Raw genomic sequence first — 144179 nt, 5'->3', positions numbered from 1 at the left:
TGGTTAATAGCCGAATTACTCCAGGAAGGCATGACCCCTCATGGAGCCATCACAGAGTTCCTCGCCAGAACTCATGGTACCCTTCGAGAATGGTACATGGCACTGGGTCCTTATAGACAGATGTAGTGGGTACAACTTGGCCTTGATGAGTTTGTTCTCCAGCTGTACAATGAATTTATTGGCCCACTTGAGAATAATCGTGTAAAAGCCCGTGAAGAATACTTCCAAATGAAGTGTTGCTCTTTCCAGCGTTCTGACTTGGAGAAACATTTTACTCGAATGATGGACCTTTTCTATATTCTTGGTGGCATAGATGATGTGAATATGAAACAGGTCTTCCTCAACTCTTTTCCAGAACCATTGGGAAATGATGCTATTAAACATCTGCACACCTAAGGTCTGCAACTGCATCAAGTGACTCTTGGGAGGCTTTACCAAGAGATTCAAACTGCTCTCCAGCGTTTGTGTAACCAGCAGCAAATCTTCAAGACGTGGGAGAAGACCACTGAGAAGTTGAGAGACACTTGTGATAGCTCCTACTTGAAGATCAAATGCAAGGATCAGTCTTGTTATTGCCCTACCAAGAAAAAGTCTCACCTCACCCGTCTTCACAAGCATCGGCCAAACTCTCACAAGCATTTCAGGTCATCTCGACGGCAAGCAAAAGGCAAGCGATACCGCTATTTCAAAAGAAAGAAATTTCACGGTAAAACATCTGACAGATGTTTCTCCTATGGTAAGAAAGGTCATTTTGCTAAAAACTATCCAGACAAACAGAAGAAAGCCAAACTCATGCATATGCTGACTCAGTTTGATGTCGTGGATGATAAGGATGCTGACATAGAGTCTTTGTACTCTATTGATGAAGAATTCTCTCCCGACCTCCTTTTTGCCCTAGAAGATTACACCTCAGAATCTGAATCTGAATTTGACACTGAGTCTGACGGATTAGAACCTGTCTACCCTCTTTACCAGTCCCCAACACCATTATGTCCAGCCACCCACAAGATTACCCTTCCTTTGGCTCCTTTGTATATAGTCCCTACTGCATGGGATCGCCCTGTCAAGGTTACAGGATATTTTGACACAGGTGCTACCATGACCATTTTAGCCCCCCATGTATTACCCTCTTGTTGTTGGAAACCACACAAGCAGTATTTTACTGCTGCAGATGGAAAAACCTTTGTTGTCGATCTTATTTCCAAAGAACCCATCAAGTTCAAGATATTCCCCACTTTGACAGTCAGCCATAGAGTCTTTGGATCCTCCCTCCCAGGAAGAGATGCCCTTATTGGTTTTGACCTACTTACCAAGTTTGCCAATCTCCAGTGGAGTTCACAAGGTCTTACCTACAAAAAGCAATTCCTTCCATGGACCACAATACCCAACCTTTTTCTATTAACCCCCCTGGAAGATATTAAGCACCCATTGATTTCTAAATGTTGTGTAGATTCTCACACAGAATTCCTTACCAAGTGTGATCATCCTTTGTGGCAAAATCCTCAATTCTTCATTCATCTCCCCTTCAAGAAGAATGAGGATGCCAATCCTACCAAGGCCAGTCATTCTGGAATGAATCCCACTCACTTAGCCCTTGCTCAAGAAGAAGTCACATTATTGTAGGCCCAAGGATTGATTGAGCCCACATCATCTCCATGGACGTGTGAAGCTTTTTTATGTCAATAAGAGAGCAGAGCAGACTCGTGGCAAGTTGCGACTTGTGATAAATTATCAACCCCTTAATGCTTTTTTGGCAGATGATAAGTTTCCCTTGCCAACCAGGCCAGCTTTGATGTTACAACTTTCAAGAGCTACAATTTTTAGTAAATTTGATCTAAAAGCAGGTTTCTAGCAATTGGGAATACATCCTGAAGACAGGCCTAAAACAGGATGTTGCATCCTTGGTTTCCACTTCCATTGGAATGTCATGCCATTTGGTCTCAAGGTGGCCCCCTTCCTTTTCCAAAAAGCTATGATGAAGATATATGCTCCCATCCAAAAGCAGGCTCTCATCTACATTGATGACATTCTCTTGTTCTCCACAACAGAAGAAGATCCGTCTAAGCGGCAACTCTCCTCAAAAGTTTGACTTGAATTGCAATGTCTAATCCTAGTGCACTTTCTTAAAAGGAAATAATTATTTATTTTTATTTCAATGGATAATTAAAAATTATTGCACCATATCCATTAAATAACATAAATTAATTTAATTAGCAAATCATTTCCAAAATGAATAACTACATAATAACAGTTTTTTATATACCAACCCTCCACTAATCAACATCATCATTATGGAATCTAGGGCATGTAACATCAATACTACCAAATCATATTCTATATTACATGTCCATATCAGAGTGTCTATGTGTGATCGGAATCGCTAAATTCGATTCAAATACATTAACTAAAATTCATATATATATATATATATATATATATAATTAACATTTTATGTGAAAATAAATTTTGCAAACCATTTTTAAAATAGTACAGGATCCTGATTCTCATCCAACCATCCACAAATAATCTCTCTCTTGATGTTCCCCAATCAGGTAGTGGAAACCTTATTGAGCGACTCTTTCACTCACAAAATGCTCACCAGCACCCAGCATATCGGTTTTGGACCATAGGACCTCAATTATTGATATACCAAGGTACGCGTTTACATATTACAGTGATAAGGCCCTCTCAGGTATAGGGTCTCAATGACTTGTGTTTATCCCTTACCTACAACTTGCAATAATACATGAGGAAATCGGCATGATAAGACTCTTTGCTAATGCACACATATGTGTCCTTTTGCCACAGATCAAACAACGAAAGACCGATCAAGATTTTCCTCAGCGATTGACCCTTAACCGTAGATCGTTACCAACAGAGGGTCGGGCAGTTGATATCGAAATTCCCGTACCCTGACATCAACATGCCTAGGCATACCTAATACGATGACCATATAATAAGGGTGCCCAATCCAAACCCTAGTCGTGAGTCCAATTTAAATTGTAAACTTAAGGACACAGACAACTCAAAAAGTTTATATCGCATGTGATAATATTAAACCAAAACAAATAAATTGTTCAATTTAGACCAGACCGGGTTTAATGGACACATAAATCCAACAAACCTAGTAGGTTGGGAGCAAGAGGTATTATTTGTGATAATAGAGCTCAGGTGGTGTTCTCCTACAAAAAAAATTTTGGTGTGAAAATGAACTTTGAGGCAAAGTTTATGACCCTCATCTATGGTGTAGAACAACCAAGGAATCTTGTATTAGGAAACTGCGGATGGAATGTTATTCAGCAACTGTTTTGATAATGGTCTCCAGTGGTAAAGTCCCTTAGTTTGCATCGCAAGGATGGTCTTCTCTTCAATCCTATCTTCTCTATATTGAATGGAAGATCTCGCACTGTTTTAGAGAAGTTAACCTTGTGGTAGATTTTCTTGAAAAATCAACAGCTGGATTACTATATTTGACTACTATGGTTGCTTTACCTTCGCTTGTTCAAGATGATCTATTGATTTATGCGCAATGTAGACTGAGATTTTGGGTCTCCGCATCTTAATTTCTTTTTGTTAGCTGCTTCCCTCTCTTATTGCTGGTAATGCCCTAGGTGGGAGTGGTTTAGCTTGCTTCATTATAGTTGTGTCTAGCTTTATCCAATTTATCCCTGTATCATTTCTTTTCTTTCTTTCTCAATACAAATGATATTTTAGCAAACAAATAAAAGTGTTTGGGCTTAAATTGATCTTTTAAAAGACTAAAAGTAGCCTATCATGCTAATGTGAGGCAAAAGACTCAACATTATTGCCTTTTTTAACCTCCCTGCAAAATTTTCAAGAAAACAAAGGTTTATACATGAAAGAGAATGAGAAGTCTCATATGGATTGTTTAAAATAAGGGGACATTCTCTGTGGGGCAGTGGAGGGGCCATGCGTGCACGACAGCCAATGAGAGTGTGTGTTGGCAGCTCGGGGGGCAGAATTTCAGCCTTTTATAGGGGGCAGGATAGTCATTTCACCCCTCAATGTGTCTGGGCATGACCCACGCCCCCCGTAGAGAACATTTTCCCTTATAATAATAATAAAATTAGAAAAAAGATTCATATTCGATTGCACATAGCTATCAAAATCATTCATCAAATAGAAGGGTTTGGTCATTTCAACCCCAATTGTCCCCATCTGATGTTCTGCGTGTGACTATGCACGGTGCACGACCGTGCACAGAACCTAGCTTTGATTTTCTTGTTCTAGTAAACATATATTTGATACATTCATCATCATTCATCTAGAATATTTCATATTAATGAACAAAAATATTAATCTTAGAGTCTCTAACCTGGATAGTGCCTTCATGAATAATCTCAAGGGGTTTTCAAATTTCTTTGGTAGTCTTGAGGATGCAGATTCTATTATATTCATTAGGGTCTAAAGCAAAATATAAAAAGCTCTTAGCTTTAGAGTTAGAACTATGCTTATCTTTTTCTTCTACAATCCATATGCTTTTTTCATTCTCTACACTCTTTCCATCAATTGTTTCAGTTGGAGGAGAATAACCTTCTTCAACAATAGTCCAAAGATCAATGTCAAAAGCTTCTATAAATGCCATCATCATGTTCTTCCAATAGTTGTAGTTGGTGTCATTGAAGAATGGTGGACAAGATAAAGAGGATTGACCTTCCTTGTTATTTTTATAAACTGTAAAACACCAGTAGCATCAGTCATCTCATATGATATACATCTATCTCTTATTATATTTATGAAACTACTGTTAGTATCACCTCAGAAAAACATCTCTGTAATTGCATCAAAATGACAGAATTCATATATATATCAAAATGTATATACACCAAAATCTCTTATCTTTCTCTCTAATCATCTATTCAGAAGGCCTCACATCCTTCCCTCTAACTACCTTGACATAGTCAACACACTGGCACTCAACATGTGCATGCTATGTAAAACATTCATAATTATGGGGTGAGCTAACTAGTTAGTGAGAAAAAACATAGTTCATATCATGTTCATTGTGATGAAAACGGGTTTGGGGGGGGGGGGAACCAGACCTTAAGGTCTCTTATGACAAGGTGTTGCCACCTAGATTAGGGACTAGGACCCTTACTAAAGATAATACAAAATACTCCATCAAATTAATCCAATCCAAAGATTGGGATCCGTGTCAATTCTGATCCAAGAAAGGTGTTAGGCATCCACGGTCCATCTGGTAAAAAATGGACTTCTACCCTAAGTTAATGTGTTTTAGTGAGATGAAATTGAAATACACAAGCGTGCTAAGAATCACATACAAATAAAATCACCAAGGAGGGAGAAAGGGATGGCATACCTTAATCCAACTTTACCTGCAAGGTTAGTATACTAGAATTTGAAGCATTCATGGCATATTTAAAGGAGGAACCCTATGCTAAACATGATAGGGACATTCATACACATGCTGGAAATTAGAGATTCACCACTCATAGCATCAAAGCATGAGAAATAAGCAATATGAAGCATTAAAATCATAGGAATCATCTTCATTTGGACGCCTTTATGGTGGGTTTCCATTTTCCTGTTCATTCGTTCGTGACCGATATACTCAACCACTGGGGATTAGCCCCAGGTCAGGTCATGCCTAACTCTTGGAAGGCAATATTCAGTTTTTTTATTTACCTCTCTGTCCGTAGTCGCGAGCTGAGCCTTCCTCTCTTTTCTTACTTCTATTGTCTAAAAAAGTATAATGAAGGCTGGTACTACTTCTATCGTTGGGACCTGGGTGATACGTGGGCCCGATTCAAGTTTTATGATGAAGTGCCCACTTCCAATAAATACTGGAAGGGCAAGTTTTTCTTTGCGGTCATCCCAGGGAATTCGCTGAGATCGGAGTAGCCCAAGATCAACATTCGGGTCAGGAATCGTATGGTTGGTCTGACCCGAGACGAACAAGAGTCGGTGAAAGCCACTCTTCTTGGTCCCAGGTTCGACGTGCGCAACCTGAAGTCAGAGGCCTTTCTTTTCAAATATGGTCTCAGTCCGGGTCAGTCTAACCCCCTCCACTTTGCCTAATTTACTTTTATCCCTTACTTCTTCTCTAGTCTGATACTATTTTAATCTTCATTTCTTTCTCTGTGAAGTTGGATCCGGCTTGTCTCGCCGCCATTGTCGCCAAGCAGAAGGCGTCAAAATAGGATAAAAAGGCAGCTAAAAGAGCTGTGAATACCCGACCTGAGCAGGCATCGGGTTCGGGTATTCACAAGAAAGATAGAGAGAAGGAAAAGGAGAAGGAGAAGGAGAAGGGGAAGGGGACCGCAGTTGATCCCCGAGGCAATAAGGGTCGGACCCCACCCCCCAAGTATGATAACAAGAGAAAGTGTCTAGAGGACGATCTTCCCGACAAGCATGGGAAGACAAAAAGACAATCTGAGGAAAGTCCTTCGCTGGCTTTGAGTGAAGACCAGCTCCCCCTCACCGTCCTCTCCTCCCGAATGGCTGCCAACCACCCCGTTCCCTTCAACCCGGGTTGGGTGGTGACTGCCGACGACTCGGCTTGTGATGATGGCACCGTCGCCTGAGAAGCCCTGACCAAGGGTCGCCTTCCTCGGGACGCGGCCCATCTGAAGTCTCTTTCCCATGATCGCTTTGTCGACATTTCCTACAAGGAGGTTGCTAAGGTAATTACTCCTTCCTGACGACCACCTATATCTTCCTATGCCTTCAGTGATTTCAGCTCATGTTTTCTCTTTTCTTTTTTCTTTTCTAGGGTCTCCTTTCTTCTATAGAGGCCATTCTTTGGGTCGAGCATCTTATGGAGTCAAATAGGAAGCTCTCCCAAGAACTGAAAGACTTCAAGGCATTTGTCGAGACCCTTACCAAGAGTAAGGAGGAGGCCGAGACCGACCTGGGCAACATAAGGACCCAGCTGTCTGAGACAATGGCCTTGAACGGAAAGTTGTTGGATGAGCAGACTCTTGTTAATGATAGTATTAAGGTCATGTCTGAAGAGCTTGCCTAGGTCAGGTCATCCAAGGAGGAGCTGAAGAAAATTTTTGCCGATCAGTTGGAAGCTGCTCGGGAGGAGGCTGTCAAAGCTTTCAAGGCCTCGAAGGAATTCGAGGACCTTATCTACAAGTACAATGGTGAGGCCTTCGCCCTTGGTGCTAACACAACCTGCCACCATGTTTATAAAGCCAACCCAGGGTATGACTTCTCTGACTACCATCAGTATGACCCTGCGGTCTAGAAAGAGGTGGCAGATGCCGAGGAGAAACTACAAAAAGAGGCTTAAGAAGCCATTCCCGTTCTCTCCGAGGCTACTGCTCTTGTTGACGATGCTAAGGCCCAAGACGCTGACGCTTCCTCTCTAGCTCCCCCGACTAATGATACCAAACCCAACCCAGCTCACGGCAAGATTGATGTGGTGGTGGATTGATCCATCTTTTTTCAGTTCTCCTTTTGTACTTACATATAATTTTTTTTTTTAATGTAAGCATGACATGTTTTAGTCAGGCCGGTCGTTGTAGTACCGACCCATTTTGTAAAGTTTTGAAAAATTGTCAAGTCAATAAAAAATTTTATTATCTTCTTCTTCATTTGTACAAAATTTTAGTGTATCTTATATTAGTTGGTGATTAAGTGTGTGTTAGATTCCGTGCTCACACAAAGGCCAGGTTGGATTTTTTACTGGATGAGGTCTTTGGTGCCTCTTGGGTGAGGCCTCTTAGGTCCTCATGGTCGAGGCTCTCTCTGACCCTGAGGTCAGGTTGGGTGCTTCACGGATGAGGTTTTTTGTGCCTCACGGGTGAGGACTTCTTAGATCTTCATGGTTGAGGCTCTCTCCGACCCGGAGATCAGGTCTGATACCTCACAGATGAGGTCTTTTGTGCCTCATGGGTGAGGACTTCTTAGATCTTCATGGGTGAGGATCTTCCTGATCTCGAGGTCAGGTCGGATGACTTACGGATGAGGTCTTTTGTGCCTCACGGGTGAGGACTTCTTAGATCTTCACAGGTGAGGATCTTCCTGACCCAGAGGTCAGGTGGGATGCCTCACAGATGAGGACTTTAGTGCCTCACTGGTGAGGATCTTTTTTCAAAGAGTAGAGTTAATCATAGATTGTTCTGAAGAGTGTCAAAATTTCCTTGTATATTCCTCACTATAGAGTCGATACATGGTAATATAGGAAAAGAAGATAACTGAATAACAGCCACCAGTAGTGGTCAGATCGGGGTTTTATTGATAAAATCTCCTCAAATTTTTTGAATTCCATGGTCTTAGGATGTCTTCGCCCCTTTTCAAGCGATATGTTCCCGGTCGGATTACCTTGGAAACTATGTAAGGGCCCTCCCAATTTGGAGACAGTTTGTTCACATTTCGTGGGTCGGAAGCACTGGCCTTACGTAGCACTCAGTCTCCAATTCTGAAGGTCCTTGGTCGTACTTGGGAATTGTAATACCAAGCCGTCCTCTGCTGGTAGGCTACATTTTTTATCAGAGCGTTCTCCTGTGTCTCATCTAGGAAGTCTAAGTTTGCCCGTAGTCCATCCTCATTTGATGCCTCGTCGAAAGTCGCAACCCGATGTGACGTGGCCAGGACCTCCACAGGTGTCAGGGCTTCTATGCCGTATGCCAACCTGAATGGTGTCTCCCCAGTCGGCATTCGAACCATTGTTCTGTATGCCCACAAAACACTGGGTAGCTCATCGACCCACCTTGCCTTGGCCTCGAGTAGTCTTTTCTTAATCCCATCCAGGAGAGTTTGATTCGTGACCTCTACCTGCCCGTTGCACTAAGGGTTCACCACAGTCGTTCTTCTGAAGTCAATGTGGTAGTGCTCGTAGAAGGCTCTGAATGCTGGGTTATCGAATTGCTTCCTGTTATCAGTAAGTAACACCTTCGGGAGACTGAACCGATATATTACCTTATCGTGGAAGAACTTCTCTATGTTCTTCTCCGTGATGGTTGCCAGGGGTTTGGCCTCGACCCATTTAGTGAAATAGTGTATGGCAACCACAAGGTATTTTCTATTTCCTGAGGCCGGGGTAAAATTCCCGAGCAGGTCCATTCCCCACATGGCAAATGGTATTGGGCTGAGCATCGAAGTCAGTGGAGTTGCTGGTCCGTGTGGTACCGGGGCGAACAGTTGACACTGTTTACAGGTTTTTACATAATTTACCTCTTCTTCCTGCATTTTGGGCCAGTAGAAGCCTTGCCATAGTATCTTGTAGGCCAATGCCCGACCTCCTAAGTGATTACCACCGATGCCTTCGTGTACCTCCGCCAAAGCGTATCAGGCCTCTGTCGGCCTAAGGCACCTCAAAAGGGGTGAACTTACCAACCTCTTATACAACACCCCATCTATCAGAGTACACCGTGCTTCCCTTCTTACTACCTTCTGTGCCTCAGCTCGGTCAGGTGGCAAGATGTCCTCTTTTAGGTATGCGATGATCGGGTCCATCCAGCTTGGACCTTCTTCAATCATAATCACTCGGGGCTCTCCCTTGTGTGAGGGTTGTTCCAGGACTTTGAAGTATACCGTACGATCAAGGTTTGCCCATCCTGCAGTGGCTAGTCTAGAAAGCGCATCTACCAACCCGTTCTCGCTCCTAGGGATGTTTTTTATTTCAAAGTAGTCAAATATCGAGATCAGTTCCCGAGCTCTCTCTAGGTATTTTACCATTCTTCCTTCTTTTGCTTCATAGTTTCCCTGTACTTGGTTGACCACCAGTTGAGTGTCACTATGGGCGATCAAGTGCCTGACCTTAACTGACCGGGCTACTCTTAGATCAGCTAACAGTGCTTTATATTTTGCCTCGTTGTTTGATGCTGGAAACTCAAACCTGAGGGCATACTAGATCCTGAAACCCTTCGAACTTATCAAAATCAAGCCTGCCCCACTTCCAGCAGAGTTACTCGATCCATCGACGTATAGTAGCCATGAGTTCGGGTCGGCCACCTCTGCTTCATCTTCCACCTGAGTACACTCGACCATGAAATCCGCTAGGCTTTGCCCCTTGATTGTCGTTCTCGGCCTATAGTCAATGTAATGCTCATTGAGCTCGACTGCCCACCCGACCAAACGTCCTGCCAGGTCGGGCTTATGTAGAACCTTCTTTAATGGTTGGTTGGTCAGCACTATGATCGAGTGGCTCTAGAAATAGGGTCGGGGCTATTATCAAGGCGAAAGCCATCTTTTCGACCTGTGGGTATCTGGTCTCTGCATCTAGTAGTACGTGGCTGACATAGTAGATCGGCAGTTGAGTCCGTGTACTCCCATCCGCCCTGATTAAAGCCGCGCTTATTGCTACCTCTGATATAGCCAAGTATAACTATAGTTCCTCTCCATAGATGGGTCGGGACAATAGTGGAGCTTGCTACAAATATTCTTTCAACTGTTCGAAGGCTTCCTCACACTTTGCTATCCACCTGAAATCCTTAGGTGTTCTGAGGTTCTCCAGAGTTGTAAAGAAGGGTAGGCATTTGTCCCCGGCTCAAGCGACAAACCGATTAAGGGCGACAACTCTCCCTATCAGTCTCTGTACTTCCATCACGGTTTGGGGTGGTTCCATATCCTGCATGGTCTTTATCTTCTCTGGATTTGCCTCTATTCCTCTTTTCGATACTATGAACCCAAGGAATTTCCCGGAGGCCACCCGAACACACACTTCTCGGGGTTAAGCTTTATCCTGTTCGTCCTTAAACATTGGAATGTTTCTTCCAGGTCGGTCAGATGGTGGTCGGCTCGGATACTTTTAACAAGCATGTCATCTACATAAACCTCCATGTTTCTCTAGATTTGCGGTTTGAACAGGTGATTGATCGTTCTCTGATAAGTTGCCCCCGCATTTTTTAACCCAAAGGGCATTACTTTGTAGTAAAAGTTTCCTTGCTCAGTTCGGAAGGCCGTGCTCTCCTGATCCTCTTCGCTCATCATTATCTGGTTGTAACCCGAGTATGTGTCCATGAAACTGAGCATTTCATGTCCTGCAGTTGCGTCGATGAGCTGATCTATGCGGGGCAGGGGGTAGCAATCCTTGTGCATGCCTTGTTTAGGTCAGTGAAATCAACACACATTCTCCACTTACCATTGGACTTCGGGACCATGACTATGTTAGAGAGCCAGGTCGGGAATTCTATTTCTTGAATGAATCCCTAGTCTTTTAACTTCTGCACTTCTACCTCTATGGTTAGTACCCTTTCCGAGGCGAAGTTTCTTCTCTTCTGTTCCACCGGCCTATTTTTTGGGTTGATGTTAAGCCTGTGCTCCGCGATATTTCTAGGGATTCCCGGCATGTCTGCCGTGGACCAGGAAAAAATGTCTACATTTTGCCCATAAGAACGCTACCATTTTGGTTTTTTCCTCCTCCTTTAACTGACTTCTGACTTAGACAGTTCGGTCCGGGTTCTCCCCACAAATTGGGACTGCAATAACCTCTTCTACTAGCTCCCCTCTCAGGGCAACGAGCTCATCTCTATGGTCAGGCACTTCAATGGTTAAGACCATGCCACCGCAATCGTTCTTGTTCTTTACGAAGGTTGCGCAGCACTCTCTCAACTTCTGCTGGTCGGTCTAGCATTCCCCCACTCTGTTGGGGGTCGGGAACTTGATCTTTAGATGTTTAGTAGATACCACGGCCCCGAGGGTATTCAAGGCTGGTCTGCCCAGGATGTTGAAAGTCAAGACAGTCCTTACCACCATGAAATTTACTTCGATGGTGACTTTGTTAGGGTACTCTCCTGCCGTTTCTGGCATCCTTATGCTTCCTTCGATCCTTGCTGCTGCGCCCAAGAATACATACATGCTTGTTCCATCCGGAGTGAGGCTTTCGTCCTCCAAACCGAACTATTTGAAGGTCTGATATGATAACAGGTCGACTGAAGCCTAGGTGTCGACCAGAATTCTATGGATGGGCCGATCCTGTATTATCATCTGCAGCACGATGGCGTCATCATGTGGCCAACTGATTCCCTCCATGTGTTCTCCTGTGAAAGTTATGGTCGGGTCGGACCTCGCCATTTTTTTTGTTATCTCAGCTATACCCACGAATCTTGCGTGCGCCTTCGCCTTTCTAACCGACTCTTGCCCCGGCCCCCCTAGGATCGTGAGGATGGGAACTACTAGTGGCCTGCTTGACTGTCCGGTCTCCCTGCTGGGCTCGTGATGCTTCTTGACTACTCTTTCTTTTTCCCTTTCTGGCCTTTTCTCTTCCCTCTGATGATCTCTACGCTCTTCTCTTCCTCCTTCCCGGCCTCTTTCTCTGTGGTCGGGTCGGTACTCCTTTCTCTTGTCTATGTACCTTGCCAAGTGTCCATCCTTAATCAGGTTCTTGATCACCCTCTTCAGCTACCTGCAATCTTCGATGTCATGCTCCGTATCTTTGTGAAACCGACAATACTTGCGTGGTCCCAGTTCAATAATCCTTTATTCTCGATCTGCATCAATATCTCAGCTAGTCTAGTGTTGAGTAGGGTGTACTCGGGACTGGGGGCGCTCTCGGTTCAGGGTCTCCTCTCGTCTTTCTTCTCTACCTTCTTTTCTTCTTTCTCAATCGTCTTCTTGTTCTCCTATATTCCACTTGCCTCATTGTGTGCTACAATGATCTCTTCCATGTTGGCGAATTGGTGACATCGGCTGATAAGCTCTGTCATATTATTGGCCTTGTTCAGTATCAGGGACTTTATCAGCTTGAGATCGGTTATACCGCTCTGCAGGGCATTATACGCCACTGAGTCATCAGAGTCAAGAATGTCTAGGGATTCTTTATTGAACCTTGAGACGAAGTCTTGAATCAATTCGTCCCATTGTTGCTTGATGGATAGTAGGTTGGCCACGGTCTTCTTCTGCCTGATACTACTCTGGAACCTTGTGACGCATGCCCTCGAGAGTTCGGTGAATCCGCTAATTGACCTCGGCCTCAGGTGTGAGAACTAGTATGTAGCCGCGCCCTTCAGGGATGCCGTGAAGAACCTACAAGAGGTGGTGTCTGATCCTCCATAGACCATCATGACCGAGTTGAAGTAGTTGACGTGATCGATAGGGTCGGCTGAGCCATCGTATAGCACGAAGATCTGGACCTTGAAACCCCTTGGTAGGTCTGCTTCCACAATACCTTCCACGAACGGATGCTGGTTCGATACCGTTAGCATTTCTTCGGCCGCGTTCCTCCCGAAGCTTCGTATCCTGTCATCAAGATCCTTCATGCGTCGCCCGATCTTGACGTCTTCGAGTCTGGTGTGAATGACTCTCTCGACCCTCGAGGGTCCCTGGAAAGATCTGCGTCCACTTCCATCGGGGAGCGGACTTCTTCGCTCCTGGATCCCCCGAGATGGCACCAAAGCCGATCTCTCACGCTCCCTCCTTGGGCTTCGATAGGTTCGGGTCGGGGATCTCACCTGGGATCCCTGCCTGAGGTCCTCCCGCTCCCTATTTTCATGTGGTGGTGGGGTCCGTCTCCTCGCCCAGGCTGTGCTAGCTCTACTCTCAGTTCGGTGGATGACCTGGTCCACCCGCTCTAGAGCCGATTGGCGCTGGGGCTGTAGCTGCAGGCGATTCGGCTCTTCCCACATGAGGTATGTCCTCATCATTGCGTTTGTTTCAACAAGTTGGAGGCGTAGGTCGTGAACCTGGGGATTAGTTGCAGGGCCATTTGGGTCGAGATACTGTACTCCCAGAATCTCCGGCATGGGCCTTGGTCCTCCTCCCTAAAGGCCTGGGATTGGTGTACCTGGGTCACCGTGCCCGGTGGTAGGAGCATTACCCGAGCTACCCGTCTGGTTACTGGGCCTCTCTCCATGCAACCTCCTCTGCGGCGTGGGCTCCCAATCACCCTGTTGTTCCCTTACCGGGAATCGTTTCCCCTATCAGTGTCCATGTCACACAGCTCTTTCGTAACGTTCCCACAGACGGCGCCAATCTATTGTGACATTCTAACTCGAGTTGCGATCTACCTGGTCGGGTTGACCTGCACAAGTAAACAACAGAAGACAAGGAAGTGCCGGCCTGAGCCGGTTAGTACACTCCGATGCCTAAGTCAGAGCTTGCAACAGATAAGAATCCCAAGCTAAAGAACTTGAGCAAAAAGAATGATTGCGGTCCCCTTTACCTGGGTTAGGCGTGTCTATTTATAGGTTCAAGGTCCTAGACGATATCCGATCTTTGCTTGATCTTAGATGATAATATTGGTTTCATGTAATCCTAGGTGGCATGACTCTGGTCGACACGTGTAATGCCTAGGGTCATGCCGGAATCGTGATAGTAGTCATACTGAAAGCGTGACCTTGACTTAACTGAGGTCCCTAGTTGGGTTAGGTTAGTTAACCATTCTTCCTTCTGGCCTGGTCGAGTTGTCCCGAGGTCACATTCCCGGCCCAACCTCTGGGTGAATGCGCTAGGCAACTGGTCTGGTTTTACACGTGTTGCTTGGGGGTTGGTCTGGGTGAAATATGGCTCATCACCTGCAAACAAATGGAGCCGGTCTAAAAGATTTGAATATAGAATAACTTAGAAATTCTACCACAATATTATTTATAAGGGGAATTATTAACATAACAAGGGTCTGTTATTTATCCAAATATAACAAGATACCAACTACCCTTGTAGAACTATTGTTGAGGACAAGATAGGAAATAAAGTTTGGGGATAGAAAGATCAATTCACAGTATTAGTTGGAATACAATAAAAATAGGAACCTAATTCTTGCTGTCTTCAATAAATTGGCTATGACATATTTTCTTTTAGATTGTTCCTTTCTTGTTGGTCTAGAATTTAAGCCAAGAAACTTGTTCATCGATTAAATACTCATAGTTTTTTTGGTGATTTGACTCAAGAAATCATGCCCACTTATTTTACCCAGTTTCATTGGGAAGAACTGCTATTTAGATGGGATGCTTTAATGAGACAAAATCTCGTAAAAATTGAACAATCTTTGGTCTATATTCGATGGCCAAGGGACCCCTGACAAATACAGGGTGAAACAAAATCAAATAGGAATCATCTCTAGTTTCATTCTTTTCCATAGTTATTCATGGAGTTTTTTTTTTTGAATTATTTGGTGATGTATCTCATACCTTGTATATGGTTAATTTTCAGCTAAGGCTGTGCAAGCAGAATGGAGGAGGTGACCTTGCAGAAATTGGGGTTTCAAGGAAAGACGTCACATCAAGCAGGTAAACTTGGCTACTTGTCCTTTTTTTTTTTGGACTGAGTGTCCGAAGTTTTTTGGTTTTGCCCTTATGGTACAAAATTCAGTTGTAAAACTTGAAGCTGGACTGAGAGGAAAAACAGTTGTGTGGTGTGCCTGGAGACTCTACTTGTCTATTGTTATCGTGGTGCTTTCGATCTATTCTGTATAGTCTTAGGATATACTGTATGGTGTGATATCATTAGGGATTGTTTGTGCTGTTTTTTTTTTTCAAATTTATTTTTAATAATAGAATTTCAAACTGTGTAAGAGCCATAAATGTTTAGTTTACGGTTTCTCACAGATAGTTGAATGTTTGGCTTGTCATTGAAACCATTCCATAGTTCTTTGGTTTATTCGATGAACAAATTGTTCATAAGATCACATAAAGCCTTCTTGGTGGGCTAACTCCTTTCCATTATTTCCAGACCTGGTTTAGCTTACAAATACAAACTTTAAATAATTCTGCTCATGGTAAGCAAATATTTCCTTGGAACTGCATGATGTGTGGCTTTTTAGTTTTACCTATTGAGATGATCATTTTGGACCTCTTGCGGCTGTCACTTTGGTGCTTTATTTAACACATGCAATATAAACACAAAAGCAATTTCCCTCTTCGTACTTTGTGGAGGATAATATAATGTGCTTTGCAACAGGGCTTAAGAGAAATAATGTGAGGATTGCAATGTTGGGACTAGTCCTTTCTCATGCTGTATATTTTAGCTCCCAAGAAGGTTTTGGGGGCAACCCTTCAGCTGGCCCCATATCTGTTTATTGAATTATTCCAGTGACATCTGATATGGTTGACTTTTGAGCTAGCAGATCTCCTTGATGTAACCCTTGTAATGTCTTCTAAGTTCTCACGCAGCCATACATGTGTCAAGGACAGCTTTGTTCCATACTTTCCCCTACTATGGTGATTTTTTATGAACTTGGCATTTTCATACCAAGCTCAGTTTGGGGATCCAGCACTGAATCTACAGGATGGCTTGTAACTTTTCTCAGACCGTGTTTTGGTTTTTCAGATTCAGAATTAGAATGGATTGACCCATTGTCAACATTTGCAGTAGGAAGCTTCTTGAGTGTACGTCTTGACCGAGCTGGTTCAGTTTCTGCACTATGAAGATTACCTTGCTTTGCCTGAGGTTTTGTATCAGCATTCTTCTTTGCTTGTGGAAGTGGTTCCCAAAAATGGGTAGAAATCCAACGCTCAAGCCAGTTCGAAGCTGAATTAGGTTCACTCGGGCCATATTGAAGACGAAGTGGCAATGCAGTGGATGTAGAAGCAAAAAGCTAAAACCAAAGTGGCAAGAAAAATCACATACCCAATACTAATAAGCAGCCAAAATAAAACAAAATGAACGGAAGCAGCAGAGTGGAAGTGAAACCAAATAATATCACCATCCAAATTCAGTAAAACCAAGAAAAAAATTTCATTTAAACTCTGTTTTGAACTTTGAATTAGCTACTGGTGCTCTATTTGGTCTTTACATCATTCCATGTGTGATTCGTTAAATTTTTATTATAGACTTTAACTATAATGGTTTATGGAGGTAGGTGAGTCTTTAGCTCAAAAAGGAAGAGCACCTGGGTTGTTCCCGAGAGATGATGGTTCGAACCCATCGGGACTCGTACAGTCTTTTCCTCTCATCTTATTCTAATCGTGTTATCATTTTTTAGGGCCACTGTTTGTTATAATTTTGTGCTATCTATGTGCTTTAATTTCATATTCTAATGGACAGTCTTAATACATGTTCCTTCTAACCCTGGATACTATCTCCATTTTGCATGCATTATATGGATCTTTGCTTTTGTTCCTTCACACCGAGATCTGATCAGGAAAAAGAATCAGTGATGTGCTAGAAGCTAGATAGCCTTTGCTGTATCATTGTTTGTCTTACTTCTTAGATTAAAACCATGTAGTGGCTTAGTTTTATATTATTGTGCATAATATATATTTCTTAGCCTGCTATCTCTTTATTTATTTATCTATTATTCTTGTTAATATTCTTACTGTAAGTTTTTTATTTTTATTTTTATATTTGTTGAACAGGGTAGGAAATCAGGAAGCAGTGGATATTTTGAGGAAAATCCTCGGGTCCATGTTAATGTTCTAAATCCTCACTTCCTCTGGTGGGCTGTTTGGAGCTGATGTGCTTTTACATAACAAATGATCATAGAAGGCTTGAGGAAAGGTGGCATTGAGTGTTTGAAAGGGAATGGAGGATTGTTTTGTTGGACGAATTTGAATCCACTTCTGGAGAAAAACCCACAAGAGAAGGAGAATTGGATCTATGGAATTCAATAGTGCAGGTAGCAGTGTTGAACATATCACCAGGATCTTCATGCCATTGTTTTGAACCAGGTTGGTTTAGGTAGCAAAGTTGAACATATCACTAGAAGTTGCACTGAAGAGAATAAATGATTTCATGGAGAAAAGAAAGACAGAACAATGCAAGGAACCATATCTCTTATCAAAATTTTGACTTCTTCCTCATTATTTTTGTATTCTTTTTAATGTAGAAAATATTGTATTCTTTTTTATGTGGGGGAAAAAAACATTTGATTGAATACTGTAAATCCATTTAAAAAGAGAAATATGTTTTGTTTTCCCGTTCCAGGCTTCACTTCAGTTTCTGGAAACTCCACCTTTTTCATGATTGCAACTATTCTAACTAGCAAAATCTCTTAGAGTTTCAAGCTCCAACCAAAGGCAACAAATCTAGATTTGTGAGCAATGTTTGAAAACCCATAATCTGAGATGATAGCGAATAGAAGTTGGGGGCTTGGGTTTCTCGAGAAGGTATTCCCGCTGCAATTTACGGTAAAGTTACCTCTGTCGTCTCTTTCATCTCCCCAATTATGAAGAAGGATATTAGAATTCAATGTTCAATAAATCAGAACACCCTATTTGGTGATCTGGTTTGGTTTATGTGTAGAACTCTATCAGGCCATTGCCATCTTCGTCTAATCATGACTTCAGTTTGAATATTCTTCAATGAACCGTTAGTGGATGGTTGAGTTCCAAATCCTCAAGTTCATGTTACTTTGAACAAGATGTAAGGATGAACAGTACTGAAAGCATTAATTCAATGTAATCAATCAAAGACAAGGAAATGGATCAAATTTGTTATAGGGTTTAAAGCCTTTTAGGGTTTTAGATTTCTAATTTCCCATTCGATTTGTTTACATATCATTCGGTTCCAACGGTTTTGGTGCTACCAAGTCCTTAATGGACTATCAATTCTAGAACCTTTGGGAGACCCAGTCCAGAACCGACCCAGACCAATAGTATATCACTAGGACTAGATCCATCCCAATAAGCTATTGGATTGTCCACTTCCGGTTCCAATCTATCCGGATCGGTTCCGATTGTTGGTTCTGGTCCTAAATTGACACCCCTACCCTTGACTAACTAAACTAACTTGAAATGAAAGTTTCTAAAATTTCCATATCCCCGACCAAGGCCCTTTAATAAATATAGAGTTTGAAAATACTAAAGTAAAAGGGGATGGGGTGTGGTGGAGGGAGTACTAAAGAAACATAAGCCTCGAGTCCGAATGCTACATAATAAGGCAAGAGCCTTTACGAGAAAATTGTTCTGTGATTCTTTCAAAAAAGCCCTCCGCGTCTTTATATCGGATGCACCCTCCAGCATTCATGATGTGTATATATCATTGCGTTCACTTTATATGGTATAACCTGCACCTAAACAAATGTGGCTCAAGGATTTCCCAAGCGGGCAAAAGCTTGCCTAATTTTAAGCGCCCAAATACAATCCCAAAACATTTTTTTTGTCATGGTAGAACACAATCATCTATATTCACTACAACTACAATATACACAAGACAAAATTCATAGGTCAACTGGTTAATTCTAAAATTCAACCAAGGACTAAAGTCTTATCAGAGGAGGATCTTTGAAAATTTTCAATAAGACCTACAACTAGAAACCTTGAACTACAACTACTAAAATCATGCATGGTTTCTACCAAAATAATAATAACATCTCAAAAACCTTTTCATAGAGATACAGTCACACATTACCTCCTAATTACTAGGAAAGTTAGTATAATAACATAATTAATCTTTATGAAGTTTAAGGAGGTGGGTATTCTATAATAACAGAATTAATCTTTGTGATGTGCAATCTAACTTCGCTATGAATAATTAATTCAAAAGAGTCTAGGTGGATTCGAACCACCATCCCCTTGAAACATGCTTGGGACATGCTCACGTTCCAAAGTGCTCTACCGATTGAGCTAAAGACCTATAAAGTAGAGTTGTCAAGTACATATGCAATAAGACTACAACAATGTTCTAATATACAAGGATTTTCACATGATTCGGCTGATATGTTGAACAAGACAAGTGATAAAGTAGGGAGAAACATTTGATTCAGAATGAAAAGAAGTATTATAGTTCAATAGTTCAAAATACATCCGAAGGCTGAGCTCCCAGAATTTCACTGGCAGGCCTTGTAGACCCCATTGGTTTGGTCCCGAACCCATTAATCTTCATAACATCCAGAGTATATCGACCAGCCCCATGTTCTCCATCGCCAATGTGAACACTAAAGGGAGTAAGAATGCAAAACATGAAACTTCAAGAACACAGGGCAGGGGTAGAGGGTGCCGGAGGAATCAGAGGGGAGAGAGAGAGGACACGTATACATTTCTTTTGATTCTTTTGGTCTCTTTACAAGTAAACATTTCTTTCTAGCAAGGATCCACACTGAGATGGCCCAAGGGTTCGAAAGAAACTCACTTCTTGGCCATCTGAGTTGCCCTGGGGAATTGAGAAGTTGCTTCCCCTGAGATGATGTTAACATAAATCAAAGGAGAACTCTTGGTCAATAGCTTACTTGATCAATACCAGCTATGCTAACTTCACAAAAGAGACACGTCTATAGACAGAAAAGTAAAGATTTCATCTGTTTTTTGTGTAATTGTTGCCTCCTCGACATCTAAACCCTTCTCCAATACTGACAACTAGTAGATAACTTGTTTATGGTATGGCTTTAAATCCCAATTGAGTGTGGCCAAGGACTCCATCTCCTGTACAATTTTGGAAAAGAGAGGTTCATTGCTAGAAGAAATAGATTCTGAACAAGAGTAGAATACTCAGTGCGACAGACAAAAAATAGAGCAGTGCAAACTGTATAGCCACCAATCAACCTGATGGTAGATCCTAACCAGCTCAAAATTCTATTACTAGATGCGCGAAAATAATTTGATCAGGTTAGATATAACCTCTTGGACAGTTAACAAAAAATTGTTCCAAACTCCACTATATGCAAATCTAGTAGCAAAAATTATCTAACGTAGGATGATCATGGATTATTTCATTATAAATTAGCAAAAATTATCGAATACAAGTTGATTATTGAACATCTTTATCTAAAAAAATGACATTTCAAAATGTTCATCGGACCAGATGAGAGAAATTATAGAACTTCACATGTTGGTTTCAATTTTCAGAAATGGAATATAAGAAAAAGAACAAAAAAAAAAATAAAAATAATTAGTATGTCTCACAACAAGAGTTTCAATTGATTATTAGATCTTTTTATCCATTCCATCAATTTGCATAAGTTGCAGAGGAATTTGATTGGGGAAAACGAACAACTTCAAACTCTAGTGCCTACAGCTGCTTATAACATAACCACTGGCTTGGAGATGTCTGTTTTAGCACAATAGTAAGGCTTGATATTAGCGTTTTCTCAATATTGAGCTGCAAAATTTAACATTTTTATTTCCCCACTGAAAGATTAAGCAACATTGTGAGCTTTCTCCATATCTGGCTCTTTTTTAATTTCTCAGTTGATCAATCAAAGTGCTTTCTGTATCTGGTAATTAATCCCCCACCAGGAAAATCTCAAATCCAAATTTCTGGCAGCTCCACTTACTTCTCAGATAATATCAAGGTTATATATACCAAAGTAGAAATCAAGTGAAACAAAACTTCTTCCAATTTATCCTAGTTCCCAAGCTATTTTCATTTAGACTTCCAAGGCCTAACATTAACGGAAACTCATAAGGACAAAGAAGTGCGCAGGGAAGAGAAAAAAAAAACAAACTATGATTCCAGGAAAAGAGGGAAAAAACAGCAAATTACTTCACTTCTCCAACCCCAACAAAACTATTTAAAATACTCTAGATGCCCTTCAAATGCTCAAGACATGCCATACACTATAGAGCTTCCTTCATTGTCTTATCCTATTCTTGGCAGTTTAGGTAGAATGGGTTCACCATTGATGTCATGCATTGTCAATTCTCTATCTTTGCTACATAAGATTTCAGGAGTTCTGTGAACCATAGAATGCACCCATTCATTATAATGAAAAATGTAACTCCTTACTCTTTCAAGTCAAAGAGGCATTAGGACTAACAACAAAAACTATATGCCAACCCATAACACTCTACAGAACAAATCACCACCAAATGGGAAATCATGCTGCACCTATATCGTGGTAAATTGATATCTTCTCATAATCCTATAAGAACTACACAAAATTGACAGCAAGGAACAAAGGGAAAGAAATATAATGTAATCTTAGAAAATAGGAAGCCATTCTAGTGAAATATGAGTAGCATGTAACTAGAAAATGTGCATTAAGAGATCTTAAACCATCTAGTTGGGAAGCTATAATAATGCAGCCCTTCAAAACTTGTTCATGAGAGCTATGTACAAAATGGCTGAAAAAAAGAGAGTGAAATAACAAAATGTATAGACAGGCAACACAATTTTACAAGAATTCTTCATTCATTATATTAAATTTTACATGCACTTCTTTCAGCACAAAACATTAAAGCCTAAAGCAGTGGAATGGTGGGAAGGGCAATAAAAAATTTAACCCTAAAGCACAATTCGACTGGAAATTATTCACTCACTGTCTTGTATTTTCAATAATATACACGATAGAAAACAGAAAGCACAATTGAGAAATATAGAAGGACTTGATCATGGTGTTAGAATAAATCGATCCGAATAGGGACAAAATCCCAAAAGCCAGGATCTCCATAGGGCGTTCAAGAACACAATCAATTAAATAATAGAAAACAGGGATAGAACCACCAACCTTGTTTCGCATCCATGATGATGATGATTGCAGTGGAAAATAAAGAACAAAGATCCAGGTGCTTTCCCTCTATTCCCAAAGTAACTGGCCTGATGAGAATACCGAATGCAAGGGATGATGAACACTGAATATCTCCCTCTCTGACTAGAATGCACTCCTCAATAGCAATTGAGAATAATAAGTTGTGATGGGTAGAGGGGAGACCTAGCTCTCTTTATATAGTAATTCCTATAGGGTCTGACTCATCACAGTCCTAATAGGAATCTATCTGCCCACACTAAAGCCAGTCCACATAGGATTCTTAATATAACTCAATGACCCCCTTAATTAGACCAATATCATAATTAGCCTGAGTTTTACTTTATTTAATATTAGTCCATATTAGGGAATATAGAATTATATTCCAAGTATAATTCTAACATTCTCCCACTTGGACTTATATTAAATCACTTATTTTTAAAGAGATTCAAAACAGTTTTGACCAAAACAAATCACAGGCTAACAACCCTTTATGAAAACTTTATGTGCATATTTTTAAAAACAAATTGGTCTAGAGGTCGTATTAGAAAATCAATCCTGTCACATAGAGTTTTAGACACCGAATTATGGCGGTAACTGCATCTATGATCAAGCGACACAGAGCCTTCCATGGTCACGAGAGCCCTCAACTTTACTAACATGGATGCAATGTGGTAGTGTGGTAATGAGATAATACTCATGGAGTGATTCTTTATGTATTATCCATTTATCAATCCAAAATTTCTTTTCTTTAAGTGGCACAGGCTCACTAGAGAAATAATCTTTGTGATTCCAATGAATCTATATGTCTCATCAGAAATAACTTGAGTTATACTTTATGTACCATAAAATATACCTTTAGGCTAATAACTTAATGTCCCAGCCTTGCTTAAAGTTAACACATTCCTTAAGACTTAAAAAATAAAAATATATACATCATGTCAATAAATAAAACACCTATGTGTTTAAAAGAAACTGCATGCAATGACAACTGATATATATATATATAAACCAAAGTTTACCATAAGGCAAAAATACAGATGAAAATAAACTTTAAATTACAATGAAGCAAAATAAAAACAAACTCCTACTAACCAACAGCATCCCATGATGCAACTAAGCCCATGCTCATGACATGTCTCTCAAAAACACAAGGACGAAGACCTTTGGTTAGGGGATCTGCAACCATATCATCTATACCAATATGCTCCACTATAATGTCACCTTTCTTTACTGTCTCCTTTATGGTCAAATACTTGACCTCCATGTGTTTAGACCCTCTAAGTATTTTATTTTTGTTTATAACCAATACAGCAGAGCTGTTATTACAGTATATCTGGATGGGTCTATCCACAAAATCTATAATGGTTAACTCTTTTATGAGATTCTTAAGCCAAATAGCCTGAGTAGCAGCCCCATAGCATGCTACAAACTCTGCCTGCATAGTCGAAGTGGTCACCAATGTCTACTTTTTACTCTTCCATGATACTGTCCCTCCTGCCATCAAGAAAACATAATCTGATATGGATTTCCTGTCATCCTCACAGCCAGCAAAGTCAGAGTATGTATACCCCACTAGCTTGAGTTCTGGAACGTGTTTGTAAGTCAACATATAATCTCTTGTCCCCCTTAAGTACCTCAATACTTTCTTGACAGCAACCCAGTGGCTAAGACCAAGATCTGACTGATACCTGCCAAGAAGTCCCATCACAAAAGCAATATCCGGTCTGGTACAGACCTGAGCAAACATGATACTACCAAGTGTGCTAGCATAAGGCACCTTCTTCATTTCATCCCTCTCAGCTTCATTTTTCGGGCACTGTGTCGAACTCAGTTTGTCACCCTTGAGAACAGAAACATTCCCAGGTTTGCAATCCAGTATACTGAACCTCTCCAGAACATGATCAACATAAGCCCTTTGAGAAAGACTTAATATACGGCGAGAACGATCCCTATGGATCTCAATGCCAAGAACAAAAGAAGCCTAACCAAGGTCCTTCATGTCAAATTCCCTAGATAATAGTTGTTTTGTATTATGCAACATCCCTAGGTCACTGCTTGCAAGCAGGATGTCATCCACATAAAGAATGAGAAAACAGAATTTGCTCCCACTGACCTTGTGATATATACACTGATCCACCTTGTTTTCCACAAAATCGAATGAAGTCACAACACTGTCGAACTTCAGATACCACTGCCTAGAAGCTTGTTTGAGACCGTAGATAGACTTCTTGAGTCTACACACAAGATGATCTGAATCATCCACTGCAAAACCCTCAGGCTGAACCATATAGACTTTCTCATCAATATTGCCATTGAGAAAGGCAGTTTTAACATCCATCTGATGCAACTCCATATCAAAATGAGCTACCAATGCCCTGATCACCCTGAAAGAATCCTTTGAAGAGACTGGAGAAAAGGTCCCGTTATAGTCTACTCCCTCTCTCTGAGTGAATCCCTTGGCTACCAGTCTGGCTTTAAACCTCTCAACTTTTCCTTTGGAATCCCTTTTGGTTTTATACACCCATTTGCAACCAATGGGCTTACAACCTTTAGGTAAATCAACAAGCTCCCAAATAGTCATCTCTCATCGCATCTAACCACAAATCTGACTGAGGACTAGAAACAGCGCCTGAATAAGTAACTGGAGCAACCACACAACCAATGTCACAGTCATGTTCTCCCAGATAGACCTCATAGATAGATGATATAGCTAACTTTCTCTCCCTGATGGATCTCTGTAATGGTGCCACCACTGCCTCAACCTGAATCTGAGGAATCTCAGCTGGAACTGCATCAATGATAGGATCCTCAATCGCATCCTGAATAAGAGGAATCTCATCAGGTGCTACATGAATGTCAGGGACCATATTAATATCAGGCTCCTGAACTCCAGCAGGTGTAACCAATGGCGTAGTATGCCCCACATCTGTCTGAATAGGTAGAAGAATAGGTACTAATGTACCAACCATGTGACTATCTTGAACAGTCTGAGAACAATCATTCTTTTCAGCTACATCAAATTCCAGAAACTTCGCTGTCTATGACTCCACAATCCTAGTACCTCCGCAGGGATTATAAAATTTATATCCCTTCGAATGATCTGGGTAGCAGACAAAGTAGCAACGAGTAGTCTTGGGATCCAACTTGTTTAAAGTCGGATTATACAACTTCACTTTTGCAGGGCACCCCCAAACTCTAAGATGGTTTAAACTGGGTTTACGGCCAGTCCACAACTCAAAAGGTGTAAGAGGAACAACTTTAGTAGGTACACGATTAAGGATATAAAGAGCAGTTTTCAAAGCTTCACCCCATAAGAACTTAGGTAAATTTGTCCTACTAACCATACTCCTCATCATGTCTATAAGGGTGCGGTCACGTCTTTCGGCGATCCCATTTTATTCAGGACTTTCTGGCATAGTAAACTGACTAACTATTCCAGAGTCCTCAAGGTATTTGGCAAACGAGCCCTTAAGCTGTCCAGCATCGCCATGTCTGCCATAATACTCACCCCCACGATCAGATCTAACAATTTTAATAACTTTCCCTAACTGTTTCTCAACTTCAGTCCTAAAAATCTTGAACTTGTCAAGAGATTCAGACTTTTCTTTAATTAAGTACATGTATCCATATCGGGAATAGTCGTCTGTAAAAGTGATGAAATAAAAATTTCCACACAATGTGGCTGAATATGGACCACTGATGTCAGTGTGAATGACCTCCAACAGGTCAGAACTACGGATTGTAATTTTCTTCTTTATTTTGGTCATCTTTCCCTTACAACAGTCTACACAAGTTTCTAGATCACTTTCGAGGGTATGTAGGATGTCAGACTTTATCAGCCTTTCCACTCTTGCCTTAGAAATATGACCTAGCCTCTTATGCCACAATGTGAAAGGTCGTTCTTTAGGTAAGGGTTTTTTGGAAACAATGCTTTCAACATTATAGGAGACGTAGATATCATTGGGAGACAAACACAATCCGTACAATCCATTGGACATAAGGCAGGAACCAATGTTACTTGAATTAAAAAACAAATTAACCATACTGTTCTTTATTTCAAAATGGTAACCACTAATATCCAAAACTGAAATTGAAATTAAATTCCGCCTGAAGGACGGTACATAAAAAGTGTTCATTAAAGTCAAATTAAAACCAGAATCTAATAATAAAATGACATCTCCCACGAACTCTACGTCAGAATGTCCATCGTTTCCTACTACCAGCCTTGATTCATCCTTGTTTGGCCTCCTCCGATTTATGAACCTTGTATGGTAAAAGCAACATGGTTAGTTGCACCGCTATCTAGCCACCAAGAACTGGATAGGGCTTCTGATAGATTGGATTCACAAACAAAAGCCAAAGAATCATTACCTGATGGCTGGTTGGGCTTGAGTAACCAAGCCTTGTATTTGTCGCAGTCCTTCTTCATGTGACCCTTCTTCTTGCAAAAGAAGCAGCGATCACTCTCGTTCTTCAAAGAGTCTTTCTTGGGTCCCAAATTGTTAGTCTGATCAGACTGTTTATTGGCAGACTTATGAATATGGTTTTTAGACTTTTTACTCTTACGGACTTTGGAAGTAAACAGGGCAGCAGGCTTTTTGTCTTTCTTCAGTTTCTCTTCCTTAGACACAACCCTAGAAATTAGGTCATTAATACTTCAGACTCCATCTTAGGAAATATAGTTGGTTTGAATGATGCCAAATTCAAAAGATAGGGTATTTAGGGTTTGATGGACAATTAGGGCATCTGAAAGAGGAATGTTCAAGGCCTTGAGTTTAGTTTGGTAATCAACCATCCTAATAATGTAATCCCTAACACCTCCAAAACCATCATATTTCATATTAAACAACCCTTGCAGAAGTGTCCCAATCTCAGCATTCGATGAAACTTTGTCTCTTGGAAATTGCATCTAGCAATTCCCTGGCAGTACATTGGTCAGGCATACCACTTTTTAGGTGTTCCGATATCGACCTCTTTATAGACAGTATACTAAGTCGATTACTCTTTTGCCATGCAGCATGCATAGACTTTTCATCCTCAGTGCTATCAGCAGTTAGATTTATTGGTTTATCCATAACAAGGGACGTGTGCACATCTGCCATTTCTATAGCAAACATAATGTCCTATTTCCACTTCTTAAAGTTTGACCCAGTGAGAACCTCAATAGTGACCATGTTATTGTTGACAGAAAAGGTGACTGAAAATTTAAACAATGAACAGTATAATAATCAGCATAATGCAAGTATAGCTTGAAACCTTATAAGCTAATGAGAATTTTACACACATCATTGTGAAAACACTTTTGGGCTGAATTTCCAACATGCCATTGTAAAAATCCCTACATACCAGTGGCCATGGGAATACAACTCAACTTTCAAAATCCAACACCTTTGGGTGTGCAGAATTCTAGGGTCAGCCTATTCACATGCATACTGTATATGTACCCCTTCAAGTACCAATACATGACCACCACCTTTGGGTGTATGACCACACATCAGAGTTGAAGGACATCCCACAACTAAATGAGACCGGTGTTTCACAAATCCAACAAAGAAGGTCGCTTTGGCAGCTGCATCTTGTCGAACCCATGGAACCCTCTCTTGGGATTTTCCAAAATTACTTACATCCTTAAACAATTTGTGTTATTTTATAATTTATGACAAGGGGCTTAAATGTCTTAAAACTAACACAACAAACTAGTGATTACGTTCATCAAGGTAGGTATTCCAGCAAGTCAGAAAATTGGTTCGGTTCCCAATGGAATGAACCGATAAATTCTAAAAAAAGGCATGCATCAAAAGAATACCAAAAATATTTAAAATATGCATATCTGATCAAAACAGAGGGTACCACTGTGTAGAGCACAGAAAAACAGAGCCAACGTAAAAAAGGGACCCCAAACAGAGTCTCGTAGCCCCCAAAAAGCCTGGTCAAAGTTCAAGCCCAAATACGGTTGACTGTACTGGTCAAACCGAACCAATTCTGTTCAACCCTGGTTCAACCAAACCGGTTTAATCTCGGTCCAACCGGGTTTGGGTCAGAATCTTGGGTTAACGGGTCGATCGACGCACGTTAGCAATGGCCTGAAATAGTAACAGGCGCACGATAGCAAACCCCTTAAATTCCTTTTTTTTTTTTTCTTTTAAAAAAAAACAACTCAGCCGGAGAGTGAGATCCACTCGCCGCTGTCGCCGGCGGCAATCCACCCATCAAAATGCTCAGAATGCAGAGCTCTACCACCCTATGTCCTCTGTTTCGATTTTCGCCGAAGAAAAAATCTGACAGAAAGCTAGTGTCCGTACGGGTTTTGTCAAAATTTGAAAAAACCATAAAAAACTTGATTCAAATCGAGAAAATTTCGATTCCCTTAGCAATATCTATTATTTTGAATCCATATAGGTTCAAGAACGGATCCATGGAGGCTTTGATACCACATGTTAGAATAAATCGATCCGAATAGGGACAAAATTCCAAAAGTCAGGATCTCCATAGGGCGTTCAAGAACACAATCTATTAAATAATAGAAAACAGAGATAGAACCACCAACCTTGTTTCGCATCCATGATGATGATGATTGCAGCAGAAAATAAAGAACAAAGATCCAGGTGCTTCCCCTTTATTCCCAAAGTAACTGGCCTGATGAGAATACCGAATGCAAGGGATGATGAACACTGAATATCTCCCTCTCTGACTAGAATGCACTCCTCAATAGCAATTGAGAATAATAAGTTGTGATGGGTAGAGGGGGGACCTAGCTCTCTTTATATAGTAATTCCTATAGGGTCTGACTCATCACAGTCCCAATAGGAATCTATCTGCCCACACTAAAACTAGTCCACATAGGATTCCTAATATAATTCAATGACCCCCTTAATTAGACCAATACCATAATTAGCCTAAGTTTCACTTTATTTAATATTAGAAAATATTAGGGAATATAGAATTATATTCCAAATACAATTCTAACACATGACACCACAAATTTCTTCTTCCATTGAGAATTGTTTACATAGCTATAATTTGGTAAAGAACAGGAAAAAAAAAGTTGTGGGAAGAAACTATTACTGTCACTTGAATCTTTCATCATCATCTGAAACATCAGGATTCACAGACACATTCATTCTAGTATACGTCTGTTTAGCCCATCCACTAATTTCATAGATTCCCTAGCAACCATCTCTTTCTCCAATGCCTTCTTCAGCTTCTTTGGCTGGTCTTTCAATGAAAGCATACTCGAATCCAACAAAACGTTAAAGTCCGTTCCAGAATGAGAGAGAGAGAAAGAGAGAGAGAGAGAGAGAGGGTAAATGCAGAGTTTACCGCAAGAAATGGAGATGGATCCTTCCAATGTCTCCGACCTCACTAGCAATGGCATGATTCAGGAATTCTAAAACCCTAACCCCTGCCTTTCTTTTTTTGAAATAGTAACTGCCCAAAGAAATACTTTTCTTCATAGGCGTTCTTTAGCCATCGATGGCCACTTCAAGTATAGCTTGAGCCCTACCAGAAACGAGAAAGAGAGAGAATTTGGTCGGAGACGGGAAAGATAGGTAGGTAAGAGAATCCTCTCAGTTACAACCATATGCATTGACGAAAATGAAACTTTTTTTTTGGTAAAGACAGAAATGCCACTTTACATTGTTCATCATGGGATTCTATTAAAAATAAACAAAATGTCTATATTGCCCCCACCGGATAGATCTTTCAATGTCCTGCTCTTCACATATTGGTCTTTTCACCGTTTTGTTAATTTTCCAAATGTAACCCACCCTTGTTATATGAATAACAACCCTATTTATAAAGTTAAATGCATTATAAATAAACATTTAGACAAGTACGTATGAAAGCAATAACACATATTTTTAGAGGGACTTGACCTACTTTTTTATCATTAGTTATTTTACCGCCTTTTATGAAACCTGGTGTCAAATAGATGAAGATATTACCTAGACTCAATTTATTTATTTTTTAAGTAAAACACTATACTCAATTTATAATAAACTACATTAACAAAAAGTAAGCATCTCGCCTTATAATTATGTCCCTTAAATATCAAAGTTTTTTTTTTTCGGTCAACCAAAAATATCAACAGTTACGACCGCCTCCAGTCCATCCCTCTTTAGATCCTTAAAGTTGAATTTGTATAATAAGAAAACAAATATATATACTATAAGTTGATAAAGTTACAAGACAAAGCAAATGCAAACAATTGACTTGCTCAGTTGGTTAGCGTCTCTCTTGTCGTAGCAGGCCTGAGCCTTGGTCTTGATTTCAAGTCCTTCACACTACATATATGTCATGCTCGTTGCTATGTACGCCTATTCATGCGTTCAAACACAGAGGGGGTGAAATGATCGCCCCACTCCCATGAAAAGCGGTAATGACTATCCTGTTGATGCCTTCACGTGTGCTCCCCCATTGGCCCCGTGTATATATAAGGCCACACTCCCCCATAGAGAACTCTTCTCCATATAAAGTCCATACACAAAAGGTGTAAAATGATCGCTTCACCCCTCATCCCTCATGAAAGTCACTAATGACCATTATATTGATGCCTCCACATGTGCTTCCATTGGCCCCGTATACGTACAGGGCTACGTTCTCCCATATAATATGGAATATAAAGAAGTAAGAAGAAGAAAGTCTTGAGCAATAAAGATGCATTTAAGCTTGGTACTTGTTATTGGTGAGCAGTTGAATGACGTGGGCAAAAGAGAGCCCCTTCCAGCTCCTATTGAGGTCAATATCTTTCAACAAAATAGGGCGCCCGCACATGAGGAATAAATGTTTCTTTCACTTCAATTCCATTTCCATTATATTCTGAATTTCATATTATAAGTGTAAAACCGCACATGCGGAGTATTCTACAATGGATAATGGCATATTCGTAATTCTAAAGTGTCGGAACTTAGACTTTCCTTTTTGAATTATTGACTTTTCCCAAATAAAATGCAAAAAAGCATGAAGAGAGAAAGTCTGAGAGAGAGAGAGGCTAACTTTAAGCATCGCCTTTCAAAAGATTAACGGTCCAGATTCTTTCCAACACCCCTATCCGACGTTCAGATCCCTTCCCGCGAACTTACGCCATGAATATGTTTTGGGTTTTTTAATCTGTTTTTGAAAGTTTTTTTTTTTTTAATAGTTTTAATTTGGATATTTCTTTTTCAGCCTTAGTCGCAACTAGCAACGAAGGTTCTTCATTGATCTTTTCAAAGGCATAGAATCTGCGTGTTCTTTGAGGATTTATTATATAATTTTTACTCACCAATTGTAACTTGGCGACGAAGTTTCTGAGTTTCAGGTAACATTTTTTATTTTTTATTTTTATAAGTGCCTGCAAATAATTTGGGTTTAATGGCATTGTCATTGAATGATGAAGAGTTTGTTTGCGGGTTTGAGTTTCTTGTTGTTGTGGTTGGATTGGTTTGATTGATGCGGGGTTGCTAATTTTTTGATTTCTGTCTCCTTTTGATGTGGTAATTCCTATTTTTGGTTTCGTTTCGATTGAGTGCAGAATTGGTTTCTTTTACTGTGGGATTGGGTAATTTAGTTGGATCTTTTTTGTTTCACGTTAAGTATATATTTTCTTGTCAATGCTAATTTTAGAAGTGGAATTCATGTTGTTGATGGTTTATGTTTGAACTTCTCTATATCTCTCTCTCTCTATTTTTTTTTTTTTAATGTCAAATTTCTTAATTATTTATTTAAGTCTTGCCCAATGGTTATTGATTTTGGATAGACATTTGGAAGTCCTTCAAAGGTGGAAGATCCACTTCAAACTCCTGTAGTAACAATTACTCCTAAAGTGACATTCTTTCTGTTGTCTCCTAATATGAATTTTTGTTGCATTCAGAATCTGTTATATTTTCAATAAAATAAGGCTTATATGATGGTAGCTGTTAGCTTTCTTCAGAAATTTAGCCAGAAACTGTTGACAAATCAACAAAATCCAACCGGGTCTTGCTTTCTATGAATAATTCTTTTCCCCTTAAGTCAGCAATTGTTCACAGAATTTGTAGATAGCTATCCAGCTGGATCCTAGAACAGAGGATTAAATTAAAAAATTTCAGTGCCTTAGGCTTCAGATTCATTGAACAGATTCATTGAAATGTGCAGGCCTACTAGAAATTGTTTAAGGGTAAAATGTCACTATATCAAATTCAATAGGAAGAAAAACAGATCTACTGGTGCTTTTAGCATATCTTGGCAGATTCTAAATTACCCTTGTTTGAATTTATTTGAGAACAGTGATGATTTGTTAGGCTCTGGTTGGTTCATTTGAAAATATTTTACAGAAAATGTGTTAAAAGTATAAGAAAATTGTATAAGGCCTTAAATACCGAGAAGTTACTGTACTGAGATGTAATTAAAATTAATTGGAAAAAAGCTTCCAATCTGTTTTTCTGATGTTGTCTTCCACCAAAAAAGAAAAAGAAAAAGTGGTAGTATCTTTGTCAATGATACAGTCATGACACATGGAGTATACCCAATCCATCATTTGGCTGGATCTTTTCCCTCTGAAACATGCTTTCTTGTCCTGTAGAATTAAAATACGGATAATTGGCAAAGAAATAGAATATAAGAATATACATTTTATACATAAAGATTGATTTTCCGGGATTTTGTTTTTCCCTGTTGAAACAACTTGAGCCTTAGGGAATGTCTTAGGAAAAAACTGCATTTCTTAGTTTTAGCTACAAAAAGATGGATAAAAAATCCTTCTCCCTATGGTATAGCTTCTTGCCTTGTATCGTTAACTTTCAATTCTTGAAGTTCTTTAAGAAGATTTAAGGATTCTGAGAGCCAGGGCTCTAGCATGACTTGAGGATTTAACTGCTTAATGAAGTTACCCGGTAGTAATTGTAGAATATGGATGAACCATGAGATTCCCACGGTCCTATTCTGTAATGATCCCTTTTAAAATTGCTATCAATTATCAGGACAGAAGACCTCACTTTGATATGTCCGCAAAGATTGAAGGAAAAGGTAGTGTGTTTTTTCTTTTCCTTATTTTTTCGGGCATGTGTTTGTGTTCAACCGAAGCCTTACAATGTCTCTGTTTGGCAACAACTAATACTGATTATCAAGCTTTAAAATATCAGTTTTGGGTATCATATTGGAAGGGTGATTTTAAGAGATGTATCGTATTGTAGCGAAGAGATGCAAGATACGCTAAAGATCACATGGAAATGGTCAAGAAACGTATGAAAATGTTTAGGGTACAGGCAAAATACGGTTTTGAAGCATAAAACACTATAAATAAATAATGTAAAATATATTATGTATAAAAAGGAGAACAAAGTACAACGAGAGTCAAGAGAGAAGTGCATTCAATTGATTATGTATTAAGGATGATTTTTCGTACGTGTACTAATACAAAAAAAGATGTCATTTTCAGTTTGGAGAAGATTTAGGGTTTAGATGCACACATCGTTGCCAAAAAAAAAACCTAGTTTAATGCAATCTTTCAAGTTGTTTTTCGCAAATAATAATCCATTGCAAAATCAACACTAAAAATCACTATTTGAGTAAAAAATTCAAAGTTTTGTTAAATTAATGGTCTTACGCAAATTTGGCATCGATCCTTGATTGCAAGCTGTTTAATCCCCAAATGATGATGAAATCAACACTACTAGTTAATCTGCCAATTTGGGGAGGAAATGCAACAACTAATCCAGTGAACAAAAGGCATAGGGAACCCCATCTTGAGCATGACTTGGGAGATATAATCCCATCTCAAAGAATCAAAAGTCTTATGGATGTCTATCTTCAGAAGTATAGCCGGGGCATGATTCTTCCTCTCAAAGCCTCTAACAATGTCATTGCAGAGCAAAATGTTGTCAGAGATGTTCCTTCCTGGAATGAAAGCTGATTGGTTGTCACTGACCAACAAGTCCACAACAGTCTTGAGTCTTCTGGCTAAAATTTTAGCAATAAATTTGTAGAGGATATTGCATAAGGCTATTGGCTTGAAGTCATTCATGGCTGAAGCACCCTCCTTTTTAGGGATAAGGCAAAGGAAAGTATGGTTGACTCCTTTGATCTGGCTGGGGTTGAAGATGAAGCTTTCAATGGCAGCAACTAGGTCCACTTTGATGATGTCCCAGGTAGCAAGGAAGAACCCCATGCTGAACCCATCAGGCCCAGGAGCACCTGACACTTTGAGAGAATGAACAACTTTCAAAATCTCATCTTCTTTGGGGATAGAACACAGAGCATCTATGTGGCTAGCAGGTAGGAACTTGTTGAGTAGGTGGTTTTGAAGAGGAGCATTTTCGATCAAAGGGGCATTGAAGATGCCAGTAAAGTGCTGAACAGCCAGGTCCTTTATGTCCTTTACAGTAGTAACAAACTAACAATAGTACCCTCAATGGAAGTGAGCTGACTGATGGAGCTAGCATTGACATTGGCCTTGACTGATTGGTGGAAATAAGCTGAATTTGAATCCCCAAAATTAAGCCGTTTGATCCTTGATTTCTGCTTTAGGAAGCTCTCTTCCCGGGAGAGCAAGGAGGAAAGTTCAGCAGAAATGTCCTTCTCGGTCTCAGCAAGGGAAATATTGTGCAAATCTGCCTGCAGCTGGAACTGAACATTGGCAAGCCTTTCTTTACAATCAGTGACTTGAAGAGATATATCACCAAAGGTGTTCCTATTCCAAAGCTTGAGAGCTTCCTTGACATTGCGAACCTTACAGCAGAAGGCAATAAGGGGAGAGGAAAAAGCATGCACAGGTTTGGACCAAGCCTCCAAAACCATGGGTAAGAAGGAGGTATGAGCTGACCACATGTCAAAGTACTTGAATGGTTTGGGCCCGAAGGAGATGTAAGGCTGTATGGCAAGGTTTATGGGGGAATGGTCTGAAATGTCTGGGTTATCACACCAAAGTACTTGAAAGGTTTGGGCACTTTTAATAGTGTATATTGTTCTTGGACATGGTACATAACTTTTTCAATATAAATCAGATTTAAGCCATATTGGATTTGTTTGAAAGCTTTGTTGGAAAGCTTTCCAATAAATCCAAGATTGCTTGTATATGATTTATATTGAAAGAGTTATGTTCCGATCAAACTTAATTTGGTGTGTGCGAATGCTGTTTAAAATCGCTTTAAATGGAAATAAATTTTTAGACATCAAAACAAATGAATATTTTACCGCACTTTTGGTTTTTAGCAATGTTTTATCATATTAAGATTTATGGATTTTTTAGATTTGAGAAAAACCTTAGCCTTTAAAAGTAGAAAATTGCACCAACCGCCGAAAATCCAGTTTTTGTTCTTGAACTGGGGGGTTGACTTTTTATCCTTTTAGAATTTGATTTTTCAACTATTTTTACTGGGTTCAAATAGGGGAGTATTTGCTTATATATGAATAATATCTTAAGTAAAATATTTGGCATAAATAAGTGCCTCTCCTAGTTTTGAGCCAAGTGTCCTCAAGTTTCGATGGAGATAAGTGAATTTATGTGTTTAGGTCGAAACTTGCGAAATTTCTGAAATATGGTCGAAACAGTCCATTTTATAAACTCCCCCTTCAACTTGTCTCCGTCAACTGCGAAACCGAGATTTAGTTCCATGGATGGATCAGGAAGTACTGATTGACATGGTAGGTTGGTAGTGGGCTGCCTTGTTTGATTCTTCTTTTGTGAGTATGTGACCGAGTTTGGTTTGGGCAATTTTGGTATTGGAGTATCAACATTCTCCATGAGCAATTCTGGAGTGTCAACATTCTCCCCCTCACTACATTCTCCTTCTATCTTCTCCCCCTTAATACGTACTTTATCAATGACAAAGGGACTAGAATGAGTTTCTGTAGAAGGAATCTCTACAATAATACTCTCCCCCTCAATAGATGAGAAGTAGGGCTCGAATTCATGGAAGGTAACATCCATGGTGACAGAGATGGCGGGAAGGAGGATGATAACATTTGTAACCCTTCTGAGAGGTAGAATAGCCAAGGAAGATACATCGGAAAGCCCTTGGATTGGGCTTAGACCTGGAGGGGAAGGAGTTATGAGCAAAACAAACATAACCAATCACTCTTGAAGGAAGATGGAAGGCAACAGAGGGATATGGAAGAAGGCTAACAGGGGTTTGAAAATCAAGGACACTTGAAGGCACTCTGTTGATGAGATAGGCCGCAGTTAGGACAACGTCCCCTTAATAAAATTTGGAAACATGATGGTTCCGCTCAAGAATACAATTTTGTTCCGGGGTGTGAACACATGATATTTGAAATATGATACTGTACTCATTTAGATATTGGCAAAAGTTGTTTACAATATATTTGGTACCATTGTAACTCTGAAGAATCTGAAGTTGGGCAGTGAATTTTGTCCATATCATGGCATGACAGGAGCGGAAACAAGTAAAGGCCTCTGATTTAGTATGGAGGAGATAAACCCATGTTAGACGAGTGCAATTATCAATAAAGGAAACAAACCATCTGAAGCCACCCCGAGCAACAGTATGAGAGGGTCCCCAAACATCAGAGTGAATAATTGAAAAAGGAACATTACTCTTATTTAAATTTAGGGAATAAGACGAATGAGTATGTTTTGCTAACTCATGAGTATTATAAATAAACTTGTTCGGGCTACATTGTTTTTGTTGAGATGTGTTACCCGATATTATAAGGGTATTTTTGGTTTTTTCTTTATGCTTTATTTATGTACTTTTGAACAACGGTAGGATTGTAATTTGGGCTGTGACACTGTTTACGTGAACAGTGTTTCCCTTTGTAATCTCTTTTATTATTATTATTATAAATAGAGAGCTTGACTGATCTCATTGATCATTCAAGCCATTCACGAAATTCCTGTTTTGTTAACATGGCATCAGAGCCAAATACACTCTGATTTAGGTTTTCAAAACCCACCTCCCTCCCTTCGATTTTTTTCTCCTTCCCTCCATCGAGCTTCTTCCCTTCTTCTTTCTTCCTTTCTTTTGGTTCTTCTTCTCCCATTAGGGCAGCACTACTGAGGTGATCGTAATGATCTAGCTGCTGCCCCAATAGATCTCCTTTTTTATGCCTCTTTTTTTGATCGAGTGTAGCTGAAGCACTGTCTGCGATTTGAAGATTCCTATTTTTTTTGGAGATCAGGCCTCTACATCTGTTTCGGCTGCATCTTCTATTGTGGGATCTTTATTTGATATTGTTCTCAGCGCCTATTCATTTCATCAGATTGGTTGAAGACCCCAACCCCTTATCGATCTCTCTTCTCGGGGTTTTTTTCAAAACCCTGACATTAATCGATCTTGGGGTTGGGCTGCTGGTTCTTGCTGCATCTGATTGGCACCCTTGCTGCCTTCATTCGACATCATTCCCAACCTACATATTTGAGATTTTTTGCTCCAATACAGCCCTTTTCTATTGGGGGTCGATTCCAGAATTTTTTTGGATATTTTTTGGCTGTTTGCTGCTTCATTGAAGATTGGTTACCTGCTGCAATGATTGGTTCAGATTCTTCTTCGGCCTCTTCTGGCATTGATGGTCAGCCCCGGACTGATTTTCTTCCCCTTGCTGCCCCAATCAAACTTGATGGCTCTAACTACCTGAAGTGGTCTCGGTCTACCTATTTGACAGTAGCTGGCTGTGGCCTCACTGGCCATCTTCTTGGGACAACAACTAAACCAGTGGAAGAGGGTTCTCAGCTCAACAAGTGGTTATCAAATGATGCGATGGTGATGTCCTACTTGATCCATTCTATGCAGGGGGATATCTCAGACAATTTTCTTCTACTGGACACTGCCCATACTATCTGGAATGGTGCCAAAGAGACTTATGGTCGCACGGGGAATGATGTACAGGTCTATGAGATTAGAAAGAAGGCTAATGCCACTACCCAACAGGAGCTCTCTGTCTCCAAATGCTATGCTGCCCTCAAGAACATGTGGCAGCACTTGGATCATTACTCCGACTATCAGCCCTCTATTGCTACTGATCTGGCTGCCTATCGTAAACACGTTGACAAAATACGTGTCTATGATTTTTTGGCTGGACTAAATATGGAGTTTGATCCTATTCGGGTGCAAGTACTTGGGCAGTCCCCTTTTCCATCCCTAGAGCAGGCCTTTGCCATGGTTCGTAATGAGGAATCTCGTCGGGCTGCTATGCTGCATTCCTCTACTGTTGATCGCTCCGCCTTGCAAGTTGCTTCCAGTACTCCTTCTCTTACCACTACTGATGGTGGTACTGCTGTCCCTAAAGGTCCTGTCAAGTGTGAACACTGCAACAGGCTCTATCATACTAAGGCTCAGTGCTGGAAGCTCCATGGGAAGCCTGCTGATTTTGAGGAAAAGAAAGCCCGTGGGAAGTTTAAGCCTAAGGCTCATATGGCTGATTCTCCTACTACTGCTGCTGCTGCCCCTTCATCTGACATTGGGCTTACTTAGGATGAGCTCCTAGCTTTCCGTCGCATACTACAGGCCTCTTCTGCTGCCTCCACTACGGCATCTACACCTGCTGCCCCTCCTGGTTCTAATTTTGCCTCAGGTACTCCAGTCAGTAGTCTGTGTGAATCGGCTGTATCTAGTCCTTGGATTATCGATTCCGGTGCCACTGACCACATGACTGGCTCCTCCCATGTATTTCATCTTTATTCTCCATCTTCTGGCAAAGACAGTGTTCGAGTAGCTAATGGTTCCCTTTCTCCTATTAATGGGAAGGGTTCCATACGCTGCTCACCTACCCTTTCATTAAAATCTGTTTTGCATGTTCCGTCCTTTTCCACCAACCTTCTCTCTATTAGTAGTCTAACTAGAGATCTGAACTGTAAACTGACTTTTTTCCCTTCTCATTGTGTCCTACAGGATCTGGAGTCGGGGCGCACGATTGGGGGTGGTAAGATGCAGGGTGGTCTCTACTTACTTGACCCGGATCAGCCTTCTACTTTGCATTCGGCTTCCTCTATAGCTCATCATTTATAGTCCACCTCGTCCCCTGACCTTCATCTCTCTGGTACTGCCGACTTGGTCATCCATCCCTTAGTACTTTGTCTCTTTTGTTTCCGAGCTTGATTAAGCATTGTAATAAGAATGAGTTTTTATGTGAGGCTTGTGTTTTGGCCAAACAGACTCGTTCCAGTTATTCTTCATTAAATAAAAGAAGTGAGTTTCCTTTTTCTTTGGTTCATTTTGATGTGTGGGGCCCTGCCCGTTGTACTTCCCTTTCTGGTCATTGATGGTTTGTCTCGTTTATTGATTGTTATACTCGTGCCACTTGGGTGTACATGATGACCCATAAAAGTGAGGTCTTCCGCTGTTTTCAGTTATTTCATCGTATGGTTCAGACCCAATTCAATGCCACCTTGCGCATTTTACGCAGTGATAATGGCAGAGAGTACATGGAAGGTCGGTTCCAACTTTATTTGATCGCACATGGTATTGTCCATCGGACCACGTGTTGACACACCTACCCGAAATGGGGTTCTTTGAAAGGAAAAATAGACATCTCCTCGAGGTAGCCCGGGCCATTATGTTTGCACGGCAGTTCCTTCTCACTACCGGGGTGATGCCATTCTTACCGCTTATCTCATCAACCGTGTGCCTACCCATGTCCTCATGGTCGTTCCCCCGTTGATCTCCTCCAGGGTTCCTCCTCCTTTGTGGTTCCTCCCAAAGTTTTTGGTTGTGTTTGCTATGTCTGCAATCATCATCCTCATGGGAAATTTGATCCACGGAGCATTCGGTGTATTTTTCTGGCTATTCTCACGACCCGAAAGGATACAAGTGTTACCATCCACCTTCTCGTCGTACTTTTGTCTCCATGGATATTGTCTTCCATGAGTCCTTGTCATATTATTCCCAGACACCTCTTCAGGGGGAGCAGGATCAGGGTTTTGAAGATTTGTCTGCTATTCTTCCGGCTTCTATTTAGGGGGAGCCCTCTGTAACTTCAGCTCCTATAGTGGCTCCTATTCAGGGGGAACGTAGACTAGTCAGTCAAATCCCTGTTGATAAGGTATATACCCGGGAGCGTACAGGACAAGTTGAGACTACCACCACCACCATACCACCTCCACAATCGTCTGCACTTGATCCAGATCCAGACCCTACTACATCATCTGGTAAGGATCCTTCCCTTGACTTACCTATCGCTGTTCGTAAAGGCGTTAGGTCATGCACCCAACACCCCATCTCCAATGTTGTTTCCTATGATGCTTTATCTCCTTCCTATCGTGCATTTGTTTCTTCTCTTTCCTCTGTTTCTATTCCTCAGAAATGGCAGGAGGCGATTACAGATCCAAAGTGGAAAGCAGCCATGATGGAAGAAATGACGGCCCTACTTAAAAATGAGACATGGGAGCTAGTTGTTCTTCCTTCGGGTAAGAAACCAGTCGGGTGCAAATGGGTATTTGTTGTCAAGCAGAAGCCAGATGGAACAGTGGATAGATATAAAGCCAGGCTTGTGGCCAGAGGCTTCACTCAGACTTATGGGATCGACTACCAGGAGACATTTGCCCCTGTTGCGAAGTTAAACACTGTTCGGGTCTTACTGTCTTGTGCTGTCAACTTTGGCTGGGACCTACAGCAGTTGGATGTAAAAAATGCATTTCTTCATGGGGAGTTGGAAGAGGAGGTTTATATGGATGTTCCTCCGGGTTTTTCCTCTGACAAGACCAATGGGAAAGTTTGTAGACTCAAAAGGGCACTCTATGGGTTGAAGCAATCTCCACTGGCATGGTTTGGTAGGTTTCATAAAGCCATGGGCTCCTGTGGATACAAACAGAGTCATGCTGATCACACTCTGTTCATCAAGCGAAAAGGAGAAAAGGTCACTCTTCTCATAGTTTATGTTGATGACATAGTTGTCACTGGTAATGATACAGATGAAGTTTCTCACCTGAAGGCTTTCTTGGGACGGGAATTTGACATAAAAGATCTAGGACAGCTAAGATATTTTCTTGGGATTGAAGTTACCTGTTCTCCAAAAGGCATCTTTCTCTCCCAAAGAAAGTATGTTCTAGATTTACTATCAGAGACTGTTTGCTTGGTTGTCATCCTTGTGACACTCCCTTGGAAGCTACTACCCGTCTGCAAGAGAAGGATGGTGAACCTGTTGATAAGGGCAGATATCAACGATTGGTGGGCAAGCTGATTTATCTCTCCCACACTAGACCAGATATTGCCATTGTTGTAAGTCTTGTGAGCCAGTTCATGTATGATCCTTATTCCACTCACATGGCTGCTGTTCTTTGTATTCTCCATTACTTGCAGTCAGCTCCAGGAAAGGGGATCCTTTTGTCTCCTCATGACCATCTTCGCATTGAGGCTTACACAGATGCTGACTGGGGTGGTAACCCTGACAGGAAATCTACCTCCGGCTATTGTACTTTTGTTGGAGGAAATCTAGTCACATGGCGGAGTAAAAAGCAAAATGTTGTGGCAAGATCTAGTGCTGAAGCTTGAATTCCGTGCTATGGCCCGGGGCATATGTGAGTTACTGTGGCTTCAGAGTTTACTCCTTGATATCCGTGGTTCTATTCATCTTCCAATGATGTTGTACTGTGACAACAAAGCAGCAATTAGCATTGCCCACAATCCAGTGCAGCATGACCGTACCAAACATGTGGAGATTGACAGACACTTCATCAAGGAGAAGTTAGAGAGTGGGCAGATTTGTATTCCTTTTGTGAAGTCTGGAGATCAACTGGCTGATGTCTTCACCAAAGGGTTGAGTGGGAAGCTGTTTTATCCTAGTCTAGTCAAGTTGGGCATGTCTGATATCTATGCCCCAACTTGAGGGGGAGTGTTGAGATGTGTTACCCGATATTATAAGGGTATTTTTTGGTTTTTTCTTTATGCTTTATTTATGTACTTTTGAACAATGGTAGGATTGTAATTTGGGTTGTGATACTGTTTACGTGAACAGTGTCGTGAACAGTGTTTCCCTTTGTAATTTCTTTTATTATTATTATTATAAATAGAGAGCTTGACTGATCTCATTGATCATTCAAGCCATTCACGAAATTCCTGTTTTGTTAACAGTTTTATTAAAGAAGGAAACAGTAACCCCAAAGTGTGGAATTTGGGAGGACCAAGACGGTGGTGCCATCGATGTAGCTGCTGAAGATTACTGTCTGTCTGAGAAATATGAGCAGAGACATCAGAGGCATGGCAGTGAGATGTGGATCCAATAGTACAGCCCATCACGTGCTGATGCAGATCAAGAAGGATCTGCTATGGTGGGCGTGAGAGAGAATAATAGAAGAAGGGAAGATAAGGGGCTGTTCCAGAGCTGTGAACAGTTCCGCGAACAATAACTTAGAAGAAAAGAGAGGAGAGAGAAGAGAGGGGAGATCACATTCTCACTTTCAAAAAACAATTTCTATTCCATCATCACATCGTGGAGGCTGCTAGTCTTTACATTCATTTTATAATGCTGAAAATAGAGGAAAACATAATTAAAACTGAACTCTAAACTACCAAACGATGGGCTAAGTTCACAGTCCTTTATTGACTCAAAAACTTATCTTTTATTCCTTCCCATCGACCAGCTGCTATGGGAGGAATTCTATCTTCACTCAACCACCTAAAAACAACCTAATCAGATAAGGTTATCTCCTATCTTGTGCAGGCTAAACAAGGAGACTCCTTAATTGTCTCAAACACTAAATAACGAAAGGAATAAAAGTCCTAAAGTGAAAGGAAACCATATCCAATTGAACTGTCTATGTAGGCGGCCTAATCTGACCATGAAACTAAATTAAGAGAACTTAAAAGATGGCTAGACTTATAAAGTCCCTAATCCAGCCGACTACTTTCTAAGGGCTACTCTAGACCTGAACTGCTGACTGGACAAATTAGATAAGATTCCAGGTTCATTGAACCTAGACAATTAAACTAGGATTGAACCAAAAAACTGGTGAAGTTAATCGAACTAACCAACCCAACCCAAACCTATTCTGCATTACATACCCTACTGTAAATTAATGGAGAAAAAGAAGAAGAAGAAGAAGAGAAGCCGAGAGGGAAAAGAGAAGCCGAGAATCCGTGACTTGGGGAGCCACACGATATGTGTGTCTCTCCTCTAAACTTCAAATATATATATCTCTCCACTTAAGGGTAAAACAGGAAAACAAATAAAAATAAAAGAAATAACTCACCTAAATATACCATTCTACCCTCCTCACACCTATTCTCAGTATTAGCTCTCTGCGCTAATACCAAGTCCACGATAACACTCCTCCTCAAGCTGGAGCATAGATGTCAATCATGCCCAGCGTGTTACAAATATAATCCACTCTTGCACTTCCCAAAGACTTTGTGAACACATCTGCAAGTTGTTCTCCTGTACGGACATGGCTAGGAGAAATTAAACCTTGTTGTAACTTTTCTCGAACAAAATGGCAGTCAACCTCAATGTGTTTCGTCTTTTCATGAAACACTGGATTTGAAGCAATATGGACAACAGCTTGATTATCACACCACAGTTTCATTGGAGCATCATCAACAAAGCCAAGTTCAGTCATTAATTGCTTTACCCACATCAACTAACAGGTAACATGTGCCATAGCCCTGTACTCTGATTCTGCACTGGAGCGAGCAACAACTGTCTGTTTCTTACTCTTCCAGGACACCAAATTTCCTCCAACAAATACACAGTAACCTGTAGTGGATCGCCTATCAACCGGAGACCCAGCCCAGTCAGCATCTGAAAAACCTGCTATCCGCCCATGACCATGATCACTATAGAGAAGACCACGTCCAGGAGCCTTTTTAAGATAGCGTAAAATATGCATAACAGCCTCCCAATGAAACGTCCGAGGAGCAGACAAAAACTGGCTCACCACACTAACAGGAAATGCTATGTCAGGTCTGGTCACTGTGAGATAGTTCAATTTTCCAACAAGCCTTCGATACTTCTCTGGATCACCTAAGATTTCACCACCTTTTGCAACAAGTTTTAAATTAGGATCCATAGGAGTATCTAAAGGTTTAGAACCTAGCATTCTTGTTTCTGGCAAAAGATCAAGAACATATTTTCGCTGTGAGAGCGAAATCCCTTTCTTTGACTGAGCAACTTCCACACCCAAAAAATATTTCAACTTTCCCAGGTCCTTGGTCTGAAATTTCTGCTGCAAATGTGTCTTCAATTCATCAATCCCAGAAACATCATCTCCTGTAATAACTATATCATCAACATACACCACAAGAAATAATTTTCCAACCTCAGAGCAGCAGAAAAATACAGAATGATCACTATCACACCGTGTCAGCCCAAAATCTAATACAACTTCAGTGAATCTGCCAAACCAGGCTCTAGGGGACTGTTTCAGCCCATATAGAGACTTCTTCAAATTACACACCAAGCCAGACTCCCCCTGAGCAACAAACCCAGGAGGTTGCTCCATATAAACCTCCTTTGGAAAAGACGAGATGAGACTGCCTACGAGTCTCAAAAGTGCAATATCTCGGCGAGATCTCGGATCTCGGTTTCGACCCATTATTTTAACCCACCTACCACTTAAATACCTTACCTAATTGGACAAAACTCGACATATCTCGACGAGATCTCGGGTTGACCCAAAGTTGAGGCTTCGAGTTGAAAAAAAAAAAATGCACCAACTCAGCGAGATCTCGACTAGTCTCGGTTTTTCCAAGAGTCGAGTTGGTACCGAGACCCGAGTTTTAGTACCTTGCCTCTTCTTGCAAGTCACCATGCAAGAAGGCATTCTTGACATCAAGCTGATATAGAGGCCAATGATAAGTGGCAGCCAGGGAGATCAAAATACGAACAGAAGTAAGTTTTGCCATAGGGGAAAAAGTATCCAAGTAATCCACACCATACACTTGGGCATAACCCTTGGCAACTAGGCGAGCTTTCAAGCGTGCCAATGATCCATCGGGATTCACCTTCACCACATACTCCCAGCGACAACCAATAGCAGTCTTCCCTGAAGGTAATGGAACTAGATCCTAAGTCTGATTTTCATCTAATGCCAATAATTCCTCATCCATAGCAGCCTTCCAACCTGGACTAGACAATGCCTCTGCGATAGACTTAGGAACAGGATGGTTCTCAACAGTATGTAAACAAGAATGAAAAGTGGAAGACAAACCAGCATAAGAAACAAAGTTAGAAATGGGGTGTTGGGTACAAGCCCTAACCCCTTTACGACGAGCAATAGGAATATCAAGATCAGAAGAAGGTTCCAAAGGAGGAGGAATATTACCTATTGCAGGATTTGCCGGCAAAGGAGGAGATGGCGTAGGAGTCGATGTCGTAGGGGACCAAGAACATACTTTCCATTGGTGACGTTTATACACACTGGGTTGAGGTGCCAGTAATGAGGTAGCCTGCGGAGCATGGTGAACAGTAGGCCGAACAACAGTAATAGGAATATCATCATCCAAGTCAGACACAGTATTAGAAGAATGAACAAACGGTGTAGATTCAAAGAAAGAAACATCAGCGGTAACAAAGTATTTTCGCAAGTCAAAAGAGTAACAACGGTAACCCTTTTGAGTCCGAGAGTAACCAACTAACATGCATTTGAGAGCCTTGGGATCCAACTTGGAAACACCAGGACGATGATCATGAATAAAGCAAACACTACCAAACACACGAGGTGGCAAAACAAACAGTGGTGCAGAAGGAAACAACAAAGAAAAGGGAATACCACCACGTAAAACCGAAGAAGGCATACGATTAATGAGATAGCACGAGGTTAAAACAGCATCAGCCCAAAAGGATTTAGCTACTTTCATTTCAAACAATAAACAACGAGTAACCTCCATCAAATGTCTATTTTTCCTCTCGGCCACACCATTTTGTTGTGGGGTGTAAGCATAAGAGGACTGATGAATAATGCCACGCTGAGTCATAAATTCAGCAAAAGGAGCAGAAAAATATTCTTTAGCATTATCACTACGAAGAACACGCAAAGGGTATGAAAATTGATTACTCACTTCATTCATAAATGCACAGAAAATAGAAAATAACTCAGAACGCTGTTTCATTAAGTAGATCCAGGTAACCCTGGAATAATCATCAACAAAAGTTACAAAATAACGAAAACCCAAAGTGGAAACGACAGGACATGGACCCCAAACATCTGAATGAACTAAAGAAAGCGGTTGGTTAGACCGTTGACTGACTCTAGGAGGATAATTCGCATGGTGGAGTTTCCTAAATTACATGACTCATAATTAAAACTAGAAATTGACCGAAAACGACCATCAAGAAGCTTCAAACTCTCCAACGAAGGATGACCCAAACGACAATGAATCTGGTGGGGTGATGCCACATCGGTACACGCCATAGATGAAGTGTCCTCAAGTATATAAAGGCCCCCTGATGCACGACCTCTACCAATCATCCTCTTCGACGAAAGATCCTGAAATACACAAGAGTCAGAAGAAAAGGTTACAGAACAGTTATGGATTTTAATGAACCGACTAACAGATAAAAGATTAAAAGGAAAATCAGGGACATAAAGAACAGAAGACAAAGAAAGAGAAGGTGTAATGTGGGTAGTACCAGTACCAGTCACCTTAGCCAAGGAACCATTGGCTAAAGTGACATTTGAAGAGGATTTCTGAAAAGAAGAAAGGATACCTGAAACCATGGTACTAAATCTCGTTTCGTTTCGGTGTTTCGGTCTGACCAAAATTTCCGAGATACCGAAATTTCGTCGAAATCTCGGTCGAAATATGGTATTTTTCTGTGGGTGTAAAATGCCAAAAATGTCCGAGATTTCCGAAATTTTCGAAACGAGATGACCGAAATTTCGTTTCGTCGAAATTTCATTGAAATTTCATCGAAATTTCCGAAATATTCGAAATATTGCATTTTTTCATTTCGGACTTGCATTTCGTTTCGGACAGGTCGAGATACTCGAAATATTCGATATCTCGACCGAAATTTCGCGAGTTTTAGTACTATGCCTGAAACGCTAGTTATGTGCTCGGAGGCCCCTGAATTAATAATCCAGGGACGGGAAGAGACAGTCGAAAGGCATGCAGTGGCATTACCTGTTTGAACAAATGTTGCAGTTGGAGACTGGGCAAACTGAGAAATCTGAAATTGTGTATATCGAGCATATTCATCATCAGACATCTTCACAGTTTTACCTTCAGGCTGTGGAGATACAGGAGGATCAGCTGTAGTAGAGTTGGCAAACTGTTGCTGATTTGGTTTGCCATGAAGTTTCCAACAGAAATGTTGGATATGTCCTGGACGACCACAATGATGGCAAGTGCGTACTGAACCACCAGAAACATCAAAATTACCTTGAGTACCCAAGGTAGGAGCCTTATTAGATGAACCAGCCCCACTCCCACGGCCACGGCCACCACACCACCAGAACTGACATTACCAACACTACCAGCCCCACTGTTGGGCCCACGGTTGGATGGAAAAGAAGCCAGGGCTGAAGTATCACCATCAGTAGTATTCTCCCGAGAAACACGAAGAACCCTGGAAAAGGTTTCAAATAAAGTGGCCACCTTGTCACCCCCAAGAATTTGGGACCGAACAGAATCAAATTCCTTCCCAAGACCTCCTAAAAAACCCATAACAGCCAGTTGTTCCCACTGGTTCAGCATCTGTTCCACATTAGCAGTGATAGGAAGTAAGGAATTGAACTCTTCATACATCCTCTTAAAATCAGCAAAATATTGGGTCAAAGAATGACCCTTTCGATCAACCCTGTAGAACTCCTGGGACAAGTCATAAATGCGGGACAGATTGTTTTGTCCAGAATACAAAACATGAAGATACTCCCACAACTCTTTCACTGTATCAATGTGTGTTACCAAATCAACAATTTGATGATCCATGGAATTCAACATCTGTCCCAAGATATGTGCATCAACCGTCTCCCAAGAAGAGTCATTCTCAGGCTTAGTTTGGAAGAGGTGTTGATGCTGATCACGGCCAGTCAACACTAGCCGAACAATTTTCTTCCACTGCAAAAAATTTGTGACTCCTTCAAACTTCTTCTCGGTAATCCGATTTGAAGAGGAAGAAAAAATTTCAGTTGTTACTGACTTTGAACCTTCGGCAGACTTTAATTCATCACCCATTATGTGCTTGATGAAGTGAAGGATGAAAAGAATAAAAAATATTGGCAGCAGGGACAGAAATCGACAAGGGGTATAAAACCCTGATAGATATCGATAGAGGCAGCAAGGACTGCAATTAATCTCCCCAAAATATGCAGTAAAAAATAGTCATCGATCCCCTCAAATAAATCCCTGACAAAATCGATACAGATAGTAGAGGCAGCAATCGATCCTTCAATCAAAACCCTGACAAAACCTTCACTTCATCGAGAAACCCCTTCAAATATGCTTCAGACAAAGAGATAGACCTAGTTCTTAATTTATATCATGAACTAGTCTCTAAACAGTCCCACAAACAACTCCAAAATACAGCATAGGGTGCTGCACCCCTTCAAGCAGAAAATAGAAGAAACCGCAAGTCTTCAAAGCCTCAAAAAAAATTTAAATCTGCAATTGAGTGTTGCAGATAATTGAAGCAGAGATCTTCGAAGTCTGTAGCAAGCCTTACAGCTCTGATACCATGTAAATTAATGGAGAAAAAGAAGAAGAAGAAGAGAAACCGAGAGGGAAAAGAGAAGCCGAGAATCTGTGACTTGGGGAGCCACACGATATGTGTGTCTCTCCTCTAAACTTCAAATATATATATCTCTCCACTTAAGGGTAAAACAGGAAAACAAATAAAAATAAAAGAAATAACTTAAACACCTAAATATACCATTCTACCCTCCTCACACCTATTCTCGGTATTAGCTCTCTGCGCTAATACCAAGTCCACGATAACACCTACCATATCCAATCGTAGCCCCCGTCACCAGATCCTAAAAACACTGTGAGTGGAGTAAAACGAGACACAACAATTTAGTTCAACTGTGACACGATATATCAAAATTAAATTAGCACATAGGTTAGGAATATGGAGAACAGAGAACAAGGATATAGTAGGGGAACAATAAACATAACCTTTGCCTGAAATGGCCAATAAGGATCCATCTACAACTCAAACCTTGTCCTTACCTGAACAAGGAAGGTATGAACGAAACAAGTCTGAAGAACTAGCCATGTGATCGGAAGCTCCTGATTCAAGAAGCCATGAGGGACTATAACTACAGGAAACATGGAAAATACCTGATTGGGAAAGTGCAATGGAAGGAGCCAGAGGTGAGGGAGCTGTACCAAGCTGAGACATCATACGTTGGAGAGCTAGGAGCTGTAAAGCTGGGATAGATGGCTGAGCACTGTCAGCGGTCTCAGAGAGATGCACATGGGAGCATACAGTGCCTTGTTTCCCACCACATCCTCCTTGAGGACGATCATGAAGCTTCCAACATGTCTCATGAGTGTGGTGGGGCTTGTCGCGATAGTCACACTTCACTGGTTCTTTTGCAAGAGGGCCAGGTTTAGCACCAGAAGGTTTCATGCTTGCAGGAATAGTAACAAGAGCGGAGCGAGTAGGAACAATGGAGGGCATCATTACAGAGCGGCGACGTTCTTTAAGCTGAACTAAATAATAGGCCTGGAGCAAAGTAGGAAACTTATCTCGGCCAAGAACCTGAACATGTATCTGATCATACTCCAGTTCAGGCCAAAATTAAATTATAGACCCGTTCCATCTTACGCTCTTTTTGAAAAGTGCTAGTAATATAGCATTAGTGTACAAGCCATGGGAAAAGGATGGTAAAAATCCAACTGTTGCCAAAGGGTATTAAGAGTGGAGTAATAAGTGGTGAGGGACATTTCCTTTTGTGTAATCTCACAAACCTGTTGACGGAGCTCATAGATTTGCGCATAATTACTAGTTTGTGCATTAATTTGCTTAACCACATCCCATAACTCCTTTGCAGAATTCAGAGAAACAAAGCATGGGCTGATTGTAGGCTCCATAGAATTGAGGAGAAAGGACATAACAAGGGCATCATTAGCTAACCAAGTGCCTTTAGCATTGGCGTTAGTGGGCATGGGAGTGTCACCAGTTGGATATCCTATAAAATGATTTCCCTGAATAGTAAGGAGACATGCCCTGGACCATGTAAGATAATTGATCTCATTTAATTTTGTAGGACCCGACTGGAGGGTAGGGTTATGGCCAAGAGTCCCAAAATGACTCCCTCCACGACCCTCTACCCCTTCTGTGGAGATGCCACTGTTGTCACTCTCCGCCATAGAGCCGTTGGGTCAATACATGTAGAAAGAAGTGACTGGTAACAAATTATAAGTGCACAATATGGAAGAACTAGCAGGAATGATCCTGTTTCATCTAGAACTCACAGGTGAAGAGGTGACATAGGCCACGCGAGTGGCTGGAGGTGCTCGCAAGGGCCAGGAGAGGACTGGCAGTAGACATGGGAGGCCAGGCGGAGGCTGGCGGTGATCATGTGAGGCCAGATGAGCTTGAAGAGAGTGGAGGGCCGGGATGTCCTGGCGACAGGCAACATATGGCCTTGAGGGCTTGGCAGTATTGACAAAGGGCCTTGCGGGTTTGGTGGTGTGCGGCAGAGGGCCTGGCAGAATGCGGAAAGACTAGGCGGGAGGCCTTGAGGTCATGGCACAGGCTGGCGGGGCTTGGTGCGAGGGTGCTGATACCCAGGGAAGAGGATGCTGGGTCCTGGCGGTGAGGCCAAAGCCCCGATTGGTGAAGCATTAATCCTCCTGGTGGTGGCTTTTTAGAAAAAATACGCAATGTATTGGTCTCTGATACCAAGTTAAGAATGAGAAAATGAGAGAATGATTTGGCTTGCCAAGAATGTCAGAGGCCTTAAATATTTATAGAGAGGTTTTAGGATTACAATGGATTACAATTAAGGAAAGCTAGATAAGGCTGAGTCATAGACCGTATCAGAGCATATTAGTCATAACCCTTATCCTTAACAATAAGTTATCTCGACAAGCTCTCTGTCTCTCCTAAATCTCCAAAGCCATTTGGCTTGGAGGACTTTGTAGAAATATCAAAACAATTTCATTTTTTTTTTTGCTTTACACACCTGGCAGGTTATCAACTGATGACCTGGAAAATTTTTCCAGATGACCTTAGGAAAATCCCACTGAAGTTTTTCAATTCCATCTGCAACTGAAATTATTGGAATGGACCCAAGTCATAGAGGTTTTCTTCATTTTGTTTTTTAGGGGGGGGGGGGGGGGGGGGGGAGGGGCGTATAGGGATATACTGTATCAATTGTAAATATTCACTTCTGTTAAATTAAAATTTTAGCTGGTCAAAAAGAGAAAAGAGGGAAAGATATGGGAATATTTATTAACCATAAAAAAATGGGAATACCCACCAAAGATGATTTTCTTAGGGTTAACCTGCTTCTTCCATAAGTATATACTTTTCAAAGCTGAGATCTTCCTCCTCCACAATCTTCTCTAAAATAGGATCCCAAACTGATTTCTGTTTACGGGACATTCCAAAAAGGGGCCTCAATGTCATGTTAGAATTTTGATTCTTGGCCATGTCTTGGTAACACATAGTGTGCATAATCCTGCAATACCATGGAAGTTCTTTGAAACACAATTACGTTCTTATACTTAATGTACTTTTCATATGATAGACACCGACAGTCTCTACTACTTTTTCGTATGTGTAAAACAGACACCAAATAACTCTGGATGGATTTAGTTTTTCTTTTCTCATTTGTTGCTTGTGTTTTCTTCCTTGGAATGGATGACTTTCTTCCTTGAACAGAGTGTTGTGTGTAATTATTATGAACCTAAGAGGCCTAGGTATATGTTGAAAAGTATCTGAATTACTGTGGTACTGTGCCTTGATTAGCCTTGTATCTTCCTTGCTGACCTTATTAATTTTGGTTTCATGACCCCTTGAGAGCAGAATTTCAAGCATTGTTGCTGAAGACTTGATAGAAAATAGCATTAATCTTAGGTGCTCCTGCTACCTGCACCTTGATACTTGGGATGGGATGCGCAAACATCTTCAAAAGACGCGTGAAAGTATTCACGCTTGCAATGATAATCTACTTCGACTATAAGGTTTGTTCCTTTCACTGGATGATTTATTTGGGTTTCCTATTTTAGGGGGAAAAGATGACCCTCCCTTTTGGTTTTCTTCAAAGGCTTTGCAGCAGAGGGAGAAGTGGATTAACAAATCTAAAAGAGCTAGCATATGGGAAAGAGCTCATGAGCGGAACGCTAAGCGAGTTCTCAATCTGATACTACAATTAGAAGGTCTGTGGGTAAAACTTGGTCAGTACCTATCTACACGTGCAGATGTACTCCCTGAGGCCTATATATACCTCCTCAAGCAGTTACAGGATTCCCTTCCTCCACACCCTTTGCAAGAGGTGATTTCTAATATATTCTGAACTAAGAATTAATTCGTGAAAGTTAAGTATGTTATATTCAGCATACCATATGTTCACCATTGTTACGAATCTAGTAAGGTTTACCTTCTCATGGATATGCTTTTGTTTCCTCAATCACAATGAAACATGCTGGTACTTGTTAGTGCGCCATTTGTTGTCTAAGTTCATATTTTTGTTTCTCCCAAGTAATTGAAAACTCTGTTAGAGTTTCTGATCTCGAAAAATTAGGCCACCTTAAGAACTTTGAGCCCGTATTACTATTGAGTGACTGCACAAACTGATTGTTCTCTCCCGGGAGGTTGTATGGCAACAAAGGTCCAGATCAGAGTTCTAATTCTGCTGATGGAGGTGAGTTTGATTGAATCGTTATCACTTATCAAGATCTAAAATGATTCAAAAGCCTGTCCCTTGGTAATGTGGTGTGTGGTGACATCGCTCAAGGGTTTCAAACCCGTTGTTGATGAAGGTGTGGAATTAGTGTTACTCGGTGGCTCAGGCGCATGTTGTTGGTCAAACCGTTGAGGAGGAAGTTGACTTGATTCTCAATATGATAAGATAATGAGGTTTGTCTTTCCTGGTGGAGACATCTAGGCCTCTTAACATACCAAACATGTTACTTAGAGGAAAAGGCCAAAGCCAGGGGTCATTACAGTCGGAGTTTGACTACAGAGCACTATTGAAGCCGATGTTCTAAAACCAGACTCCCTCACTGAACTGAAGTGGCCCTGGTTTGGTTCGAGCGGGTGTGACCATCGGTTCTACCTTGGTTAATTCTAGTTAAAAGGACAGACATGTATGCCTCCTTTTGTTATTTAAGAATCACTGATTCATAGCCATTTAATCTTTTTTGGAATGCAGTTAAATAGCTTATATCACATTCTTCTCTCAACTGTCATTATCTCTATCTCTTCTCACGGAATGGGATCTTACCAATCAATCCAAACCTGCAGCGTTAGGACTTGGGGTGCGCACGTTAGGCTCCCGTGGCGTAGGTTAGGACTTGGGGTTTTTTTGAGGTTTCTGGTTTGGGGATGCCTCCTTGGGAGGATCGCCCTGCTGCGACGAGGCTTGGGGGGCCCCTGAGGCTGGCGAGGGGTCTTGGTCTTCGTTTTCCTCTGTTGTTTCTCAGTCCCTCGCGCCGCCTGTTGTTCAAATTGAATTGAAGAAGCTTGTGTCTTTCCATGGGGTTCCGGCAGTGTTCTTCTCCAACGAAGAGGTGGCTCTCTCGGAACGTGCCTTCGCCACTTCTCTGATTGCGAAATGCAGCTACGGGCGTCCCTCTCTCTTCGCGATCAAGGATTTCCTGCAGAAGAGGTTTTTCCTTCAAGGCGACGTGGTGGTCTCGGTGTTGGATCGATGACATTTGCTGCTGCGTTTCTCGGTCGTCTCTGATTTTGTTAAAACCTGGTTGAAGCAGCAGGCCAATATCCAGGGATTTCTGCTACGCTTCATGAGGTGGACTTCGGATTTTGCTCCAGGCTGGGAGTCTCCGCTTGCGCCGGTGTGGGTCTCTTTACCTGGATTGCTGGTGAACTTCTATCAAGGTAATTTTCTGGCTGGGGTGCTCAAAGTAGATGGTGCGACGGTGAGTCGTACTCACACCGTGGCAGCGCGGGTATGTGTCGAAGTGGACTTGAGGGCCTCCCTCCCCTCACAGGTTTGGGTTCACTGTGCTCGGACGGGTTCTATCAGAAGATTGTTTTTGAGAGGTTGCCCTCGTACTGCTGCGTATGCTCGAAGATTGGCCATGATAAAGAGGTTTGCAGGAAGGCTCTAAAGACAGTGTTAAAGTTCTCTGGACCTGCTCCACAGGGGGGTGCCAAAGGAGTTCAGGGTTTTGCTCCTTGCAAGGGGGTGGTTATTGCGACAACGGTGGCTGTGCGCAACGACTTGGGGGTCTTTATCCCTATGGGAGAGGGGCCCTCGCGACCTGGGGTGGTTGCAGCTTACGGTGGTTCTTGTGGGAGGGGAGGTAGGTGGAGAAATGCAGTTTCTGTTGCTGAGGTTAATCGAGTTGGGTTGCCAGGTGTGGCTGCCACTGTGGTGAAGGTTCAGGCGAGTGATGTGGAGGTGGAGGGGGGCCCCGCCGTGGCTACCACTGTGGTGGAGGTTCAAGACTGTGCGGTGGAGGAGGGAAGGAGGCCTGCTATGGCCGTTGAAGACTTCCCATTACTCCTTCATGAACTGTCTCTTCTGGAATGCCAGAGGGCTCAGGAACAAGCCTACTACGAGGCGTTTGAAGACTTTAATCAATCTGCATAATGCAGACATTGTTGCCATCGTTGAACCAAAAGCTCAGCCTTCAAAAGTGCGTTTGATTCAGAGGAGGATTGGCATGGCTTATGTACACCTATCGGAGAGGATCTGGATCTTCTAGAGGGATTCGGTACAGGTCCAGGTGGTTGAGGAGGAGGGGCAGTTTGTCTCTTTAGACTGTTTGATGGCAAACTCGGTGTGGTTCCTCGTCACCTTTGTTCATGGTTTATGCTCGGTGGTGGAGAGAAGAGTGCTGTGGGAGGCTCTTGCTCAGTTTTCTGATGGCTCTGGGCTCCCTTGGGCGGTGGGAGGGGGAGGCCGGCATGCTCTATGGCAATGGATGAGTTTGGAGATTGTGTCAGTGTGGCAGGTCTCATTGATATGGGCTATGTGGGCAACATGTTCACGTGGTCTAACAACCAGGAGGGTGCTAGCAGGGTGTTGGCAAGGCTAGACCGTTTTTTGGTTAACTCGGCATGGATGTCAGTGTTCCCTAGGTGTGAGGTGGCCCACTTGAATAGGGTGTGCTCAGATCACGCGCCGCTTTGGCTTTCCTGCTCTTCTGCCAAGAATCGGTCCTGCTCAGGCTTTAAATTCCAGCAAATGTGGTTACACCATGCAAACTTCCAGGAGTTTGTTAAGACTTAGTGGGAGGTTCCTGTTGATGGCTCTCCTCTAGTGGCTTTGTACTTGAAGTTGAAATGCCTGAGGGGCTCCCTTCGTACCTGGAATAGGGAGGTTTTCAGTGATGTTCTCCAGAAGGTTAGGGATGCAGAGGATGCGGTTAGCAGGGCGGAAGTGGCCGCGGACCAGGATGCATGCCCTCAGACTCGGGAGGCACTAGAGGAGGCCAGGAAAGGTTTGAAGGGGGTCCTGTTGCAGGAGGAGATTTTCCGGAAGAAAAAGTCCAGAATTGCCTGGTTGAAAGAAGGGGATAGGAATACTAAATTCTTCCATACTATGGTCAGTGTTCGACGTAAGCAGTGGGAGATCCGGAGGATCAGAGCCAGTGGTGGCTCTTGGGTCACTAGTCAGGAGGGGGTACCGGCGGTCGCGGTATTATACTTTTTGGACATGTTCACCTCTCAGGGCTGTGTTGTGAATGAGGAGTTGTTGTCTTCTATTCCTCAGGTTGTGTCAGAGGAGGATAATGCCGCTTTACTTGCCCCACCTTCTTTGGAGGAGGTGAGATTGGCAGTCTTTTCGCTGTCTAGCGATAGTGCCCCGGGTCTGGATGGCTTCTCTGGGCATTTCTTTACAGCTAGTTGGGAAGTGATTTGTTATGATGTTTGGGTGGCGGTGAAGGACATTTTTGGTGGTGGGGCTCTCCCAAGAAGCTATACATCTGGTAATCTGGTTCTCATCTCAAAGAAGGACTGTCCTGAGGTAATGTCGGATCTACGGCCCATTAGCCTTTGTAACTTCTCTTATAAGATTATTGCCAAGATCTTTGTCTCCAGGTTAGTAGGTTTACTCCCATCATTGATTGCGGAGGAGCAGGGTGCATTTGTACAGGGGCGGAGCATACACGATAACATCTCAATTGCGCAGGAGATCACCTTGGACTTGAATAGGAAAACTCGAGGGGGAAATGTGGTGTTGAAGTTGGACATGGCTAAGGCTTATGATAGGCTGGAGTGGAATTTCCTCTTCTCGATGCTTGCTAGATTTGGTTTCGCAAATGCCTGGATAGACTTAACAAGGAAGACGGTAGAAAATTGCTGGTTCTTTATTGTGCTGGGGGGCCAGGCGACTGGCTTCTTCAAGTCTACTAGGGGGGTGCGACAAGGGGATCCCCTATCCCTGCCACTGTTTATTCATGCTGAGGAGGTTCTTAGTAGGGGCATCACAAATTTGTTTGCTGAAGGCCGGGCAGCCTACTTATCGCTTCCACGTGGATGTCCTGGCATCTCCCACTGTCTCTATGCGGATGACACTATTATCTTTACCAGGGGATTGAAGGCCTCTCTTAAGTAGATCATTGGCTTTATTAGCAGATACGAGGGTTTTTCTGGGTAGCTGGTCAACAGGCAGAAAAGTTGTTTTGTAGTGGGGGACAAGGTTTCAGGGGCTAGAGCCCGTATGGTTGGTGCGGTAACTGGTTTCCCTAGGCGGTGTCTTCCTCTAACCTACCTTGGGGCTCCACTTTACTCCGGGCGGCTGAAGAGTAGTTTCTTTGATGATTTGATTGGCAAATTGAGAGGAAGGGTGGCTGGGTGGAAGGGCAAGCTGCTATCTACAGGTGGGCGGGTTACTCTGTTGCGTCATGTGTTGTCTTCTATTCCCCTTCATGTGCTTGCTACTTTGGCTCCCCCAAAGGCGGTTTTTCGACGGATCTATGGTATTCTGGCAGATTTCCTCTGGGGCAACTTGGAATGGGGAAAACGCAGGCACTGGGTGGGTTGGAAGAAGGTGTGCAGGCCGCTAGAGGAAGGAGGATTGGGAATTAGACTGCTGGAGGAGGTTGGCCTCTCCCTTAGGCTGAAAGGCCTTTGGAGGGTCATGTTGGAACGTTCGCTTTGGGGGGAGTTCTTCATGGCTAAACTGCTGAAAAATTGCCATCTCGCTTTGGTTTTCTCTCATGGGGTGGGCTTCAAATCATGGAGAAATACCTTGGCTTGCAAGGACATCCTGTTGTCCAGGTCTAGGTGGCTCATTGGCACAGGTGACATTCTCTTCTGGTTGGATGATTGGACTGGAAAGGGGCCTTTGATGGATCATGTAGATAATGCTCTCCAGATTGACACCTCTCTTCAGGTTAATGATGTGCTGGGGGTGAATGGCGGCTGGAACCAGGCCGTTATTGGCCAAATTGATGCAGACGAGGTTAGATAAGGGATACTCCAAGGTGGCTATGTGCTCTCAGGGAAGGCGGACAGGCTGGTTTGGACTCCCGCTAGTGATGGTTGTTTCTCTGTGAAGTCTGTGTGGAACGAGCTGAGAGGACGCTCGCCCGAGATTAGCTATTCTAGATGGATTTGGAACCAGACACTGCCAACAAAAATTGCCTTTTTTACTTGGCAGCTTTTTAACGGTGCAATACCTACGGACGAATTGGTGATGAAGGTTGGTATCCCCCTGGCTTCAAAGTGCAACTGTTGTGGGAGCCCTAGAAGTGAGTCGACAGATCATTGTCTCGTCTCTGGTGGGACTGCTACTAGGGTGTGGAGGTTTTTCTTGGGGATCTTTGATGTCCCAGTCGTTTTTGCACAGTATGTTAGAAGCCGGATGTTAATGTGGCATGAATCAGCTAGTTGCCTTGAGGCCTACATTGCTGGGTTCCTGCCCTCCTTGATCCTGTGGGAGCGTTGTATGTTAGAAGCCGGATGTTAATGTGGCATGAATCAGCTAGTTGCCTTGAGGCCTACATTGCTGGGTTCCTGCCCTCCTTGATCCTGTGGGAGCTTTGGAAGGAAAGATGTAATAGAAGACATGGGGAACGGATGAGGTCGGCTCGGGGTGTCATTGGCAGTATAGTGGCTTGGGTGAGGTGCCTGCCATTGCCCTCCAAGCTTGGAAGAAGCCCTTCGATGAGGGAACAACAACCTTTTATCTCTATAAATAATATCAGCAAGGGGATAATAAGTAACCCACTAATCAATAAATCAAATTTATTTTGCTTCCTTTTCTCCCATGAAGATTCTAAACCAAGTCAATTACCCAAAAAGTAGAAGTGGAAAAAAAATCTGACCAGATCTAACCTAATGCAATGGTCCAAAGATTTGGGCTGAATGGTTCATTGAAAACCAGATGGTTTGGTTCCATCGAACTCTTAGGGCACTTGGGTTCAATAAGGGATCAATCTGAAACTATATCCAGTCAATAGTCCAACCATGTAGGCTGGTACAGTTTTTAAAACACTGATTGAAGCCCTTGTTGGACTGGGATCAATAATTTAGTCTGGTTCGATAAACATTACCAAACCAATCTCTTTCTTTCGTCCCATGAAGAAATCCCATACCCGAATGTGCAGCGGAATAGTCGATTCAGGTTCTTTCGAATCCCAAGATTACCAAACAATGAAATTGTCAACAAAAAGAAATTAATTTGCTAACATGTAGAGCCTCAAGGGCTGCTCCTCGTCCAGATAATGGTTCTTCCACAAACGATCACACAGGGACAGAAGTTCCTGATCAATTCGCTTGGGTGCACTGAAAGATCTTCAAATCAATCACCAATCTTCCCAGGGATCAAATCCACAATCTTCACGAAACCAGGGTTTCACAAAACCCAAATCTCAAGATCCAAGAACAAAAATCAAGAGACCAAAAGGAGAAGAGAGGAGAGGGTGAGAGAATTCAGTCAAGGGGAAGAGAGGGAGCTGGCCAGACTTGAGCGTGCGGCTCCCCCCCCCCCTTTTGGGCACCCTTTTTATAATAGAAGGGGACCAGAGTGACTCTCTCTCTCCAATTGACTTGATTTGTGATTCTTTCCTAGTGCGCTTCAAACAAGGGAAGAAGCAGAATCTAAAAGAGCATGTAAAATAATTAATTTATTTTATTTTAGTGGATTGCACCAAATCCATTAAATAAAATAAGTCTTATTTAATTAGCAAATCCAAAAAATTAACCTCACATAATAACACTTTATAATGTACCAACCCTCCACTAATCGACATCATCATTATGGAATCTAGGGCATGTATGTGAATACTGCCAAATCCCATTCTATAGTAAATGTAACAACCCCAAACCCAGACAGGGTAAAAAGTCTGCCCTCACGGGCATTGATCAGAAATCACATTTCACATTTATATAAATAACCCACCTCCCATAGAATTTGTTAGGAGTTGATTTATGTAAGGGGGAGGAATCGTGAATTAGCTAGCGTCAGCTCTATTTCACGATTCTTCTTTGTAGGGGTATTTTTGTCTCTGCAATTTATTTGTCTAAACCTATATAATATATTGTTTTAGGAGCAGTCTCTTTAACGGCTGTAGCTCCTAATTGTGCAACAACTCTTCTTCTTCCTCGTCTCTTCTTCTTCTTTCTTCTTCTTCTTCACAATTATTGCATGTTAGACTCGAATAACCTACAGTTGATGCGTCTTCAAGAAGATACAGTTCCCCAGATACTCGACCTCTACCAATCGTCTTCCTCTACTGGAGATCCTGAAACTCACAATAATCAGGGAAAAATTTAACAGAACAGTTGTTGTATGCAAGGAAAACCGGCAACAATAAAATGTATTTAATAAAACAGTTGATGAGTTTGAAATATAGGGATGGTCAATCTTTGTCGGATCACTTGAATGAGTTTCAAGGAGTGATAGATCAGCTTTCAGCCATGAACATTAAATTTGAAGATGAGGTACAAGGACTTTGGTTGCTTGGTACCCTACCGACTCTTGGGAGACTTTTCGGATGTCGTTGAGTAACTCAGCTCCTGATGGTATTGTCACCATGGATTTTGCTAAGAGTGATATTTTGAATGAGGAGATGAGAAAGAAATCTTAGGGTTCTTCATCAAACTCAGAAGTTTTGGTTACAAAACGCAAAGGAAGAAGTCAAAGTAGAGGCCCGAAAGATAGAAACAAGAGTCGAAGCAAATCAAGGACATCATGGCATAAAAATGTTGAGTGTCATCATTGTGGTAAGATGGGACACACTAAGAAAAATTGTTTTCAGTTGAAAGAGAGAAGAAAAATAGCAGTGACAACAACGAGAAGAAGGATTAGAAAAATGATGATCGAGTCGCCACCGCCTTTGAAGAACTTGTCATTGTGTGTTATGATGATAATGTGAATTTTGCATACAATGAGACAAGTTGGATTGTTAATAGTGGAGCTTCGCTTCATATCACTTCAAAGAAAGAGTTCTTTGCTACCTATACACCTAGAGATTTTGGTACATTGAAGATGGGCAATGACAACTTGGCCAAAGTTGTAGGTGTTGGAGATGTGTGCTTGGAGACCAACAATGGAACAGGGCTGGTTCTTAGAGATGTCAGGCATGTACCAGACATTCGTTTGAATTTGATCTCGACTGGGAAACCTGATGATGAAGGGTTTTACAACACCTTTGATAAGGGACAGTGGAAACTCACTAACGGCTCATTAGTTGTGGCTAGAGAAAAGGAGTCTTCTTTGTATTTGTTGCAAGCCAAGATTTTCAAGGATACTTGCAATGTTGTGAAAGATGGAAATGCAACTGAGTTATGACACAAGACATTGAGTCACATGAGTGAGAAAGGAATGAACTTATTGACCAAGAAGGATTTACTCTCTGGAGTGAAGAGTGCAAAACTAGAGAAGTGGGCACATTGCTTGGCAGGGAAACAGAGAAGAGTTTCATTCAAGAGTCACCCCCCTTCTAGAAAATCTGATTTATTGGAATTGGTACATTCAGATGTTTGTGGTCCAATCAAACCAAGAACACTTGGTGGTGCATCATACTTTGTGACATTCATTGATGACCATTCAAGGAAACTTTGGGTTTATGCCTTAAAAGACAAAAGACCAAGTGTTGGATGTATTCAAGCAGTTTCAACTTTCAGTTGAAAGACAAACAGGGAAGAAGTTGAAATGCATCCGAACAGACAATGGTGGTGAATATTGTGGACCATTTGATGAGTACTACAGACAGCAGGGCATTCGACATCAGAAGACACCTCCTAAGACACCTCAGTTGAATGGCATAGCAGAAAGGATGAACAAAACATTGATTGAAAGAGTTAGATGTATGCTTTCAGATGCAAAATTGCCAAAATCCTTTTGGGGTGAGGCATTGAGTACAGTGGTACATGTTATTAATTTATCTCCTATTGTTGCTTTGCATGGTGATGTGCCAGATAGAGTTTGGTTTGACAAGGATGTTTCCTATGATCACTTGAGCGTGTTTGGGTGCAAAGCCTTTGTTCATGTTCCTAAAGATGAGAGGTCCAAGTTGGATGTCAAGACGCGAGAATGCATCTTTCTTGGGTATGGTTCTGATGAGTTCGGCTACAGGCTTTATGATCCAGTTGAGAGAAAAAAATTGTGAGGAGCTGAGATGTTGTATTTATTGAGGACCAGACCATAATGGATATTGAAAAGGCAGAGAAGACAATATCCTGTGGTACAAATATGTTGATTGATATTGATCCGGTCCCACCTACCGATTTGTAGGGACAATTGCTTGATCAGATTGGGGATAATATTCAGCATGATGTACAGGATCAGATTCAGGATTTGACTCAGGATGACCAACATGGTGTAGATGATAGTGATGCTCAGGCAGATGATATTTCTAATGTTCCACAAATTACACCTATAGTTCCACCAGCTATCACATTGAGGAGGTCGACCAGAGACCGCCATCCTTCTACTAGATACTCTGTTAATGAATATGTCCTATTGACTGACGGGGGTGAGCCTGAAAGTCTTGAAGAAGCAATGGAGGATGAGCACAAGAAGGAATGGGTTGATGTGATGCAAGATGAGCTGAAATTTTTGCATGATAACCACACCTTTGAGTTGGTGACATTGCCTAAGGGCAAGAGGGCTTTGAAGAATCGATGGATTTACAAGTTGAAGCAAGATGAGAATACTTCACGTCCTCAATACAAAGCTAGATTGGTCGTCAAAGGTTTTAGTCAGAAAAAGGGGATTGATTTTGATGAGATCTTCTCACTAGTTAGCAAGATGTCTTCAATCCGAGTTACTTTGGGATTGGCAGCTAGCCTGGATCTTGCGATTGAGCAAATGGATGTGAGGACCGCTTTCCTTCACAGTGACTTAGAGGAAGACATTTACATGGAGCAGCTTGAGGGTTTTAAGGTGAAAGGTAAAGAGAACTATGTTTGCAAGTTAAAGAAGAGCTTGTATGGCTTAAAGCAAGCACCAAGATAGTGGTATAAAAAGTTTGAATCTTTTATGGGGTAGCACACCTATAAAAAGACTACTTCTGACCATTGTGTGTTTGTGAAAAAGTTCTTAGAAGATGACTACATCATTTTGTTGCTTATGTAGATGACATGCTTATAGTTGGTAAGAATGCTTTAAGGATTGAGAAGTTAAAGCAAGATTTGAGCAAGTCATTTGCTATGAAAGACTTGGGGCCAGCTAAGCAAATTCTTGGTGTGAGAATCAATCGTGATAGAAAGACTAAGAAGTTATGGTTGTTTCAAGAGAAGTACATTGAGAAAGTACTTGAAAGGTTTAAAATGGATAAAGCTAAAGTTGTGAGCACTCCTCTTGCTACACACTTTAAGCTTAGTAGCAAACAATGTCCATCTAGTGATAAAGAGATGGAAGACATGGAAAGAGTTCCTTATGCATCTGTTGTGGGTAGTTTGATGTATGCAATGGTTTGCACAAGGCCAGACATAGCTCATGCAGTGAAGTAGATATTAAGGTATCTCAAAGGCACTTCTAGTTTGAGACTTTCATTTGGAAATGAGAAGCCGATTCTCGTTGGTTACACTGATTCAGACATGGCAGAGGATACTGATACTAGAAAATCTACTTTAGGTTATTTGATTACATTTGCAGGGGGGGCTGTGGCTTGGTAGTCAAGAGTCAAGACTACAGAAATGTGTTGCTTTATCCACCACAGAGGCAGAATTCATCGCAGCGATTGAAGCATGTAAGGAGTTGCTTGGGATGAAAAAGTTCGTGCAGGAACTTGGTTTCACTCAAGAAAAGTATGTGTTATTTTGTGATAACCAAAGTGCTATACACCTTGCTAAGAATTCCCCATTCCATACGAGGTCGAAACACATCGATGTGAGGTATCATTGGATACGACAGACCTTGGAATCTAAATTGTTAGAGCTTGATAAAGTGCACACCGATGATAATGGTTCAGACATGATGACAAAGGCACTTCCGATGGAGAAGCTTCGGGTTTGTCGGCGGCTAGCCGACATGGATTCCTTTTGAGGAATTGTTGTGGTCATCTCCCTCATTAGGCTGGAGGGGGAGATTTGTTGGGCCTATGGGCCTGTCCAGCCCATTTGGGGTGTTTTAAGTTGTGGGGGAAACTTGGTAAATTACCATGGTTGTCCCCCTTTACCCTAATCTCTTTAATCAAAAGCAAAGTGAAGAAATGAGAAGAGTAGACAGAAACAACAATAGAGAAGAAAACCCAGAATTTTCGCAGGTTTTAGGTGTACTGCACAGTCACGATCAAACTGGCGATCTGAGGTCATCCATGGTCCGATTGAGCTGAAATTTGGACAGCAGGTTCGTGACTTCATGCTCTTCATTTTGGACAGTTAAGATCGTTGTTTGAGTTCTCCTTGTCTACAGATCTGGATCTGTTTCAGACCACGTTTTTGGGTGAGATCTTCACCATCTCTCTCTTGTTGTAGTAGATTTTTCTATTTTATCTTCTCTTCTTCTTGTGGTTTCTATTGCTGTTGGATGTGGGATTGTTTCCCCTTTCAAAGTGTTGAGAATAGATTTTGCACCTTGTTGGATTTAGGTTTTGTACCTAAAATTTTATAGTGAAGATTTGGGTAGACTTTGAGATAGGTCCGGTGGTTTTTATCCTTCGTATTGGAGGAGTTTTCCATGTAAAAATCTTGTGTCATTGTGGTTGTTGTGATTCTCTATATTTGTTATTTGGAATATTGCCATTGTTTGTGTTCGATCGATTCCTCACAGGTCCAATCAGAGAGGGAAGTGGGTTTCTTCCTGTCATGTTTACCATAAATATTTTCCGCCAAAACACAAACAGAAGAACAGGGGAAACAAATGTATCCTTGTTTGGAGATAGAAATTCGAACAAAATGTTTTAGTGAGTGATTTGAGGATTGTTCTGTTTTACATCCCCTTTTCTGTACCTTGAGGTGGTATAGTAGATATTGCTTCCTGACCCTCCATATTCTTCAGTCATCCTCTGTGATTTATTCCATTGGTTCCAGATGGGGTGTCACTTGCTGATATGTATAGGAATGGTTCATTTAACACTCAAATCTTAGGATATTGGACTTGGCTAACTTGGATCCAACAACTGGGTATGAATACATGGTGATATCATGCATTATAATATACAATTGCAACAATGCTATAGTTAATAGTCTGAAATCTAGGAGCCTTTCTTGTTTATGTCCATGAAGAAACTTGATTGCCATTGTGTACATAATGTAACTTCTATTGCCCATTATCACTTCGATATGTAAAATCTGGCTTAATGCCTTGATCTAATGGGCTATTTAATTATCTGCTTTTTCACAGGTTCGCCAGACTATAGAGAAAGAGATGGGGAAGCCCATGGGTGACATATTCTCAGATTTTTCCGAAACACCTCTTGCAACTGCATCAGTAAGAACTCCTTGCCATGAACTTAATAATACGAAATGTATATGTGCACTTGGCTCAGGATGTTCTGTTGTCTGTAATTGACCTTGTGCAATTAACATGGCAGGAAGATCAGCACTGGACAATCATGATGATCTTTCTATCACATTCTTTAGATCTCCCTAGAAGAAATTATAAAACATTACATGTCTCGGGAATTTTGAATATATGATTGAATTATCTGTTTCATTGTTTTTAAATATATTTTAATTTGGGATGTGGGGGCGGGGGGTGGGAAACCTTGAGGCTTTTTACCCCATAGTTCTAAAACTCGCTGAGATCTCAGAAAACTCGGAAAACTTGACCTGGTCGAGACGAGATAGCATGCGAAATAAAAAAGTGCAATATTTTGAAAAACTCGACCGAGATTTCGAATATTTTGAGACATCTCGGTGAAATCTCGAATATTTCAAGGATCTCGACCTCCTCTGTACTCCTAGAGTCATAGTATATTATTGTTGGGACTTGGGACTCTGTAATTTGCATTATGAACTATGTATTATTCATTGTACTTGGGTTGGGTGTCTATGTAATATGCATTGTGAACACTTCACAGTAATACTGCCAACTAAGGGTGCAAATCCAAAACATCAAATTGGGTGTTATTTTTTCCAGTTTGAAGCTTTAAATATGTTTATTAAGACTAAAACAAGCTTCCCTTAAAGTTTCGGAGCCAACTGTGGCCATTAGCCCACCGAAGCATAGTTCCGAAACAAAAAAAAAAAAAGTACAGAGTCTCGCTGAGATCAGAGATCTCGAGAACTCGGAAAACTCAACCTGGTCGAGATGGCTGTTTCAGACGAGTTTTTGAACCATGTTTTCCACATCCCAGACAGTTCGAGATGCCGGACATTGTTCCAGTCACTGTTAAAATAGGGGACGGCAGGGCTCACCGCGTGGTGTCCTGAGCATCTTGGATGGCATCCCGGACATCCCTTAAAAACAGGGATCTGTATGGAGAAATTATTCAGGAATAAAAAGGTGCAGATTGTGTAGGATGGTCCAATCAGGTGAGTTTTGAACCAAAAAGATTCCTAGTAGGGACCTATTATTAGTGGTCCTGAGACTCTTGACACACATATGGAACAAAATTGGTTTTTGGAAGTCCTTTTATATCTTTTTGTCATAAACTAAGTATTCTTTATTGGTATTATGATGAGGTTACATAATTAAAATATTACATATGCCTATTTGCTATGCGATGCAGATAGCACAAGTTCACCGTGCAACTCTGAGTACTGGGCAGGAGGTGGTTGTTAAAGTTCAACACGAGGGAATCAAGACGATCATATTAGAGGTTACTAATGCTTTAACTGAATGTTTTTTGGATGAACGAAGTACTAAGTGATGACTACATGTCCATATGCTATTGCAGGACTTAAAAGATTCAAAGTCAATAGTAGACTGGATAGCCTGGGCTGAACCACAGTATAACTTCAACCCAATTATTGATGAGTGGTGTAAAGAAGCGCCTAAAGAACTGGACTTTAACCATGAAGCTGGTAAATAGATCTTGGAAATGATTCTATCAATTTTATTTTAAAGATGAAAAGAAGAATAAGTTGTGTCTGATCCACATAATGTATTTACTTGATAATCTTAGCAGTGATCCATTTGCTTGCATGCATCACCATCTGTTATTTCATCATATGGTTGATTTCATTTTTTATTCCTGTAGAAAATACGAGAACAGTCTCCAGAAACTTAGGCTGCAAAAGCAGACAAGATGGTGCTACTTCTGAAGATCGCATTAATGTATTGATTCCTGAAGTTATTCAGGTATATTTTGCATTCACACCTTGTCCTAATATTTCTTTCGAACATGAAACCTATGAAGTAGTACCTGTCGGTAAACCAATGGAAGGGACTAACCATTTTGATGAATTTCAATTAGGCTTTCCCTAGTTACAAGTAAAGTGAAATTAAAACAAGAAACAAAATAGAAACTTTTTTAATCATGAATGTGTAACTAATGTAGAAATGTACTAAGAATGATAAATAAAATTGTCAACACTTCTCAAATAGATTCCTTGGCATTTTGCCATAATTTTCTAATATTTTCTAATCCAAGTAAGTAATTTGGTTAAAAGTGAGACAATTTAGTTAGTTTTCGAGTTAGCTATACAATTATTGTTGGTAATGATTAGAAAGGTTGCCTGTTACAATCGCTTATCCCAAAAGCTCAAGCTATAATGTAATGGACACAATGTTAATCAACATATACCAACACTCCCCTGCACATGCAGGACTCTAAACCCAGACATGGTTCTGCACATGACACCATCATGTGGCAACAAGGGGACACAAAGCGTAGGGGCACAACAACACATAACACAAACCCCTCCTACTTACCAGGGATCGAACACCCGACTTCCTGGCTCTGATACCATGTTACAACTACTTATCCCAAAAGCTTGAGCTGTTAAGTAATCCCCCCCCTGCCCCCTCCTGGGGTTTTGTAATATATTTATTCATCAAAAAAAAAAAAAAAAAAAAAAAAAAATTCACTCCCTTCATTTCACTTTAGTTGAAACCAGACAGTCCCCTAAGGAATATAGGATGCAAATAACTTTTGAGAATATCAGATTGACAAAGAAGAAAATAAGAGAGAACAAAGAAAAAGATAAGGTTTGAAGAAAGAAAGGGAGATTGAGTATTATTTATGTTATCAATGAAAAAGGCAGAAATGCACCTCAAATATGCAATAATTGACAATGTATGTTCTAACATTCTCCGTCCAGCTGGAGCATATATTTCGCCAAAGTGTAGCTTGGAACACACGTGCCCAAAGGAACTTCTACATAAATATTTAGTAAAGAAATCACTTAGCTGGTTGGCTGAAGTGACAAAGGGAGTAGGTACTATAAAATGAATCACACCTCAACTTGTTTACTCCTCTTACGAAACATGAGCTGATTGTGATGGCAGCTAAGCTATCAGGAAACCTTTTTATGTGCTTATTAACTGTGAATCCGAACTCTTGCTTAAGTGTTTTTATCTATACGAATTCATAGGTAGTATTAGTTATTGCTTTGTACTCTGCCTCTGCACTGGATCGAGATTACTTCTTACTCCACCTTGTCAATAGTTTTCTCCAATGAATGTATGGTATCCAGTAGAGATCTGTCTGTCCGAGTTGGAACCAGCTCAATTGCATCAGAAGGACCACATGTTTGATGAGGTCTATAGAAGTTTTTAGATATCTGGAAATTATACAAACTGTTTCTGTATTAATCTGTTGAGGAGTGCCCATGACCTGACTAACCATTCTCATTGCAGAGGATATGTCAAGCTGTAAACAGTTAAACATATTAACTCACCACATTATATGTGAACTTGTGCTTACCTTAAAAATTTCATTACCTTCTATGTCGGAACTATAGGAGTATATTGGCTTTGCCTCCAATATATCAGTCTCTGTAGTTAGATCAGCCACATATTTGTTATTAGGAAACCATGCCAGTAAAAGATTTAGTTGTTTTCTCCTTTCTCCTTTCTCCTTTCTCTTGTGCTGTTTTCACTTGGTAAGACATGGGGAGATGATAGTGTAATTTTAATGCATTAATGTTGTATTTTTTTTGGGTGAATAAATAATTCATTACCAAAAACCCCGAAACGGGGAGGGGAAGAATACACAGAAGGGGGAAGAGGTATACATAACCCCTCGTCCTAAGAAGAAGGGACAGGAGGCTGAAGTAGGGAAACAGATAAACCCCAGGAGAACAATACACCTGTTCCTTGGGGAATCGACAACAGAATGGTGAGGCAACATGTGGAGTCTGGAGCTAACATCGAAGAAGATGACTTTCCAAATCATGTCAAAAGAGCAAGAGTTGGAGGTCCATCTTTGAAGATTCCTCTCCATCCAAATGTGAGAGATAACGGCACCAAACACAAGCTTGCCTGTAGTGTCACAAATAGAGCTGCCAAAGAAAGTCATATCCATCCAAAGCCACTCCCTAGAGAAGGGAAGGGTTCTTTTACAGCGGGGCCAACAGGTTTCTAAGGCTTTTTTTCCAAACTGAAGAGGTAAAGGGGCTGGAGAAGAAAAGGCGGTCAATGTCCTCCAAACCATTCCAACTTAGGACACTTGTTATACCCGTACCCCAAGACCCTAATATTTTAATTATTTATTTTGTGCCACAGATGAAGCTGCCACCTATGCCGGTGAGTTGTATGTGATGGTCATCAAGCCAAGTCACAAGATCATCGATCAATACACTAGGTTGGCCGTCGAGGATAGATTCCTCAACTGGGAGTGGGGGAAGTTCGTCGACGATGATTTCACCGACTACCTTAGAGCATGAGCCCTGGAAGTGAGGAGTTTCTGAAGGAGAACCCGGTGTCTTGCCACCTGGACACCCAATGCCCTTGTGAAGTATGCACTGAAATGAGGAAACTCTTCGAGGTCCGGCAAGGCACGCCTTAATGGGCGAGGAGATCATGTGAGGGGTAAGTTCCTAACCCTATTTAATACTGTACACCCCCCCTTGAAGCCATTGAAGTGCGGGCCAAGGCCCGGAAGCAAATGGCCTTGTAAAGAGCCCTTTTCTTCATGGGCGGTCGCAAGATTGCTGATGCAACCAGCCTTGCAACCGCCAGTGCTGTTAAACCTCTTTTGAGGTGGTTTTGGTGTGGGACCCACTTATCCCGTGTTCCGGGTATGGGATCAGTACCCCCGGACATGGACCCCACCCCTCATCCATCCTCACCAATTGGGGTCAAAAGTGTGGGCCCACAAGGCCCAACTTGGTTTTAAGGGGTTTTAAACACTTAAGACCCTATCCAAATAAGCCCTGAGTAGGCCTTACTATAAATAGAGTTGGAGATTGTTCATTAGTCATTAAGTCCCTTACCTACCAAAACCGTAGAGGAGAGAAAGGAGGAGAAGAAGAAGGAAGGAGAGAGAAAGGAGTTTGTGGGAGTTGGACCCACCCAAGGGAGCTCATTCATTGGAGTTCATCCACTTGGCTAAGGTAAGCTTTGAGCACTCAATCCCCTCTCTTTCTTCCCCCTCTTGTTTGGGTTTAGGGCATTCATGGGTGGGTTTGACCTAGGGTTCCACTTAGAACCCAAGGTATACCCTCGATCTCTCAGTGGACCCTCTTGATAGGGCATTGCCCTCTAAATACATTCCTTAAGACCCCTCTTTGTACCCTCTATTGATCCTAGGGTTTCAAACACCCAAAACCCTAACATTGATTCTTCGGGATTCGATCCTTTGGTTCCCCTAAAACCCTTGGATTTGAATAGTTTAATAAGACTCTAATGGACCCTAGGACACCTTCCCTTAGCCCTTAGAGCTTTGAAGCCCAAGTGGAATGGATTGGGGAGGTGAAGCCCTTCAAATCTCGGGTCTTACCTTGGGCGGTCGCACAGCCGGTTGCAAGATTGCTCATGCAACCGCCTGTGAAACCATCGGGCTTAGTATTTTACCTTGGGCTGTTGCAGGACCGTATGCACAGTAAATGTGAAACCGGCCTTGAAACCGTTGACCGAGAGCTCATGCCTGGGCGGTTGGAAGGGCGGTTGCAAGTTGCTTATGAAACCGCCCGTGCAACCGTTCCTGTTCTAAAAGGCCTTAGCCTCAGGCTACCCTAAGGGGATCCTTTTAGGACCCCACCTACTATTTCTAACACCCTTTCAAACTTTCCTAGGCATTAACAATTGTGTGAGGGGGTATACTAAACGGGCACCAAACGACGAACCTAAATCTCGATTCGTGAACTATTCGGTGAGTGGGTTCGGGTTTTGACTTAATTTGGGATTGTTGACATTATAATATGCTTTGTATGCCATTTACCATTCATTATATCATTCTTGCATATTTAAATTGTGATTGATTATGTTAATGAAATGTATGTGTATGTTGGAGAATATGTGACAATGGAATTGCGTACTATGTTATAATTGGTTGTCATGTGCCGTGTCGTGCTGGTACCCGGGTGATAGATGGTATGGGACGTTGACATGCCTGGATTACCTCTCGACATGATAGAACCATACAGTATCATGTAGTTAGGATGATGTATCTCCTTGCTACGACCCTTACCAACAGGGGTTAGGTGTTGGGTAATTAAGGAGCCCTGTGTGCCTGAGGAGTGATTCGAGGCCAGGTCAGGGTTGGTCCTTGGTTATCGGGGTCTGCCTTTGGGTGGTATGTGGCTTTGACCGGCACGGGCCCCAAAGTAACAATTGAGGTGACATCCTGACGATAGCGTAAGTGATCCGGCGATGTCTCCCGAGTTGTTGCAGTAGCAAGAACCTAGTGACTTAGACATGTTTGCTAAGTGGCTAATTGGATAATGATTTATGCAATATGGACTATTTGTATTTGCTTGCATGTCCCCCATCCCCTCACTGGGCTCAGTGGAGCTTACCCCCCTTTTGTGCACACTTTTAGATGTGTTACCAGATGAGGGCTACTTGGCGAACCTTGAGGTTTATTCTGGTGATTACGATTTTATTGGTGTTGAGGACTCGGAGCTAATGGTTGAGGATCATGGCGACGACTGTCCCTGTGACGATTGTGCCTTCAGGGCACCTTGAGTTGTGGACTCGTCCTCGTTTTTATTCTTGTTGGGGCTTTGCCCTTGTATAAACCTTTGTTATACATTTACTTCTTGTGTAGTCATGTGATAGTCTTTTTGGGAAATGTAAATTATGGCAGTACTATCATTTAGAACATCATGTAACTATATACTTTATATGCTTCGGCAATTATACTTTTGACTAGAAATATATATTATTTCTCGTTCTCCGTACTCTGATATTGCCTATGGTATTATGTTAGTCTGACTGTGATCCAAGCCAAAGCATCGGGATCCTGGTGTTATGGTTGGGTGACACGTGTTACCCCAGTCATGCCCGAGTATTTTACTTTGATATCCCTTGTGCGGTATAGGGGTGTGACAGCATAGGAGGGGGAAATAGTCATCTGGCAATGGCGGAGGAAGGATTAGGTGGGAAGGCAGTGGTTGAGGGCTCTCTAGGCAATGAAGCTATGACGGGGAATATGGCCATTTAACCAAACAAGTTTATTCCAAGGGACAGTGGGGGCATGAAGTTTAACAAAATCCCAAGCTGAGTAGGAGCTAAAGAGGTCATTTGGGGAGGGAAGCTAGGAAACAATGTCAGATAATGAGGATTAGGAGACGTGAGAGGGGGGAGGGAGGCCTGGACTTGGGAGAGGGAAGGACCTGGAGCCACGGGCGATGATAGAGGCAACAATGGAAAGCTTGGGGATACCAGAAGAGTAAACCATTCTCGCACCAACCATGGATGTCCCATTGACGATCCTAGAGATGGTAGCTCTATGGGCAATGGGGGGGGGGGGAGGAGGAGGATTTTATGCCATACCCAGGAAGAGTCTAAGGTCTGGGGCACTGTCCAGAGGGAATCCTTTTTGAGTAGGTAGAAGTAAACCCAATTGACCCAGATACTATCATGTTTGAAGGAGATTTTCCAAATTACCTTTCATAGCCTTGTCTATCAGGAAAGATCAGATGGCATCTCTTAACAAGAAGGTTTAGAATCCCAAGGTGGCGAGAAGGATTACTTTCCCAAGCGAAATGTTAACTACTTGAATAAGAAGGCCGGTGGGATTGAGCTTTACCCCATAGAACCCGGGGAATTTGGGATTGAAAGTATCTAGGTACCAAAGGCCGATGAAACTATCTCAAATGGGTTGATACCTTCAACTACCACAACTCTTGTTTTACTGCATTGCTAGAATCTCAGATTCTTCTCAAGCCGAGGGTGGCCTCTGCTTTGGGAAGGTAAGTAGCAGCCCAACTGAGGAGGTGGAGGAATATGGAGGTTTCCGCTCCTTTCCAAAGAAAAGCACAATAAGGATTGCAGGGCTTTGATAGTGGATTTAGGCAGCTCAAATATGCCACACCAGTAAATATAGGAGGATTGGAGAACATATCTTATCAGCTCAACCCTCCCTGCATAAGATAGAAGTTGCCCTTTCAAAGTTGGAGCCTTTTACGAATATGGTCAAGCATCAGGGTACAGTGAGGACCAAGTCAACCTAGCAGGAATCAAGGGAAGAACTATATACTTAACGGGGAGGCAGAAAAGAGAGAATCCCGTCAGGCCCAGGAGAGAAGCCTTCTTCTCAGCTTTAGAGATACCAGAGAAGAAAATGTGGGATTTAAGGAGGTTGATGCAGAGGCCTGAGAGGTACTTGAAGAGGTGCATGGAAGACATGATGGAATAGATAGAGGAGGGATTGTCCTCGGAGAAGATCATAAGATCTTTAGCAAAGGCAAGGTGGGTGAGCTCGAGGGCTTTACATTTGGCGATGGGGAGATGAGGAGCTGGTCAGTTTTTGATTGAATACTATAGGAGAGGACCTCTAGAGCCGAGGAGATGATCAGTCTTCCCTTGTGATTCCTGCCAGTTTTGGGCTGCTACTTGCTTTGGAAGGCAAATAGCAGCCCAACTGAGGGGGGTGGAGGAATCTGAAGGTTTCCGCTTTGTTCCAAAGAAAAGCACAAAAATAAGGATTCCAGGGCTTTGATAATAGATTTAGGCAGCCCTAATATACCACACCAGTAAATATAGGAGGATTGGAGAACAGATCTTATCAGCTCAACCCTCCCTGCATAAGATAAAAGTTTTCCCTTCCAAAATTGGAGCTTTTTAAGAATAAGGTCAAGCATTGGGGTACAATGATGGCCAAGTTAACATGGCAGGAATCCAGGGAAGACCTAGATACTTAACGGGGAGGCAGCCAAGGGAAAATCCCGTCCAGCTCAGGAGAGAAGCCTTCTCAGCTTCAGAGATTCCCGGGAGGAAAATGTGGGATTTAAGGAGGTTTATGCGCAGGACTGAGAGGCACTTGAAGAGGTGCAAGGAGGACATGATGGAAGAGATAGAGGAGGGATGGGCTTCGGAGAAGATCATAAGATCGTCAGCAAAGGTGAGGTGGGTGAGTTTGAGGGCTTTAAATTTGGGGATGGGGGAGAAGAGGAGCTAACCAGTTTTGGTTTGAATACTATGGGAGATGACCTCTAGAGCCAAGGAGCTGGTCAGTCTTCCCTTGGTTCCTGCTAGTTTTGGGCTGCTACTTGCTTTGTGAAGGCAAAGTAGCAGCCCAACTGAGGGGGGTGAAGGAATCTGGAGGTTTCCGCTCCTTTCCAAAAAGAAGCACAAAATAAGGATTCCAGGGCTTTGATAGTGGATTTAGGCAGCCCAAATATGCCACACCAGTAAATATAGGAGGATTGGAAAACAGATCTTATCAGCCCAACCCTCCCTGCATAAGATAGAGTTTGCCCTTCCAAAGTTGAAGCCTTTTACGAATAAGGTCAAGCATCGGGGTACAGTGATGACCAAGTCAACCTAGCAGGAATCAAGGGAAGACCTAGATTAATGGGGAGACAACCAAGGGAGAATCCTGTCAGGCCCAGGAGAGAAGCCTTCTCAGCTTTAGAGACACCCGACAGGAAAATGTGAGATTTAAGGAGGTTGATGCAAAGGCCTGAGAGGCACTCGAAGAGGTGCAAGGAGGACATGATGGAAGAGATAGAGGAGGGATTGGCCTTGGAGAAGATCATAAGATCATCAGCAAAGGCGAGGTGGGTGAGCTTGAGGGCTTTACATTTGAGGATGGCGGAGATGAGGAGCTGGTCAGTTTTGGACTGAATACTACGGGAGAGGATCTCTAGAACCAAGGAGAAGTGGAAGGGGGAGAGGGGACAGCCTTGGCGAATACCAAATGGAGGAGGAGAAGAATCCAGCTGGAGAGCCATTCACGATAACAGAGAATTGGGAAGACCTATTTAGAGCATTAATGTTGTATTGTTTTAGGTTATTCAGGGTTTTGTTAATTTACTATTTTTAAATTTGTCTTTTTCTATGTTTGTAATTATTAATTTTTTTTAGTTTTAAAACGTTCCTTTTTTAGTTATTTTAGAAGTTAGTTTTGGGGTCTAAATAGGTTTCCTTGGAGTCTAAGCCATAGAATGGTTTAGTGGGTTTCTATAAAATGCGCTTCATTATGTACTTCAAGTGCTTTTGGAATATGTTATTGGAGTAAAGTTCTTTGGTGATACAGATCGTGGCTGAACCGGCTTGACACTTCTGGCAATCTAGACTGAGATGAACTGGGTCCAATTGGATTTCTTGGTTCAATAGTATATTTTAGTTTATTTATATTTTATCAGTTGGATTTATCTTGTAATAGTCTGTTTTAATTTTAATAGGCTAAGTAGCGACAGAGTTTTGAGTCCAAGTTTTTTTAGTTTTGAGTCAAGTTAGAGTTTAAGTTGTGTTTTAGTTTTGGTTAAGGATTAGGATTGTTTGGTCTAGTTAGGAGTCTATTATTTTCATCTTTAAATACAAGCTTGTAACCACTGTTTTAGTTAGATTTGGTGAATGAATGAAATACGAGTTTTGTTTATTGTTACCAAAGTGGTACGATGGCATAGCTAGGTCGTATGACCTCTCTTTCTTCCTCCATTCGTCTCTCCTGATCCTTTCTTTTATTTCTTTTCTTCTTCTATTATTCCTCCCTACCCTGTTTCTGGGCGAGAGTTTCCCTACTTCAAGCAACTCTAGTTTCAGAGCCTTGACTGCTGAAACCATTCCTGTTGATAGATCCATTACGGAATTACCTGAACCAGAATCGAGTACTTTCTTCCGCCTGGAGCAATTTCAGCACATGATTGTTCGATTGACACTTGCTGGTCGGAGTTTTATTGGTTTGGATTCGAAAGGGTTGGGAATTACACACCTCATTCCACAATTTCGTTGTATTTTGGTTCAAAGGGTGAGAGTTCTCTCATTCGCAAGCCATCCCCCCTCCGCTGGTTCTGTGTTTCGATCGAAGGTTGAGACAACCTCATTCAGGTTTGTGTTTGAAAAGTTTTATCTTGTTATGCCATAAATACCCTTTTGTTTCCTATTAAATCAAAGTCAGTGAGCCCATGAGCAATCTGAGCCGGGTTTTCGAACTCCGGATTTGCATCATTTGGAAGTTTGGATCTCCAACCATGTAATCCTGGGTGGCATTCCTTAGAAGTTTGGACAAAAACTATCCTCATGCATTTGTTTTACTTCATGTTTTACCTTTAGAATTGGCACAATTTGGTAAGTTGGCCGCAAACTTCTTCTTCCAACCTTCCACCAATTTTGACCAAATCAAAAACTAAATTAAATGGATCAAGAAATGAAAACTTTAGTGTAGTTGCTAAGACCATCACACCACCCCTCTGTGCTGCGGTCACAATCATCGCCGCCTCCTCTAGCAACTTATCCATGGCTTCTGCTGCTGCCTCCGGAGCCCCTCACTCTAGTAACCTCATAAGCAGCTCCAAAGCATCTCCAAGAATTCTGGCCATGAGGCGTATGAGCAAGAGGTTAGCAGTCCAATCATGAGGTTTTGAAAGAATGTCACTTCAGAGTATAAACCAAATAGAAGTGGTGAGGAGAGAAACCGGATGAGAGTGGAATTCCATGGTCCAGTACTCCATTCATGAGTTTCTTAACCCATTAACCACTGTGTCTGCATCACCAGAATGTCCACTTGCGGTTTCCTTTGGTAATTGTTGCCTCTCTTCTCTATGGATGCAGATCTCAACGAGAGGGAGAGGAGCTAGCCATAAAATGCAAAATCTGATTGTTGTGGACACAATAAAGACGGGGTTTATTTCTATTCCATTAGAAAATTAATTGCCAGGGAGTAATGGAAAAGGAGAAGCATCAGCCATTGGTGGCACTAGGAGTCTGTCATTGGTGATGACTCTGATCTCTAGTTATTGGATCCTAGGGAAAATCAGAGGTGATTTATGTTTGGTCGATTTGGGGAAGAGCAAAGGGGTCACTTTACCAAAGAGCCCTCAAGTGTCAACATTTCAGACCTAATTGAGCGAGAATAATCTTAGTGAAAAAAATTTAGAGGATGCTGCTGAAATATTATTTCATTGTTGCTGATGGGAATAATACTGTTGTTTCTTTTCCTTTCCCCTCATTTTTTCTATCATTCCTCTTAAGCTCTTTGTTTTTCAAATGACAGTCATCTGAGAAGGTCCTCATTCTCGATTATATGGATGGAGTTCGTTTAAATGACATTGAATCTCTGGAAGCTTTAGGTGTTGACAAACAAAAGCTTGTTGAAGAAATCACTCGTGCATATGCCCACCAAATTTATGTTGATGGATTTTTCAATGGTGACCCTCATCCTGGTATCCTCTATGTCCCATGCTTTTGAATTATTTTCAGGATAGTCATTCTCTCCAGAAACTTTTATATTTACTTTGTAGTTAATTTGACATGTTCCAGATTTAGTATGTTGCTTATTAATGGATGCTTTGCTTGATACCTTCTTGTAGGGAATTTTCTTGTGAGCAAGGAACCCCCTCATCGCCCCATTTTACTGGACTTTGGACTTACAAAGTCATTGTCAAGTTCTATGAAGCATGCACTTGCAAAAATGTTTCTAGCATCTGCTGAGGTTTGTACTATGCATTTTTTGTTGTTAACAGAAGAATGTCAAAAACTTTTTTTTTTCTGCCACCCGGGGGTTGGGGGGGGGGGGGGAGAGGCCAACAAGGATCACTTATGAAGAAGGGTAGTTTATACTGGTATAAACCATTTTCCTTGCATTTTCATAATTAAGGGTACCATTTATTGTATATGCTGTTATCATGTAGATACAGAAATGGGCTACCATTGCTTTTTGTTTGTGCATCAGTAGATTGTAGTTTTAGACAAGTAAATCCTTGGTGTTTCCATTGTTAATGTTATTTTTTATTGGTAAGGATCTATGGTGTTTCTTGATTATTAATAGTTTCCAGAAAGAAGTTGGAAATCATCGAAGGTGAAAAATATTGTTATGTCATCGGGTATTTGGTGCAGCCAGCTAGCGGTAATCCCAGAGTAGGAACGAAGGGTTCGATTGTCTGTAACACAGGCCCAGGTCTAAGGGTTTATCAAATGATCTAAGAGCTGAGAAGCCTGCTGGTTATGAATTTCCAGCAGCCTGTGATGGGGAGAAAAGAAGGGGAATAAAGGTGGAATTGTGGAAAATAGGGGTGGGGGAGAGAAGGTAAGGAACAAGGGAGATTGATGGGATAAGGAAAAAAGGAAGAGGAGAGAAAAACTAGAGAGAGAGAGAGGAGAGAGAAGGGAGAGACGAAATCGAGAGACACGTTTCCACTAAATTTCTTTATTTCTTCTCAACTGATCAATAAATGTGTACAAGGAAAACGAATCCTCTTATTATCGAACTTCCTAAAATAACTAAACTAACTTAGAAACATGTAATAGGACTCTTCTAGAGACTTACTTTGCTTCATAACACTTTCCTATGATGCCGAAAGAATGGGCCTCACAGGATCTTCATGCCATCTACTAGTTAATGTTCCATTAAACTCCCTAACACGACATACCAATGGGCCCCACTTAAATAAAACAGTATAATACTACTCTTAACTTCACTTAAAAAAAGGAAAGATTAAGAAATAAAAAAATTATCGTATACATCTAGGCCTACACTATTAGATTACAACCAAGATGCAAAGTATCACGCCACATCCAATGGTAGTGATCATGCACCCGCATCAGTATTACTAGAAATGGATAACCAGAAAGTAGTTAGTTGTTTCCTTGTCATGAAAGTTTTTAGCTATTTAACAAGGACAAAACATTTCTCATCTCTGGCAGTGTCCACACCTGTCAGAGACCAACTTGCAATGTAATCAAAACTGCTAGAAACTTTTTCCCTCTCCTTGTCGTTTTGAAGGAGGAAAGAGGAGTGACAGTGATCGAGAGAAAGAGATTCCCTGTGCAGAAAACATAATTGTATGTGTTCGCATCAAAATGAAACACAATTGTCTTAAACACCTAGTAGATTTCCTACAAAGAAAATATTGTTGTCGTATTGGAACTTGCTCAATCCTCCAAGATAGGTTAACATCTTTTGGTGATGATAAAACATAAACACCTAGGCAACAGTCTGGAAAACTGGACACCTTGGTGATGAATCTAATGGTCATGATGGGTTTTGGGAATACTAATGATTTGTTGAGTGTTAGAGGGCGGTCCTTGGTGCAACGGTGAGGTTGCTCCATTGTGACCAAGTGGTCACGGGTTCGAGTCTGGAAACAGCCTCTCTGCGAAAGCAGGTAAGGCTGCGTACATTATGACCCTCCCCAGACCCCGCAGTGGTGGGAGCCTCGTGCACTTAATGATTTGTTGAGTGTTGAAAGGTTGATACATTCCCAACAAGCTCAAGAAGAACAATCGAAGAAGCAAGCAAACATCAAGCCTGTGCTGAACTGGATGTATCAAGCAATCCTCATTTGTAGAGCAATCAAGAAGTTGATGGTCACAACATACAAGCTTCATCAAGCTAAGGTTATTCAAGAAATGGACGAATGCCACTTGGAACAAGCAACGCACATCAGTGGAATGAGGTGATCAAGACCAAGCTTCAAGTGACCATAGTATTAGGTAATTACTTGTAAATTCATTTATAGTGCTATGTATCACTTAAGTCGTCTAGATTCCCTTTATGATGTATATTAAGTCACTTAAGATGACAAGGGAGTCAACTAATCTCTTAGGAGATAAGTTAATAGTTGAAAGTATACCAGAAACAAAAGAAACCAGTGACTAGAACCAGAGAAAGAGAAAGGAGAGGAAGTAGAATGGCGAGATGGAGAAGATGAAGGGTTGTGCGATAGACTGTATATCCTATCGCACCTGCCACCTCTTTTATTTATTAATTCAATGGACTCATAGTAGTTAACTACTAAGAGTCAAATACCTATTACATACTATGAATAAAACTCTTCTTAGCTAAGCTTAAGCCTAAAGTCTAATTACAATGATTACAATAGAAAAGATAAACATTAACTCTTAGACATGATACTATGCTGTAAGGTTCATGGACCTCGCAAGATGATACAGAGTTTAACACTCCCTCTCAAGCTGGAGTATATATTGTTAGAGTTATTAGCAGGGAAGTACTGTTTTCTCTTCCCCCGACCCGAATTTTTTGTATTGTATACTAGGGGCATTTGCATCTTTTCGCATGTATTAGGGCTTCCATATATGAGTGTATAAATAGGAGGCGTGTGGGTCTATTTTGACCTAGTCATGAATATCGCCCTTTCTCTCTTGTCTTACAGGTTTGAGAGTCTCTCTTGTTCCTTCATCATATATATTTCCCATACCCAGCTTGGAACAACCACTAAGAAATGCAGGCAGGACCAGAACCTTCATGAACTATATCACCAAGCTGATTGCCAGAGTTAACAAACAGAGATGAGGTCACCTTCTGCATCACCACATTTCTTTCAAAGCGACAATCTACCTCAATATGTTTAGTCCTCTCATGAAAAACAGGATTACTGGCAATATATGTTGCAGCTTGACTATCACAATACATCTTCATAGCTTTAGTGACGGAGAACCCCAATTCATGTATGACTGACCTCAACCACATCAACTCAATTACATTGTGAACCATAGATCTATACTTAGCTGCAGCACTCAACCGTGCCATAATAGTCTGCTTCTTACTCCTCCCGGACACAAGGTTACCAACAACGAAGGTGCACTAACTAGTAGTTAATCTTCGATCGTCGGCAGCACCAGCCCAATCAGTATTAGAGTAATCCATAATATCCGTGTGACCATGACGACAATAAATAAAACCTTTGCCAGGAGCACCTTTAAGACCTCAAAATCCGACAAGAAGCATCCCAATGAGCATATTTTGGACTCTCCATAAACTGACTAATAAGTAATAACTCCAACTGCAAAGGAAATATCTAGATGGGACAGTTAAATAAATAAGTTTCCTAACCAGTGTTCTATACCGATGTTTATCCACAAACTCTTTGTCATCACACACCCTAAGGTTCATGTTTGGATCCCAGTGAGCATATAGCCCAACATACCGGTCTCAGATAGAAGATCTAGAACATATTGCCTTTGAGACAAACTGACCCCTTTCTTGCAACAAATGACTTCAATTCTCTAAAGATACCTAAGCACCCCTAAGTCCTTCATTTGAAAGTGCCGATGAAAATATGCCTTGACCTCTTCAATGCTAGAAGAGTCATTACCAGAAACTATGATATCAACATACACAACTAGGATGACGACCTAATCCCCCTGACGAACGAACACAAATGATAAGAGAAACATTGAGAATAACCATGGACACCAATAACTTTACTAAAATTATCAAACCAGGCATGGAAGACTGTTTTTGCCCATATAACCTTGTGAAGATGGCAAACCTTATACGCATTCCCCCCTAAGCAACACACCCTGGAGGTTGCTCCGTATAAACTTCTTCCTCAAGGTCACCAAAAAGAAAGACACTTTTGATTGAGCTGAAATAGAGGCCAATCAAGATTGACAACCAAGGAGATAAGAACTCATAAAGAATTAATACGCACTACTAGAGGGAAGATCTCAAAATAGTCGACACCATAAGTCTGAGTAAAGCCTTTTGCAACCAAACGAGCTTTGACTCGCTCAACGGAGCCATCTGGAAGATATTTCATTGTGGACACCCAACGAAACTTCACAAGATCCTTCCCTAAAGGAAAGTTAATAAGACTCCAAGTCCAACGATCCAACAGAGCATCCATCTCAACATCCATGGCATGTTTTCAATTAGGATGCAACAATGCTTCTTGATACTTTGTATAGACAGAGATAGTAAATAAAGATAAGGCAATGTTGCGAAGTAAAGGTAGAAGGTGAGAGACACAGTAACAATTTGAGAAACAAGGTTAGCAATATGAGGTTGTTGAATACAAGTATGAGTACCTTTACGAAGAATAACTTGCAAGTCAGGAGATGGAAGATCCCCAGCTAAGGAGTATGATGAAGTAGAGGGCAGTTGCGAAGGAGCAGCTTGGTTCGATGGAGTAGACTTGGGACGGTGCTTGTAGACCTGCAACTATTTAGCTTGAGCACTATCATGGAAAGAGCCAGTGAGTGGAATGAAGGCTGCAATTGGTGGAGGCAGTAGATCATCAACATCCATCTGACGGCTCTCAGAAGAGAAGCATGGTGTAGATTCAAAGAAGGTAACATCAACACTGACAAGGTATTGACTGGAAATGGGATCATAACATTTCTAACTGTTGTAATATGGGTTCAAGGGTATTTTTGTAATAGGGGTATTTTAGTCCTTGTGCCTATTCTAGAATGTTCCTCATTATTATAAATAAAGAGAGGCTGTGATCGTAATATCATACGCCATTATTCCATTCTCAACATGGTATCAGAGCTAGGATCTACATCATGATCCTAACCCTAATGCCAACCATCCCGAAACCCTAGAACTTATTTTCCCTTTCTCTCTTTCTCGTTTTTTGTGCCGACAGCCCAACCAACTTTCGTCGCCACTCTCTCTCCTCTCGGTTTTTTCAAGCACCGCCACCACCGCCAGAGGCCTCCTCTCTCTCTCTCTCTCTCTCTCTCGTCTCACTTTCAGCGTCACCAGCCGCCGCCCTCGTAGTCACTGTCACAGACCTCCCTTTCTCTTGATCGCGAGTCCACCACACCCTTCCACCTCTTCTTCCTCACCCTTGGTGGTGTATTATCTCCCACCAAGGGGCCTTATACCTGCCATGTTTTAAATCCCTTTTTTCAGTGGGATTTTTTGATGTTTTATTTTGGGATGTCTTACAGGTGTTGATGATCTATTGATTGAGTTATTTCTTGATAATCAACTATGACTGATTCTAAGATCACCACATCTACCGGATATGAAGGAGCTAATCAGCATGACTTCCTTCCGGTCCCTTCCAGCCCCATTAAATTAAATGGGAGCAATTATTTGATGTGGTTGAGGTCTTGCTTTCTAGCCATTGGTTCCTGTGGTCTTTCAGGTTATATCACAAGGACATTTGTTATGCTTACTGAAGCTGATCCTACTCAAGATAAATGGATGACATCCAACTTTCTCGTGAGTCGTGATGTCATATCTCATCAACTCCATGGATCTTGAAATTGCTGGTGGCTATCTCCTTCTTGATACTGCTACCAAAATTTGGAAGACGGCCAAGGAAGCTTGCTCCTAGATCAGTAATACTACCCAATGTTATGAACTCCGGCAGAGAATACATGCTACAAAGCAATAGGAGTCGTCTCTTTCCCAATATTACTCTAATCTACGTAGCATGTGGCAACAGTTGAATTGTTATGGGCCCCCTTCACTGCTATCTGTGATGTTGATGCTACTGCCTTCAAAAAGTGGGAAGTCGGTCTTCGTGTATTTGACTTCCTTGGTGGACTGAATATTGAGTTTGATTAGATTCGGGCTCATGTCCTAAACTGTGATTTATTCCCTACTCTTGAGTAAGCATATGCTATGGTGCAATCAAAGGAAAGCCGTCGCACTGCTATGGTTCACCCAGTTACCCAGGAGCGTTCTGCCTTCTTCACCAACCCACAACATTCATCCCATGGGGTACTCTCTCATGGTACTGATGATCGTTCCATTACTGATCGTGTACAGGTGAAGTGTGATTTTTGTGGCAAGGAACAACATACTAAAGACAAATGCTGAAAATTACATGGGCGTCCCAATGATACCCAAGGACGTGGGCAGGATCGTTCTTCTACAACTAGAGCTAATCAGACTTCATTTGAGGACACCACATCAGACTAGCCTCTATCTCAGGAGGAATTTCAGCATCTTCGTCATCTCATGACTCGGCTTGACATCTCTTCTTCATCAGCACCTTCTGCAGCCTCTGCTACCTCTTTGCCAGGGACCTCTGGTCCATCTTCATCCACCCCATCAGGTATTCCCTTTGGTGGCCAATGTGCCTTGGTCATGTCCACCTTTTAGATAATTGACTCGGGTGCCACTGACCACATGACTGGTTCCTCTTCTCAATTCTTTCAATACTTTCCATTGTCAAGTAACAATAAAGTCCGTGTGGCTGATGGGTCAGTTTCCTCTGTTTCAGGGAAGGGTACCATTAAGTGCAGTCCTTCTTTATCTCTTTCTTCTATCTTGCATGTCCCCAAATTTTCTACCAATTTACTTTCTATTAGTAGTCTAACTAGTGATTTGCATTGCAAAGTAACTTTCTTTCCTAACCATTGTGCTTTCCAAGTCTTGGAAACGGGTCGTACGATTGGCAGTGGTAAGGTGGTTGATGGTCTCTACATGTTGGATAGTTCTCCATCATCCCAATCAGCTTTGGTCTCTCGTTCTGACTCATCTGCATCTGCCTTGGCCGAACTACATAGGTGACATCAAAGATTTGGCTGCCTTCCTTTAGGAGTTTTATCTACCTTATTTCCCAGTTTAGTAAAAAGTTGTAACCCAAATGATTTTTTTTGTGATGCTTGCATCTTTGCACAACAGATTAGAGATATTTATCCGGTTTCAAATAGTAGAAGTTTAAATCCATTTGGTTTAATTCACTCTGATGTGTGTGGCCCTGCCTGTTGTGTTTCTACTTCTGATTTCCTGTGGTTTTTTACCTTCATTGATTGCTTTTGTCATACTACCTGGGTTTACCTTATGCATCAGAAAAGTGATGCATCCTGCTTTTAGTTTTTTCACCAAATTATTCAGACTCAGTTTGATGCCAAAGTGAAAATTTTGAGAACAGACAATGGAAAAGAATACATAGATGGGTCGTTTCAGAACTATCTGTCTACCCATGGGATAATACACCAGACATCTTGTGTGGACACTCCAGCCCAAAATGGTGTCGTTGAAAGGAAGAACCGGCATCTTTTGGAAGTTGCTAGATCTCTTATGTTTACCATGATTGTTCTTCCTCGTTTTTGGGGTGATGCAGTGATTTCTGCTGCCTACCTTATCAACCGGCTGCCTGCACGAGTACTTGTAGCTCGCTGTCCCCTTGAAGTCTTATTTGGGTCCTTTTCCATTGTAGTGCCACCTAAGGTATTTGGGTGTGTTGTTTTTGCTTGAAATCATCACGTCATTGGGAAATTTGATCCCAAGGGACTTCATTGCATTTTTTTGGGTTACTCTGCTACTCGGAAAGGATATAAGTGCTATCAACCACCTACTAGGAATTTACTAGTCACCATGGATGTAGTTTTTCGGGAATCTGAAGTCTATTTCTCCATCCAAGAACCTCCCTAGGGGGAGACTATAAGTGAAGAGGTGCCTCTCATCAAACCATTGGTGGATGTTTATGTGCCCACAGTAGAAGATACATCCATAGAACTTGAGGATGGTTTAACTGGAGCAGAACAAGAGCAGCCTTTGATTCTGGGGGAGTAGGAGCAGACTTTAATTCAGTAGGAGGCTGGGGAGCCCAATACCTTGAAGACTTTCTCTCGAGGAATGTGGCATAAAAGAACCACTACCACTGCTCCCACTCAATCGGCACTACCTGTTCCGAGTTCTCATTCTGGTAAGTCTGCATCTGATCCTTCTCTTGACTTACCAATTGCTATTCATAAGCCACAAAGAACCTGTACTCATAGTATTAAATCTCGTTTCGGAAGGCCATTTCGGCCAGACCGAAATTTCCGAGATACCAACATCGAAATATTGTATTTTCTATGAGTTTTGCTTGGCCATTTGTGGGTGTAAAATGCCAAAATGACTAAAATAACCAAAATTTCGATGAAACAATGCATTTTTTAGAACGAAATTACCGAGATTTCCGAAATTTCCAAAATATTGCATTCGACTCGACCGAAATACTCGAAGTATTCGAAATTTCGACTGAAACAAAACGAGATTTTGAACTATGCTTGTACTAAGCATCCCATTTCTAATGTTGTTTCATATAATTCTCTTTCTTCTTCTTTCCATGCCTTTATTTCCTCCTTGTCCTCTGTTTCTATTCCTAACACCTGGCAGAAGGTATTAACTAATTTGAGGTGCAAGGAAGCGATGAATGAAGAGATGAGTGCCCTGGAAAAAAAAATGACACCTGGGATTTGGTCTCACTTCCTCCAGGTAAGAAACCCGTTGGCTGCAAATGGGTTTTTTCTGTAAAGTAGAAGGTTGATGGATCGGTGGTGAGATACAAGGCACAACTAGTGGCTAGAGGCTTTACCCAAACCAATGGGATTTATTGTCAGGAAAAGTTTGCCTCAGTTGCCAAGATGAATACTGTCAGGGTAATCATTTCCTGTGTTGTTAACCAAGGATGGGATCTTTAACAACTCAATGTGAAGAATGCATTTCTTCATGGGGAGCTAGAAGAAGAAGTGTATTATGGAAATCCTGTTAGAGTTATTAGATATTTTGGTCTAAGGGTATTTTAGGAACTGGTTAAGTTCTAGCAGTCCTATTATGTATTTTCTTTCTCTTTTACCTTTTACCTTTTACCTCCCTAGGGAGGTGGATGTAATATGTTTATTATTATCAATGAATCAATATAGCTGTGTGGAGGAGACTCACACACACAACGCTTACAACCGTAACACCTTCTTCTCTTCTCCCTTGTTTCCTTCTTCCTCTCTTCTCTTCCTCTTTCTTCTTCAACCTTCTCTTCTTCTTTTCCTTGCAGCTCTAACCTAAAACTCAACTTGGTATCAGAGCTCTCAGGTTTGAGAGTCGTATCCCTCTTTTTCTGCTCCTGTTTTTTCTCTCTTTGGAATCCCTTAAACCCTAGGATTCCAAAGAGGAGACCTCTATGTGAAACAGCTGTGAAGGAGTATGGAATAGGTTCTTTACAACCTATTTAGTTGTTTGAGGTCCATCTTTGAGCTTTATCGAAGCTCTCTTGAAGGCAACCTCGCGAAGCAAGAAGCAAGTTGTTGTTGCCCGGTCTAGTGTAGAAGTTGAATTTCGGGCTATGGCCCATGGAATATGCAAACTTTTGTGGCTCTAGGGACTTCTTCAAGACTTATGTGTTGGTGTTGAACTGCCTATGCGATTTTATTGCGATAGCAAATCAGAAATAAATATTGCACATAATTCAGTTCAACATGATAGAACCAAACACGTTGAGATTGATCGCCACTTCATCAAGGAGAAGTTAGATCAAGGAGATATTGGTGTCCCTTTTATTCAGTCCAGTGAACAATTAGTTGATATTCTCACTAAGAGAATTCGTAGTAAGAGTTTTTGTTCTATAGTTAGCAAGTTGGGCATGTTTGATATTTATGCACCAAGTTGAGGGGGAGTGTTGTAATATGAGTTCAAGGGTATTTTTGTCATAGGGATATTTCAGTCCTTGTACCTATTCTAGAATGTTCCAAATATTATCATAAATAAAGAGAGGCTGTGATTTTAATATCACAAGTCATTATTCCATTCTCAACAATAACCTTTCTGAGTGTGATCATAACTAAGAAACACATACTTGGTAGCACGCGGAGATAATTTATCAAGTACAGGGAGGGCGAAGGTTGTGAACAAAGCATACCAAGGTACTAAAACTCGGAAATCGGTACCAACTCGACCTTTGGAAAAACCGAGTCGAGTCGAGATCTCGTTGAGTTGGTGCATTTTTTTTTTCGACTCGAAGCTTCAACTTGGTGGGTTTTAGACCTAGTTTGGGTCTGAAACTTGGTATTCAGCCTATTTTAGGCCATTTAAACACAATGGCACTATCAGATTTTGCAAAAACAAAGGCCAAATATGAGTTTCACTTCGGACCATAGGTTGGTAGGCGACGACGTACTAAAATACCCTACTCTACACATAATTTAGTAATAGAAAGCAATCAAAACATTCAATTAATGTAAAAAATAACTTAAATAAGTATTAGAAATGTTAAAGTGTACAATACATCAATCTTTAAACAAATGTTACATAAAATGTGATATGTTAATGTATTCAGTCCCAATACGATCCATATAAAATTCCCATGTCATAGTGTTGCTGTAGTTTTGCACATAGTTTGTCACAACACTCATATTAGTGTTGTCATCAACATATTCCAAGTCCCTTATCCTAGGGTATAGAAGAGGTGGTTGCCATGAAAAAATAGATTTGGGGAAAAATAGTTTGTCTTTGAAAAATCCTTCAAATTTGTGATGAATCTTGAAGATGTGTAGTTGAATCCTTCAAATGTGCAGCTGAATCACCTCTCCCGAAGGTCAAGTCTTGAAATCCATAGGTAAAATGAAGAAGGAGCTTCAAATGGGGAAGAAGAGAGTAGTGTTGGGAGCTTTGGACAGAACTCGACCGAGATATGTCGAGTTCTGTCGAGTTAGGTAAGTAAATCAAGAGGTAGATGGGTCGAGTTCTAGGTCAACCCGAGATCCAAGATCTCGTTGAGATAGTGTACTTTTTAATATCGTATTGGAACTCGACTCAGTTTCTCAAAATAACTGAAATCTCGCTGAGACCTCGCGAGTTCTCGAACAATGAAGCATACACAACCAAACACACATGGGGGCAAACAAAACAAAGTAACATTAGGAAAAACAACAGAAAATGGAGACTAATTACCATGCACAACAGATGGCATGCGATTTATTAAATAGCAAGCTGTAAGAACTACATTAGTCCAAAGGTATTTAGGAACATGCATGTGAAAAATTAAGGAACGGACAACCTCTAGCAGGTGGCGGTTTTTCCGTTCAGCAACATCATTCTGTTGAGGTGTACAAGAGCAGGGACTGGCTTGAAGAGACAGACGAAACCAGCGAAAGACAGGTTTGAGTAGCCTTTGTAGACTGTAAATAATAAGAGAAGGAATAGAATAAGAGAGAAAACGAGAGAGAGAGAGGCGATAGTTTGTGCAACTTGGGATTTGCAACTTAATGTTGGATCTCCCACTCTTTCAATATATATAATTAACCAAGGGCATAACAGGAAATAAGAAAAAGAAAAATAAAACATAATACCTAAACTACCCTAACCATCTCGGTATTAGCACCTGGCGCTAATACCATAGTTGTCACGGCGTCACGGCGATCCAAGTCGGTGGAGGGGTGTCACGTCGATATATCGACATGTCGCCCGCCATGGCAACGCCATGGCGAGCATGTCGACTATGTTTTATTTTTTATTTTCTCTATTTTTAATGTGTTAATAGATGTATACTCGAGCCATGTTTTAGTTTTTTCTCTATTGTTTCTCAAGTTTTAAGAAGAAAATTCAGAAATCGAAGAAGAAATCGAAGAGGGAAAGAAGAAATCGAAAGAAATCGAAGAGGGAAAGAAGACAGGAAGAAGAAATCGAAGAAGAAATCAAAGAGGGAAAGAAGAAATCGAAAGAAATTGAAGAGGGAAAGAAGAAATCGAAGAGGGAAGAAGAAATCGAAGACAGGAAGAAGAAATCGAAGAGGGAAAGAGAGACAGGAAGAAGAAATCAAAGAGGGTCGCCATGGCGTAGGTCGCCATGCAACCCTCTCCAGCGCCAGGACGCCATGGCGTGGCGACGCCATGGCGTTGCCATGGCGACGCCATGACAACTATGGCTAATACCGAGGCTTACATAGTTTTAACTAACACTCCCCCTCAAGCTTGAGCATAGATGTTAATCATGCCCAGCTTGTTACAAATATAATCCACTCTTGCACTCCCAAAGACTTTGTAAAAGCATCTGCAAGTTGCTCTCTTGTATGAACATGATGATGAGAAGTCAGCCCTTGTTGCAGCTTTTCTCGAACAAAATGACAGTCTACTTTGATGTGTTTCGTTCTTTCATGAAACACAGGATTCAAAGCAATATGGACAGCAGATTGTTTATCACACCATAATTGTATCGGAGAATCTTCTAAAAATCCAAGCTCAATCAATAACTGTTTCACCCACATTAGTTCACAAGTAGCCTGTGCCATGGCCCGATACTCTGACTCTGCATTGGATCGAGCAACCACTGTCTGTTTCTTGCTCTTCCAAGACACGAGGTTCCCTCCAACAAACGTGCAATAACCTATAGTTGACCTCCTGTCAACTGGAGATCCCACCCAATTAGCATCTGAAAAACTCTCTATCCGCCTATGGCCATGATCACTATAAAGGAGACCACGTCTAGTAGCCTTTTTGAGGTAATGCAAGATATGCACAACTGCCTCACAGCGAGACATCCGAGAAGTAGACAAAAACTGACTGACCACACGAACAGGAAATGCAATGTCAGGCCGAGTCACTGTTAGATAATTCAATTTCCCAACAAGCCTCTAATACTTCTCAGGATCACCTAAAACATTACCATGGGACTATCTAGAGGTTTAAAGCCCAACATCCTTGTTTCTGAAAGAAGATCAATAACATATATTCACTATGAAAGTGAAATTCCTTTCCTTGATTGAGCCACTTCCGCATCCAAGAAATACTTCAATTTTACCAAATCCTTGGTCTGAAACTTTTTCTGCAAATGCACCTTCAAGTTCTCAATACCAGAAGCATCATCTCCTGTAATAACAATATCATCTATATAAACAATAAGAATTATTTTCCCTGCATCAGAATGTCGGAAAAATATTAAATGATCACTACCACACCATGTTAGCCCAAACTCTAACATAACTTCAGTGAACCGGCCAAACCAAGCCCGAGACTGATCTTACGCACCAGACCAGACTCCCTCTAAGCAACAAACCCAGGAGGTTGCACCATATAAACTTCCTTTTGAAGATCCCCATGTAGAAAAGCATTCTTAACATCTAACTGATATAAAGGCCAATGATGAGTAGTAACAAGTGAAATCAAAATACGAACAAAAGTAAGCTTAGCCACAAGAGAAAAGTATCGCAATAGTCCACACCATATATTTGGGCATAGCCCTTTGCCACGAGTCGGCCCGTCAAACGTGCCAAGGAACCATCAGGGTTCACCTTTACCACCTAAACCCAACGACAACCAATAGCCGATTTACCTGAGGGTAAGGGAACAAGATCTCATGTCTAAATTTCCTCCAACGCCAACAGTTCCTCATTCATACCAGCTCGGAAGCTAGGCATAGATAATGTCTCTGCAACAGATTTAGGAATAGGATGATTTTCAACAATGGTCAAACATGAGTGGAAGGTAGAAGAAGACAAACCAGAATAGGACACAAAATTAGAAATAGGGTGTTTTGGGTACAACTCCGAACACCTTTACGAAAAGCAATAGGAACATCAAGATCAAAGGAAGTATCCAAGGAAGGAGAAGTACCTATTGCAAGACCAGCCGGCAAAGAAGATGGAGCAAAAGCAGCTGAATCGGGTGGGGCCCAAACTTTCCATAGGTGGCGTTGGTACACAATAGGAGGTGGCGAGGGTGGTGTCGATGGTGGTGAAGTAACTTGTGGAACTGGGTTAACAAGAGACTGAAGAACATATATTGGAAGATCATCATCCAACTCGGAAACAACAAAAGAAGATTCATCGTAAGGGGAGGATTCGAAGAAGGAAACATCAGCAGTAACAGTATTTCTGTAAGTCAAATTAGTAACAACGATAACCTTTCTAGGTGCGAGAATAACCAACAAAGAGACACTTAAGAGCTCTAGGATCCAACTTCAAAACACCAAGACGATGATCACGAATAAAACAAGCACTACCAAAGACGCGTGGTGGTGAAACAAAGGCGTAGAAGGAAATAATAAAGAATAAGGAATACCACCATGTAAAACAAAGGAAGGCATGCGGTTAATAAGGTAATACGCAGTCAAAACAGCATCTGCCCAAAAAGTTTTAGTCACTTTCATCTCAAACAAAAGAGACCGGGTGACCTCCATTAAATATCTATTCTTCTTCTCTGCTACACCATATTGTTGTGGAGTGTTAGCACAAGAGGACTGATGAATAATACCACGTAGAACCATAAATTCAGTAAAGGGAGCAGAAAAATACTCCTTAGCATTATCATTACGCAGAATACGCAAAGGAGTCTGAAATTAAGTATCAATCTCATTCACAAATGCACAAAAATTAGAAAACAACTCTAAACGATTTTTCATTAAATAAATCCAGGTAACTTTGAAATAGTCATCAACAAAAGTAACAAAATAACGAAAGCCTAACTTAGAAACGACTAGACAAGAACTCCATATATCAGAATGAACTAAAGAAAAATGTTGGTTAGACCGTTTATTGACTCTAGCAGGATAACTCACGCGGTGAAGTTTCCCAAACTGACAGGAATCACAATTTAAACTAGAATGAGACCGAAAACGGATATCTAAAAGTTTTAAACTCTCCAACGAAGGAGGACCCAAGCGATAATGAATTTGGTGAGGTGACACCACACTTGAACACGCCACAGATGAAGTGTCCTAAAGTATATATAGCCCTCTGATTCACAATCTCTACCAATCACCTTCTTCTTTGTAAGATCCTAAAATACACAAGAGTCGGAGGAAAAGGTTACGGAACAATTATAGGTTTTGGTAAACCTATTAACGAACAAGAGAATAAACGGAAAGTCAAGTAAGTAAAGGACTGAAGACGAGGACAAAGAAGATGTAACATGAACGGTACCAGTACCAGTTACGTTAGCTAAGTAATCATCAGCTAAAGTAACGCTAGATGATAATTTGTGAAAGGAGGAAAATATACCTGAGACACCAGTCATATGATCCGAGGCACCTGAATCAATGATCTAGGGGCGGGAAGTAGTCGAAAGACATGCAGTGACATTACCTGTCTGAACAAATGTAGCAATTGGACGCTGGGATGACTGAGAAATCTGAAACTGGGTAAAACAAGCATACTCCTCTTCAGACATCTTCACAGTCTTACCCTCAGACTATAGAGATGAAGAAATAGCAGACTCAGTAGAAGCAGCAGAATTGGGAAATTATTGCTGAGGTGGTTTGCAATGAAGTTTCCAACAAAAACGTTGGATATGTCCTGGGCGACCACAATGGTGACAAGTTTTAACTGAACTTGAATTATCTGAAGCTGATTGATTACCCGAAGTAGGAGTTTTACCATAACCAGCCCCACGACCACCACCATTACCAGTCCCACTATTGGGCTCACGGTTAGGTGGAAAATAAGCCAAGGCTGATGTATCTACTGGGGTGGAATCACAAGAATGCTCACGAGAGACGTGTAGAACTCGGGAAAAAGTATCTGATAGTGTAGCTACCTTATCACCACCAAGCATTTGACAACGGACTGAATCAAACTCCTTCCTGAGTCCTCCCAAAAATCCCATGACAACGAGCTGCTCTCGCTAATGTTGCATTGTTTCACATCAGAAGTGATAGGAAGTAGAGAATTCAGCTCCTTATACATCCACTTGAAGTCAACAAAGTACTGGGTCAAAGGGCGACCATTTCGATCAGACCTATAGAACTCTTGAGATAGATCATAGATGCGAGAAAGGTTGTTCTGTCCTGAATACAGAACATTAATATACTCCCATAGATCCTTGACAGTGTCAATGTGAGTCACCAAATCAACAATCTGGTTCTCCATAGAATTCAGCGTCCCCCCAAGATTCTTGCATCAATAGTATCCCATAATGGATCATCATCAGGTTTAGTCTTTGACAAGTGATCCTGCTGATCACGTCCGGTCATAACCAACTTATCAATTTTCTTCCATTGTCGAAAGTTGGTAATCCCCTCCAGCTTCTTTTCAGTAATACGATTCGATGTTGAGGATAACACCTCAGTAACCACATTCTTCGAGTGCTCAGACATTATTCACAGCCAAGAAATAGAGTGAAGTTGCAACAAGAAGTGAAAATTCTGGAAAAAATCGATTCCGAATAAAACCCTGACAAATATTGACTTTGCCAAAAAGCCCTGAGAAAAATCGACTTCAAATCCTTAATCAAACAAAAATTCAATCTCTTCAGCAAACTCCAAAAAAAATACAGCAAACTCCAAAAATCGATTCCAAAAACCCAAACAAAAAATTGAATGCTCACCCTGGTGAAAAATCTATCTCAAAACCCTGACAAGGTGATGCTGATATTTAGTCCTGAAGGTTCAGTGACAATCTTCACTCAAGCTGATACGAACTTCAATACCGAGAGGTGCCTGGAGAAAAGAGAAGAAAATAGACTAAGGGAGATGTAACAGTGCCTAAAGCTCTTATACCATGTAAATAATGAGAGAAGAAGGAAGAGAAAAAGAGAGAAAACAAGAGAGAGAGGCGATAGTTTGTGCAACTTGGGAGTCACAACTTAATGTTGGATTTCCCACTCTACTCAATATATATATAATTAACCAAGGGCATAACTGGAAAATAAGAAAAAGAAAAATAAAACATAATACCTAAACTACCCTAACCATCTTAGTATTAGCACCAAGCACTAATACCGAGACTTACATAGTCTCAACTAACATTGACAATCTAGACGGGCGATCATCCGGATGTCATATGTTTTGGAAAGATGACCAGCTTACCAAACGATCAACTGGACATAGCCTTGCTCTGAGGAGAAAAACTTCCCAAAAGCAAGGTCTAGATTTTGATTTGTAGACAATTGACCAAATGCCTATAACAGTTGACCGGCCAAAATAACCTTTGAAGGCTAAAAATAGCCATTGGCTCTAATGGCTAGTCAAAACGGTCGATCAGCCGAAAGGGACAATCAACCATAGGAAGTCCCATAGTTATGAACGGCTGGTTTTATAACTGTATAAATTTAGCTATAAATAGGGACTTCCTTTTTTCTCTCTTAAGCCCTTTTGGAAGCATTTATTGCTTGGATTATCTTATCATCTATCAAGGGCCAATAGGTTGTGAGAGTTTGTGCTTTATCTTGTATATCCATCCTAGACAGAGGTTTGTATCTGGGCTTTGTGGTGTAGATCACCAAGGTTTAAAATCTCGTCTCGTCTCGCCATTTCAGGCTGGTTGAGATTTCCGAAATATCCGAAATATACCGAAATTTCGCCAAAATATGGTATTTTTCTGCCATATTTCGGCACTCCGTCTCGGTGGGTTTTTGGCCATATTAAGGCCTGATACTTCATGTACACCCTTATTTAAGCTAAATAAACACATTTAAACCTTTATATTGCAAAAAAATGAACTCAAAGTGGTGTTTTGGGTTTGCACCCTTGATTGACAGTATGCGTTCAGACCCTGATGTATAAATAGTTAAACACACATTGTTTAACGAAATATACCGAAATATTCCAAAATTTGAACATTTTTTCATTTAGAATGCCCATCTCGTCTCAGTAGTGTCGAAATTACCGAAATATCGCCGAAAAATGAACCATGTAGATCACAAGCCCATATATACCCGCAGGAACAAGTCCCAAAACCAGCCCAGCAAGGTTGTGGGATTTGACTGCAGTGAAAGGCAGCCTGGTCTGATGATGTGGCAAGTTTTTGTTGGTTCGATGGAGCATCACCTAAGGCAGCCCCAGCCCAGAGAGAAGCATGAAGTAGATAAGAGACCAAGATAGAAATTTAAAAACAAAAACAAAGTTACTGTTCACGTGAACAGTGATTTTGGGGCATATATGGTCAGTTTGTTCCTATTTTTGTTTAGCTATGTTAGTTTACCTTGTTTCTATTTTCCAGTTTGGTTATAATAGGAGATTAGATAGTGTCTAAATTCAGTTTTAGCAAGGTACTACTAGTTTCTAATTTCAATTTAGAAAGTAGGTTTAGCTTTTATTTAGAAGTCTCTATTTTCTTAAGTATCTATTTCAGTCCTTTGTTTCCTTTTAGTTAGAGTTAGTTTCTATTTTCGTTTGGTTTCTATTTTTGAGACCTATTTTGTGAAGCAATAGGCCCCGTCAGTTGTATTTGAAGTCAGACTTGATTAATGGAATTTCTATTGCTTGTTTGCAAGTGTTTGGTCTGTGAAGACTTGTGTTCAATAGCTGAGATAGCTGTGGGTGAGAGACCCAAGGCTGAGATAACCTATCCCCTCCTATCCCTATTCCCCCTTCATCTATCCATATCCCCTTCTTCTTCTTCTTATCCTTTTTTTATGTTCTTTCATATGTAAACAGAAAATTAAAAGAAGCAATAAAAGTTTCAGTTATTCAATTTCTTCATCCTTATTTTGTTTAGTTTTTTTTTGGGTGAATAAATAATTTCATTACCAAAGGAAAGAAAGGGGGGGGGGGGAGGGGAACAAGCGCGAACCAAATACAAGACCTGCCAAAACGGCAAGGGCTAGCAAAATAAAAGGCAAGAGCCCAAACAAGAGCTACACCCTAAGCAATCAAAGCAAAAGGCAAACCAGACAACCCGAAGGCAGCCACAGCGAAACAAGACCTCTAGCCCGGATCCACAAACTCAGAGGCAAAATCTTCTCAGCGCAGGGAAGGGAGTAGGCAATGTAGGGGCGAATCTTAGGGAAAGGAGGGGAACTGGGGTTACGGCGGCGGAACACACTTAAAGGTGGGGAAGTTTTAGGCTGGGGCTCAAAGGAGGGAGCATCAATAGAAGAACTAAGGCCCTAACAAGACTGGGCCAAGAGAGCAGGGTTGGAGTAGAGGGACGAGGTACCAGGAGCAATTGGACTGATAGGCCCAACCGAAACAACGGCAGAGGAGGGGGAGATGGGCCGAACCACTGGTCCCATGATTGGGGGATCAGGCGGAGAAGATAAGAAGGGCTTTTTGATGCCCTTGAGATAGGCGGAAATCCCAAAGCTAAAAGGGGGAGAAATGGGAGTGATAGAAGGAGATGGAGAAGCCAGGGCGACAGAGGGCGAAAGCGACTCAGCAGAAGAGGACAGAGTCTTCAATGGTGGTGACAGCGCCAGCAGGGATTGAGAGAAAATCTCGCCAGGCTCAGGAGAGAAGGGGTGAGGTTGGTCAGGCTCTGTTCCTAAGACCAGAAATCGGTTGTGACCGATGGTTCCTGATCGGAGAACCAGAGGACAATCAGAGGGGATCTCATGGCCACGGGGGGAGGTGGAAGCGGAGGCACGGCGGCGGAGCTTGTTGCGCAGACGACTTCGATGACGGCCTTAAATAGGGGAAGGAAGAGCAGAGGGCTGGGGAGAGGAAAGGGGAGGAGGATACAGAGAGATGATGTGGCTGTTGGTTTCAGGAGGGATCGCAGTGGAGGCTATGGGCTGAGGAGGACTGGAGGGGGCAACAGAGGAGCTGTTGGCTGGAAAAAGGTTGGTTGTGTCGATGTTGAGGGTGAAAGGGCAATCCAAAGGGGGATGGGTGATGCATTTATCGGTGGAGTGGCCGAAAGCTTTACAGGATAAACAATGGGGAGGGATTCAGTCATATTTGATGGGCTAAATGAAGGAGAAGCCTTCGTCGTCAACCACAAGCACAGAGGATGGCAGTGGGGAGTCAGCCGGAACTTCCACACAAATACGGGCAAACGCGAGACGATCCTGGAGCTTTGTTCTACCATCAGAGTAGAGGGGTTTTCCAAGCACCGAGCCAATCACGCTAAGCCCTTTCTCACACCAGAAGTGCAGAGGGAGACCAGGGAGAGAAACCCAGAGGGGAAGGGAGCTTAGGTCAAGCCGGTTCAGCTCAAGGTATCGGTTCCATTGCCAGAGGAAGAGAGGATTTTTACCGATGTTCCAAGGACCACCATCCAGAACTTGACTTTTGTCAACATCATCACCAAACTTGAAAATGAAGAGGCCATTATCAATCAGGTATGTTTCAAAACAATCGCCGGTTTTCCATTGCTTTGTAAGAGAAGCCTACAAGGGGAAAGGGGGTGGATACCCATAACGTGCCCAACAAGGCAGGTTGCCCTTTTTTTGCTTCAAAGGACAGCATGTCAGCTTCATAATGGGCTGCTTTAGAGCCACCGATGATGGTAGGAGGGACAACATGAAGGGGGAAACCTTCATGGAGGGAGGGAGAGTTGCTGGAGAAAAGGGAGGACCATGTTCTGGGCTCGGGGAGGGTAGGCGATGATGGGCTAGGGGGAGGAGGAGCCCGGGGCCCCTGGCTGGTGACGGCACCACCCCAGGGAGGTCAGACATTGAAAGGGGCTCCTTCCTACATCAGTTTCCTACCGGAGAAAAAAATCCAACTGTTAGTGATGGAGCAAAATGCAGGTTTACAATGACTACCGTAGGGAAGCAGGGGATGGGTCGGGGGTTGATGAGCATATGGTGGGGTGGAGTTGTAGGGGAGGAGAGAGAGAGAGAGGGGGTGTTGCAGGTGGAGTGGAGTTGCAGGGTTACTGCCTAGATGTTGATGCCAGATAAGCATGTTAAACTGTCTCATCCTTATTGTGTTAATCCTGGCTGCAATCGATCTCCCGTTGATTTCTCTGGTTCGAGGTCGACTCTTGCATTACTTTGATTTGCATATCTGCTTATTGCGAGACTTGTTATCTTGAATTGCAAAAACTCAAAAAACTTAGAAGAACTTCTGGGTGAGTGAAAGTTGAGCGTTATCCAGAAACACTATGTGATTCCCCACTGTGTGAATGGGATTGTGGGTTAGGTATGTAATCAATGTAAACACCAGGGTTGTAAGTGGTTGTCTTGTTTTAAACCACTAGGTTGAGTTTTAGCTTGGAAAACACAAGGTGATTCCCTACAGTGTGAGCAGGACTTTGGTTAAGTGTGAGCTGTGTAAACACTAAACAGTAGGTGCCTCCCTACCTAGGAAAGCTGGACTATAATGGTTTGGCTAGAACCGGGAAAAGTTATACCACAGTGAAAAGTCTTAGTTCGCGATAGGCAGAGGACGTCAGAATTTGCTGAACCTTTATGAATCTTGTGTCTTTCCTTTGTGATTGATTATTGCAGTAGCTTTATCATATCCTACTAAATTAGGGCTATAGTCTTAGGATTTTCAATTCACACCCTCCTGGACTACATCTTAAAATCAACAAATGTGTTTAGATAGGCATATAAGTAAATGTATATGTATGTCAAATTGTTGGGGTTGCTATGTAAGATGTCTTTTATCTATGTTGGATGCTATTCTCCTTGTCATGTGGGGTTTTAAATACCATTAGTTTCAGTCTAAACTTTGGTCAACGTGAAAGTAGTGTTATTTCATGGATATTAATGGATGTCATGGGACATTGTAAAATTATATACTGTGGAACCAATTTTAGAAAAATTGCAGAGCTTGAATGGAACTTTATGAAACGATAAAATTAGAATGATTCACAACTAAGGATGATTACCTAAGAAAACAAACGGTTATAGTTTTTTAAGGGGAAAAAAGAATTAGATTTGAAGAATGAGAATCATTACAGCTGTATATCTCACCTCATGCATATGTGTATTTATGCAAAAAAGTGACCTTTTTACAATGAAAAGAAAGACTTGATAACTTTAAGAGATAAGGAAAATATCTAGCAGTTCTATACTGTGACGCTGTATTCACACAATGAAACAGGTGAGGAAATATTTTCATAGTGAATGTGATGATCATAGAGTACTTAAGATCTTTTAGGCACAGTAGTTGTGGTAGTTGTGAATGTTGTCATCTTTCAATTTGTAGAAGATTAGATCCTCAAAAGTATCATGGGTTTTTTTGGTGGGAAAGTATCATGCAATTGGTTACCTTGTATCCTTCTCTCTTTCCTTGTGGTGAGTTCTAGATCTTAAAAACAATCCTTGTTGAGAGAATTTTTGTCATGTTGGTCACCACAGGGAGATCATGTAGCACTTTTGTCAGCCTTTGAAGAGATGGGACTAAAGTTGCGTCTGGACATGCCAGAGCAGGCTATGCAGATCACAAGTGTACTCTTTCGTACTTCCACCCCAGCTAGTGAAGCCATTGTAAGTATGCAGAGACTGCTTTTAAATTGTCTGTTCGTTTTCAGTAAGCCAAATCTTATACTGATTGTTTCCATCTTCGAAGGAAAACATGAAATCTTTAGCTGAGCAAAGAACCAAAAATATGAGGGCCATCCAGGAAAAGATGAAACTTGACAAAAAAGAAGTCAAACGTTTTAATCCTGTAAGATCCAAGTTCTCCTGCTACTGATACATCTCTTTGTTTGTCTATTTTGACATAACGTAGTTGTTTTAATATTTACCTTCACACTTCCATTCATATTGAACAACATGACAACATTATTCTGCAGGTTGATGCTTTTCCAGGTGATGCTGTGATATTTGGACGTGTTTTAAATCTTCTCCGAGGTCTGTCCTAAATACATTCACTGGATGGTCCATAATGAGGAATTACTTTGCCTATTTAGTTTTCTTCATTCAATTGTTTAATTATTTTCAGGGCTTTCATCTATGATGAATGTTCGCATTGTGTATTTGGATATAATGAGACCATTTGCTGAAGCTGCTTTACAAGGGTGAGCCTGTTTTTTAATCTCAACTTGTTGCTTGTGCTGATTGAGAGGTAAAATCAAAACACTCCAGTAGGAGTTTCAGAAAGTAAATAATTAAAATGGAAAAGAAAAAAACATGAGACAGAGAGAGAGATTTTCCCTATGTAGAAACCCAAAACCTTTTTAAAATTACCCCTGGTGGAGATCCCAAACCTTCAAATACTGAATCCAATCCCTTTCTTACAATAATAGCTGGAAGCCCCAGTAGCATGAAGACTCTTAAAGACCAACAATTCAGAACCCACACGAGTAAAGAAGTGAAGATCCCTTAAAGGTTCTAGACAAGGACTCGAGTGACAAACAAAATGACCAAAGTTTCCCTCAAAATACAAAAGTGTCAGAACACTTATGACCCCAACCGCTCATCATAAGACATGCCAAAAGAAGTAATACCTAAAATAGTTGGACGACCATAATCATCTTTCAGTTTTAACTATTCCCCTCTCCAGCCCCAGCCCCCCCAAAAAAAATTGAGTGTTAGTTTAATGTGTTACACCATTTTTTCCACTCATTTGATCTTACTCCAATGTGGATTAATGGGCTGCAGAAACATCGAGAAGGGACCAGCAACAAATGCACAGTGGATCCATGACACACCTGTTCAATCTAATGTGGAGGCCAAGCTGAGGCAATTCTTAGTTCAGCTCGGCAATGATGATAAAATACTAGGAATTCAGGTGAATATGAATATCCAACTAGATGCATTAATTGCCCACTGCCTTTTTTCTTCCATTTCTGTGTTTTATGTTTCATGTAATAAGAGAACATTACATGTGCTGTGGCCTGTCAGAGGTACCGTGTCAAACACTGAAATTGGAAACAATAAATCAGGATTTTTTTAAGAAAAGTTAATGATTGTATTGATGTTTCAGAAAATAAACAGCCTGTACACTCAGGATGCTGTACAGAAATCTGTCCAAACTGAACCCTATACATCAAAAGGGAAGCCCCATCTTTAGATTTGCAAAGAAACCCAATCCCTTTCCCGTGTACAATGCAGAGATCAGTTTCTTACCTTTTCCTGCCCCCCTCCCCCCCCCTTCTCACCTCTGCCTCCTCGTTTTTGAATCTTCTTGCATTTCTTCGAAGTACTCCAGCAAATAGTAAAGGGACGCAACTTTCAGACAATAGCTGCCTGTCGGGCCATAGGACCTCCTTCAGGTTACTCCAAAACCAGCAGCAAATTGTTTGGAAAATTCCATACTGCTGCCACCACCTACAGGAATTCTCCATGAAACTCAAAAGCAAATTTTCAACCAAAAAATAAAATAAAAATGGTAGCATTCTTCTTTGACATCATTGCACATTTCAGTTGGAATTCAGGTAATGGATGTAAGGAAGAAGTAATAAGATGAGAGAAGAAGAGAAGAAGACAAGGAAATGGAGAGGAAGAGAATTCGGTGTAAAGTTGTGTGTTGGAGACATATCTCCTCCACACCTATATTACTTTATTAATAATATGAAAGAAATTACATACACCTCCCTAGGGAGGTAAAAAGTAAAAAAGGGAAATTACAATATAAGGTAACTAGTTAACAAACTAGTTCCTAAAATACCCTTATTACACAAACTCTAACACTCCCCCTCAAGCTGGATAATAAATGTCATGCATTCCCAGCTTGTATGATAGAGTACCAAATTGAAGAGAAATAAGCCCTTTAGTGAAGATGTCCGCCAATTGATTACCAGTCTTCACAAAATGGGTGCAAATGCAGCCAAAGTCTATCTTCTCCTTGATAAAGTGCTAGTCCACTTCGATGTGCTTTGTTCTATCGTGTTGCACCGGATTATAAGCAATGCTTATAGTTTCCTTGTTATCACAGTAGAGTCGCATAGCTTCTTCAGTATCAAAACCCAACTCCTAAGTCAATCCTCTCAACCATATGAGTTCACAAACGCCATGAGCCATTGCCCTAAATTCTGCCTCTGTACTAGATCTAGCTACAATAGGCTGTTTTTTGCATCTCCATGTGACCAAATTACCACCCAAAAATGTGCAATAGCCAGATGTAGACCTTCTGTCTGAGATGGATCCAACCTAATCGGCATCTGTGAAACCTTCGCCTCTCAAGTGATTGTGCCTGGCATACAATAGTCGTTTCTCTAGAGAGGACTTCAAGTATCTGAGAATGCGGTATGCAACATCCAAGTGCACACTCTTGGGAGCATGCATAAACTGACTCACCACTCCCATAGCATAAGAAATATTTGGGCGAGTCATAGACAAATAGATGAGCTTCCCCACTAGCCTCTGGTACTTCCCTGCATCAACAAGAGAGGGACCACAATTAATCTCAAATTATTGAGCCAGGTAGGTCTTCAGCCTAGCTATCTCCAGTCACTACAATGTCATCAACATAAGCAATAAAGGCTGTAATAGTACCATTACCTCGCCGGGTAAATAAGGTGCGATCAACTTAACTCTGGGAATACCCATTCTTCAGAATAGCCTGCCTGAACCTCTCAGACCAAGCTTTTGAAGAATATTTTAGACCATATAAAGCTTTCTTAAGGAGACACACCTTCCCTTCAGCTGAAGAGAACTTGAAGCTAGGAGGGGGCTGCATGTACACTTCCTCCTGTAAGTCACCATGGAGGAAAGCATTTTTCACATCCAATTGATATAGTAGACAATCTCTATTTGCTGCCAATGATAAGAGGACCCTTATAGAATTATGCTTAGCCACAAGAGAAAATGTCTCCTAATAGTCAATCTCGTGCACCTGACTGTACCCTTTAACCACCAACCTTGCCTTGTATCCCTTGGGAAGATCTATCAATTTCCAAGTACCATTCTTTTCAAGATCCATCATTTCCTTAGACATAGCTTGCTTTCACTTTGGGTTAGACATAGCCTCAGTGACATTCTTGGGAATGGAAACAGAGGAGAGGGCAACAGTAAAGGCAAGACCTACAAGAGAGAGAGAGAATCGTAGGAAACAAATTTATCACACCCCGGCCCGGTTAATAAGGGCAAGGTGTGACTGGATACCAACTAGCACCCAATTAATCCTCCAGGATCACAAGTGTAGTACTCCCTTTCACAGTTCATCATAAGACAGTAAATCAACGCAGCGGAAGAGAATAATAATAACAACAATAAATAAGGAAATCAAGTGATAACTGGATATTTATATTGACTGAAACTTGTTACATCTTTACAATTTTAACAAGGTACTACAAGACAAAAGCATAACAGTAACTGTAGGCTATACTACACAAAAGTAATGTATAAACACAAAAAGAGAATAGCTTGCTCCATCAGGCCAAATCACGTGAACGCGCACGCATCGCATCTGCAGGATACATCATTAACTTCAAACTCCTGTACTGTACGACCCTCATCGGTGTGGAAGTTCGAAGCATAACTGGTCCATCATCTGGTTTCTCAGAACCAGCCATACTATCTGAAAAGGAGGGTTCCACATGGGTGAGCTCCACTGAGCCCAACAAGGAAAAACATGCAAGCATTTGCATATAGTCCATGATGCATGACCTAAACTAAGCATGCTACTAGCAACAGTTCTAGGCCTCATAACGTATAAGTGTTACTGTAGTAGGTATGATATTCCCAGTCCCGGAAACGCAAACCAAACATCGGTTACCCAGGAATATCACTCTACTACGGTGAAGACCCGCCAGTTCCGGAATGAACACATCAGACCCCGATGGACCCTCAATGTTAACCCTACTGTTTGTTCCCATTCTGGTATGTACTCTTCAAATCTGGGACAGTAAATGGCATTCCGATATGTACCCTTCAGACATGCCACGGGTTATCTAACACCTCACCCCTATTGGCAAGGGTCGCAGCACAGGGTTTATGATAATCTAACCATATGCATTCTAACATTATATCATATGTTTACAGCAGTAAGAAGGTAGTAATTCAGTTCCATCAACATCTCATTCATAACAATCATAAAACATAATACTATTACGCAAATGCAATATGAAATGCATCCTAAAATCATGCATATATCTAATGCAAAAGAAAAGACTATAAAGCTATATGAACCTTAACAATTAACATGATGTATGAACAGATGTAGCAAGCATAAGAGCAAGAAAGTAAGAAACACTCCACAAATTAAGGTCAAAATCCCCTTACCTAGAGTTGGAGATACAGCCTAGCCAAAAGAGGGTTCCAAGTCACACTTTAATCTCACCAACAGATGATACACAGCCTAAATGGTCAATACACAATATGTATTATGTCCTGAGATAACCCTAAGCAAAAGCCCTAACCATATGGAAACAAAACAGGGACAGCAGGATGGACCGGATTCAGAACTGGCCTTAATCCGGTTGGTTGTAGGATTCAGGATTCAGCAGGCTGAATCTGGTGGCCAAACCAGTAGCTGTTTTTAGGTGTTATTTTCATGGGTTATGCCTAGCATAGAACCCCAACACCCAAATTGAGTTAGGGATGTTCTAGGGTACAGTCATAGGTCCATTGTGACCCATTTGCATGTTTGATCCATGCCATGGTTCCAACCCTAGAAAAGAATGAAAGAATTTTCTAAATTTTATAGGTAAATGGCAGGTTATTATGGGAATAGGGTAATTAGGGCTTTAATGGTTTGGGATGCTGCCCTAGAGTGATGGATTAGTCTAATTGGGTTAGGGTTTAGGGTTCTAATTAACTATCCTAAGTAATTACAAGTAATATGGCTGGTTAATCCATGGGTTCAAAGGAAAAATTAAAGAAGAAGAGAGGAAGGGAGGAGATTCCAGAATTGTATGAAACTTACCTTATCCTTGCTGTATAGAAAGTGAAGACTTCCACCAAGGTTCTCTCCAAGCTCCAAGTCTTCAATTTGAGAAGAAATCCTCAAACCCTAATCTTCCCTCTTCTTCTTCTCCTTCCTTTTCTTCCTTTAGCTGAATCAGTTTTAGGTTTAGATAGAAATGAATTTTTTAGGCTAAGGTAGTTTATATAAAGGGTAGTATAGTTTGGCTAGGTTATAAAATCAGTTTTTAAAAATGAATTTCTCTAAACTAATTTTAAAAGGTAATTAACTACCTAAGTCTTATAATTATGTTATGATTTAAACCTAATAGGCCATAAATGTGGGCCCGGGCATGTTGGCACACAGGCAACCCCATACCACAAGGGATGTGGGTCCCACAAGGGGAAATTTACATTTCTGCCCCCCATTAATACTATTAAAACTACATTCTTGTTTGTAAAACAATTATTTACATAACCTAGCCTAGAGAAAAATTCCTGAGGTACTTTTTCGGGTAGGGGACAGTCCTAATAGAATTAGGACTGCTTACCCCAATCGGGTAAGTGATAAGTAGCCTATTTCAACACTCCCCCTCAAGTTGGAGCAAAGATGTCGATCATGCCCAACTTGACTAGATTAGGATGAAACAATTTTTTGGATAATCCCTTGGTGAAGATATCAGTAAGTTGATCAGCAGATGTCACAAAGGGAATACAAATCAGCCCATCTTCTAACTTCTCTTTGATGAAATGCCTATCCACCTCAACATGCTTGGTACGATCATGCTGTACTGGGTTGTTTGCTATGCTGATTGCAGCCTTGTTGTCACAGTACAACTTCATAGGAAGACGAATAGGAACACCAAGATCTTGTAGAAAACCTTTAAGCTAGAGTAACTCACAAATACCTTGTGCCATAGCTCAAAACTTAGCTTCAGCACTAGAACGAGCAACTATATTTTGCTTTTTGCTACGCCAAGTGACAAGATTTCCACCTACAAAGGAGCAATACCCAGAGATAGACTTATGATCCGTAGAACCAGTCCAATCGGCATCGATGTATGCCTCAATCCGTAGGTGACCATGTGCAGACAGAAGAATTCCTTTTCTAGGAGCTAACTTCAGATAGTGCAGAATACGAAGAACAACCCCTATATGAGAAGAGTAGGGATCATGCATAAACTGACTCACAGTACTCACAGCGACAACAATGTCAGGACGAGTATGTGAGAGATAAATCAGCTTCCTTACAAGCCTTTGATACCGGCCTTTATCAACAGGCTCACCCTCTTTTTCTTTAAGATGAACAATAGGATCCATACGAGTATCTGAAGGGTGATAGCCTAACAACCTGGTTTTAGCCAATAAGTCTAGGATATACTTTCTTTGGGAGAGAAAGATGCCCTTAGAAGATGTGGCAACCTCAATCCCGAGAAAGTATCGTAGTTTCTCTAGATCTTTAATCTCAAATTCTTGTCCAAGGAAGGTCTTCAACCGTCTGATCTCATCACCATCATTGCCAGTAACCACTATGTCATCCACATAGACTATAAGAACAATGAGTTTTTCACCAACCCGCTTTAGAAAGAGTGTGTGATCAGCATTACTCTGCTTATAGACCATAGAAATCATCGCCTTGTGGAACTGGCCAAACCATGCTCGTGGTGATTGCTTCAGCCCATATAGTGCACGCTTCAATTTGCACACTTTACCTTGGTTTTTTTCACAAGAAAAACCCAGTGGGATATCCATGTACACCTCCTCATCCAATTCCCCATTCAGGAAAACATTTTTTACATCCAGCTGTTGTAAATCCCATCCAAGGTTGACTGCAAAAGATAACAACACACGAACAATATTCAGCTTTGTAACAGGTGCAAAGGTTTCCTAATAATCAATGCCGTATGTCTGAGTAAACCCCTTGGCCACTAATCGTGCCTTATACCTATCCACAGTGCCATCCATCTTCTGTTTCACTACAAACACCCACTTACATCCAACTGTTCTCTTCCCAGGTGGAAGAACCACAAGCTCCCACATGTTATTTTTCTTCAAGGCCTCCATTTCTTCCATCATTGCTGCCTTCCACTTTCCATCTGATAGAGCTTCCTGCTAATGGTTAGGAATATAAACAGAAGAAAGAGAAGAAACAAAAGCACAAAAGGATGGAGAAAGGGAGTCATAAGATACAACATGGGATATGGGATGTTGAGTGCAAGCCCTGACACCTTTGTGAAGAGCAATAGGTAAATCAAGAGAAGGAACATTACCAGGTGGAGAGGCAGGTTCTAGATCCAGGTTTGGCAATTGGATGGGTACTGGAGCAACAGTTGATTGAACCTGCTTATGTTTTCTTGCATAGGTCTGTACACCACTGTCATCAATCCTCCTCTGAAATTCACTAACAGTTCTCTGGATAGGGGTAGTTCTCTGGACAGGAGTCTGGACTAGGGTAGATTGCTCCCCCTGAATAGGGATGGTCTCCCCTTGTATAGGGACCTCTCCCCCTGACTCAGAGGGAGGACTAGGGGAGAAAGAACTAGGAGTAGGCCGATCAGGCTCATTGTAAACAGACTGAGGTGGAAGTGGAGAGTCTATAGTCAGCACATCTTCACTAACACTCTCCCCCTGAAGAGGAGGGGACACATAATAGGATACATTCTCATGAAAGACGACATCCATGCTGATGAAGGTCCTGCGGGATGGAGGGTAATAACATTTGTACCCCTTCTGAGTAGCAGAGTAACCTAAGAAAATGCAGCGGAGACTACGTGGTTCAAGTTTACCAGGGGACCGTGTGTCCCTAGCATAACAGACGCATCCAAACACCCTAGGGGGGACAACAAAGGATGAAGAGCCAAGTAGGAGCTCAATGGGGGGTCAGGATTGAAGAACCCGACTAGGCAGCCTATTAATTAAATAGGCTGCAGTAAGGACAACATCCCTCCAATAAAAGGAAGGCACATTGCGAGCAAACATAAGTGCTCTAGCGACCTCCAAGAGGTGGCGATTTTTCCTCTCAGCCACACCATTTTGGGCTGGAGTGTCAACACAGTTGGTCTGGTGGAGGATCCCATGGGCAGCAAGGTAATTTTGGAACTGACCGTCCATGTACTCTGTCCCATTGTCACTCCGCAAAATGCACAGAGTAGCACTGAACTGGGTTTTAACCATCTGGTGAAAATGTTGAAAACATGAAAAGACCTCACTCTTTGTGTGCATGAGGTAGACCCAAGTAAATCTAGAAAAATAATCACTAAATGTGACATACCACCAATGACCCGAAAGTGAAACTTTTCTACTAGGACCCCACACATCAGTATGAACAACATAAAATAAGGAAGAAGACCTATTATTAAAAATGGGATAATTTGAACGTGTCTGTTTGGCCAAGACACAAGGCTCACAAAAAAAATCTTCCTTATTACATTCTTTAACTAATGCAGGAAATAATGTGGATAAGGTTCCTAGAGGTGGATGACCTAGTCTAGAGTGCCATTTATGTAATTCAGAAGAAAAAGATGCTAGGTGATAAAGCCTAGAAGGTAATGCCTGGGTAGGAGCAAGGTCGCCATCAAGCAGGTATAATCCGCCATGCACTTTACCTGATCTAATCATCTTCCCCGAGTCTAGTTCCTGAAAAACACAATGAGTAGAAAAAAAGTCACTTTGCAATTTAGAGATTTGGTAATACTGCTAATGGAAAGAAGGTTAGTGGTAAACTTGGGAATATGCAACACAGAAGACAAAGTAAGGGAAGGGGAACATCCGATGGATCCTTTCCCTGAGATAGAGGAGAGAAACCCATCAAAAATTTTAACCTTATCTTTCCTAGAAGCAGGAAAATATGAATGGAAGAGGTTAGAAGAACCTGTCATATGATTAGTGGCACCGGAGTCTATAATCCATGGAGTGGAGACAACCGATGCGCAATGACCAACAAAGGAAATACCTGCACGGACAAAGAAGGAACCTGTATTGACAACAAATGTAGTAGAGGCAGCAGAAGTGTGTAACAGATGCCAGAGAGCTTGGAGTTCTTCCTAGGAGAAACCAATACCAGTAGTGGGGCCTGGAGCTACACTTTTAGTATGATTGGCTTTGTTTTTAGGCTTAGTACGACCCCGTTTGGCCTCAAAATCAGCAGGCTTCCCATGTAGTTTCCAACACTGTGCCTTAGTATGATACAGTTTGTGGCAATGATCACACTTCACAAGCTCTTTGGCTGTAGCAGTGGTAGTAATACTCTTAGAAGAAGGAGTTGAGGTGGAGTCAGAAGCCTGTAAGGCTGATCTCTCAACTTTAGGAGCAACCATCATAGCAGCTCGTTGAGTCTCTTCACTGTGAACATATGAAAAAGTTTCCTCTAAAGAGGGGAAAGGAACCCTACCAAGGACCTACACTTGAATAGGATCATAATCATCATTAAGGCCAGCTAAAAAATCATACACTCGAAATTGGTCCACATAGGAGTGATAGGTAGTAATGTCGGCAGTAGTAGTAGGAGGCTGAAATTGAGCATAATGATCCAGTTGCTGCCATAAGCATTTGAGGGTAGCATAGTACTTAGTGACAGATAACTCCCTCTGAGTAGTGTTCTGAAGGGTCTTCCTGATCTCATAAACCTGTGCACCACTTCCTGATCGGCCATAGGTTCCCTTGACAGCAGTCCATATCTGAGTAGCAGTGTCAAGGAGGAGATACTGGCTAGAGAGGTCAGTGTGCATAGAATTCAAAACAAAGGACATGACCATAGCATCGTTGGCAGCCCATTTAGTACGGGCAGCACCTTCCTCAGTGGGTTGTTTAGTGGTGCTAGTAAGGTGTCCAGTGAGGTTTCTACCAGCCACAGTCAAGGAGAAAGATCTGGCCCATATGAGGCAATTGGTGCCATCTAGTTTAATGGCGGTAGCATAAGGGAGGAATTCTGTTCGGGACTAAGAATCCCCTCTAGAGTTGGCTGTGGTAACATCTGAATCTCCCATGGTGTATAAAACTTGGGCAGCAATGATGTAAAAAAAACCAGTAACTTCTGATGAGGGAATAAGAAACCCTAAATTTTTTAGGAATAGCTTAAAAAAGTTGCAGGCCTGAATCTGATTTAGTTTGGATTCAAAAAACTACAATCTGAAAGTATGTAGGTGTAGATCAACAAGTGCAGGAACCAATCTCCAAGAAAAATACAGAAATGCAGCTTGAAAAAGGTAGTAGCTTGATCTCCAAGGCTTGGAGGAAACTGCGCGGTTCCCGATCACACCCAAGTTTATATAATCTTCAGAGTGAGGTGGCATTGAGGGCAGCAGCTAAACCTTCATTGGATCACCTCAAAGGTGCTGCCTTGAATGAGAGAGAGAGTCCGAGAGTGGTGGAGAAGAAGAAGACCTGTAGCCGAGAGAGTTGGAGAAGAAGAAGAACCAGAAAATTTGAGGGGAGGAGCTACTCTTTAGATCAGATCAGAGGTGGCTCTGATACCATGTTAGAAGCCACAAAATATAATGCTTGAGTGATCATAATCGATCACACATGCCCTGTATTTATATTAAGCTGAATAATAAAGAATCCAAGTACAAATAGGAATCTACCTTAGTCCTAATCCTATTTGGGATTCCTAGTACGACTAGGAATACCAAACTAGGACTCAGCTGAGGGAGAAAAACAATAAAAAAAGAGAAAAATAAAAGAGGGAATAAAGAGGGAAAATCCTAATATGACTAGGAGTACTTCCCCAATCGGGTAGGGGACAATTAGGACTGCTAACCCCCAATCGGTTAAGTGATAAGTAGCCTATTTCAACACATAGGCTTCTAAAACTAAAGACATCTGAACTAGTAGGCCACTCCTGGGCTGGATCATTGCTCTGCGGAGGTTGAGATTGCCGTGAGTTAACCTAATAATAAGAGTCCTAGAAGTCCAGTTGCTGCACAATCGAATCCACTCTCCCCTCCAGGGAAGTAAAACCATGGTCCATCCTCGACGATATCTAGGCAAGCTGGGTATGTATGCCTCTGAACTATGTCATCATATCCTCCCAACCATAAGTCTCAGATACTGGAGGAGGTACCTACGAACCAGAAGCCTCTGCAAGACCATGCATGAGAAGATCACCAAACTGTGTGCCTAGAACTACGGGATCATCCTCTCTCCCATGCATCTCCCCAGCCTCACCCACAACACCTACATCCTCTTCCTCAAATTCCTCCATCTCTTCGTCAACCTCCTCAGAAGCACTCTCTGGCTCACCCAATAACCTCATCTTCTCTGGAGGTCTTACTAATGGGTTTCAGCCCATCACCCCCCTCAAACTCTCCAAGAAAGGAAACCCCAAAGTGCATAAAGACTCGAGTAAGGAACCTCCCATAAGGCATATTCCCATTAGCTGGATTCTGGGCATGGTAAAGTATGCCCTTCATAAGTAAGTAGGGTAGGTTGATCTCGGGACCTCCCTTCCGGGCCCTCAACAGACAATATGTGATGTAGGCACGAAGCATAGAAATGCTAACTCTATTACCTCCCTTGGGATAGATGTTGTAGGAGATACACCTACTCAAAATCCTAGTAGCAAGTCTAAAGCTCCCCTCAGACTTCGGAACCCTCTCTGAACCAGTAAGAGCCTTGAACACTTGGGCCCTAGTCTCTAAAGAAAACTGATCTGAGATATCCACCCTGGGCTTGTAAAAACACCTAATACCCTTGTAAGGTATCTGTAGAATCTCAGCCAAGATAGTTGGGGTGAAGGTCATGTCCACTCCTTTCACCTTGCTCTAAAGCCGAAAACCCTGCATTCCACCTGCTGGACCAAGATTGCAATAAAAATGCCAAACCAAATTTGGGTAGCATGGAAGGGTAGGAGAAAGCATAGGTGCCCAACCCAAGGCATTGAATCTCTCAGAAAGCTTAAATTGTTGGAAGTCCTCCACTTGCACCACCCTTCCATTCACAATACTTTTATCTTGGAAACTCTCCTATGCTTGCTTGTACTCATATCGGGCAAACCAGAATTGGTCGAATTCAGGCTCTTCAGATGAAGAATCACCCCCAGATGTGGGTGATGGCACGGTTGGTGATGGTGGTGGTGAAGGATCAGACCGTGGCCGCTTGGAGGCTACTGCCTTCCTTGCCGTGCTATGCTTTCTGCTTGTAGACATGGCTGCAATACAGCCAAGAGGAAAGTTAGGGTTTATACAAAAGAAAAAGGGAAAAATAGGGAAAAGAGAGAGAGAAACCTGTCAAGCTTACCTAGGGCACACATAGACACGAAGGAATGTCGATGTAAAGCCTTGGAATGGTGGGGGTATCCTGCAAAACCCTTGGGGCACAAATTGGAAGGTCCAAAGCTCTTAAGATGGGGAAAAGAAATGAAGAAAATGGATCTCGAACTATATTTAAATCAGTCCCCGATTCTCTGGATGATGACACTAAATGTTTGACCCAATCGTCTAGAGAATGGTTGACAACAGTAATGAAACTTCTGGATTTTGGCTTAAATCCACATGGTATATATGCCCATTTTGGACATTTTAAAACCATGTAGTTGGTCCTGATGACATTAGGGGTAAACTCAAAAAAAAAATAATATATAATACCTATGTAAAACATAAGACATATATGCAATGCAAGAAAGAAAGAAAGCAAAAAAAAAAAAAAAAAAAAGAAATATTTTTTTTGTAAAGCGAAACCTGTGGCGTGTATATGTGCAGTTATGTAAATAAGTATATATGAATTTGGATGTAAGAATTTATGTTTGGATATTAAGAGTAGAAATCCGAACATAGATAGATAGGGATAATATATATATATATATATATATATATAGATACATATATAAGATGATTATAATTAGCATCATCCTTTAAGTTCTAATGTGCTTGTGACAGACTGATGCATTAAAATTTTGTAAAATATTGTTGTTTTGTTTATGTTCTTATGTTACCTCGTTTAAGATTTCTAACTGTATTACCTAAGTTCATGTAGCCTTAAGTACATCCATCCAAGATAGGGAACCATAGGAACCTATTGATAAAAAAAAAAAATCTCTCTATGACAGGGTTGGTTGTGTTGTTCGAGCCCGACAAACCCCAACAACATGCACTACATTAGGCGACTAAGAAAGAGGGTAGCTCGAATCCAGAGGATTAGAACCTAAGTAGAGAAGTTCCTAGTAGTATACTTAGCACATCTTGACACTAGCAGGGAAGAGGACCACAATATTTATCTTACTCTAGTTGATGAGGTTAGGAGTGACCTAGTGTACCTGGACCTATAGGCTTTTATTACAGGGAGAAGGTTTGAATGCCTTGCTTGCTAAACACAAGTATAAACCAAAAGATGCTTAACTAATATAGAAATTAATCCTGTTGTCTTGTATGATTTTCTTCTTCTAAGATATGAAAATTCTCCTTATTATATGGAAATGTTATCAAACTGCAACCTAGGAAGATGCTATCCTGTGTATCTTAGATCAAATTAGAAGATTCACTAGTAAAGATAAGTATAGAGTTATTCATTACAAAATTCCTTTCAACAATTAAACATGGTTAACACAAGATCAAACAGGGGTGGTCGTCGTGGAAGGGGCCCTCAATTCATTCCAGAAGTTGAGCTACTGGATAGAGTCGAAGCTCAAAATTTTGAGGTATCGGTTACTTCGCCAAAAGTACCCCGAGTTATCCCAAATCCGGTGCCAGTAGCTGCCCCAGTTGCTGCAACCGTACCCCCTCTGGGTATGGCTGCTAGTGAAGTAAATACCATCATGGCAACCATGATTAGACCATGCAACAATAATAAGAGTTATTGGGCTAGATGACTGCTCAATTTGCAACTATAATGCAGCAGCGAGTGGCACCACCACCACCTAATCGGCCCCTACAATTTTCACCACCTGTGCCTCAACACGCGGCGGAAAGCTCCACAGCTAAAATGATGGAGAGATTCAAGAAACTCCAGCCGCTTGCGTTCTCCAAGCTTAATTCTGAGGTGATGCAATCGGAGAGATGGATTAGCACCTTAGAAAAAGCATTCGACATACTTAAGTGTACCAATGCTCAAAAATTGATATGCATTGGGTACCAATTGCAAAATAAGGTGGAAGCATGGTGGATGGCAACGCGACCTAACTTGGAGGCAGTTCATCCCAACCCTACTTGAGATCAGTTTAAGGAAGTATTCCTTAAGAATTATTTCCTCGAGAGTTTCAGAGACAAGAAGGAAGATGAATTCTCTGCCCTCGTACAAGGATCAAAGACTATGCTGGACCACCAATAGCAATTTGAGGATTTGTTCCATTTTGCACCGGAGAACATGAAGGGGGAAGCTAGCATGACGAAGAAGTTTGAGAAAGGATTCAAGCCAAAATTGGATCCACTCTGTCAGTACTAAACATTCGAGATTATGCACAAATGGTCGATAAAGCAAAGACCTTAGAGGATAGGTTAAAGGAGAAGACCACTGCATCGTTTGGATTGGGCAAAAGGCCAAGTAACTATCAGAATTTTGGGTGGCCAAACAAGGCACTTCGGAGGACTAGCTCGAGCCCTAATCCAATACAGTATCAATGGTAAGAAACGAGCCAAACTCCTCAACCTTTCCGTCCTGCTTACAATTGGACTGCTCAGTATGCTCAACCCGCTCCTAGCCAAGCAACAATTGCTGCCCCGCCACCTCGACCAGCGATGAGCCAAGCGAACCAAGCCTCTTCCCCCTCTGCACTATCCAACAAATGCTTTGTATGCCACAAAGCTAGGCACCTGGCTAGAGATTGTAAGAGCCGCGGATACAACTCATACCCGCCGATCTAGTCCCCCGCTCGACCCTTTCAGCCACGGGACAACCGGACGCGAGGAAAGGTGTTCGCACTAACCAATGAAGAAGCGGAGGTGAACCCAGAAGTAATGACAGTATGTGCTCATAACACTACTAAATTGTAGGAAACAAACCAATGGGTGTAGGGAATTTGATTGCATAATTATCTTTATACAAACCCTAGGTACCTTGATTATATCATCTGCTCTCGCACAAATGTTGTTCGACTTGGGCGCATCTTACTCTTTCATATCTATTACCTTTACGGATAGGATGACCATCCAACCAAAGGACATGGGGCATGATTTGGTAGTTAGCACTCCGACTGGAAGTGTTGTGAGTCTAAAAGAAGTTTACGACCCCTATTTAGTGGAAATCTGTGGGAAGAATTTGACAGCCCACCTGATCAACTTTGATATGAAGGATTTTGATGTAATACTAGGCATGGATTGGCTGTCCACTTATGGGGAAAATGTCATGTGTACAGAGAAGAAGATTTTATTTAAGATGAAGGATGATTTGGTTTTCACCTATCAAAGTGAACCGACGAGGAAGCCCAAAAGGATAACCTTATCCACCCTCCAAGTATGAAAGTTGTTGGTGTCAATTCACCTAGAGGGGGGGGGGGTGAATAGGTGTAGGTTCGAAAATTAAAATAACTATGCGAAAATAAAATCAAATAATAAAGATAGAGAAGAGTAAAGACAAGCAATGTAAAAAGACACAAACAATTTATAGTGGTTCGGCCAAAATGTGCCTACGTCCACTCCTCTCACCTTAGAGAGAATTCACTATAACGAATCTTGAGTGAGCAAGAGAACTCGTACAACTACTCTTGAATATATGAGCAAGAGGACTCAAATGACTACTCTTGAGAAATGAGTAAGAGGACTCCTTCTCTTGAATTGGAGCAAGAGGACTCAACAACAATTTTAAGTAAAGTACTAAGTAGTTTAGGATTACCTTAAAAACTTAGTAGAATAAGTGCTACCTCTTAGTCAATATAGCTTGGATGCAAGTATGCAATGAGGGAGCAAGAATGAGATTGAATTTTCTTCTATCTTCTTTGATCTTGAAAGAATAATCTCACAAGGGAGTGCTTAATTGCTTACAGCTCTTGATTGATGATTGTTGTAGTATTTAAAACACTAATGAAGAGGGTATTTATAGGCTGGAGGCTTAGAACCAATTAGGAATCCAATCAAAAGAATCCCAGATTCTATAAGTAATCTGGTATGTTGGATGGGAATCCGATATGCCGGATTATCTACTTTCCTTAAGAGATAGGATAATAACGGTCATTTTTAATTAGTCAAGCACTGATCCGGTATGCTGGATTAGGATCCGGTATGCCAGATCAGGGCAAAACACACCCAAGAGAGGATCCAGTATGCTGGATCCTTATCCAGCATGGGTAAAGGGGTTACTGGAGGAGTTTCTCTGAGACACCTATTAATCCAGTATGCCGGATTGGGATCCAGTATGCTGGATTGGGCAATTACAGTATAATTTAGTCTAATTTCCTCAGGGATTGTTTTGGGTATTTTAAACCCAATTGGTCACATGATCAGGAGTTTGAATATTCTCCTCAGGTCATTCTAGATGGATGCATGCGTGTGTGTGTGCATTACATCGAATGTGACTCAAGAAACAATAGGAATTACATATTTATAAATCGACAAAGTCTTCAATCAAAAGTCTTCAATTCTTCAATGCTTTAACCTTCTAAACATATGTCTTTGACTTCTAAGCTTCAATCTTCTTTGAAAGTGGTCTTTGAACACTTGTATATGCTCCCCCTCACTTGATGTTATGCTTTGACTCTAAAACACTTAGAACATAAGCATTAGTCCAAGTCTTATTTGTTATCATCAAAACATCATCATAGGGATGACTTGGAGGAAGTAGAGTGTAGGACCATTTTCCTAACAATCGCTCCTTTTTTTATGATGACAAAATAATCCACAAAAGATATAAATAATGGAGAGAAATAATGTATGCAAGGAATAAGAGACAAGAATAATAATAATTCTTTAAACCAAACAAATTTATTTATAAGACCCTAATCATTATCCATTACAGCTTTCAAACAAAATATAATATACTTCTCCCCCTTTGGCATTATCAAAAAGAAAGTCAAAACATATCAAACAGGAGGATCAAAGGGTGGAAGAGGTGAAATAGAACTGGATGCACCAGCGAACGGCTGTGGAACTCCTTGTAGAGTTGCTCCTGGTGTATCAAGAGAAAGATGTCCAAGATTGAGAGCAAGGGTTTGAAAAGAGTGAAGAAGCTTGTCTTGGAGCAGATACATGTTGTTAAAACCGGTCTTCACATCGACATGGAGAGATGCCACATCATCTTGAATCTGTTGTTGTCTAAGTTCAAGTTCCATGATACGAGTGTTGGCTTCATCCATGTATTCATTAATGCTAGACACCCAATCGTGTAAAGATGCCGGTATCCCTTCTCGAGCAATAGGAGGAGGAGGCACTTGGTCTCCTAAATCTTCTTTGACGAACACATCGGAAGGAGGAGGAATAGCTATTGTATGAAAACTATTCCGAGTGATGTATTGGGAGGAAACATGGGCCACTTCCTCAAGATCAAGATCTGAGTTGTACTCCCAAAAAACACGAGTGAGGAGCCTACCATAGGGAAGGTTAGTGCTCCTATGAGGATGAGTACAAGATTCCATGTATCGCATGATGAAGTAAGGAAGATTGGTAGGGTTATTGGTGTAGATGCAATAAGTGATATAAGTTTGTGGCGTAAGACACTTGTTTCTATCACCACCCCTAGGAATAATATTGTGTTGGACTATGTAAGAGATGACATGAGGTATAAGATGAAGGTGACCAACAACAACAGTTCCAGCATTTGGATCAAACTATTTTAGGATGGATGAGTATATCTCTTCATGGTTGATCAAATCACCGAAATTGGTATTCTTTGGAGTCCAAAAGATGCAGGGGCCATCATTTGGAATGTGAAGGATGCGAGCAAGATCATCAAGAGAAAGATCAATGTAAGTTCCCTTCACATAAGAATGAAGTTTCAAGTCTTGTTCCGCTCTGCTGAAGTAGAGGTTGGTGTAGAAATACTTGACAAGGTTTGGATAGCAAGGGTCATCCATGTTGAGAATGGGTTCCCAGTTGATGTCCTTAAAGCGGTCTTCGAGACGAATGCTATTGAAAGAAAACACATCCACTTCACGTCCTTCTTCAATCTTTCTTGCTTGGTAGAGATGCCAATTTGCTTGGTATTCCCTAGACCGAAACAAACAATCTTCTCCTTCAGCATATGGTTGTCTTGATCCACTTCCTCTTCCTCTTTTGGAGGGTTGTTGTCTCTCCGGCATAGGGTCCTTCCCTTTTCTACTCATGGTGGAGAGAGGTTTTGAGAAGAGAAAGAGATTTTTAAAGTAATGGAAAGAATTTAGATAGAGGGAAGATGGTATGATGAACAGTGAATTAGAACAGGACAAAGAAATGGGCTTTAAATAGGCTTGAAAAGAGGTCCAACAGTTATAAAATGGGTCGAAATCCAAACATTCAGTATACCATTTCCCAATCCGGTATACCGTTTCAAACAATAACGGTTAAAAAAACTGCCAGAGAAGCTGATCCGGTATACCGTTTGGCAATCTGGTATACCGTTTCAAGCAGGAACAGTAGACAAACAACAATTTTGAAGGAAATAACTTTTTAGATAACATTTTTAGCTTAGATAAAAGGGTCACACAACCCAAGATCTCTTCTAAGAGAGCAGAAACGTTCTTCACTCAAAGGTTTTGTGAAGATGTCCTCAAGTTGCTTCTCGGTTGCAATATAGTCAAGTCAGATTTCACCTCTTTGAGCTGTATCACGAAGAAAGTGATGACGAATATCAATATACTTAGCTCGAGAGTGTAAAATCAGATTCTTGCTAAGATTAATTGCACTTGTGCTATCACATTGGATTGAGGAGGTGTCAAACTTCACTCCATAGTCTTGGAGAGTTTGCCTCATCCAAAGCACTTGTGCACAACACCGTCTGACTGCAATGTATTCAGCCTCAGTGGTAGAAAGAGCAACCGAATTTTGCTTCTTACTAAACCACGACACTAAACACGATCCCAAGAAGTGACAAGTTCCGCTTGTACTCTTACGATCAACATGACATCCGACAAAATCGACATCGGAGAAGCTAACAAGGTCAAAGTCATTGTTCATAGGGTACTATAGTCCAATGCTTAGAGTTCCCTTCAAGTACTTAAAGATTCTCTTTACAGTACTCAAATGAGATTGCATAGGTTTGGCTTGGAACCTAGCACAAGCACAAACACTAAACATATTGTCAGGTCTACTAGCCGTTAGGTAGAGTAAGCTACCTATCATGCCTTTATACTTAGTTGGATCAACAGGGATGCCATCTTCATCTTTGGATAGAGTTACAGATGTACTCATTGGAGTACTGGATGACTTTTATCCATTAATGTCAAACTTTTTAATAATTCTTTAAGATACTTTGTTTGACTGATGAATATCCCATTAAGAGTTTGTTTAATTTGCAGTCCTAAAAAGAAATTTAGTTCACCCATGAGACTCATCTCAAATTCATTACTCATGCATTTGCCAAAGTCAGAACAAAAGGATTCATTTGTAGATCCAAAGATTATGTCATCTACATAAATCTGGACTATTATCACATCATTTATATCATGCTTAACAAATAAAGTGGTATCTATTTTACCCATTGAAAAATCAGAATTGACTAAAAACTTATTCAATCTGTCGTACCATGCTCTTGGGGCCTGTTTTAAGCCATACAGGGCCTTCTTCAATTTGTATACATGGTCCAGAAATTTTGAGTCTTCAAAGCCAGGCGGTTGAGATACGTAGACTTCTTCATTGATGTAACCATTCAAGAAAGCGCTTTTGACGTCCATTTGGTATAACCTGAAATTCTTATGACACATAAAAGCAAGCAACATTCTAATTGACTCAAGTCTAGCTACAGGTGCATATGATTCATCGAAATCAATTTCTTCCTATTGGTTATATCCTTGAGCAACTAATCTAGCTTTGTTTCTAGTGATGTTACCATCTTCATCAAGTTTATTCCTAAATACCCATCTAGTCCCAATAATCTTGGTGTTAGAGGGTTTTGGCACTAAGTCCCAAACTTGATTCCTTTCAAATTGATTAAATTCTTCCTGCATAACGACTATCCAATCACTATCCAAAATAGCTTCTTTAATGTTCTTGGGTTCGATGGTAGATATAAAGGCTACATTAAAACAAACATTTTGAATTTTACTCCTAGTTTATATTCCTTTATTTAGGTCTCCAATGACAAGGTCAAGGGGATGATCTTGCACAGTTATAACTTCTTTAGGAAGTTGATGTACTTGAACATCAGACTCATCTAAAGTGACTTTTTCAACTCTCTTCCTAATTTCAAGTACTTCATCTTCATCATCATCTTCTAGGTCTTTATACTTGTCTTTTGCCATAGATTCATCAAATCTAACATTCATAGACTCTTCTACAACTAGTGTTCTCTTATTAAACACTCTATATGTTCTACTGTTTGTGGAGTAGCCTAGGAATATACCATCATCAGCCTTGTCTTCAAATTTGCCTAGATTATCTTTAATATTAAGAATGAAACAAGCACATCCAAAAACTTTAAAATAGTCTACTTTAGGCAATTTGTTATGAAACAATTCATAGGGAGTTTATAACAAGATGGGTCTTATCAAAACTCAATTTAACACATAGCAAGCCGTGTGTACAGCTTCAGCCCAAAAATATTTAGGTAAGGAATACTCATTGAGCATTGTCCTAGCCGTTTCTTAGATTGTTCTATTCTTTCTTTCAACCACACTATTTGATTGTGGTGTTCTAGGGGCTGAGAAGTTATGTGTTATACCTTGCTTTCGACAAAACTCACAAAATTCGTCTATATTGTCAAATTCACCACCATGGTCACTTTTTATGGAAGTGATCATGTAACCTTTTTGATTTTGTATTCTTTTGCAAAGAGCTACAAATTCCTCGAATGCATCATTCTTATGCTTGAGAAAGAGGGTCCAAGTGAACCGGGAGTAGTCATCTACAATAATGAAAGTGTATTTCTTTCCTCCCAAGCTAGTGGTTTGTATAGGTCCAAATAAATCTAAATGAAGTAATTGTAAAGGTCTAGAAGTGGCAACAAAATTAATAACCTTATGAGAAGCTTTAGTAAGCTTACTTCTTTGACAGGCTCCACATGTGTGTTGCTTATCAAAATTCAGCTTAGGTAGATTTCTCACTAGATTCTTAGAATAAAGGGATTTTATAATCTTAGGATTTATATGTCCCAACTTTCTATGCCACAAGGTTGCATCATCAAACTTAGATAAGAGACAAGCATCATGAGAATTCATGTTGAAGGTACAAATATAAACATTATTCTTTCTTGATCCTTCAAGTATTAGGTTATTATGAGAATCTTTAATCTCACACTTGGAGGCATTAAAGTTAACGAAATAGCCATTGTTACAAAGCTGACTTACACTAAGCAAGTTGTACTTTAAATTTTTAACTAGGCTAACATTAGAGATTGTCGTACCTCCAAACTTTATTGAACCGTTACCGATGACTCTTCCTTTGCTATTGTCTCCAAAAGATACCCATCCCCCTTTTTTGCTTTTTGAGTTCTGAAAAAAGCTTTGGGTTGGATGTTATATGCTTTGAGCAACCGCTATCAATATACCATTCATCTTTGCTTAGATGTACCTACAAAATAAGAATGCTTAATAAAACTTTGGTCCCCATTGGGTGTTGGGTCCATTATTGTTAGTATTATACATTCCTCTTGGTCTCCACACCATTTGGTGACCACTTGCCTTTTTTGATTCCCATACCAGTTTGTGTATGGTTGAGGGTTCCAAGGTCTTTTGATTTTGAGACATTCTATATGACCCTTGGTTATTTGGTGGTCTTTGCACCTTTGGTGGATTTTTCCTATTTTGACCATTGAAGGGTCTTCTTGGAGGTTGAAAAGATTGCTTTATATAATAACATTCTCAAATAGTATGTCCTTTTTTGTTGCAATTGCTGCATACAACAGTTTGACGAATATTTGGGCTTAGGGTTTTCCCTTTGGGATTTGATTTGTTTAACTGAGGAGTTTTCTTTCTAACATAACATTCCTCAATCAAATGTCTTTTCTTTTTACAATAATTGCAAAACTTCTTCTTCACTTTCTTACTTGTTACTTTACTTGAACTTGCCTCATTGGTATGATTTGAATTCTTGTTCACATCATAACTGTTTGAGTTAAAATAATACTACAAGCGTACGGGTCAATCGTAGCTATGGGTCAAACACGAGGAGATATACGCCACTCTATTTAACTAACTTAAAAGTAATGCAAAGTGAACCAAATTAAAGTGTTACATTAAACTAAATAAATTAATAAAAATTAATGCATCCTAACTCATAAGCATCTAACAAAATTAAGGGATTAAATTGGTGTCCTAACACATGAGCATCTAACCTATCAAACTAACGCAAATTAAAAGGAATAAAAATGCAGCCACACATAATAACCACATAAAAAAGAATAAGGGAATAAAAGTGCATCCACAAACCACAACCTTATAAAAAAAAATAAAAGAAATAGAGGGAGAAGAAGAAGAAGAAGATAAAGAGAGATAGAGGAGAGGGAGAATGAGATTAAGGGTTTAGAGATTGAGATACCTTGATGTGCTTGAATACTTGAATAAACTCACCATGGCTTCCTCTTCTAAATCTCCATGTTTTGTCATCAACATAGGAACTTAGACTAGGAAGCTTTAAACTAAAACTATTACAACCATTAAACTAGACTTATGAAATCAAAACTAAGAACTTGAAATCAAAACTAAGAACTTAAGCCAAAAATAGGAAAAGAAGAGAAAATTTCACTAAGTGAATGAACTAAAAATTACACTAAAAAACTGAATTAAAATTGAACTAGAAACTAACTAAAAACTGAACTAAAAAAGCAAACTTGTTACAAGCCAAAGGGCAACGGGTATTTATAGGGGGAAGAGAGGAGAAGAGAGAAGAGGGAAGTGTAGGAGATATATTCCCTACGAAAATAGAATATTCTCTTCTCCTTCCTCTTTTACAATGCCTTGAATCCTAAGAAAAAAAAGAAAGAAGAAGAAGAGAAGATTGTTTACATAGACCTTCTATTTCTAGAAAAGTAAACTTTCAATTCTAACAAGTGCTTCCTTTTCGTTGTAGATATCTTCTCCAAGCAATAAAATCTTTGACTTTTCAACTTTACATAGGTGAGAGAATATATTTCAAAATAAATCTATCCCAAGTAGAATTCCAAAAGTGCCCTTGAGAAGTTGGAGGAGAGAGAGAGTAAGGGTGATGACTAGGATTCCTTCAAGAATAAATAAAATACTCATTCTGTTGTTCAGAAAATGTGGAGCATGGGATGCTTATATAGGCCTCACCATTGTGTTCCTTGCGAAAAATCACCCAAAATAGACCTAAATTTCGTCCAATTTGGAGTTGGGGAGCCCAAGATATCTGAAGTTGAAGTTGGACTGTCCAGAGCCCTCCAAATGGAATCTTTCGGGTACAGGAAAGTAACTTCTGATAATTGTGTTAAGGCTCCTGAAATCCAAGCTTTCGCTTCACTTTGTCCCCGGCCAATTGTCAATAATTACAAATAAACCTCTACAGACCATTTTCGTGCTTTGGTACGAAAATGGCCGTAACTTCTTCGTTTCAACTCAAAATCAAGTGTAGTTTGAACCGTTACGAAGCTGACTCGATGGGCTACGCATCCAAGCCATTAACATCGCTAAACAGCTTAAAAACATTTCCTTAGCATCATCTCTTCTATTTTTACAAGAATTCATCTAAAACCTGAAAAGCACAAGAAAACACCGAGTAACTCTGTCCAATGTGGTAAAATGTATGCTTTATGCCCTAAGATTTCACACATAAATGTGCTCATTAATAACTTACTCCTTCCTTTTTGAAGGGTGCTTTGGAGGCATTTTCGAGTAAAATATCAAGAGTCTTTTTGCCATTTGTGAATGACTCTAATGCTTTACACAGTTTCTCTTTTTCTTCTTCCAAAGCCTCTACTTGAGAAGTTAGAGATGTGTTTTGGTCTTTGAGGGTGTTTATCTCCTTTAGGAGATCTTTCTTAGTAGTAGCCAATTCTATGCTACTTTGATATAAATCTTCAAATGCTTCTTCCAATTCTAAATAATCTTGATCTTTAGAAGGAGAAATAGGAGTTACCTCATTTTGAGTTTCTTCTTCTTCTTCAGTAGCCATTAAAGCGAGGTTGGATTGTTCCTCTTCTTCTTGTGATTCTTCATTATTTTTATCTTCATCACTTAAGTCGAAGGTGTGTTCGACTTTGTAGGCCTTCTTATACTTCTTCATTTTAGGGCAATCTCCTCTAAAATGTCTGGGTTTTCTACACTTATAACACAAGACTTCCTTTGAAGAAGAGTCAGAATTATCCTTAGAGACATTTTTACCTTTTTGGTCTTTTGAGAATTTTCTTCTGTTGAATGAAGGTTTTCCTTTGTTCTTTAAAAATCTTGAGAATTTCTTTGATAAATAGACAATTTCATCATCTGAAAGTTCTTCATCATCGTCGCTATATCATAGGTTTTGAATGCGGTAACCTTCTTCTTAGGTTCCTTAGGCTCGTCCTCCTTGGTGTCTTGCTTTAGCTCCATCTCATGTGTTTGAAGTGATCCCAACAACTCATCTAGACTTGGCTTATCAATGTCTTTTGATTCTCTTATGGCTGTAGTCTTGGGTCTCCATTCCTTTGAGAGGGATCTCAGAATCTTTTGAACATTCTCACCATTGGAGTAAACCTTACCTAATCGTTTCAACTTGTTCACGATGTTAGTAAATCGAGTAAACATGGCATATATATCTTCATCATTTTTCATTTTAAACAATTCATATTCATTCACTAACATGTCAATCTTAGATTGCTTAACTTCAGAAGTACCTTCATAGGTCACTATAAACTTATCAAACATCTCCTTAGCGGAGTCACACATGCATGTCCTATTGTACTCTTTTTCTCCTAATGCACATTGAAGATAACTTATAGCAACATAGTTGAGTTCCATCTTAACTTTCTCAACTGGAGTCCATTCTTCTTTGGGCTTGTCTATAGTATTGAGTCCGTTCTTTGTAACTTCCCATGTATTAATGTTATTAATGCATACAAAGTTCTTGAAGCAATTCTTTCAATAGGAGAATCCTTCACCTTCAAAGAAGGGAGGTCGGGTAATGTTATAACCTTTGAACTTACGGTCAGCAGAAGTTCCCATAGTCTTTAACTCTTAGTTGGATTAAAGATAATCATGATCTTGGGCTCCCACTCTGATACCAAATGTGAATTCACCTAGAGGGGGGGTGAATAGGTGTAGGTTTGAAAATTAAAATAACTATACAAAAATAAAATCAAACAATAAAGATAGAGAAGAGTAAAGACAAGCAATGTAAAAAGACACAAACAATTTATAATAGGTCGGCCAAAATGTACCTACGTCCACTCCTCTCACCTTAGAGAGAATTCACTATAATGAATCTTGAGTGAGCAAGAGAACTCGTACAACTACTCTTGAAAATATGAGCAAGAAGACTCAAATGACTACTCTTGAGAAATGAGCAAGATGACTCCTTCTGTTGATTTGGAGTAAGAGGACTCAACAACAATTTTAAGTAAAATTCTAAGTAGTTTAGGATTACCTTAAAAACTTAGTAGAATAAGTGCTACCTCTTAGTCAATGTAGCTTGGATGCAAGTATGCAATGAGGGAGCGATTAAGGGAACACCAGCTATTCGCCAAATTTAGCAAGTGTGAATTTTGGCTCCACTAGATTGGATTCTTGAGACATATCGTCACTAAGGAAGGTATCAAAGTAGACTCAGATAAGGTAAAAGTGGTTCTCGAGTGGGAGACTCCAAAGAATGTCACAGAGATCCGTAGCTTCCTAGGATTAAAAAGGTATTACCTTCGATTCATTGAAAATTTCTCACGCATCTCAGCATCCATGACAAAGCTAACAAAGAAGGGTGCAAAGTTTGAATAGACCGACGCCTGCGAGAAAAGTTTCTAAGAACTAAGAAATAGATTGGTGATGACACCAGTGCTAACTATTCCAGATGGAACAGGTGGTATGGTTGTGTACTCAGATGTGTCCCGAACAGGATTGGGCGGCGTACTAATGCAGAGAGGAAAGGTAGTCGCCTATGCCTCAAGGCAGTTAAAGGAACACGAGAACTACCCACGACCTAAAGTTGGTTACGGTAGTTTTTGCTTTAAAAATTTGGCGGCACTATCTCTATGGTGAAAAGAGTAAAATCTTCAGCAACCATAAGACCCTAAAGTATTTCTTCACCCAGAAGGAATTAAACATGAGACAGAGGTGGCGGTTAGAATTGGTAAAGGACTATGACTATGATATTCAATACCATCCTGGCAAGGCCAACATAGTGGTGGATGTACTAAGCGAAAAATCCAAAACCGCATCCCTCACTTCCTTGGTCATTAGTGAACAGTTAATGGAAGAAGCTCGAAAGTTCAATTTGGAACTCATGATTGAGGGGACGGCTATACAGCTGGCAACTATGGACATACGGTCGTGAATTCGAGAAGAAATAATTGTGAAGCAGCCCAGGGACCCCGAGCTAGCAAAGATCATCTGGGAAATAAAGCAAGGAGTTCATAAAGACCCTGATTTCTCAATAGCTAATGATGGGGCATTGAGTTTCAGGGATAGGCTGTGCGTGCCAGATGACTATGATGTATAAGACCGGATTCTCAAGGAAGCGCACAACTCACCCTACTTAATAAACCCGGGCAGCATAAAAGTGTATAAGGACCTTAAGAGATATTATTGGTGGATTGGAATGAAATAGATCGTGGCTTTGTATGTGTCGGAATGCCTCACCTATCAGTAGATAAAGGCAGAGAGACACAGGCCTTATGGACTGCTGCAACTGCTTCCAATTCCAAAGTGGAAGTGGGAAAGGATTACCATGGATTTTGTGACCAATTTGCCCAACATAAGAAAAGGAATGAATGCAATCTGGGTGATAGTCGATGGACTAACCAAGACAACTCACTTTGTTCCCATAAAGACAACTTACTCCATGGAAAAGCTCGCACATCTCTACATTGAAAATATGGTCTGCCTGCATGGCGTGCCTGTCATCATCGTATCCAATCGGGACCCCGATTCACATCAAGATTTTGGAAAAGATTACAATGAGCCTTGGGTTCCACCCCTAAACAAACGGACAATCCAAAAGGACCATAGGAAGATATGCTCAGAGCGTGCATATTAGAAATAAGGGACAGTTGGGACGCCCACATTCCCTTAGTGAAATTTACCTACAATAACAGTTATAACTCCACCATTGGCATGGCACCATATGAAGCCCTGTATGGCCAGAAATGCTGAACACCATCGCACTGGGATGAAGTCGGGGGACGAAAGTATCTAGGTCCTGAGATAATACAAGCAACTTGTGAAAAAGTAGATGTGATCAGGGAAAAGATCAGAGCGGCTCAGTCCAAACAAAAGAGCTATGCCGATAACCGGAGGAAGGACATTGAATTAGAATTTGGTGAGAAGGTTTTTCTCCAAGTTTCTCCAACAAAGGGACTGCTACGATTCGACAAGAATGATAAACTAAGCCCAAGATACATCGGCCCTTATGAAATCCTGAAGAGGATTGGACCAGTAGCGTATCAACTGGCCCTACTGCCATCTTTAGAAGGCGTCCATGATGCATTCCATGTGTCGATGCTATGGAAATATATTAACAACCCGACACATGTGCTCTCGGCTGACCCAGAGCAGCTAGATGCTGATATGACCTATGAGGAACAGTCGATGGAGATACCAGATAGAAAGGAGCATAACCTCTGTAACTGTACGGTTGCATTCGTTAAGGTTTGATGGGGAAATTGCCCACCAGAGGAAGCTTTATGGGAGCATGAGGAGGAAATGCGTACTAAATATCCTCAGCTTTTTGAACCATAGGTATGACAATTTCGAGGATGAAATTTCTGTTAGGTGGAGAGAAATATCAAACCTGCCCCCAATCTGACTTAGATTTTGTTGAAAGGGCAGGGATCATCAGCCACCTACACTATTGACCTGTGGTGTATCACCCCAGTGGTTACAATCAACAGGGAGCCCCCACTGATGACATCCACCATGCCTGTGAGAAGATGAGTTATAACACCATGCAGCTACTCAGTCTATTACCTGCTGTACAACACAGAGCACAGGTAATTCTCTCTCCTGAGCATTGGGAGGGTTATGCCCTCTAATATATGTTCCTTGTATATGTGGTGGGGTGTTGGGAAAGTGCCATGTGGAAAGACAATCCTCTATAGACGCCGTAGGCAAAACACAACAGCGTTGTATTCTTTGGATGATGTACTGGACGATTGGCCCAAAGCTTCAGTGAATCGTCCAGTGATGCCAAAACCTGCATTTTCTCATTCCAAGATTGTGAGGAGCTATGCCTACTTCCTTCAAACACCTCCAATAGATACTTTGGAATTTTAGGAACCAAACCCCCTCTTGGAATCCATGTGGGCCCCACCTATGTAGCTGAACTAGGCCAAAATTACTTTAAAAATGCATTCTCAATATGGGACTGCCTATGCCAAACAGACTTTAATTTTATAGAAGCTATAAATAGGACCCAGCTCATTACAAGTTATTTCTACTGTTCAAAACCGTGGAGAGAAAGAAAAGAAGAGAGAAAGAGAAGAAGAAGAACGAGAAGAAGGAGGACAAGGTAAACACCTCCAACCTGAGAACTACCTTCCTAACCATGATTCTAAGCTGTTCTCTGATTTTGAACCCAAGACCAGAGCCCATATGGCTGTCTCTGTAGGAACCTCTATGGGATTACTGCCTGGAGCTTCAGGGTTGCTTAGATCTAACATGCATGATTAATTTTAGGGATTTTATATGTGATTTTGCTGCCTTAGCTTACTGTTGCATGCATTCTAAGTTCCAGCCATGCATCTAACTTGAATTCATGTCTGATCATAGATGCAAACCTTTGACAGTGAGCTAAATGCATAGATCCTTGCATGCATAGAGTGATTTGCATTCTAGGGACCAAGATTTTAGTTGAAATGCCCATGCATGTTTGCTCCTGTGTGTGAAAATGAGTTTGGAATGGCTGCATGCTTAGCCTGATTGATGTTTGAACCCAAATCCACCAACCATTAGGCAAACCGATTTAGGAAACCATTAGAACCATTATTTTAGCTTAATCTTATGCTATATGACCCTCTGATTTCATCCCAATTCGAAGATGGGGTGAAACCAGTTGCTGAAATCAAGTTTTGAGCAAGAAACTCGTGTTCTATAGGCACTGGAGCATGCACTGGATGTTTGGTCCAAACGTCCAGTGAATCGTCCAGTGGTGCTGATTGATGTCTGTTTTGATTCCAGCCTATTTGATCTGCACCCGCAGGCCTTGGACTATGTTGGGGGCATAAAAATTACCCTAAAATCATATGCCAACCATCCTTATTGGTAACCATGTCTTGGGTGTGCCAGTAGACCCAAATAGGGAGTCAAAACCTGCACTGTAACCCAAGCAAGACCTGGAATAAAACCATGCTACTGTTCCCATATTTTGCTGAACAATGTTGAGAAAACCTAAACCAAACTTGGAACTCTAAGACCCTTTTTGAGACACTATTTGATATGTTTTAATGGTCCGGTCAACTTAAGTTATTATCCCGAACACAAGGTGTTGTGTTAGACACCAACTGGGACCAAGCCGGTTGAAGGACAAGCGCGATTGACACAAGGTGAGTGGAATTACACCATGTGTGTAGGTATAACATGACTAATGAGTCATGACAACAACAACAATATTTAATGTTTTGTTTATTAAATTACGTTATATTCTTATTGATTCTAATTCATATCTGATGGCTATTGGAATTGAATGTTAATGTTACATTTGTGAACATGCTGGGTTAAATGCCGTAGCTGGCTTAGAAATGAGGCCTATGGTAGCCTATAGAATGAGATGCGGTGGACACCACCCGACTCATACTATGCCATAAAGAATGCTTCTGGCTAGAGTATAATCACCCATGCTACGAACCCTTGCCAACAGGGGTTAAGGTGTTGGATGTCTGTGAGAGAACCTATATGAAAAGAGAAAAAGGAAATGGAAAGAAATATGTTACACCGAAAAGGTGTTTACTCGGCTGAATGCCAAAGAAAAATGTTATACCAAAAAGATGAAAGGTAGTATCACTAACTATCCCAGAGGACTGGTCGGGCTGACCATGGAGAGCATACTGGAGCTGACTAGTCCTCTCCGACAACTCAATGGGTGTATCACGGGAAAAGGTTAGAAGCCCGCACCAGGGATATACATATTGGGGATTGTAGTTGCACTTTTACTTGCCTTAGTTGTGATGCTAGGTGGCTTAATAATAAAAAGAACCTCATCTCATGTATAATTCATTTGGTTGTGCTTGCATGTGCATGCATGGTTATATTTTATTCACGGGCTCGGTGGAGCTCACACTCTTGTATACCTCTTTTTCTTTAGATGATCTTACAGGTGGATGTGATGTTGGTTGGGAGGCTTATCACGAGCAGGAAGGTGCTTTTGATTATGACAGTGTGGATGTGGACCCGAACGGAGGCTATCCCTCTGGTACGGGTGATCTTAGTGACTGTTGAGGATGGCCCATAAAGGGTGGCAGTTTACTAACTTCTAACCTTAGGGATTCTTTTGGTAGATAGGATCTACCGAACTTTCCCTTTTTGGGTATAGCTTTATTTAGGGTTTATGTTAAACTACCCCTTTTGTATGTTTTGTAAAGCTATACGATTGGAAGTGTATGGGCTGCCTAGGAAATGGGAAGTGAAACAAGAACAATGTTTGTAAATATTCTTTTTTAAAAAGTTGGAATAAAAATGGGAACAATGTATGTACATATGTTATGATCTAATGATAATGTAAATATTAGTTTCCGTTGCACTTTGCAATTATGTTTTATGCATCATTATGTGTGTGTGTGTGTTTATGAATGGTATTAACAGCTTCTGGATCCTTGGGGTTTGGCAGATTGCTACCGTACAATTCGGGTCATCTACCTAATCCTCCCAGGGGGTGGTTTGGCGTGTGACACATATAGAAAGGCTCCTAGCTTCTAAATCAAGCATACATAGTGATTGTTAATATCATAATAGTAAGCAAATTCTAACTAGCAATCATGATAGAGTTCATGCTCCTAGTCTAGCATGCACAGTGAAGTTTAATCATGAGTAACATACTAGTCATGTAATTTTAACAAAATTCAAATAATATGTATGAGAATAGCACACATATCATCCAAAGTTGTAAATACTCCATAAAAGAACTCAAGTATATAACCAATTCACCTAGTTGTCGTAACTTCAGTGATCCAAGTGATTCTTCAGTTCCCGCATACCCGTACGTCCTTCTTGTAGGTTGTAGGTACTCTAGAAAGTCACCATTAAGTGTACAATAGGTTGAGCTAAGGGTGTCAATTTGGAACCAAAACCGTATACCAAAATTGAAACCGACTGCATAAAATAGTACCAAACCATACCATTGTAAAAATGGTACGGTACGGTACCAAAAAATGGGTATTGATCTCAATATGGTATGATATCGGTATTGGGTACAATACCGTTGGTATGTACCAAAACCATACCATTATACCAAAACTGTACCGTACCATACTGTTTTAGGGGGTAAACTTGTAAAATAAAAAAAATACCTAAAGCTGAATCCCTAATCCGTTTCACTTTCACTCTCGCCCTTTCCCAGTTTTGAGTTTCCCTTGCTCCTTCACCCTTTCCTGGCTTCCATGCGATGCCTAGAGTGGCAGAGCCTCCTCGGATCTCATTATCTCAACTCGATTGAGCACTTGAGCAGAAAGACAAGCAAGAACCCCACCACCACCACCACCACCACCAGCAGGAGCGCCCCATCAATAACTACAATGAGGTTTGCATAACTTGGTTCTCGGCCAAGCTTATCGCCTCATCTCTTCCAAGGGTTCTCTTCTTTCTCACCTTCTTCCTCCACCATCCCCTGCTATTCTCTTCTCTATTATGAAATTAATCCTTCTCTTTTTCTTTATCTTCTCTAAATTGGGATTTTTATAAAGGTTATGAAAGGGTTGTGGGCGAGGAAGTATGCAAAGATGAAGAGGGAACGCAATACCCAATCAAACGACAAGCCCCTCAAGCCCAGGCCAAAGCAACAAAGCTCTTCACTTGAAGCAAGCAGTAGATAAACTTGTAGAGTTGCAGTTGCAGCCCTAGAGAGCATCAAACGGGCATTTGGGAACATGGTCCCTCTCCTGTTGCTCTCTTCCAACTAGCAATTGTTTCAACCACTTTGTTTGTTGATCTTCTTGGCTTGATGTCTGATTCACTAAATGGATCACACACTTACACACATGAAGTTCTCCATGTTTTAAAAGACAATAATTAGTTGCTTTTCTACTGAGATTTCTTATTTTTCATTTTAGTTTGAAGTAAAGAAAATTATAGACTATTGAATAAACTTCAACACTTTTCATGTAGTACCCCTATGAACAAGAAAACCTTCTTTGCATCCATGTTTTGCAGGAGGTGTTAGATCAAATCATGCTTCACTGCTGGCTTTCTTCCTCCACCCCCCAATTTTCCCTGCCATTGTTCTTTTGTTTGTCATTTGTATTTCAAAGATTTCTTATTTGTTTTTAATTTCAGTATAGTATGATCTATTCCAATACCATTTTAAAAAATTGAATTGTATACCATTTCTGTACCGTATCTATACCATTTTTATACCGTACCAAAACCGTATCGAAGTGGTATGATATTGGTACTGAAAATGTGCTTCTTAAATGGTACGGTACGGTATCGGTATTGGGTACCTATTTTTGGTACCATACTGAAATCGTACCGTAATACTGAAACCGTACCAGTTGACAAGCCTAGGTGGAGCAATAGTCCACAAATCATAATTCTAGATCTACCCCTGAGCAGTTACTGAACTGCTCTGTGTTGCAGGTTTGGCAGCTAATGGTCCATCTATTGTATACTATGCGGTGGATGCAGGCAGTACTCAAACCCTAAGAAGATTCCATTCATGTAGCTGATGTGTGCGGTCGATGCATCAGCCGCACAAGCCCAGTATTGCTATTTTTCAGCTAGGGCTTGAGCTCTAGCTTAGCCAAGCTCAAATGACCTAAGGGGGTTGAATGGGGGGGGGGTCTTCCAACACCTAATTGAGTATTTATAATCCTAAGCTTCAACTCTATAAAATAGGGATGGCTTACTCTATGGTCAAACCCTTCAAACCCTAGTTTTTAGGTTCTTCCCAAGCCTTGGATTGCAATGGGGCAATAGAGATGTGCAAGAAGGGATGTAATGGCTCTATTTGAAGCCTTAAATGTTAACATTAAAACCCCCCTGAGGTATGATGAGCACATTTATGTATGAAATCTTAGGGCATATAGCATACATTTTACCACATTGGACAGAGTTACTTTGGTGCTTTCTTGTGCTTTTCAGGTTTTGGGCTATTCTGGATTATCGGGAGCTGCACATCCCAATTTACACGTAAAGTTATCATTTTTCTTTCCATGGCTGTAAAGAGGACCAAATTTGGAGCAAGATGGATGTGATGGAATGCAAGTATGCATCCGTTTAGGCTACCGTACAGTTGATTATTCTTTTCAGCCCAAGAAAGGATAATGGGTTAGAAAGGAGCTGTAGTGCAAGCCCATAGTCATTCTACCACTGCCCAAGGACATTTTTGACATTATAGAAGATATTTCTAAGCAATGGTGGAGATTTACTGCAAGTACAGGGCCGTTTTGGCAATTTTACATTCTTGAAGAGAGAGAAGGATTGCTACCCACATGGAGGGACCCACACTGCCACTAGATTCTACAATTTTGAAGGCCCACAAGGTGTCCACGATTTTTATTGGGCTGCATCCAATGCCCCACGATTTTTAGAGGACACATTGGGGATTTTATCATTTGTTGAGTGAAAATCCTAGTCATCACTCTCTCTCTCTCCTCCAACTTTTCAAGGGCATTTTTGGAAGTCTACTTGGGATAGATTTATTTTAAAAGATATTTTCTCATCTATGGAAGGTTGAAAAGTCAAATATGCTTTGATCTTATTGCTTGGAGAAGATACCTACAAATAAAAGGAAGCACAAGTTAGAATTAGAAATTTACTTTTCTAGAAATAGAAGGTTTATGTAGCTAGGATTTTTTATATTTTCTTCTTTCTATTTTTTTCTTTTTCTTAGGATTCAAGGCATTGTAAAAGAAGAAGGAGAAGAGAATATTCTCTTTTCTTAGGGAATATTTCTCCTACACTTCCCTCTTCTCTCTTCTCCTCTCTTCCCCCTATAAATACCCCTATCCTCTCCTTTGTAAGATTGTTCATTCACTTAGTGAAATTTCTTCTCTTCTTTTCCTTCTAAATTGTGATTTTTGGCTTTCTAGTTTTTAGTTTTAATTTCATAAGATTAGTTCTTTCTAGTTTTTAGTTTTGATTTCATAAGATTAGGTCTTTCAAGTTCTTAGTTTTGATTTCATAAGTCTAGTTTGATGGTTGTAATAGGTTTTGCTTAAATGTCTTCAATATGGTTGTAATAGTTTTAGTTTAAAGCTTCCTAGTCTAAGTTCCTATGTTGATGACAAGACTTGGAGATTTAGAAGAGGAAGCCATGGTAAGTTTATTCAAGTATTCATGCAAGCAAGTTCAATCTGGTTCAAGCACATCAAGGTACCTCATTCTCTAAACCCTTAACCTCATTCTCCCTCTCCTCTATCTCATTCTCTCTTCTTCTATCTCATTCTCTCTCTCTTCTTCTTCTTCTCCCTCTATTTCTTTTTCCTTTTATGTGGTTATTTTGTTTATGTGGGTGTGAAGTGTGGCTGCATTTTATTTTTATTTCTTCCAATTCGTTCCAATTCGCGTTAGTTTGATAGATTAGGTGCTCATGTGTTAGGACACCAATTTAATCCCTTAATTTTTTTAGAGGCTTATGAGTTAGGATCCATTAGTTTAATTGCCATTAGTTTAATTTAGTGCTTTAATTACTTTTGATTCACTTTGCATTACTTTTAAGTTAGTTAAATAGAGTGGCGTATATCTCCTCATGTTCGACCCGTAGCTACGATTGATCCGTACCCTTACGGTTTTATTTTAACTCAAACAAGTTTTTGGCACCGTTGCCAGGGAGATTATTGTCCATTTTATTTTTCTGATTTTTAAGTAGTTCGAAGTGTTTTAGTATATTATTTTCTCTTCTTTTTCCAAAAAAAAAAAAAAATCAGTTTTTGAAAACCTCTTCTTGTTTCTCTTCTGTTTTAAATAGTGTGTACCCAATCTAAAGTCCTTCATATGCTTCAGCCCGACAACCCTCCATCTTTTGGTGTTCCTTATAGGATTAAGTTACTTATGATGCTACATCTTGACTTGGTTGGGTGGATTGACATGTGACTTATCTTTGGAGGTGACCACTCTTGATAACAGGAAAGCGACATAGTGAGAGCATTGGAAACATAAACGTATAGTAGACCTCCACTCTACATCAGAATCAACATTGGAGTCGCCCGTAGGTGGCTATAGAAGACTATACGGGTTCCCTTACTGTCAACCTATATGTCATCCTTACAGCTTTTGAACCATTGTTTCAATTTTTGAGGGATAGATGCACTCTTTACCTTGGGCTCCCTCTTGTTTTTAGTATTTTTTTTTAGTCTTTTATTTTTCTTTAATTTTTTTTTCTAAAGGAGACCTCATATCTGTTTAGGTGGCTAAGGTGTGGACTCGTGATTCAAGTAATCGTTTTATTAGAAGACCACATTCTCTACCACCTTTGACCCCACCTTTGACCATGGGTGACCAACAACCCAAGACTCTTAAGGATAGGTTCTACCCTATCAGGGCTGCACAACCCTTATGCATCAGTCTGCCTGTTGTTACAGGGAATAACTATGAACTCAAGACCAACTTCATCAGCATGCTACCCCATTTCCATGGGATGGCTAATGATGATGCATATCTCTTCCTTAGGGAATTTGAGGAGGTCTGTGTTCTAATTAAGGTCTAGAATTTGATTGATGATGCAGTTAGGCTTAGGTTTATACCCTTTGCCCTGAAAGACCAGGCCAAGAAGTGGGTCTATGGACTGCCTACTAATTCCATTACCACATGGGATCAGTTTACCATTGTCTTCTTGAGAAATTTTTTCCCTCTTTACAAGACTAACAAACTCAAGAGTAACATACTCCAGTTCAGGCAGAAACCACATGAGTCATTTTCTAAATTCATGGAAAGATTTAAGGACCTCCTCTTAGAATGCCCTCACCATGGTTTCGACTTGTGGCAGTTATGCCAAATTATTTATGAGGGTATTGATTATCAGACCAAGCAACTTGTAGAGTCCGTGTGTCCAACAGGCTTTACTTCTTTTTCTGAGGAGAATGATGCATGAATATTCTTAACCAGCTTGGCTGATAAGACTAGGGAGTGGGAATCTTCCCAAGAGGTTGAAAGAACCACTAAAGGGTATCTTATTGAGGGTATGATAGCAAAAGAGGCCAAACTTGACAGCCTCATAAAAAGGTTGGAGTCCATAGTTCTTAAAGAGCCTATACCGGTTAACCAGGTCAACCATGGGTCAATATGCAGTTGATGCCATACCCCTGGACATCTTATGGAGGAATGCCCCAACACCTTTGTGGGTAATTTCAACACCGAGAATGTAAGTGCTCTTTACCAAAACAATCCATATAGCAATACTTACAATCCAGGATGGAGAAATCACCCCAATTTTTCCTGGAATAGGGAACCAAGCAGGCCCATCCAACTTTAACCATCAAGGCTAGCTTGGTGTCTAAAAGCCCAACTATGCACCACAAAGCCAAGGAATGTCTCCTAACCCCTTCCCCCCTCGTCCTCATTTAGGACCTTCTATTAATTCTGCTAGGCCACCTCTCTTTGCTCCTTATCAGCCATCCCCAGGGTTTATCAATACAGGAGTGGCAACAAGAATGAGTGAGATGGAAAACAAGATAGCCCTTCTCATGACAGGTCAAAACAATATAGAGAGACAGCTCACCCAGCTTGCCACCATCATACATGAGAGGAAAATAGGGAAGCTACCTAGCCAACCTAAGCCAAATCCTAGGCATCAAGTTCATATTCAGCAAGGTACCCAAGCTCCTCCACTCAATGCTGTACAAGGCCAACAGCTTCAAGGGCCCTCCAGCTAGGTTAATGCTGTATATGCTTTAAGGAGTGGCTGTGAGTATCAATAGGCTAGTACACCTCAGTCTTTACCATCTCATACTCCTGTTGACTCTTCCCCTTCTGAAGAGGCCATTGTAGTGCCTACTATTCCAGGTTCATCTGATGAACCTGAAGAAATTCTAGATGATTTGGTTGAGGAAACCAAAGATGATTCTATTGAGAAAGTTAAAAAGACCAACCCTGAAAGAATTTATACCCCACCTGCCCCTTTGTCAAATAGGTTAGTTAGCAAGAAGTCTCCTTCGGTGGAGAAAATCTTGGATATTTTTAAACAGGTTCAGGTGAATATTCCTTTACTGGATGTCATAGCTCAGGTCCCCGCTTATGCTAAAGTCCTCAAAGACTTATGCACCCAAAAGCGGACCACCAATGTGCCCAAAAAGGCATTCTTGGCTGCTAACATTAGTTCTCTCATCTCACAGCTAGTAGCAGCCAAGCATAAGGATCCTGGAAGCCCCACCATCTCTTGCACTATAGGCACCACCACCATTGATCATGCCTTATTGGACCTTGGTGCAAGTGTGAACCTATTACCTTACCATGTCTACCAACAATTGAGATTGAGAGAGCTGAAATCCACCAAAATCACTCTTCAGCTTGCAGATCGGTCGGTTAAAGTTCCTAAGGGAATGATTGAGGATGTCTTGTTGAAGGTTGGGGAATTTATTTTTTCTGTGGATTTTATTGTTTTAGATACCCAACCTACTGCCAACTTCAAGGATCAAATCCCTATTATTCTGGGTAGACCTTTCTTTGCTACCAGTAATGCTTTAATCAATTGCAAGAATGGTCTTATGAAGCTCTCTTTTGGCAATTCCTCTGTGAATTTTAATGTGTTCAGGTTGGGCAGGTTGCCTGATATGGATGAAGAGGTACATGTGCTTTAGGAATTCCCAGATGATGAGACTCTTTTTTTTTATTTTGATTCGGGACTTCAGGGCTGTACAGAGGAATTGGAAGGTATTGATGATACCACCTTATCTGAGGTCTGGAGCATCCAACCACCATTTGAGCCCCTTAAACCCCTATCCACCTCCATTCCTCAACCCTTCATATTTGATTCCCCTATTATTGCCCCGTATGTTGATTGGTTCAAACCTCCTAGGTTTGATGATTTTATTGAGGAGGACAATGTTAGTCATGATGCTTTTGAAGCAAATGATCGTGATCCTTATTTGGCAACCCAAGTTATGCAAAGAGCAGATAGTTTTAATGCTAGGATTGATTTGAGTAAACCTCCCATTTTTTTATGATTATCTTGATGAGGCTACTAATATTCATGATCCTTTTGATGTTTACTACGATCCATTCTTGGTTGGTTTTTACGATAATGACATGCATTTTATATTGACCATGGGAGGGAATGTGAGGATTTGTCTACCTGGATTATTGTTCACTGCCTTCATTTTCCACTGTCCCATATGGGCAGATTTTCATGTTGTGCTTAACTTCCATCTTCTGTCTCACTTTACTAAAATTTGTGGTCAAGTATTTTCTGGTTCTGAAGCTCTTTCTACATTTACCGGCCATGGATTGAGGTTTCTGTTGCTTACCCTAGTACTTCTTGTAGAGGTCATGACTCTTCATGATCCTCTTTATTGATTATATCTGGTAAGCCCCCTCATCTCATCCCTTGTCCTTATTCTTTTTTTTCTGCATGCATTGAGGACATTGCATGAATTAAGTGTGGGGGGGTTAATTGCTGAATTTTGATTGTGGTGATAGTTTGGTTTTGTGCATACGTCCCTTTGATTATAAAGCGAGAGAAAGAGGGAATTAGGTGCCCTAGCATGCGAAATAATAAAAAAATCCCTTTTCAAGGACGGTAGTTGGTTTGTATCCGGTGAGAGGGATTGAGTTGGAAAATATGAGCGTTATTTCATTTGATGGCTAGATTTCTCTATGTATTTTATGGACCCCTTGATCTTTTGGCTAGTAGTTGAGACCAATTTGTCTGTGACAAGGCAAAGCATGAAAGTGAATGAAAAAGAAAAAGAAAAAAAAAGAAGAAAGGAACAAGAAAGAAAAGTGAAATTCCTTGGGACTAGACAGGGCACTATGCCTCATGAAGCAGGGTGATTTGATCAAAATTCCTTGGAAGGAAACTCAAAAAAAAAAAAAAAACTCTTGCATCAATGTCTCAATGTCTTATGGATATATGCAAAAAGCGAAGCTACCAAGTATTTGGGTGTCTGGTGTATCCTCCACCATGTCATTCAAGGATTAGTAGTGGAGTAGAAATAGAGTTTATGGTTGAGAAAGAAAAAAAAAAGAAAAAAGCTTTTGCCTTAAAACCTGAAAAGAAAGTATGGTAAAAAATACTCAATGCCTAAGTCTTTGGTTCCATCGATGCTATGAGTGGTTTACTTGAAGGTGAGTAGTATTCAGAAGATAAGAGGAGATCCCTTAATCTTGATATATGCTAGTTGCTTGAATTGATGTGGGGTAATAAAATTCAAGTGTGGGGAAATCTTTGACTCCTTAATCTTTAGTTGAGTATTTCTTTGAGATTGTGTGCACTATCTTACTTATGCCATGAGAAAAAATTTACATCATTCTTTTTGATTTATTGAATTTTGGGTATATATTCACTGTAAACACCCACGAGACACAACTCGTCCACTAGGGGTTCAAAGGCTTGTTGCACATGCTAAGTGCAACCGTGATTCCTACGAAAGTGAGTTAGGATTTTTGCATTTTAGGTTAGTTTTTATTTTGCTTTACTTGAGGACAAGAAACGTTCAAGTGTGGGGGAATCTGATGAGCACATTTATGTGTGAAATCTTAGGGCATATAACATACATTTTACCACATTGGACAGAGTTACTTTGGTCCTTTCTTATGCTTTTCAGGTTTTGGGCTATTCTAGATTATCAAGAGCTACATGTCTCAATTTACACGTAGTTATCATTTTTCTTTCCATGGCTGTAAAGAGGACCAAATTTGGAGCAAGATGGAACGCAAGTACGCATCCGTTTAGGCCACCGTACAGTTGATTATTCTTTTCAACCCAAGAAAGGATAATGGGTTAGAAAGGAGCTGTAGTGCAAGCCCATAGTCATTCTACCACTGCCCAAGGACATTTTTGACATTATAAGAGATATTTCTAAGCAATGGTGGAGATCTACTGCAAGTACAGGGCCATTTCGATAATTTTGCATTCTTGAAGAGAGAGAAGGACTGCTACCCATATGGAGGGACCCACACTGCCACTAGATTCCATAATTTTGAAGGCCCACAAGGTGTCCACGATTTTTATTGGGCTGCATCCAATGTCCCACGATTTTTAGAGGACACATTGGGGATTTTATCATTTGTTGAGTGGAAATCCTAGTCATCACTCTCTCTCTCTCTCCTCCAACTTTTCAAGGGCATGTTTGGAGAAGATACCTACGAAGAAAAGGAAGCCCAAGTTAGAATTAGAAATTTACTTTTCTAGAAATAGAAGGTTTATGTAGCTAGGATTTTTTGTATTTTCTTCTTTCTATTTTTTTCTTTTTCTTAGGATTCAAGGCATTGTAAAAGAGGAAGGAGAAGAGAATATTCTCTTTTCTTAGGTAATATTTCTTCTACACTTCCCTCTTCTCTCTTCTCCTCTCTTCCCCTTATAAATACCCCTACCCTCTCCTTTGTAAGATTGTTCATTCACTTAGTGAAATTTCTTCTCTGCTTTTCCTTCTAAATTGTGATTTTTGGCTTTCTAGTAGTTTTTAGTTTTGATTTCATAAGATTAGTTCTTTCTAGTTCTTAGCTTTGATTTCATAAGATTAGTTCTTTCGAGTTCTTAGTTTTGATTTCATAAGTCTAGTTTGATGGTTGTAATAGGTTTTGCTTAAATGTCTTTAATATGGTTGTAATAGTTTTAGTTTAAAGCTTCCTAGTCTAAGTTCCTATGTTGATGACAAGACTTAGAGATTTAGAAGAGAAAGCCATGGTAAGTTTATTCAAGTATTCATGCAGGCAAGCTCAATCTGGTTCAAGCACATCAAGGTACCTCATTCTCTAAACCCTTAACCTCATTCTCCCTCTCCTCTATCTCATTCTCTCTCTCTTCTTCTTCTTCTCCCTCTATTTCTTTTATTTTTTTTCTTTTTATGTGGTTATTTTGTTTATGTGGGTGTGAAGTGTGGCTGCATTTTATTTTTATTCCTTCCAATTCGTTCCAATTCGCGTTAGTTTGATAGGTTAGGTGCTCATCTGTTAGGACGCCAATTTAATCCCTTAATTTTATTAGAGGCTTATGAGTTGGGATCAGTTAGTTTAATTGCCATTAGTTTAATTTAGTGCTTTAATTAATTTTGGTTCACTTTGCATTATTTTTAAGTTAGTTAAATAGAGTGGCATTTATCTCCTCGTGTTCGACTTGTAGCTACAATTGACCCGTACGCTTGCGGTTTTGTTTTAACTCAAACAAGGTAGTTCCCCAAATCCCAACAAAATCCCCAAACCCAAACTTAAATGGAAAGGGAAAGGAGGAAGAGAATGGTATGCCCTCACCAAAGAATGCAAGAGCCAAGGCTAGGTAAGCCCCATTCTTCTCTTCCTTCTCCTTCTTTCTTCTTCTCCTCTCCTCCCACAGTTTTTCTTTCCTTTCTTGTTGAGTTTCTAAAGTGAGGGAGTGAAGAAACTTACTGCTATTTATAAGCCCAGCCTTGACTAAGGCCTGTTTGGATGGAGGTGAGTAACCTACACTCCCAAACTACTTTAATCCTCAAGTTAAGCCAGGTGAGCCCACTAGTGAGGCATCACCCAAGATGGAATAATATAGTAACCTCCACCCTATGTGGGGTAACTAGAGTGTGGTCCCTACTCAAGGCCAGGTGGGTTGTGTGACTGGTCAGTAGATCCACCACATGATTCCTTACTATGTTACTCAAGTGAGCTTCGAAGCTACTCAAGTGAGTCTTTTCAACTCCGATTGGTCCGCGACCTTCTCCAGTGTACTCATATATACTCACAAGCATTAATGCTATGACTTATATGCATTACATTCCATTATCTAATATGCATGGTTAGGTGAATTGATTCATGGTTAGCCACTTACCACCAATAATCCAAAAGAGGGTTCAGGTATCTCCTACGGCTCCCTTTACACCAATCGCATGTGCACGGAGGGTAGTCAACAAACCCTCCGCATTCAATGAATCTCCCTATCTTCCTATCAATGAATCTTTCCTTAACAAGTTCCTATGTCGCCCGGTTAATGATTTTATGAGTCGGCTTGACTGTTATAGTCCATAAGTCACCAGTGTATGCAGCTACCGACTCTACACACAAAGTTTAAATTAGTATAGGTTTGGGCACGGTTGTAATAGATGATGGGCCTTGGGATTCTTGTTTGTCCATCCCGTAGGATTGATAATCCTGGCATGGGCTTTGGCTTTTCTATTGGAAGAGATTTCAGCCGTAACTGGCCCACTGATGGTGGTGATTATTCCAGCCAATTGATCTCGGGGCTGCTCTCGCCTTTGATATGCTGGCGTTGTATTTCTTTCTTCTCTGTCCATCTCAAGGGTTGTTATCTCTCCAAGCATAGTGCTAAACATAACGCCTCTTATCTCCTCAGTAATTGTTTCCTTGTCTATCATCCTGATGCTCTCGCCTTGTTCGAGGTGGCCTTATTGAATCGGTCTCTCTATCTCCCTTTTGAGTGCCTACATTAGTAAGTATCATGGCCTTGTTCATCATGAAATCTATAAAACTTACTTGGATCCTACTTTAAGGATCCGTTACCTCTCGGGATCGGCCCGCGTGCCCTTTTGGGCTTTTGGTTTCAGATGGGGTTTGGGGGCTATGCTCCTCGGCTGGAGTGAGAAGGAATGCGTCTTCTCGAAGGTTATGATTTATCAGGGAATGGGGGTCATACAATTAAATTAAACAAAATGGAGTCGCCACCTAGGATTAGGGCCTAGGACCCATTGGTGTAGCCCTATGAAGGGCTATGGGACTTCGTTTGGCTTGGTAGGAGATTCGGGGTAAGTGGTCAAGCTACGAGAGTGGGAAGGTGTTAGGCACCCACCTGGCCCAGGTAAATCGGCCTTTCTACTAGATGCAGGTTTTTAAATATTCTTCCTTTATAAATGTCCTATTTCCATATGTATAGCTAAAATGATGCACAAACTGCTTAATTAAATTAATCTAAATTAACTATTGTACACTACATAAACATGATTTAAAAGTCTAAATTGTTATGAAATTAAAGTGCAATGAAAGAATTAAATACATGTATGCTTTAAACCAATGTAATTATGTGGGATGGATCATGCCCCCCTGCTTAGGTGGAGGCAAAAGACTGGCTTTGTCATTCGTCGAACAGATTAATGGCGTCAGAAAGTAATTGTCAAGATATCGGGCATAATAATAGCGTCAAAAATCTTAGGAGAGTAATCACCCGGATGTCGGGCAGCGTAATGGTGCACCGGTATCAGGTACTAGGACCTCGGACAGAATAATAGCGTCAGAAAGCTTAAAAAAGTAGGCTTCTCAGATGTTGGGTAGAGTAACGGCGCACAGGTGTTGGGCACTAGGACCTCGGACAAAATAATATTGTTGAAAAGCTTAAAAAACTAGGCATTAGGACATCGGATAGGGTGGCTAGGCCATAGGAGACTTCAGGGGTTTGGGCAGAAATGGGTTGGGGAAGGTAGATCCAGGGGACCCGGACTCTGGATAGAGGGACGAGGCTCGAAGGCTCAAAATTGGACTGGGGCAGGGCCCCAAAACTAGGAAAAAGAGGAAAAAAGGAAAATTGGAGCTTTGGGGGTCCCCCTTCTCCTCAACTTGGAACTTGTTGAAATGATGGGTGGGGATATTTATAGGAAAGAATCCCATTTGGCGGCGCCACGGTGAAATCTACAGCAACGTCGGACCAAAAAATCATGTTTTAGGTCCCCCACGACGTTGCCTCGCAGCACCGCGGGGCGAAGACTTGGCTGGGTGCGGTGCTACAGTACGGTGCCAGGGCCGGGTGTAGCACTGTCGTGTAGTGCCACGGCTGCATGCGGTGCTACTAAACCATGGCTTCGGGTGGGGGCGTC

The 144179-nt window shown here is 41.1% G+C and overlaps 1 protein-coding gene, 1 long non-coding RNA gene and 1 other non-coding gene across 3 annotated transcripts; 2 read left to right on the top strand and 1 right to left on the bottom strand.

The window, feature by feature from the left end:
- The first annotated feature begins 14983 nt into the window (after positions 1-14983).
- On the top strand, positions 14984-15390 carry LOC122662258. Its single transcript, XR_006332996.1, has 2 exons — positions 14984-15155; positions 15238-15390. It is a non-coding gene; the product is annotated as an uncharacterized LOC122662258 (long non-coding RNA).
- Positions 15391-31418: 16028 nt separating this feature from the next.
- On the top strand, positions 31419-101184 carry LOC122662974 (protein ACTIVITY OF BC1 COMPLEX KINASE 8, chloroplastic-like). Its single transcript, XM_043858681.1, has 15 exons — positions 31419-31571; positions 52100-52257; positions 52341-52568; positions 65004-65090; positions 66334-66423; positions 66502-66628; positions 66805-66905; positions 77152-77320; positions 77468-77589; positions 99528-99656; positions 99739-99837; positions 99965-100022; positions 100114-100189; positions 100773-101010; positions 101098-101184. Exons 2-15 carry the CDS (start codon positions 52183-52185, stop codon positions 101182-101184), a joined length of 1686 nt encoding a protein of 561 aa, XP_043714616.1. The 5' UTR covers positions 31419-31571; positions 52100-52182.
- A 34915-nt stretch (positions 101185-136099) lies between these two features.
- Positions 136100-136206, bottom strand: LOC122663511. The gene has a single exon (XR_006333176.1). It is a non-coding gene; the product is annotated as a small nucleolar RNA R71 (small nucleolar RNA).
- Positions 136207-144179: the final 7973 nt, after the last annotated feature.

The sequence above is a fragment of the Telopea speciosissima genome, chromosome 5, assembly GCF_018873765.1.
Source record: "Telopea speciosissima isolate NSW1024214 ecotype Mountain lineage chromosome 5, Tspe_v1, whole genome shotgun sequence".
NCBI lineage: Eukaryota > Viridiplantae > Streptophyta > Magnoliopsida > Proteales > Proteaceae > Telopea > Telopea speciosissima.
The sequence above is the reverse complement of the archived record's forward strand: the minus strand, read 5'-3'. Positions and strand labels throughout refer to the sequence as shown.

Excerpts from the sequence above, each read along its gene's own strand:
- LOC122662974 (XM_043858681.1), top strand. The coding sequence starts at position 52,183 with ATGGGATGCGCAAACATCTTCAAAAGACGCGTGAAAGTATTCACGCTT. Across the intron at positions 65,091-66,333 it reads CACCTCTTGCAACTGCATCA|ATAGCACAAGTTCACCGTGC; the intron begins GTAAGAACTCCT and ends TATGCGATGCAG. Across the intron at positions 66,424-66,501 it reads TCAAGACGATCATATTAGAG|GACTTAAAAGATTCAAAGTC; the intron begins GTTACTAATGCT and ends ATGCTATTGCAG.